This window comes from Erigeron canadensis, chromosome 7 (genome assembly GCF_010389155.1).
Source record: "Erigeron canadensis isolate Cc75 chromosome 7, C_canadensis_v1, whole genome shotgun sequence".
Taxonomy (NCBI): Eukaryota; Viridiplantae; Streptophyta; class Magnoliopsida; order Asterales; family Asteraceae; genus Erigeron; species Erigeron canadensis.
The window spans coordinates 35,044,075-35,186,584 of NC_057767.1; the positions used below are offsets into that span (position 1 = coordinate 35,044,075).

The 142,510-nt window shown below is 33.6% G+C and overlaps 17 protein-coding genes and 1 pseudogene across 20 annotated transcripts in view; 10 read left to right on the forward strand and 8 right to left on the reverse strand.

Moving 5' to 3' along the window:
- Positions 1-2,488, forward strand: part of LOC122608694 (ARM REPEAT PROTEIN INTERACTING WITH ABF2-like) — a 6,965-nt gene extending 4,477 nt beyond the window's left edge. The window contains exons 12-19 of the mRNA XM_043781785.1: positions 1-90; positions 360-505; positions 753-816; positions 914-993; positions 1,121-1,185; positions 1,630-1,747; positions 1,844-1,968; positions 2,240-2,488. The exon at positions 1-90 is cut by the window's left edge and continues 34 nt beyond it. Coding sequence (XP_043637720.1) covers positions 1-90; positions 360-505; positions 753-816; positions 914-993; positions 1,121-1,185; positions 1,630-1,747; positions 1,844-1,968; positions 2,240-2,333 — 782 coding nt within the window. The 3' untranslated portion in view covers positions 2,334-2,488. The remainder of the gene's footprint in view (positions 91-359; positions 506-752; positions 817-913; positions 994-1,120; positions 1,186-1,629; positions 1,748-1,843; positions 1,969-2,239) is intronic.
- A 19-nt stretch (positions 2,489-2,507) lies between these two features.
- On the reverse strand, positions 2,508-4,226 carry LOC122608695 (cyclin-P3-1). 2 transcript variants are annotated; one of them, XM_043781787.1, is made up of 4 exons: positions 3,963-4,226; positions 3,227-3,486; positions 3,086-3,118; positions 2,508-2,934 (listed from the first exon to the last, which is right to left on the reverse strand). In XM_043781787.1, the coding sequence occupies exons 1-4, from the start codon at positions 3,984-3,986 to the stop codon at positions 2,646-2,648; spliced, it is 606 nt and encodes a 201-aa protein (XP_043637722.1). In that variant the 5' UTR covers positions 3,987-4,226; the 3' UTR covers positions 2,508-2,645. The 2 variants fall into 2 exon arrangements, with proteins under 2 accessions (XP_043637722.1, XP_043637721.1); XM_043781786.1 differs by having other exon boundaries at positions 3,086-3,486; positions 3,963-4,225.
- Positions 4,227-5,799: 1,573 nt separating this feature from the next.
- On the forward strand, positions 5,800-8,459 carry LOC122608117 (RAN GTPase-activating protein 2-like). The gene is made up of 2 exons (XM_043781208.1): positions 5,800-5,865; positions 7,035-8,459. The coding sequence occupies exon 2, from the start codon at positions 7,055-7,057 to the stop codon at positions 8,327-8,329; it is 1,275 nt and encodes a 424-aa protein (XP_043637143.1). The 5' UTR covers positions 5,800-5,865; positions 7,035-7,054; the 3' UTR covers positions 8,330-8,459.
- Positions 8,460-10,592: 2,133 nt separating this feature from the next.
- LOC122606940 (chloroplast stem-loop binding protein of 41 kDa a, chloroplastic) lies at positions 10,593-14,257 on the reverse strand. Its single transcript, XM_043779836.1, has 6 exons — positions 13,840-14,257; positions 13,130-13,251; positions 12,525-12,627; positions 12,161-12,299; positions 11,345-11,622; positions 10,593-10,929 (listed from the first exon to the last, which is right to left on the reverse strand). Exons 1-6 carry the CDS (start codon positions 14,224-14,226, stop codon positions 10,747-10,749), a joined length of 1,212 nt encoding a protein of 403 aa, XP_043635771.1. The 5' UTR covers positions 14,227-14,257; the 3' UTR covers positions 10,593-10,746.
- A 981-nt stretch (positions 14,258-15,238) lies between these two features.
- LOC122608324 lies at positions 15,239-17,645 on the forward strand. The gene is made up of 6 exons (XM_043781419.1): positions 15,239-15,452; positions 15,538-15,657; positions 15,754-15,876; positions 16,188-16,418; positions 16,491-16,655; positions 17,280-17,645. The coding sequence occupies exons 1-6, from the start codon at positions 15,405-15,407 to the stop codon at positions 17,529-17,531; spliced, it is 939 nt and encodes a 312-aa protein (XP_043637354.1). The 5' UTR covers positions 15,239-15,404; the 3' UTR covers positions 17,532-17,645.
- A 1,550-nt stretch (positions 17,646-19,195) lies between these two features.
- On the forward strand, positions 19,196-28,363 carry LOC122606945 (probable transmembrane GTPase FZO-like, chloroplastic). The gene is made up of 11 exons (XM_043779845.1): positions 19,196-19,819; positions 20,070-20,611; positions 21,135-21,203; positions 22,325-22,522; positions 23,228-23,359; positions 23,844-23,930; positions 24,838-25,275; positions 25,367-25,534; positions 26,723-26,953; positions 27,552-27,667; positions 27,796-28,363. Exons 1-11 carry the CDS (start codon positions 19,321-19,323, stop codon positions 28,079-28,081), a joined length of 2,766 nt encoding a protein of 921 aa, XP_043635780.1. The 5' UTR covers positions 19,196-19,320; the 3' UTR covers positions 28,082-28,363.
- Positions 28,364-31,768: 3,405 nt separating this feature from the next.
- LOC122607727 (pentatricopeptide repeat-containing protein At4g02820, mitochondrial) lies at positions 31,769-34,940 on the forward strand. Its single transcript, XM_043780753.1, has 2 exons — positions 31,769-32,129; positions 33,384-34,940. Exons 1-2 carry the CDS (start codon positions 31,815-31,817, stop codon positions 34,641-34,643), a joined length of 1,575 nt encoding a protein of 524 aa, XP_043636688.1. The 5' UTR covers positions 31,769-31,814; the 3' UTR covers positions 34,644-34,940.
- Positions 34,941-38,100: 3,160 nt separating this feature from the next.
- LOC122606476 (preprotein translocase subunit SCY2, chloroplastic) lies at positions 38,101-49,232 on the forward strand. The gene is made up of 13 exons (XM_043779326.1): positions 38,101-38,366; positions 39,954-40,436; positions 41,072-41,160; positions 42,031-42,110; positions 42,232-42,327; positions 42,902-42,993; positions 43,638-43,721; positions 44,549-44,690; positions 45,237-45,353; positions 45,937-46,066; positions 46,527-46,650; positions 46,735-46,841; positions 48,552-49,232. The coding sequence occupies exons 1-13, from the start codon at positions 38,267-38,269 to the stop codon at positions 48,639-48,641; spliced, it is 1,734 nt and encodes a 577-aa protein (XP_043635261.1). The 5' UTR covers positions 38,101-38,266; the 3' UTR covers positions 48,642-49,232.
- On the reverse strand, positions 49,207-50,374 carry LOC122606477. The gene has a single exon (XM_043779327.1). The coding sequence runs from the start codon at positions 50,194-50,196 to the stop codon at positions 49,366-49,368; it is 831 nt and encodes a 276-aa protein (XP_043635262.1). The 5' UTR covers positions 50,197-50,374; the 3' UTR covers positions 49,207-49,365.
- A 4,141-nt stretch (positions 50,375-54,515) lies between these two features.
- LOC122608514 lies at positions 54,516-57,877 on the forward strand. Its single transcript, XM_043781617.1, has 7 exons — positions 54,516-54,689; positions 55,541-55,598; positions 55,675-55,980; positions 56,405-56,453; positions 56,560-56,654; positions 56,862-56,971; positions 57,504-57,877. Exons 1-7 carry the CDS (start codon positions 54,550-54,552, stop codon positions 57,559-57,561), a joined length of 816 nt encoding a protein of 271 aa, XP_043637552.1. The 5' UTR covers positions 54,516-54,549; the 3' UTR covers positions 57,562-57,877.
- A 1,304-nt stretch (positions 57,878-59,181) lies between these two features.
- On the forward strand, positions 59,182-65,360 carry LOC122608053 (general transcription and DNA repair factor IIH helicase subunit XPD). The gene is made up of 12 exons (XM_043781136.1): positions 59,182-59,841; positions 60,545-60,825; positions 61,166-61,248; positions 61,329-61,732; positions 62,073-62,266; positions 62,395-62,575; positions 62,713-62,837; positions 62,987-63,076; positions 63,247-63,325; positions 63,427-63,503; positions 64,610-64,718; positions 65,078-65,360. The coding sequence occupies exons 1-12, from the start codon at positions 59,302-59,304 to the stop codon at positions 65,198-65,200; spliced, it is 2,286 nt and encodes a 761-aa protein (XP_043637071.1). The 5' UTR covers positions 59,182-59,301; the 3' UTR covers positions 65,201-65,360.
- Positions 65,361-69,413: 4,053 nt separating this feature from the next.
- On the forward strand, positions 69,414-72,177 carry LOC122609406 (aluminum-activated malate transporter 2-like). Its single transcript, XM_043782453.1, has 6 exons — positions 69,414-69,690; positions 70,165-70,305; positions 70,924-71,196; positions 71,273-71,382; positions 71,616-71,759; positions 71,860-72,177. Exons 1-6 carry the CDS (start codon positions 69,414-69,416, stop codon positions 72,175-72,177), a joined length of 1,263 nt encoding a protein of 420 aa, XP_043638388.1.
- Positions 72,178-72,951: 774 nt separating this feature from the next.
- Positions 72,952-76,922, reverse strand: LOC122607294 (protein trichome birefringence-like 10). The gene is made up of 4 exons (XM_043780234.1): positions 76,358-76,922; positions 74,532-74,921; positions 73,966-74,124; positions 72,952-73,758 (listed from the first exon to the last, which is right to left on the reverse strand). The coding sequence occupies exons 1-4, from the start codon at positions 76,744-76,746 to the stop codon at positions 73,359-73,361; spliced, it is 1,338 nt and encodes a 445-aa protein (XP_043636169.1). The 5' UTR covers positions 76,747-76,922; the 3' UTR covers positions 72,952-73,358.
- A 9,958-nt stretch (positions 76,923-86,880) lies between these two features.
- LOC122609407 lies at positions 86,881-90,668 on the reverse strand (annotated as a pseudogene).
- A 6,757-nt stretch (positions 90,669-97,425) lies between these two features.
- Positions 97,426-103,796, reverse strand: LOC122608710 (probable F-box protein At2g36090). 2 transcript variants are annotated; one of them, XM_043781805.1, is made up of 4 exons: positions 103,624-103,796; positions 101,365-102,029; positions 99,260-99,549; positions 97,426-98,777 (listed from the first exon to the last, which is right to left on the reverse strand). In XM_043781805.1, exons 2-4 carry the CDS (start codon positions 101,897-101,899, stop codon positions 98,484-98,486), a joined length of 1,119 nt encoding a protein of 372 aa, XP_043637740.1. In that variant the 5' UTR covers positions 101,900-102,029; positions 103,624-103,796; the 3' UTR covers positions 97,426-98,483. The 2 variants fall into 2 exon arrangements, with proteins under 2 accessions (XP_043637740.1, XP_043637741.1); XM_043781806.1 differs by having other exon boundaries at positions 101,365-102,039.
- Positions 103,797-108,937: 5,141 nt separating this feature from the next.
- LOC122608203 (outer envelope membrane protein 7-like) lies at positions 108,938-109,440 on the reverse strand. Its single transcript, XM_043781290.1, has one exon. The coding sequence runs from the start codon at positions 109,310-109,312 to the stop codon at positions 109,076-109,078; it is 237 nt and encodes a 78-aa protein (XP_043637225.1). The 5' UTR covers positions 109,313-109,440; the 3' UTR covers positions 108,938-109,075.
- Positions 109,441-125,522: 16,082 nt separating this feature from the next.
- Positions 125,523-130,226, reverse strand: LOC122607508 (small nuclear ribonucleoprotein SmD1a). Its single transcript, XM_043780496.1, has 4 exons — positions 130,115-130,226; positions 129,907-129,983; positions 126,143-126,334; positions 125,523-125,686 (listed from the first exon to the last, which is right to left on the reverse strand). The coding sequence occupies exons 1-4, from the start codon at positions 130,126-130,128 to the stop codon at positions 125,625-125,627; spliced, it is 345 nt and encodes a 114-aa protein (XP_043636431.1). The 5' UTR covers positions 130,129-130,226; the 3' UTR covers positions 125,523-125,624.
- A 2,379-nt stretch (positions 130,227-132,605) lies between these two features.
- The window catches only part of LOC122608141 (mRNA-capping enzyme-like), a 10,836-nt gene continuing 931 nt past the window's right edge, over positions 132,606-142,510 (forward strand). Inside the window, exons 1-17 of one of the 2 annotated variants that reach the window (XM_043781230.1) lie at positions 132,613-132,714; positions 134,268-134,445; positions 135,288-135,420; positions 135,593-135,744; positions 136,192-136,275; positions 136,367-136,429; positions 137,101-137,232; positions 137,325-137,495; positions 137,963-138,190; positions 139,556-139,605; positions 140,317-140,479; positions 140,581-140,718; positions 140,964-141,086; positions 141,162-141,260; positions 141,768-141,857; positions 141,938-142,022; positions 142,237-142,370. In XM_043781230.1, the coding sequence (XP_043637165.1) occupies positions 134,332-134,445; positions 135,288-135,420; positions 135,593-135,744; positions 136,192-136,275; positions 136,367-136,429; positions 137,101-137,232; positions 137,325-137,495; positions 137,963-138,190; positions 139,556-139,605; positions 140,317-140,479; positions 140,581-140,718; positions 140,964-141,086; positions 141,162-141,260; positions 141,768-141,857; positions 141,938-142,022; positions 142,237-142,370 (1,959 nt within the window). In that variant the 5' untranslated portion in view covers positions 132,613-132,714; positions 134,268-134,331. Of the gene's footprint in view, positions 132,715-134,267; positions 134,446-135,287; positions 135,421-135,592; positions 135,745-136,191; positions 136,276-136,366; positions 136,430-137,100; positions 137,233-137,324; positions 137,496-137,962; positions 138,191-139,555; positions 139,606-140,316; positions 140,480-140,580; positions 140,719-140,963; positions 141,087-141,161; positions 141,261-141,767; positions 141,858-141,937; positions 142,023-142,236; positions 142,371-142,510 lie in introns of both variants that reach the window. The other variant, XM_043781231.1, reaches the window with a different exon arrangement.

Sequence of the window (142,510 nt, forward strand, 5' to 3'; positions counted from 1 at the left end):
CTGAGATCAGTGTTCAACGACGAGTTGCCTTGGCTCTTGCTCACATCTGTTCACCTGATGACCTGCAAGCAATATTTGTCGACAACAATGGTAATTTGTGTATGTGGTATTCTTATTATTAGAGACGGGGCAAACTGGGCGGGTTGTGGAACATACCAAATAGCATGTCTTTTTGTTTCGGTTAAATTGATGTTGCGTTACACAGTAGTTTCTTCCTTTTGTTTTAATTTTGTTTATTCTGAATGTCTTATATTATCTATGTGTTCTTATTAGGATTGACTGGTGTATTACATAGTTTGCTAACACTGGAATATGATATATTATGAGTTCTGCTTAATAAATTCGATAAAACTTTTCAGGACTAGATTTACTTTTGGAGCTTTTACAATCACCAACCCATTCAACAAAGCATCGGGTAGATAGTTGTGTCGCTTTACTTAAGTTAGTTGAAAAGGCTACCTCACTTTCTCCTGTGGATGCAGGACCGTCATCTCCAATATCTCAGGTTCTTGATTTATCATTTTATTTTTCAATTATATAATGTTTAGTTTTTTGGTTAGCTATATGCATTTTTTTAAATTAAAAATGAGAAATTCTTTAGTAAACTATCAGATACTTCCATAGATTTTAACTTAAAAATGCTTTTGTATCTTTATAATGGAATATAATAGCTGTTAGAAGTGTTTGCAAGATATTTTGTCTGAGTATTTTTTTTAGCGACAGTCAAGTACTTTAAGTAACTTTTCTTTCAGGTGTATCTGGGTGAGCAATATGTGAACAACCCTACACTTTCGGACGTAACTTTCCTCATTGAAGGTAGAATTACCTTTGCTTAACGAAACACATTGCTGTAGTGTCTTCTTTAATTGTTTATCGAAAGATGTGGTTGATGTTATGTATTTTTATGTTTCAGGTGAACGATTTTATGCTCACAGGATTTGTCTGCTTGCTTCTTCGGATGCATTCCGGGCCATGTTTGATGGTGGTTACAAGGTTAGTCGCATTGTACTAACCTACAATTCTACAAACATGTCAAATTAGTTATTGTCGTCATAATGGAGTCTTGATTTTCTTTCATTCATCATTTTGTGTTTGATCTTTTGAGTCAATGCATTGTTAGGAGAAAGATGCTAGAGATGTCAAGATTCCAAATATTAAATGGGAGACATTTGAGTTAATGATGAGGTATGTGATACATGTGTCTCTCATCTTTGTTTTTATTTCAAAAAGGATAATTACAAGTTATAAAGATGGCAATCTAAATCCATTTATTTATAAATGGGTTGATTTAGGTTAGGTCTTATATGTTGCAGGTCAACTGGTAAATTCTCAAACTAAAGCAAAAAGGGAAATGGGTTAACTGGTGAAACTTGCCTAAAGTTTATATTTAATCATATACTCTTTTAAGTTCCTGCACTAAAAGGAGTATGTTATTCACCTGTTGTAATCATGCTTTAGGTATTAAACATCCGCAAACTAGTTTTTTTGGGGTCAATCCAATTTGTTGTGACCTTTTTGTTGACCTGTAAGCAACATTTATTCATATTGACCCATTACCCAACCTACCCATTCTGCCAACTTTAAAGTTCATGCTTTACATATGATTTTTCATCAATATTTTGCTTACAGGTTCATATACACTGGATCAGTAGAGGTAAATTTGAGAATAGCCCATGATCTTCTTAGAGCTGCTGATCAATATCTTCTTGATGGGCTTAAGCGTCTTTGTGAATACACCATTGCACGGGTGAGTTATACTTCTTTTTAAATGACACCTTTTTACAGGTTTGTCATGTGTGTTGCTAACATGTGATTCTTTTTCTATTGCCTTCATCTGTTTCAGGATATACGGGTTGAAAATTTAGCTCTAATGTACGAGTTATCAGAGTCTTTCAATGCCGTGTCACTAAGAAATGCATGCATTTTGTTTGTTTTGGAACATTATCGCCAAATAGAATCAAAACCATGGTATGATTTCATATTATGCGAAAAGTTTGATATTTACAAGTTTAGGTGGCCCCTTTGACCCATTTCTTTATAATTGGTCAATGTGGGTAATTTTTCTTTGGGTGAAATAAAAGATAATATCCCTGACCAGTCAATTCACCTAAATATTTATAATACATTAATCCTCTCTAACTAATATCGTGGACAAAGTGTTTGATTCGACCTGGTCGACCTGCAAGATACTACTGATTTATTGCTTATATGCTGCTAAATTGAAACATCTAACTTTCAGGTATGCTAGTCTGGCCCCGCGAATTTTACCAGAGATCCGAAATTACTTTCTGACAACGCTTACCAAGCCAGTGGAAAACAACTTGCAGCAATAGATGATGACTGTAGGTTCATTTTTTATTACTTATAAGATAAGATGTATAGAATGTACTTGTTTATATTGAAGAATTTAATCTGTTAGCAGTACTACTGAATTGAACAACTGTTGGTGTAACTGCCATTTTGCAAATTAATTATCCGTGATTGCTCATTGTCTGCAGACCAAACCATTATATAACCTTGATTCCTGATATTTTATTCATAATGAATGGATTAAATAGCATAATGAAATGTTTACCACAGATTTTTTAGTAGTTCAAGAATGATCTTAATTTTACATAATATACGAAATTACGAATAAACATGATTCATTTGATGTGTACTTCAATAGTTGGCTGAAAACTGGACTTGCTCTCATTTTTCGACCAATTGTCTTTGATACTATAGGCACTATTAATGGCATACAGTGGTCGGTCTACGTCTACTTGAATCTGCTCTCTTGAAGCTTCACTTATAACCTCTATACAATACTTTCTAAATGTATTAAGGTTTACATGCAATTGAAAATTGATTGCAAAAAGGAACTTCATCTCCAATCTGTTCATTTCTGCTGTTGTTACTCCCCCTACTTTTGCATAATATGCATTATTATAGAATCTGCAATTACCAGAACCGAACTTTATGTGGGTATCAAATGGGCTAAAATGATATCAAATGTTTCTTTACTTACCTAGTTTGCCACATTGGCCTTACTTAATTATGCCATGATGAGTAGAAACTGATTATGGGTTTTGATAAGGAGACTTACGCTTCATCAATGAACTTTGTGGCTAACAATATGCTGGTGATCAAAAGACGATGAACGGTAAGTGAAGTTAACATGATATTTTCAGATTGGATCAATCTCTGAATGTATATATGTGCAACAATGAAGCAAGAAGGACTGCACCGAGAGTACTTAAATATGCGTTCCATGTATTGTTGAATCGTAAGTGAAGGTGCTTTTGAGCCATGAAAAATTGTGAGAACATCTTTACGTTGTGTTGTTTGTAACAATGTTTCGTTCTTTTCTACAGATTCCTGAAGAAGTGAGGATAACAAGGATAATATTTTGGGACTTCCCGTTCCACCTTCGAGGCCTAAAGTAACATAAAGTTTTGAAGTGCAAATGCCGTCCTCAGGTGTTAAGGCTTTGGTATCCAAGCAAGGCTGCACGGAAAAAAAGTAAGACATTGCAGGTAACTAAAAAAGGACTGGCAAATTGGCAATTACAAAGGGAGATCATACATACATATTTAAATGATTTACCCAAAAAATGAAATTAATGATCTTAATTACATGGCTGTTGGCTAATAGCAAACACACTTACAAATTGTGTATATATATATATATTTCTCTAGCAAAAACCAGCTTTTATTTTCTTATCAAATCATCTACCATACAAGGAAAATGTTTCTTGTTTTCAAGAATAATACGAGTATTTTTTTTAAAACCTGAATTCCTCATTACCATATAACCCACATGGCCACATCCAAAAAACTATAAGCACCCTCATTACCATAATACTTTGTATAAATGTATAATATAATTGTATAAATAAAGTTTGAAGAATAAATGTGTTACAAGAAACAAGCATAAGATAATAAATTTAATAAGAAAAAAAATGGAGAAATGCAAAAACATACAGAGGAGTTTCTTGTAGTATCCATGGCAGCCAAACCCACTCCTTAAATCATCATCATCACAAATTACATTATAAATTCAAATATAATATCTTGTATGTATGAATGAATGTATGTATATAATTGTAATATTTCTATGATGATGATGATGATGATGATGGATATATATGAGCAAACCTTTATCTGAAGTAAGCATAAACTGTTGGCCTTTACATCTTGTTTGCTACATAACATATATTTGGTCACTCTTATTTATTTTGATGTAACACATTAGTTGTCTTTTATGTCGCTTTGTGATATTGAATATTTATATATTTTATGATTAAATGATTTTGTTGGTTTGTAATAATGAAGGATGGAGGTTGGTAGATTTTGATGAACATGGAAGGTGGTGTGTGTTGGATCGTCGGTGGTCAAATATCATTCTTTCATAGTTTCATATCACCCCAATGTATGTGGTTCCCGACTTCCCTCTTTAAATTATGTTTTGAGGTTCTTAGGACCATGGCAATGGGGGAGCGGTATAGAGCTCGGTATGTCCATGCCTAACAGCAAACATCGTCGTTAACGTCAAAGTATGCGTTAGACATGAGAAATTCAGGTATAGATTGCCGCTTAGCCATGGAAGAGAAAGAAATATTTAATGATTTAAAAAGGGATGAAATATAAAGTAATTAAAGTATTAAAGTAATTAAAGAGGGATAAGATATTCCATCCCTCTTTAAAAGAAAATCCATTCAGTATTTCAACAATATCTTAAAAGTAATTACTTATTTGTTTATTTAACAATATTAATATTAATGCATAAGATTGTGTATTATTTTACCGATGTACCCTTCAAAAGAAAATCCATTTAGTATTTCAACAATATTAATGCATAAAAATTGTGTATTATATGACTTGAGCTAGGGTTTTTGTTGAGCTGTAAACTTTTCGCATTATGGTAAAACTAGTATTAATGCAAACAGTTCTGAAAATCCATCTTCAATGCCTTTCTAACAAAGTTGATCAAGGTTTTTACTTTTATTTTTTGAACAAAGTTTTTATTTCTCTGATTTTATTTTTTCTAACTAGGTTTTTATATATAATGAGTTGGTCAAGATGATCTAAAAAAGGCTAACGATCCACAAGCCGGTATCATGTTCTTTTATATTTATTCATCACACAAATTGTTTTTATTCCAATAATAAAAAAACAACAATATTTGGAATACTTGCCATAAAATTCTTGGCTTTTTCCCTATCTCACATACCACCGCAACGCGCTGACACAATCTCTCGTTGTTTATTAAAAAAGTGTATCATATTGTTAAAAAAAAACCATTTAAACTTAACATTTTAAAACTAAAAATATTGATTAAAAAACAATATTTTAGTTTATAGTCGAATTAAAAGATAGAATTTAAGATACAAATAAGTAGAAATTAATTTTTATTAATGAATAATCAGTTAATAAAATTAGAATAAAAGAATACTTATAACAATATCGTTTTACCAAATAATAAATTATCTCTTCTCTACTCTCTTATAAAGTAAAAGACTCCTTTTATTAATAGTAATTTCTATTTTTGAATTATCAGATTTTCCCTTTGACATTTTATGTTTTTTCTATCTAATAACGTATTTATATCTATACTAATTTTGATGCCACCACACCATTGTCATTGTTATCATCGTCGCATTTGCGCGAGTACTTGATAAAAAAGATGACATTGAAAATAGATGATTATGGATTTATGGTAACAATAGAATAGAAGATTTAAAATAAGGCCGTATGTATCGTGCTTAACTTCAAAGCTACCATACTTCCTCTATATATAAATAAACGTCACACACATCGATTTATACATAAATCATACAGTATTTACTACGTACTAGTATTTTATCAGAAAGAAAGGATCCCAAAGGTACTACATTCTTTTTCCCTTTTATTTTTTCATAATTAAATATCGTTTTTATATAGAATTATGGATGGCAAATTATTAGAGGTCGACTCGCGGAAATTATATATTTGAAAGTCTGGATACACATATATAATAATAATAATAATAATAATAATAATAATAATAATAATAATAATAATAATAATAATAATGAAAATAAAAGCTGACATCATGCATTAGACTAAGTTGGACTAGTTTATGATAATTGTAATTTGCAGTTAAATTTTTTTTTTTTTTGTTAATTTTCGAACATTGATCATCCAAGAGTAAAAATATATATAACAAGCAAGGTATATAGATATATTTTGATCGTAGAGCTGATTTATGTAAAACAGTTAGGGTATTTTATTTGTTTGAATGTTGTTATGATTTAACGCTTCGGTATTTTTGATGAATGAAAGAATTGAAGGAATGTGATCAATTTGTTTGGGGGACAGGTTCAATCAAAAGCAAATTTTTTGTATCTATATAAACAGTCACGAAAACTTCCCGGTTCGTTCGCTCATGTTTGAAAGTACATTGAGCACACAAGTCATGATATACGTTTGTGTCACAGATGTTGTATCTTTGTCGTTTTAGGTATAACTCGATGTACGTTAACTAGAAAACCAGTAGCAGTTTCTTTGCCGTTTATGTGCGCTGTGTAAATGCTGTTAAACTGCAAAAATTGGTACTCATATTTGCAATGTCAAATGCTAATATCAAGGAACTGAGACCGCGCTTCCATAACGTGTTAAAGTAGTGCAGAGGAGTCAGTAGATATGTTATATGCGTGTTTTGTTCTTTATAACGATTAAGTTAGTCTAAATGTCGAGTGATATTCTTTTAAGTGGGCTTTATTGTTGATACACTAAGAAAAAGTTGTTTCTGGACCAACCCATAAAGCAGAACCCAACCCAACCCAACCCATTTTTACCCAATACCCAACCCGCCCATTTTGCTATTTTAATGACGAGCTTGCCTTGTCTCATATATGTTAGGGCTATACTGGATTCCCTAAAAAATGCTACTTTTGATTTCGTAGATATTTGTGTTTAAGCTAATACTTGCAGGCTTGCAGCATGTTTGTTAGTAGATTCATTAAAGCGCTCATAATGTTATGTTAACTTAAAACTAAAGACACTTGTGCACAGTTTTTACAGGTTATTCAAATATGGACTCTATCGCTTCCACATCCAAACCCATTACATCAACCCCTGAAAGCTCCTTTGACATTTCTGGTGGGTGTCGGGCATTTATAGAACCAGACGGGGTTGAAGAACTTTTGAAACCGTTGATTGAGGCTGGAAGTACATCAATATGTTTTAGCAATTGTAGTTTTGGATTGGAAGCAGCCGTTATTGCTGCTCCCATATTGTTGTCTATAAGTGAACAGCTGACTGAAGTTGACTTATCAGACTTTATGGCCAGGAGGCCTGAAACAGAAGCTCTTGAGGTCATAACCATTTTTTCCGAAGCCCTTCAAGAATCTGACCTCCGGTATCTTAACATCTCAAATAATGCATTAGGTGAAAAGGGAGTTCGGGCATTTGGGCAGCTTTTAAGATCACAATGCAATCTTGAAGAGTTATATCTGATGAATGATGGTATCTCAGAGCAAGCTGCCAAAGCCGTGTGTGACTTAATCCCGTCAACAAAAAAATTAAAAGTTCTGCATTTTCATAACGATATGACAGGTGATGAAGGGGCAATTTCAATTGCTAGGCTTGTGATAAAGTCTCCGGTTCTTGAAGATTTCCGTTGTTCATCCACACGGGTTGGTCCTCAAGGGGGATTTGTGTTATCTGAAGCACTTGGGAATTCTACTAATCTGAAGAAACTTGATCTTCGTGATAACATGTTTGGAGTTATAGCAGGGATTGCTTTGAGTGAGAGTCTTCTCGTCTTTTCCAATCTCACCGAGGTGTATCTCAGTTACTTAAGCTTGGAGGACGAGGGTACCATAGCTATAGTTAACGCTTTAAAAAATTCTGCATCTGCCCTTGAAGTTCTTGAGATGGCTGGAAACGACATTACATCTGAAGCCGCCCCTGCTTTGGCAGCTTGTTTGACTGCTAAAAACGCTACCTTGACTAAATTGGTTTTGTCTGAAAATGAATTGAAGGATATAGGTGCCATAGTGATTGCCAATGCACTTTTTAAAGATGAGTTTGGAAAGTTGACTGAAGTTGACCTGAGTACTAATGAAATCAGAACTGCTGGTGCCCGTGTTTTGTCTCAGGCTGTTGTTGGTAAACCATGGTTTAAGTTGTTGAATATAAATGGTAATTATATATCTGATGAAGGTGTTGACAATTTGAAAGAAATATTCAGGAAGTTCCCTAATGTTCTTGGTCCGTTGGATGATAATGATCCAGAAGGTGAAGAATATGATGATGATACAGAAGATGAGTTGGAATCGAAACTCAAGGATTTTCAAATCAAGTAGGAGGAATAGTGTTGTGTTTCCTTATGAGCTTGAATTTATAGTTATATGATAGTAAAAGTGGCTTTTATCTTATTCAGTTTTCCGAATCTAGTTGAGAATTAAGATGGATGATATATTTTTGGCACTTCAACAGATTTTGTCTTGTCTCTCTCTCTATCTTTATGGTACTTTTCATATCTCTCTTTCAAATGCCTGGTAGTTTTGTGCTACTTTTCCATCCTAAGCTTTTGGTTCTGCATTTTGTGACATGTGTTGTATGTTGTGCAAAATAACATGCATTCATGACTGTTAAAGGTAGCAACATGAGGTTCAACGGGTTGGGTAACGGGTCAAAATGGTTATGATTAGAACAGGTCACTTTTTGACCCTAAAAGTATACAATTAACTAAATGTAATTCTCATCACTGAAACCATATTGCAAGTATAAAGCATATGAGCATATGGAATTTGAATGCGTTACATATAGACTTTGTGCGACTTTTAGGCTATTGACCAGATAGAATCATTCTTGTTTTAACTAAAGTTTTTGGTTGGATTCATAACTCATTTGGCTTGTTTGAGTTGGAACATAACCCAGATAGCCTATTCATAAGTAAATTGTATCGAAACTGTGATCTCTATGCATAAAACATTCACAGTAATCATACCACATAGTACGAAAAGGAAAGGCTTTCTTTGCAAATGAACAGATTTTCCATCATAGTCAACAATCTCCACGGGCAAACTTATTGCTTAAGCACATAATTTCTCCATTCTATCTACAGTTATGGCTTGATCACTGACGCAATTGAAAATAACCCACTTGTGGCAGTTGTGTTCTTAACTACTTTTAGCATAGAAGATAGATCCTTATCGTGTGAGATATTTGTTAGTTGCATACCAGAGCCCGGGATTGAAACCGGCCTTCATTTCACATTACCTGTTTCAAAAGTGGTAGTTCTCAAATTTAGAAATGTATTTATACCAAGAAGAAAAGTAAACGCGTCTTCTCTTAACGAAAAGTAACCCGGATGGGTTGTGTTAGGGATCAAAGTGGGTAATATTTAGACCTCTAGTATTTTGCTAGATTGGTCTCTTTTTTATTAATAATATATTTCTGCCGTTCTAAAAAAAAAGTGGGTAATATTTAGTAGGGAGAACCTAAAACAATTTTTCCATTCTCTTGAAATTCTTTTATAAAAAATATTTAGGATTCTACATATGATTACAAAAACTGTATATTTTAGAGGGCACCAGAACCAGAAAAACAGATTATTAGATCAAAGAACTCGGTTGTCCCTAGGTTTTTGGAGGTCCCATGCAAAATTATGTAATAACTCAAAACGAAAGAGCTTACCGTAATTACAAAGTAAAATATCATACTAATGTTTGTTGATTAATGATTATCGTAATTTAAAAGACGTGCGTCATATTTAATGCTCATATATAGTTTCTAGTTACACCAAATATCATAATTATAACAATTCACTAAAATAGTGTTTTCGTATGAGACTAAAAGACCCTAGTGTTCTTGGTCCATTAAATGATAATGATCCGAAAGGTGAAGAATATGATGATGATACAGAAGCTTGTGATGAAGATGAAGACGATTTGGAATCAAAGCTTTAGGATCTTAAAATCAAGCAGGCGGATTAGTGTCATATTTTTGATGACCTCAAGATTACAAGTTACTCAGAATCTAGTCCAGACTTAAGATGAATGATATTATTTTGATCTATTATGAAAGCTACAGCGTTCTGGTACTATTATTATTAATTACAACTCCATGACGTTCTTGTTGATTTTAAATTCTGGAGTATTGTCGTGGATATGGGTTGTGTCACATTCTAAAATCGCATCTTAGATGGACATGCCCATTTTCCGGGTCAAGTTTTTGTTATTTGTAGGTTCAATTCTGCCGAGCTTAGAAAGTTGCAGAGGTACCAGATGGTTTGCCAAGTGTTTGAATGGTACAAGTTTTCAACTAGTTATTACCAAATTCAGGTAGCAACCCTTTTTTTTTGTCCGCGTTCAAGATGGTACTACCATTTTTTTTTTATTCTATCTTAAACAGTGGTTTTGTGTGTACCTGCAAAATGGATGGGTTGGGTTGACTTGGAACACTGTATGTCAGTATGTGTAAAGAAATTTAACCAGTGTTACCATAGTTGGTTTAGGACATTGTATATGTATATATACATATTGGGGCAACTCCTGATTCATTTTCCTTTTAACTAAAATTTTGAGGTTACCTGTTGTTTCATTTCGGCTGTTAGAGAAAGCATAACGCTACAATGGGTCTTCTTTTATCTCAAAATAATCACATAATGCCTATTGTGTTGGTGCAATGCAACATTAGGCACATAACAATTCACTTACATATATTAACACTTCAAGAAATTGGATCATAAACTTATTGACTCTCTGTTCGTGTCTTATTAGACCGCAACCGGCGCTTTTAGGGATTCTAATATCTTATCATCGATATCGAACTTCATGGTCTTTTTGTCTCTCCCTATTTTCACATACTCTTCATATCTCTCTTTCAAGTCCTCTGGTAGATTTGTGCTACTTTGCCATCCTAGAATGTCCTTTGCAGCTCTTGGTTCCGCATAGAAATGCTGCATAACCCACAATATATATTGTTATTACTATCTCTGTCCTTTCTCATGATACATTAGCTATATGTTGGTGCAACAAAGCATGCACATATGACTATTATAGGTAACAAGATGGGGCCAAGAGGGCTGGGTAATGGGTCAAAAGGGTTTTGGTTGAAAATAGTCATTTTTTGGCCATTTAGAAACATAAGTTAATAACAGTTATTCTAATTATGAAAACGAAGTTATTGCACCTATAGTAAACCAATTTAGCATTAGAATAGAATTTGGGTCTCTTTGTAGTTTGTAGGCCATTGTTTTTTCAGGTTGGACTCATTTGACCTGTTTGGGATAAAACACAACAAATCTGACACATTCACAAGTAGCTGGATCGAAATAGTTATCACTATGCCCAAAACCTTCAGAGTAATCATACCATATTGCGAAAAGGGAAGGCTTTCTTTGCATCACTGCCAATGGATTTTGGATCATAGTGCACAATCTCAACGGGCAAACCTGCTGCTTTGGCGCATAGTTTAGCCATTCCGTCTAGAGTTACTGCTCGATCACTTACACAATTGAAAATAATCCCACTTGCAGCAGTCGGGTTCTCAACTGCTTTTGTTAGCATAGAAGATAAATCCCTAACATGTGAGATATTTGTTAGTTGCATACCAGATCCCGGGATTGGAACTGGCCTTCCCCTGACGATACCTGTTTTAAAGCTGGTTTAGTAATCATGTGCAGAAATGTATTGTACCAAGACGTGAAGTAGATAAGTTTTCTCTTGACAAAAAGTAAAATGACTGGATGGGTAGCGGGTCAAATCGGTGATATTTATTATTTAGCATAAGAAAACCTGAAACAATTTGTGTTATATATGCTGAATGCCTGAATCTGTATGTTACATACATGCTTACAAAAACTTATATAATAGGGGAGCATAACCAAAAGTACAATGATAGTAGATCCCATAACAATCTAAATCAGTTTGGTGCTGGTTTTTATAACCGTGGAGATCCTAAACTGTGGACCAACCCGATAAATGGTTCATAAAAAGTTCTACAACCAATAACCGGTCCAAACATAGGCAGGAATGGTTCAGTTTGTCCATTCTTGGCAACGCCATTCTATTTTTAACTAAATAATTTGATTTATGATTTTGACCCATTGGAGATAAAACATTACCCAATTGACCTGTTCATATTAAATGGGTTAAAGTGTCACACATAAGGAGTGCAGTGGGACTTACGATCAAAGAACCACTCTTCACAGTCTTTGTTGTTGCCAGAACCAATCATGTATTGTGGTCGGAAGCTGGCCCAGTTTCCAAACACCTCAGAGATGTATTTTTCGACAGCAACATGACCAGCATCAGCTTTTACAGTATCCTGTGATTGTTATGAAAAATGCTGTTCAATTTGGAATTTTGGACTTCCACAATACCATTCTTGATTCACACTTTGAGCATTATGCCAAAATACATAAACATGCTTACCATCTGTTGGCTAATTGCAGTGTATTATTCAGCGACTCGAGTATTTATCAGTTTGCTTAAGACAAATATATCATCTTATATCAAAAAACAATGTGATGGTTAAAGATCAAGAGTGTACCCCTTCAACATGAGGTGGCTCTTCGGTTTGCTTATAAATTCCTGCACTGCTGATGAACAAAAACTGTCCTGCACCTGCACTTTTCGCCCAATCTGCCACTGGTCTGCATGTAATCAGAAGATCAGTGACGAATTCAGGGAGGGGATGATTGGTAAGGTCGTCTCTTCTATTCTCTTAGTAAATAACGATTATTAGATGTGGCCATTTGCCTGTTTCAAGTCATTTACTGAAAAGTTGACCGTTCTGAGTTTCTTTCAGAACTTAGCTATAGATGAAAGGGGTCAGATAAGCTGAACGGGTTGATGCTCGCCTAACTGGAACTTTGATGCTTATGACTTCTTAAATCATTCTATTTAGAAAACAGTTATGTTGAATTGAAGAAGAAAACTGGTGTCAAAGTTTTGGCAGGTCAACGCTAACTATTTTAGATCTTTAAAAAATTTGGAAGTATCAACCCGAACCTATTTTGAACCCTTCATCTCACCTGCTTATTGTAGAAATTCCACCTTCCCTCTTTATACTCATTTTATGGTTCTTTTATTACAACACATGTTCATCGGATTCGGGTGAGTGTGTTTTTACGCTTGAATTTGACCAAAACTAACCTCACAGTATCCAAATCTTTGCCATTGTTATCCAAAACAACATCAAAGGTCAATCCTTCCAAAACTGTCCCAATTGCACCAACTTCACCCCATACTGTCTTGCCACCACCTTCCACAATTTCCTGCATGATAGTACCCACAATCTATTCTTAGTAATACCCAAAAATTTTATAATAACACATATTATATAAAAAAATTCCTGCAATATATCCAAAATTTTATGTCAAGAACTACCAAAAAAAATCACATATTTCTTGAAAAATCTTATAATGTCCATCACGCATCTATCCAAAAAGTTTTCGAAGTTCACAGCGCTCACAATAACCACAAAAATGTCACATTTTGTAAACTAAAACTGACTGATTCTCACTATGATTCTGAAAACCATCTTATACAAGACCACACTCTATTTCAAAAACTAGTTGCATATTCACAACATCTAACCACATTTCTTGAAAAATTCTCACAAATAAAGATCACATTTTTATACCATAACTGATTGAAATCAACAAGACCCGCAAATCAAAACACAAATGATGAGGTTTTCCCAATTCAGTTAAATTCAGAAGACGAGCCTTTAACGCAAATGTACATAATCTAACCCGGGTATCCTGTGATCGTTTCTAAATCTTTACCTTTTAACACAAATTTACACTCTCTTATCTTATACAAAAAAACATAAATTAACATTAAAAAAAACAGAGAATTACAGAAAATCTTGAAAAGGGAGGCTTCTTCATCTTATCAGAAGCTTCATCACCAACAGTAAGAATAGTAACATCATGGCCAGAACTCAAAAGCTCTTTAGCAAAGTAGAATCCAATGACAGCATGGCCACCACTGTTTGTGTTGACAATGAGCACTTTCTTCTTTTCTGAAGCAACAGCAGCAGCTTTAACTGTAAATGAAGATAGTTTTTTACTAGAAAAAGAAGATGATGATGAAAAGCTGAGAGTAGTGTTATGATGGTGATGATGAGATAAAGAAATGGATAAAGAAACATTGGAAGAGAAAGAAAGAGATGAGAGAGATGGGGGAGAGAGAGATGGTGAAGAGAGATTGGTGAAGAGAAGAGAAGATGAAGTTAGAGTGGCCATTGATAAATGATACTATGCTTCTCTTGTTGACAACCAGAAGTTTTTGATCTAATGTTGTTTATATACACTACAAGAAATATAGATATACCCCTAGATATATACTAAAAAGACTAGATATTGTTCTTTGGCCACCCTTCATCAAAGATACATATTGCCTAGGGGAAAAGTAACAAATTTTTTTTAAAAAGAAACAATTTTTTTTTTTTTTAAAACCACTACTAACGTTGTTTTCTAAAGAGTGATGACTAGTGAGATTTTTCTAAACTAGCTTTATTCGTACAACATTCCACATAATTGAGAATAGGTCGCAATAAAATTACAAGATATATACACACTTCTTACGTTACATTAAACTTACACTAATTATTCCAACTAGTCGAACAATGTTTTGTTCCATTTGTATACTATCCAAGCAATTCGATGTTTTGTATGATCTTTTCCTGACCACAATGTTAGAGTATCTAAGCTCATTTGCTTTCTACATGCATCAATAAGCCATAAATGTTTTTTTCGAAATGTCTATTTCGTAATTAAATTATTTTTACCTCATTCATATCTTTTCTTTAACTTAATTTGACCAGAAAAAGTTAAATATATAACTTTTTACAAGACTAGTAAAAATGAAACATATATCAAAATCACGATTTTCTGTAGCTGTAAAAAATCAAGTTTTTTTGAACTTTCTATTTTATTTAACCAAGAAAGGAACGATAGAACAAAAATAGTGAAAAACTAGTGAATATAAACAAATTAAAATTGGAAATTACACCATCTTAACCATTAATGTGAGACGATTTTACTCTATTTAGTATCCATTGAAAACTATCCAAGCTACCACAAAAAAGTTATAATTATCAACACCTTAAGAAAAATAATTGTTAGAAACCAAAAATTAACACATTTAATTTAAAAAAAAAAAAAAATCCAAAATCCAATTAGTCAAATAGATACATAATTTAGAGCCGTTAGATTCTTTAGAATCCAAAGTCAAAAACACACACAAACACACACTTGAAAAAACACAAACACTTCAATCAATAACGTTATTAAACACATATACATATACAACATATACATGTATCATCCTTTATTTAAAAACACTCACTTTCCCAATCTTCTTAAAAACTAGCCGTTACTCACATTCAATCTCTCTTCACTTACCCACAAAAAAGATTTCGATGGCAGCTGCTTCCATGGAATCCCCATCACAAGATCCCATTTTTAAGGTTTATATCTTTTAAAGTTTGCATCTTTTTTGTCATTAAAACTGACCCGGATAAACTAATCTTTTGTTTCTTTGTCGAATTGCAGGGATCAAGTAGCGTAATGGCTTCGTCTCCGATGATTAGCCCTGTTTCCGATAAGCATTTTTGGAGTATTCTTCGCAATCGGATCGATACCCTTCTTGAAAACCAAAAAGATCAAAACTTGGTATGTGGGTTGGATTTAAAATTGGTTTGAATTTTATTTTTGTATTTCTTATAGGGTTTTGAATTTTGGGATTTTTTTGTGTGTGTGTGTGTGAAGGATTGTGAAGGGAAGAACCGTGTGAAAAGAATGAAGGAAGACTCGATGCTTTTGTTAAGAGGGTTTGATTCAGTTGCGTCTTCGCTTTCTCAGCTTTCAAATAATCTTGATAATGCACTTCAGGTACCAACTTGAATTCTCTTAAGTAGATACTGAATGCTGTTTATTTAGTACTTTTAGTTTTGAATTTTTAAAATGTGAAAAGATTGATACTTTTTTGCTTGTTTATTGCTATTTGTTTGAATAATTGATTTTTGGTTTTTAGAAGCCAAGACAGATATATTACCTAAATTAGCTTAGTTCTTAAATTATGTTGAAATTGATGTTTATGTATTATGCTTGTAACTAATATGTTGTAATTGTAGAAATGAGTTGAAATTTCTCACTAATATTTGAAAATATGAGTTTGAATTGATATGCTTATTCCTTTTTAGGGAGCAAAAGATCTGGCTAGACCACCAACATTGTCTGATGTTCTTCATAGTTCATTACAACAAGCAAAAACCGATCAAAATCCGTCAAATGGTAATGATAAAGAAGATGATGATGATGAGGGTTTAGATTCTAACAGGAGAGGGATGAAAAGAAAGTTGGATCTCGAAGAAATATCTGAAGAAAACTGTGATAACCCGAAAGAGTTTGGGAAGCTCAACAGAGCCAAAAATGTAAGTACATTTTTCTGTTAATTTAAGTTGAACACAATCTTTGCAAGCTTTGATGGTTTTACTTGATTATAGATTGCTATATCCATGGCGAAAAGAGCAGGATTCTTAGCTAGAGAAATGAAATCGATGAAATCAGATCTTTGTTTTATGCAAGAAAGATGCAGCATTCTTGAGGAGGAAAACAGGCGGCTTAGGGACGGATTTGTGAAAGGAGTTCCCCCGGAGGAAGATGATCTGGTATACACTTTACTTTTTAGCTATAAAAAGTGTTGGTAGTTAGAGGTGGGAGATGGGGTATTGAGAATATGAGATGCTGGTGATGGGTTAAAAATCACAACACTTTTGGATTTAAGCAGACCATTTTTGAACAGTCAAGTCAGTCAGGGCTTAGGTTTGGTTGACTCAGAAAACACTATTTAGTCCATAAATCTTTTAACAAAACGACTTAGGAGGTAGTGTTCATTAAAGATAGGCTTGAGAGAACTTTGGATATTTGACCCATTTGATATGTCCCCTCCTTGGATGGGCAGGTGAGACGGGTTGGTAACGGGTCAAAACAAGTTTAGTAACCCGACCATTAAACGATAAATAGGGTGTTATTATGCATTAGAAATATTTTTTAGGGACTTTCAAGTGTTATCCTTCAAGCTAAATTTTGTTATTTTTACCCATTTGTCCGGTTTGATATTTTAGACGCAGAACTAAACGAGTTTATACTTGAACAGGTGAAGTTTTCATCACGAAATGTGTAGTTAAATCTCAATGATCTACATAGTTGGAAATCTTGGAACTGTGTCTCTTATAGTTGGAAACAATATTAATGTTAAGTATTGTTAACAAAATATGTTTGAGATTATGTAGGTGAGGCTGCAACTTGAGGCATTGTTGGCTGAAAAATCAAGATTAGCTAATGACAATGCAAATCTAACAAGGGAAAACCAATGCCTTAGGCAGCTAGTGGAGTATCATCAACTTACTTCCCGACACGATGAGGAAGACGTATTATTGGAAGAGGATTATGACAGGGTGATTAAGGGTGTGTGTTTGGACTTCTCGTCTCCACCGCCAAAGATACCCGAGGATATAGCAGGAGAGGAAGATGATGGTCTTTAAAGAGAGACTTGTTGTATGGCTTTTGTTGCTTGTAACCATGACCAAAAAGTGTAATAATTTCTGGATTTCTGGTTATAATTGAAAAAGAGCTTTCTTTTGCTCATTATAAGTTAATGAAGATGCTACTGATAAATCATAAATTTGAAAGACACCAAGTCTAAGAGTTTATGGTTTGGTTTGACCAAATTGTGTACTCAAGAATCACATAAAAGTATCTTTACTTCAAAATGCATCTTTTTTATTGTATCCTGAGCAAAGTGTATGGTTTGGTACTTTGGTTTGACCAACTTAGGTCAAAAGTTTGATGGGCTTTGACATCTACTCAACAAACCAGAATTGGTTTTGGAGGCTTGAGTCAAACTTTTGCTTCTTTACTGTCTCGATCAAAACTAGGGGGTGGAAATACTTTAAGCTGGGACATATGAAGTGTCGACTTAAAATTTTGGGTGGATCAAATTTTGAAGCCTAATTCAATTTCATAATCAATGTAAACAAAAGAAGCAAAAAAGAAAAGAAAAAAAATAAAAATTCTCAATACTAGTAAAAAAATTATATAGAGGTTGATGCAAAAGCCAATAAAAATATTATTGTAATGTAAATTGTATAATGATACATAGCACAAAGCCCAAACAAAAGTTTGAAACCTTAAATTTTTAAGGACCTATCGCGTTTGGTTAACAGAATCTGATGGAATTTAATGGAATTAGAATTGAATTCCATTTCTTAGTGCGTTTGGTTGTACAAAGAAGCGAGAATCTAATTCCATAGGAATGTAAACATTCCATCATTTGATGAAATCTTCATTCCTTAGGGATAGAGGAATTCCTTCCATCACTTGAATTTTCAAAAAATCAAAAACATTCCATTAAATTTCATTCCTTCAAATTCCAATTCCTTAAAAAGATTTCATTCATTCCCAAAACATTCTATGAACCAAACGCGCCTAGTTTTGTCCCTTATAAATATAGCACCTCTATATATATGCTCAATTGGATTATCCCCCCCCCCCCCTTCCTAAAAAAAAAAATCAGTCAAAATATAAGATTAGGGAAACCTAACCGTATAATGGTGAAGCTTTGCACATACCCTAGACAACGAGATGTTGACCATAGGTCGTTACAATGATTCGGAGAAAAAACCCCAAGACTTGTGATCCCTGAAGATCGAATTCAAGACTTTGGGTAAAATCTGTAAATATCTCTGACCAGTTGGACGAGACATCATTTGCGCTCAATTGGATTTTTACTTTAAGTCGTCATTGTGAAGTAATGTTTCTAATATATAGTTTTGGTTTGGAAATAATAATAAAACATCCTAATACATCGCCTTAAATTCATAACCTTAAATTAATAACCTTATGACACATATAATGATGGTTTTTTAAAAAAGTTATAAAAATAAAAATAAACATATGTACCAAAAGTCATTTTATTTTGGTTTATTTCATTGGTCTTGTGTTATCAAATTTATATATCCTCTTGCAATACTCTTGCTGTTAACTTTTTTTTTTATTATTATTTTTTAAATATCATCTTCAATATATCCACGTGATCATAACGTGGGGGATGAGGCGCCAATCCCAACTACTCCAAAACAAAAATTAAAAAAAGTATTAAATAAATAAATAAATAATATGAAATCTGACTTCACCACTATCCCTCTTCACATTATCATCTCCATCCACACAAATATTCTCTAAAACAAAAGATAAACACACATTCACTCAAACCTATACATACACAATTTCTGTATGTATACATTCTACAAACCCTAATAATTCCAACACAAAATGGCATCTCTTCTCCACAACTCAATCTCTCTCCACCTTCATCACCGGAACCACCACCTTCCTACTATCTCCGGGCACCGTGCCAACCGCCGTCGTCCGCCCTCGTTCCGGCGCCGTTCCTCCATAACCTGTTCCGAAAATTCCGGACAGTTCATTTCAAGACAGAATCAAGCTCCGGCGGCGGCGGAGCAACGGCGGACGCTGTTTCCCGGCGGATATAAACGGCCGGAGATAAAAGTTCCTAACTTTGTACTGGAAGTGAAAGCTGAAGAGGTGCTGAATGATGAGAAAATGGTGGTTGAGATAGTTGATAAGGTGGTTAGAGAGGTGGTTGGGATGATAGTTGTGTTGAAAGATGAGAATAATAATGGGAGAGTTTTGTATGATGCAAGCTGTTTGTTGAAAAGTGTGATTAGAGATAGAGCTTATTTGTTGATTAGTGAAAGAGTTGATATTGCTACTGCTGTTAATGCTAGTGGTGTTGTTGTTTCTGATCAAGGTTTCATCTTTTTCTTTAACATGTTGTTTTTAAAAGAATTTTTTTTATTTTTTCCCTGATATTTGCTTGAATTTAGGGAATGTAGAATATATTTGTAAAAAAAATCTAGCATAAGTTTATAAATTAGCAAAAAAATGGGGTGATATTTCATATTTTAAACACTAATTTGGTTGCTCAATCAAGAAAATTTAGTAGATTATGTTAAACTTGTTTTAGAAGTAATGAATTATGGATTTTATATGTGAAACAGGCTTACCTGCAATTGTTGCAAGGAATACAATTATGGATTCAAGATCAGACTCTGTTTTTCTTCCATTAATTGGAAGAAAGGTGCAAACTTCAAATGCTGCTATGAATGCCTCTAGCTTTGAAGGTGCTGATTTTCTAATCTATGATAACAATAAAGAAGAAAGCATAGAGGGATTGTCAGAGTCTGTGATGAATAAAGTTAAAATTCCAACATTTGTGACTATTGATTCGCTTGATGGAGATAAGTTGGTCAATGATATGACGTTTTTGTTACAATCTGGAGCAAGCGGTGTAGTTGTTTCACTGGAAGGATTGAAGTTGCTAGGATCCGAGGCTTTGAACAAGATATATAGCATGCAGGTAACAGATAAAAGAATGGAAGGTTTAACTGATGGTTTAGATTTGGATCGATCAAACGGATATTTAGGTGTAAAGGGGTTGGCTGGATTTGTCAACTTGGAGGATCGAGAAGCAGAGCTGATAGAAACCGAGCGATCTCTGCTGCTCGAAGCAATTAATGTTATCAAGAAAGCTTCGCCTCTGGTGATATTTCAATCTTGATTGTGGTAGCCAAGTTCTCTTTTGGAAAAATGTAGAGGTGCCGAAATGGGTGGGTTGGGTGAGTCGGTTAACAGGTTAAAATGGGTACAGGTAGAAAAGGGTCTGGTGGGGTCGTCACAAAACACTCTGTCCACATTTTTTTTTACTTATAAATAATTAGCTTGTCAAGGGTATGAATACGGAAACTATATTATTTCAGCAGTACTCTTGTTTTTTGAATTACATGGTTTGTGATATTTACGGATTAAAAATAACATATTGCAATAATTTAGCTTTCTTAATCATATTTAAAACTTTGATTACTTGCAACACTGTAGGAAAAAAAAAAGAAAAAAAAAGAAGTGTTTTGCATGGCACTAACCTTTTGGACCTTTTCTATAATATTACCTGTTTTGTCGCATTACCCGACCCCGTGCGTTTTGCCACCTTGGTGAGTTGGTTCAAGCTGCAGTCCAGATATTCGTCATTTATACTAATAAGTTGGTTGGATTGCTTTTTAATTCAGATGGAGGAAGTTTCGCTTCTCAGTGATGCCGTTTCATACCTCAGTGAGCCGTTCTTACTGGTTATAGTGGTAATTGTGCGCTGAACTTCAACAACTTCTGGTTCCGCGGGTATTCATTGGTATTAGCTCTAAATTTCAAATGATTTTTCATTTTATTTGTTCAAAATAACTTTCAAAAGACGTAGATACTTGCTAGATTCCTTTTTAAAAGCAAGAATTTGCACATGGTAATTAGTGCCCAAAACTTCTGTAAGTAATAATATAAATAGGATTAGCAATTTGTTACATTTATTGTTTATGTTGGTTAATCCTGGAGTTCTAGTATGGTAATTTTCTTTGAGATATAACATCAGGGGAAAATTTATCCGATATTGAACCAAAAAGGGGTGTGTCATGTGTGTAGGTTGCAGATGTGTTGCAACCAAAATTTATCAGATATTGAACCAAAATTTATCAGATATTTGATGTGTTGCATTGACCTGCGACCATCGTTTTTGATCATATCTATATTTTCATAACATTTATTAGATTATTATATGAATAATGATGCGATTTTCTTATTAGTAGACAATTTAGGAGGTTGTAAATGTGTATACATTAGACGACTTTTAATGCACATAGAAAAAGCTAGTTGACTAGTATTTTATTTTTCCCGTGATTTGTTGAGCAGCTGATCTTTGTTACTAAGTTCTTCTAGGACATACTTACTTTTTGCTTGTTTTTTCACCTAAAAAATTGATAAAAATTCTTCCCTTTTGGATTTGTGTCCGAAGGAATTTCTCGTGAGTCCAGTAGTGTATGTTTAGCAAAAACTGACTTTGATTTTCTGATGGTTTAGGGTCAAAATAGTTGAACTACAAGTTGACCTGATAAAATGTTTGCAACATGTCTTTGTGCAAGGTTTCCGTCTAATCCTAAGGAATCTCATATGCTTGTTGAAAAGCGCATATTCAGATACCTGAAAGGTGTCCCTAGTTTGGGTCTCATCACTTTGAAAACATGCATCCAAATGCCTCCTTAGTGTTATAAATGTATTATGTAACTCGTTACTAAATATGTTCTTGGTCAGGAAACACTTGGTTTAGCCTTTTTATCTTCTGATAGATGTCGATTGGGTATGATTACCGAGGATTTCCTGTTTTTGATATCCCTCTATCATCATTGGTTTTCTAATTCTTTAAAGTTTGCAGGGTGAATTTAATTCTGGGAAATCGACTTTCATAAATGCTCTTCTTGGGAGAAAGTATTTAAAAGATGGAGTTGTTCCTACAACAAATGAGATAACTTTTTTACGCTATTCTGAGCTTGATTCCAACGCAGAACAGCGTTGTGAAAGGCACCCAGATGGCCAATATATATGTTATTTACCTGCACCAATTCTCGAGCATGTGAGTAATTTTATATACAGTATTGTTATAAAATCTCATTTAGTTATTTTCAAGATTAGAGGGGGAAAGATTGATGGGTTTTGGTAAATAGCAATAGGTCGAAACATGTTATATTGAGTACGAATAGAAGTTGCTGGGCTGATCTGCAACCACTTAATTTTTATTTTTGATAAGGATTTTGCTAAACATAGCCTTTGGGGCTACGGTTTAGTATGTTCATACATTCATAGTAAATTGTACGTCAAAAATAACTGCTTCTAAAGATAACTGATAAAAGTTAAAAGTTCAGCTACAATACTTTTGTAATGTCTGAACATGGAAGTTAGCAAAATACATTCATTATGGTATTATTACAATTTATGGATACAATCTATACTGTTCTATGTACCAATAATGGATCTTGGGCAAAATTGAACTTTTTCGACCATTAGACCTGTTTACGTAATAGTGTAATACGCAACCCAAGTCGACTCATTCATAAGTAAATGAGTTGAACTTCCTGCCTCTATTTAACATGAGTAAATTTATCTGTCATTAGCCTACTATGCAAAACTTTCCCCCATATCGTCTGAGAATGAGATTTGTGCACCCCTTACTCCCTTAGGAGTTTTATATAGTGGACTGCTAACAATTTCCACCATTATTTTAAAATGATTTGAAGATTATTGCCTTATTGGGCTAAATTAATTAAATTTATTTGTACAGATGATTATTGTTGATACACCGGGAACCAATGTGATTCTTCAAAGACAACAGCGCCTGACTGAAGAGTTTGTGCCCCGAGCAGATTTGCTTCTTTTTGTTATTTCTGCAGATCGTCCATTGACCGAAAGTGAGGTATAATAATCCGAAAGATACTGACATTTGTCATTAAAACATAGCAAACTGGGCAGGTTGGGTAACTGGTAAAAAGTGCTCAGGTTAAAACTGGTGATTTTTAGCACAAAAATAAATTTGATCTGGCTAAGCCAACCCAGAAACACTTTTCCTTTATCCATTGAGTTTTATAAATATGATCTGTTAAAATTGACTAAAAGCTAAGTTAGTGTAATGATAATCGAATATATAACATAAGGCAATGTTGGCCGTTATATACTATTTTGAATACAATGTGGGTGACCTTTGACCCTCTTAAGTCTTAACCCATTCAACTCGTTCATTTAACTAATTTATTTAATTTCACCTACTGTACTCATTGGATTGAAAGTACAACTCAATGAACTCATTTATCCATGAGTGGGTTGAAATGGCGACCTCTACCTGGTCTATGGCTTGGACATGTTTAAACTTCTGATTATTCATTCCTATTGGTACTTTCCAGGTTGCTTTTTTGCGTTACACACAGCAATGGAAGAAAAAAGTAGTGTTTGTACTGAATAAATCTGATATATACCAAAGTCCCATGGAGGTTTGATGACTTTTTTTTATCTGTAAAGTTCTTTGAGGCCGTTTGGATGTGTTGCAATACTGATTGTTAGGTTTATGGCTTTTAAGTTTTAACAGAAGAGATTCCTATAGTATAGCAGACTAAAATATATAGATGCGAAGAACCAGATTAGGAGTTGCTACAAGAAAACTGATTTTAAAAGTAATAATTTAAAGTTACCTAGTACCTGAACAGTAATAAGCTGCAACAATCACTTACAGAATTCACATCCAAAAGTCTCCCTTTGATAGTTGTAGCAAGCGGTTCTATGCGTAGAAATTAGTAAACTTGAGGTGGCAATTTTGACCATTTTACTTATGATTATGCATGGGTTGTGTTTTATCTCAAACGATTAGAAATTAATAAATTTGAGGTGGCAAATTTGACCAATTTACTTATGATTATGCATGGTTTGTTTTTATCTCGAACGAGTCAGTGAAATTTTTTTGAGGGAATGGATGAAACCCCATGAAAGTCGTCTAAAGTCTAGTTTTAACGCATACAACCAGTTATGGTTATGAATAGTTTGTGTCTGGGTGTATTTCATCTCAATTGAGTCAGTGAAAGTTTTTGGATAAAAGGGGAATGGATCAGACCCACTGAAAGTCCAAAGTCTATTTTAATGCAATAATGCATACAACCTATCATTTTATTCAACTGTTGGGATTATTATTGAAACATTATTCTGTGATGCTAATGAATGCATTTACAATTTATAAAAATAACAATAAAAGCTGGAAAATACATGACCCATTTTGGCCCGTGCTAGAAAATGAGCTATTTCAACCTGAACCTGTGTTGGCCCTTTACCCAACCTGCCCATCTTGCCACACCTATAGTAAATATGGTTTATATTCAGTTCTTTAAAATGTTATCTCATTGAATGCAGCTTGAGGAAGCAGTTGAGTTTATCAAAGAAAACACACAAAAGCTCTTAAGTACTGAAGTAACATTATTTCCTGTATCTGCACGGTCCGCCCTTAAACAAAAACTGTCAACCATAACTGATACTGTTGAAACTCATGAAGCACTGCCAGGAAACGATTCTTATTGGGAGACAACTAGCTTTTATGAGCTCGAGAAGTTCTTATACAGCTTCTTAGACAGGTCAACCAGTACAGGAACGGAAAGAATGAAACTTAAACTCGAAACACCTATAGCAATCGCTGAGCAACTCCTTTCTGCATCACAAAAGCTTGTGGAACGAGATTGCCAGCAGGCTAAACAAGATCTGATTTCAATTAATGAGCTTATAAGCAGTGTTAAAGACTATGCATACAAGATGGAAACCGAAAGCATATCTTGGAAGAGACAATCTTTGTCACTGGTATGATTTATTTCACAGATAATTTTATATTCCAACGTTCTTAGACTTTATAAGTTTCTATTTTAAATTTCTTTACTGTATTGAATTGCAGATAGATAAAACCCAAGCACGCATTGTGGATCTTATTGTGTCGACTTTGCGGCTGTCGAATCTTGATATTGTCGTGTCATATGTTTTCAGAGGAGGTAATAAATCTCCGATGCCTGCCGCTCAAAGTGTTAGAAATGACATAATTGCTCCAGCACTTTCAGAATCACAAGTAATCTTTCTTCACTAAGCCACTTAGTGTTGCAATTTTTTTGATTAATATTTCAATTGTCCTAAAATTGTCTGATTTATCTAGCTAAAAAAGTTTGAATACCTCTGAATATTGTATTATGAACAAATTCTATTTATTTTAATTGTTTTTATTAATATAGTTATAATATTAAAGATGGGTAAAATGGAAATGGAAATACAAAAAATTTAATCCTATCAAGAACTTTTAATAATCGGTAAGAACAGTAATTTTTAGCCTAAAACAAGGTTGTAAATATCGGCCGACCCCCGGTAAGCGATAAATAGGATATCGGGGATATATCGGATACCCTAAAATGTAAAGGTTTTTATCAAAAATTTATATATATACTAACAATATGTCAATATATACAATTTTTGATGCAATACATCAATAATTAGAATATAAATTGTAGAAAAGAAAATAACTACAATTAAAGTTTCGAAATTTAAGTATCTATAGACTAATTCAAAAGGGAAAAACGGTAGTAAAGAAAGTAATTATAATTTACAACTAGAAATTAAAAGATCATTAAAGATTAACTCAAAAATTAAAGAACTAAATAAAAATTAGCTAGAAAAAAATTGAATTAAAAAAAGTAATAAACCCTAATATTTGATAAAAACCCAGTTTTTTTTATAAAAAAAGTGGTCAATTTTTGTTTTTGACCGATATTTGACCTATAAGTGCCGATATTGACCGATAAGTGCCGAGTTTGACCAAAACGATAAATTGCCCGATAAGTCATTTTTCTTATCGGTGAAGGGCCGATAACCGATATATCGGCCGATAAATCCGATATTTACAACACTGGCCTAAAAACTAAAACGAATTATTAGTGGCAACAATTAAAGCCCGTATAGCTTAAAAGGGTCAATTTGGTTTGTACTTTACTAGTGGCAAAAACAGAGGGTTGGGTAATTGGTCAAAATGGATTAGCTTTTGTACAAGTCAAAATGTGTCAGCCAGGTTGACCCCTTACCTGAAACACTTGTTAAAAAAGCTAAAGAGGCACAGTATTCAGAATATGCATGTCTTTATTTTTAACCTTTGCAGTATATTCATCCTGTCACCTCTACATAATGCATGCCACTTTTGTACATTTTAATTTTGGGGAGTGCATTTTGTTCCGATTTCTTTCTGTAACTAAGAAAGTTTTTCAACATACAGAAATTACAAGGTAATTATATTGCATGGCTCCAATCAAATAATGCGCGTGAAGTACAGCTTTATGAGGAAACTTTTGAGAGAAGATGGGCCTCATTTATGGACTCACGCAACCGATATTTGTCAGAGACTCGCAAATTAGTTGAGAAAAAAAATGAGTTCAGTATGGAAGTGGTAGAAGACTTTAGTGCTGCGGCTGCTTCTAAGCTATTTGAGCAAGAAATCCGTGAAGTGGTGAGCTTTATTTACTCTTACACGGTATTTCATTATTAGTAATAGATAAAACTAGACGAGGCAAAATGAGCTAGTTGGTCAAGTCGGGTTATATGTCAAAGCGGGTAACTATTTGTTGCATCAGAGGTTGGCGTGAACAGTACTGTTCATCGAGTTTACAATTAGCGTGTACTATATCATTTTACTTGTAACATAGTTTTTTGGAAATATAGTGTATGATTTAGGAGGTTGTGTTTTGGAAAAATTAAAAAATGATTTAGGAGGTTCTGTCCCTTAAAAATACACTTTGGGAGGCTTTTAACTCTTTCTTGTGAAGCAAATCTCATTATACCCATTTGACATGCTAGAGATAAATCTTAAAATCTAATTCAAATCGACCATTGATAAGGAAATGGTTTGAATTTATCGCCTCTAGATAAAGCATTTATTGTGTTATATCGGAGGTGCTTTAGTTGGTGTAAATACTTTTATTGGCAAGATGGGTGGATCAGACTGGTTGGGTATGGTAAATCAAATTTGATCATAATTTATATCATTATACTGGTATATTGTATAATTTTGCAAACATTTGGTGCTAATCAATTTGGTCTCCTTACAGTTCTTGGGGACATTTGGTGGGATAGGAACAGCTAGTTTATTAGCTTCACTTCTGACATCAGTGCTACCAACCACTTTAGAAGATCTTCTTGCTCTTGGTCTTTGCTCCGCTGGCGGGTAATTCATTTTAACATCTAGTACACACATCTAATCAAATGTTGCTATAAAAATTGTTTTGAAGTCAACCCACGTGTCCCATTTGGATATCTTTGACGGTTATCTACTTGGACCTCTCTTTATGACAGTTACATAGCAGTTGCAAATTTCCCGGCTCGTAGGCAAAAAGTGGTTGAGAAAGTAAAGAGAACCGCTGATAGCTTAGCACGTAAGCTCGAAGAAGCAATGCAGAGAGATCTGTTGGAGACAACCAAGAGTCTCGAAAACTATGTTAAACTCATGGGCAAGCCTTATCAAGATTTGGCACAAAGTAGATTAGATGAACTTGTGACTATTCAAGATGAATTGGCAAAAATGGAGGAAAGAATTAAAGCATTGCAGATTAATGTTCAAAATATTCACACGTCATCATGATATCATGAAATTATAGTACACTTTTTGAAGAATATCAATGCCTTCTTTGATCTTGCTAAGTTGAATATGCTCTTTATTATAGAATGTATTTATAAGTCAACATCTTGTATGTTGTATTATCATGTATTGTGTAATTGGAATTTTGGTATAGGTAAAGCTAAATAGTATTTGATTGATATTTATAGAATGACTTGGCTAGGTGTAAACAAGTGGACTAAATGCTAGCCAGAGACATTGGTAATGCATGGCTTAATATGAGATTGTTATTGTTGAGCTCCTTAATTGATTTTTCTGATGCTATCATTGTATTATGAAAAGAACAGCAGAATGAACAAAAGAGACGTTTTTACAAAAAGTTGAAGAAAACCTGGACTCATCTAGTGACAGATACAAAAAGATAATGGACGCTTTGATGAACGAAATATCGGTCACTTGATCAGTCCTATAAAATGGTATCAAATTGTAGTGCAGGAGGCAGTGAGGCACTGACCCCTCGATTCGACCTTAACTTATAACAATTGGGCTCATTTAGCCCAGATCATGCTTTCAGTTGGATCAGATAAGAGGAAGTGGGCCCAATAACATGTAAGATATGATTAGCAATTGATTATAGATTGGATCAACACAAACAAACATGCACATGTAATAAATAATTCACAAATAACCTTTATTATATTATACTTAAAAAGACAAATTCAAAACATAATAAATATTGACCATAACTCCGCTCCTAGATTGTTGATGAACTAAAGTAGTCAAGCCACGCAAAGCTGAAGTCGATGGCATGATTTAGCTTGACCAAGCTCTTTTTGCTGTTCAATCAAGTTTGTTAAACGTTCTCTTGATTGCCATTGCATCATCGTTACGGATTTTCCTAATTTAGCGAGACATTTTACAACTTTATTTATATCAAGCTCACCTTTAACAATTACTATACCGTCGTCTCTTACGTTAAATTGCATCACCACTGTAACCAAGATCACAAACAAAAAAAAGTCATCAAACTTTTTATAAAAATCAACATGAATAGAAACAGATTATGGAAACACATATACATACCTTCAACACTATCTAATACTTTTAGGACGGTCTTTTTGTCGTGTACCTTCATCATGCACCTTAAAAGTAAAGCTCTACAATATATATGATACATTCATTGATTAGAACATATGATTATATGCATATAGATATAGATGCATATTTAATAATTTAAGATGTTACTCAAAACGTCCTGAGAATACATAGTAGTTTTGTGGTTCAGACATGGGTGCCATGAAAGCTGGCTGCAAGATGAACAAAATGATATGTTATTCTAATAATCATAAGTATCTTTGCAATTTACTAACTTTGGTGCAAAGGAAGCTAACTGAAATTCATTTATCTTTGTTCTTTACTGTTAATTACGTCTCACATGCATATACCAACCCCTATTCTGTAAAGTACAACCCAAACATCATGCATTAAGCAGTGACGCATGGACGGAGGCAGCATGGGTGCAGTGGGGTCAGCTGTCTCCATGCCAATTTTAGTACAATGTAATTTTTTAAATTTTAAATGGTATATTTGTAAAAAAAAAAAATTCAAAAGTAAGAAAAATAAGTAGGAAATAAATACAAATGTTACCTTCGCTGTCATAACTTTTTCTTTGGAAGTCATTGGTCATTGAAACATTAATTTTGAGATAGATCTCTTTATTGAGAGAATAAAAGACTTGAGTTGTTTTGATTTTTAATAGAAAAAATGAAGAAAAGTTTAAGAAAAACATATATATACAAGAATTACAAGCTAGTTATTTCCTAAAAAGTATAGTATTTTTTAGGTTTCTTGCATTATGATTGAATACATGTTTTATTCTCGAGCTATAGGCTGGTTTTTTTTTTTACATTCTCGGACACGACTATTATAAGTATGACAAAAAATAAATAAATTTGCCTCCTCGCAAAAACAATCCTGGCTCCGTCTCTGCAGTGACGGAACTAAGATTTCCGGTCTAAGGTTACTGAATAGTTCTCATGATATTAATTAATACAAGTAAATTTGAGTGTATGAGATTTTAAGTGTATATTTTATTGGGTTGCTAAAGATCACCTTTAAACCAAAAAAATAAAGAGTTTTATATGCATGTCCTTTAATATAAAATTACAAGTTTAATTAATTCTTGGCATAAACCCGTTACATGTGACCGGACTCTCTCACTTTGCATTTTGACTTGCAAATAAAGCGATTAGGCTACTCATGAAAAACGTGGGATCATCCAAGCTCACAAGACAGAAGAAAAACTTTGTGTTTAAATATGACCCTATCCCAACGATAAACAAAAACAGAACATGCAAAAGTTTTACTTAATCCGTTGCAAATTAATATGTGAAAACTAAATACTCAATACTAACACCTGTAAATCGTTCTAATGATCTAATCATAATTCTCATGCATAACTATATCTCCATTTTTTTCCTACTAAAGGAGCCGGGATGATGATCTCACAAAAACTGACATCAGTGTTTTTCCAAAACTCCTTTCTCTCCTTCCACATATCCAATTTTCTCTTTCATTATATTCTTTCTTATCTTTTTTCACATATCAGATTCTTGGGGATCATATACCGATTTCAGAGATGAAGATGTTGAAAAGGTAACACTTTCCGATCTTTGTGTTTTTTTTTTGCTGGTTAAATTGATTTGTGTTTTGTTTTGTTGGTTTAATATCTTGGTGATGACGCGGTGGCGACGATTATTGATGATGGCGGCGGCAGTAGCAGCAGCGATGGAAATGGCGATAACGTTGTGATTAATGTAAAAGTAATTGATATAAAATGGGTTAGTATATTTATTTGTAGGGTCGAAAGATGTATGATATAAATAACTTTATTATGAATATTATAAGTATAGAAATATTTCTATAATACCTTATAAAACAAACCCAACCCATCTCCTTACTTAATTAAGAACTTGAAATACCAAAATTATTCTCGCAAACTCAACCTTTTTCTCAATTATCCATTAAATGTACTCAAAATACCCCTAACAATTTCAATACACAAATCTACTGTCAAACCCTAATCTAATTATTTACCTATACTTATATACAAGTATTAATTATAAAGCAAATATAATTTTGTTGGATTTTAAGTTTCAACATTCAACAATTCATCAAAGCAATATTACATCAATAACCTACACTACCCGCTGCCGCCACCGCCGCCCTATCATCACTAATCGCCACCGCCGCCACCACCACCACCACCACCACTACCAATCGCTGCCGCCAACACCGTTTCCGTTAGTATCGCCCGCCACCACTATCGCCACCATTACATCACCACCACCACCAATCGCCGCCGCCTTCACCGTTGTCGTTAGTATCGCCCGCCGCCACCATCGTCACTATTACATCACCACCGCCGTATCGCGTGGGTACCCTTTCTAGTAGCAGTGGATTAAGAATGTGTTGTAACTTAAAAGTATTTTGTATTTTTTTTTAAAGGGAAAAAATTTAAAATAAGGAATGGATTAAAAAAGAAAATGATAAATCATTATAAAAATATAGCATAATAATCCTTCAAATTATTAGAATTTTAATAGAAATTAAGTTGATTATTTTTGTTATGTTTTAAGATTATTAAGAAGATTATTAGGTTATACCAGTATTATTTTCCGATTTAAAAATGTATACACTATACATAAATCGGTTTGGGCCTCCCCTTCAAACACACACCACACTGTGGCCCAAAACCATGCTTCTCCGTATTTCACGGCGATCACTCGCCGCCGTCCGGTCGTTCTCGTCGGCCGCCGCAGCCACTTCAAAACCTCCACCGCAACTAAAACCTCTACCTGAACCTCCACGTGTCACCACCACAAACAGAAAAAGTAACGGAGGAAGGGATACATTAGGTAAAAGACTGTTAAGTTTAGTATATACTAAACGGAGCGCCGTTATCACAATTAAAAAATGGAAAGAAGAAAAAGGACAATTAGTTCGTAAATATGAGCTTAATCGTATCGTCCGTGAACTTCGGAAACTAAAACGTTATAAACACGCCCTTGAGGTAGTTTTTTTTTTATTTTCATTTTTACTGTCTTTTATACAGTAATTTTTATTTTATTTTTGTATGAATTTTTTTCTATAATCATTTTGCGTATTGATTTGTAAGATGAAATAACATTAAACATACTTTGGGAAGTATAGAGAGCAAAAAAAAAAGGAGGCTAAACAAATAATTGAAGATTTTTTGGGTACAAAATGTGATGACGTGGAAGGATATTTTAAGGTGGTTTAAAGTGCTTTATTTTCATTTCAAAAATATATAATTTGAAGATTATAAGGATGTGAAAAAAACACAAACAAACTTATGGTATATAGGAGGTTTGGAGACGGAAAGTATAATGAGAGTTTTGTAGCTAGTTGCAATCGGGTTAGCTTTTTTTGTTGTTGTTGCCGGTTTTGGTTTCTAGGTGGAAATTTGGAAGAATAGTCGAGTTTAGCTCAAGTCAGATGATGAGTTTTTTGACATCTCATAAACTGAAGTATATAATCAAAATCATAAGTAACTCTTCTACAGCAACTCATGATATTATGCATGAAGTTTCAAAATCTTGACCATAAATAACCAGATAATCATAATGCTGCTACTGAAATGCTAAAAACTGATTATTGGGACGTCAAGTTGACATAATTGGTTTAAGCGCGCATCCAAAGTTCCATACGCCTTATAAAACTGAACTTTACTGAAAAATCACTTAGTTAGTAAGTTAGGCATGAAAGTAGTATCCAGTGGCTAAGAAATAGCTTGACCCTTATAGGGTATGATTAAAAAAAAGTGTAGATTGGAGGGAACACCTTAATCCCTGGAACCGCCTTGGTTCTTATATGTACCGGCAGCTCAACACATATCCCGGTGAACCACCCCACACATGAACCCAACAGGTTTCTGGATTAAATCCGTCTGAGACTAAGATTCGAACCCGCGCCATTACAGCTTCCACTGTGGGCCATGTGTGCATTGGTGATGGCTGGCCACTGGGCTATGCCCAAGTGGTTTAGGGTATGATTAGAAGAATAGAAGATATTGATTTCTAGGAAATGTTATGGGTCATGAAAACTTTTTAATGATAAGGCTCATATACAAATGGATGTTTAGAAGTACTAGAAAGAAATGGCCGATAGAGCAAACACAATCATTAATCTTAACTAACTGTTTCTATATTCTCAGATCATGAAGTTTTATTACCTTAGATCTGAACACGGAACTTGTTTCTAATAGTGATGAAGACCAACTAATGTTAATCTGGTTATTCTACAGATCTGTGAATGGATGACACTACAATATGATATTAAGTTATTAGAAGGAGATTATGCGGTTCACTTAGACTTAATTGCGAAAGTTCGTGGCCTGAACAGTGCCGAGAAATTTTTTGAAGATCTCCCAGAACGAATGAGAGGGCAACCAACATGCACAGCCCTTTTACACACTTATGTCCAGCATAAAGATTCTTCTAAAGCCGAAAGTTTGATGGAAAAAATGTCCGAATGTGGTTTTCTAAAATATCCTCTTCCTTTTAACCATATGATGTCACTTTACATCTCAAATGGGCAATTCGAGAAGGTTCCAGTAATTCTTCAAGAGTTGAAGAAAAACACTTCACCAGATATAGTTACTTACAATCTATGGTTAACGGCATGTAACTCACAAGGCGACATTATTACTGCAGAGAAGATTATTCTAGAGCTTAAGAAGACAAAGGTAAATCCAGATTGGGTAACGTTTAGTCTTTTAACGAGTATGTATATTAAGAATTCACGACATGAAGATGCATTATTGAGTGTTAAGGAAATGGAAAAGCAGGTTTCTCGTAAAGTTCGTGTTGCTTATTCTTCAATTATCAGTTTGTACACAGGCCTTGGGAGAAAAGAAGATGTTCATAGAATATGGAAGAAAATGAAATCAACCTTCCGGAAGCTAAATGATGCAGAATATATCTGCATGATAACTTCGGTGCTAAAACTTAATGAGCTTAAAGAAGCCGAAAGCATATATTCCGAATGGGAATCCATCTCCGGGACTGGTGATTCTCGGGTCCCGAATTTGATTCTTGCAGCTTACATTAACAAAAAGCAGATGAACATGGCGGAAAACTTCTTTGACAAACGGATGGTTGAGAAAGGAATTGTCCCGAGTTATACCTCGTGGGAGCTTCTTACATATGGTTATTTATATGAAAAACAAATGAATAAAGTTTTGGAATGTTTCAAGAAAGCTGTTGGGTCAGTGAAGAAGTGGGATCCGAATGAAAAATTTGTTCGTGAAGTGTTCAAAATGATCGAAGAGTTTGGTAATGTTGAAGGTGCGGAAGAACTTTTAGTGACTCTTCGTGACGCAGGCCATGTAACTACTGAGATATATAATCTGGTTCTTCGAACGTATGCAAAAGCTGGTAAAATGCCATTAATTGTAAGTGAGCGTATGAAGAAGGATAAAGTGTTGTTGAATGATGAAACACGTGAGCTCATCAAGGTAACAAGCAAAATGTGTGTGAGTGAAGTTTCGACATATCTTTCATAGGAAAATGGGGTTATTCTATTTCGTTTTAGAAGATGGCACTATTTATATAATCTGCAGTCAAGAAGGACTTTAAAAATAGAAATGGAAGACCAAAGGTTAGCCTTTTTGCCTTGAGTTATAGATTTGTATGCTAACTTAACTCATCTTTGTATTGCTTTATTTATACTATATAAATGTATCGCAGCTCAAAATTTGTATGTTGAATCAAGTAAATTTGATATGAGCATTGTAAAATGGCCTGCTATGTGTATGCAGAATCCATGAAGGTGCAATGCCATGCTTGAGATAGTCTGCTTATTCACATGTTCCATAGTTTGTAATGTGGTACTCAACTACTTTAAAGATTTTTCTTTTTTTTAATGCAATCTTTATGAAGATTGCTGATTTTGTTCTGTCACGTAGGTTGACCAGTTACTAGTGGAGCCAATTTTTACCTGTTTATTCAAAAAAATTGGGTTGAGTTGGTCTGTTTTTTCTCCTAACTTGTGAATTTTGATCTTATCTAAGATGGAAACGTACCTAATGATAGGTTTATCAGGTTGAAAGTCACTCGAAGCATCTTCAAATGCTTTAACCTGGCTAAATTGCCTTGTCGAAGTATGTAGAATATTATTTCAACATTATAGATTACCAAATGCTGTTTTCTGGATTTTGAAGTTCATAATATGGACAAGTTGTGTTGCCGCGTTGACCTGCCCACCTTGGACCCATCTTTAATTCTGTTTGGATCAGTTACATAGCCGAGCTGTGATGTCATATTTATGTGTTATGGATAGTACTTATTACTCAATATTCTTTGTTTGGTTATTGTTAATAAGTGGAGATATTACTTGAAAATTGTTGCCATGATTATTGTCAGAGGCGCAGAGGGTGCGAGCTTCTGGCCAGCATTGCCAAAAAAGAATATACTCTTATGGTTCAGACCCAAATGTCATTTGGTGACTTGAGTGGCCACAAATTTTGGTGAATTTTTTGACCCAACCATGTAAATTTATGTCTTGTTGTGCTTTTCATTTTTACATATTTATCCAGATTGATCGAGTTATTCTTGTAAGTTCTTTTCCTAAGAGTCATGACCTTTTGTGAGACTTTTTGTGCATCTTTCTTCTTTTTAATAGCATATTTTGTTTGCATAAAGTGTTCCGTATCGTTTTTCTGGGAACTGAACACATTGTTCTTGTTGAATTGTAGTTCTTACCAAGTTTATAAGTGTGCCTGGAAAAATGCTTCAAGATTGTACATCTTATTTGTGCATCCAATTGATACACAAAAATATGTTACAAACTTTTACATATGATGCATGCACTGATCAATTATGCCGATATACTATAAGATTAGTTTGTACTCCGTATCATCTTATTGTACCTTTTCTACTTCAGGTAATATGACAGAAACCTCTGCACTTTTACTCCCTTAACATAAACAAAATCAGAACGGATATTTGAAAGTTGAAACTGAAGCTGTAGAAAACAAGTTAAGGATAATGCGTGTAACCAAAGCCGACTGAGGCGTTCCTAGTAGTAAATATCATTTAACTATTCTGCGAAGGTTTTTTATCTTGAGAGGAATGGCAGATTTAAAGGGCAGAAAGTTTGTACACTAAATAGTAGATTACAACAAAGTTTTTGGCTTAGCGGATTCGACTACATCTTCTTGGGCGTATGCAGCTCAGCCCCTGCGGGTTTACATGCTAGTGATGAAAATACGTCAATTGATACGGGTCGTGATTCTTTCACAGATGTTTTTGATGCATCCAAAGGAAATATAATTGAATAGACTATTATACCCCTAATTATGATTATGTTTATCTAATTTTCCCATTTACTTTTTACCTCCAAAGAGATCCGAATCTTTTTCTCTGGAATCTGGCCACCCTTTCTTTCTGTCAATCCATTTCCCAGTCATTGTATGCATAATCAAATAAATCCAAAACAAAATAAACCTCTAAGTGACGTTCTTCTAGTTCGTCGATTCAACAACCAACCGTCCGCACTCTTGTAACTACAAATTCTTGTAACTTATATAATAAACCAGCCAACTATGATTGTAACTAAGCAGCATACTGTAGTGCAGATGTTTTGGATTGTTATATATGTGAGTTAATTATATTTAAACTTTTTACTCAAAATTCCTAATAGGTAGAGGATTCGGTTTTTTATAAGTTTCTCAATAAAGGTAATGCCTTTAATTTTCATTGTTAGTTAACCGTTAAATGACATATCAGCATACCATGTCATTAAACAAAGGTTACGTGGATGTTTGACTAAATTCAATTAATATCAATCATCTCCATCACAAAAAAATACACAAAATACTTGAGCAAATATCAATTTATCATCATTAAAACACAAATCTTTCATGTAGTCACATTATTCACATATCATTTCTATGTATAATGTACTAACACTAATCATTAATGATGCTTGACGTGGCATTAAACTCGACTTTAAATGAATAGAATTTTAAACGATTAGGGTGTTTAGGTTAACCTCACTAACCTATCAATTTTAATTCTTTCAAGTTTTACTAGCATCGTATCCGTGCAATGCGGCGGCGGTGACGGCGACGGTGGTTTAGTGGTGTCGGTGACGGGTGGTGATCGATGACATCGACATTGGTGTTGAATGGTCTAACCGTGTAAGTTGATACAATGGTGATAGTAATATTTAAGAAAATAAGGATTTAAAGTGTAAATTAATTCATTAAAGGTAATTTTGGTAATATCTAATAACCCTTTCCTTAAGGGTTGTTTATTAAGGGCAATCTAGTAATTTTTCATCTAACTATTTTCTAACTCTTTCCTAAAATAAGGGGTGAATAATCATTATAAAGGAATAGTAGATTATTCAAGTTTTATTATTTGATTAGATATCTAAGCAACAAGTCAAGTGGCCAATTTAAAAATGTTTTATAATATAAACAACTAAAACCTTTTAAATTTAAAAACCAAAAATTATAACAAACGCTACACTTGTAAACAAATATTTACTAAGAATGTTTACAAACATATATAAGTGGTTTAAATTTTTATTTTTGGATACCAGTGATTAAAATTAGTGTGTACTAAATGATACATGAGATTAAAAGTTTTCATCCAATTAAACATGGAGAGTGAATGAAGAAAGAAAAAGTTAAAATAATTTCAATGGTTTCTATTAGTCAACCTATATTTTTAAACATTTATTTGTAAATGTGACATTTCTCTAAACTAAAACACAATCATTTTAAGTTTTTAATAATACCCATCTAACCTAAAAGCCAACTTGTTAACTTGGTTGCTAAACATGATACACAAGGTCACAAGTTATCTTCTAGTTAAAATTTTCAATCGATAATATTATCAAGCAAATTCAATTTGGTTAATATCAAACCGTCAAAAGACGTCAACCTAATTATATATATATATAATAAAAATAAAAATAAATAGATATATATAACTATGAGAAACCAAACCCCTTAATATACTACTCATAAACCTCAACTATCTCTTCTTCACCTTCGCCGGTGTGCCACCCATCCCGCCGGAATAACATCTAAATTATTATATACATGAGTATATTATAATATAATAAATAATTATAACCCATTTCTTATTGGGTATCAATAATATTATTTATTTTCAAATGAATTTGCAAATGCAGGGGAACAACTTTATCATTAATCCATGTTTAAGCAATAACTTTAATTCACCCTCCCTTAATTACTTTCGGTTACACTTACCAGGTACTATTTTCTCAATATTTTTTACATTTTTATTATTGAGTTATGTTTTTTTACAGTTTTCTTTTTTGTAGATAAATTTACTTGTTTTTTTTTTTTGTTAGATAAAATGAATTGGATGGTTGATAATTATTTTCTAGGAGACGGTCATTTCTATGTATGATAATTTAATTCGTGTTAACCATAGTCCTAATATATTATAAACCTGTTTAATATGTTTTTTCTAGCTTTTATGTAACCGTAAAAATTTGGATTTAGATACATATGATTTGTATAAAATTAGTTATGTTATGGGGGTGTTGATTAAATTTTTGGCTTATGAGTTTACGAAGCCATCAATGAAAGTTGTTAAGCTTATTAGCCGAGCAATGAATTTATTAACTTTTGAAGATTTAACAAACCGACAACCCCATAAATTTAGCTAATCCGAACATCCACTAAGTATGAATTTTGTATTAGTTGATGAATAGCCACGCTGACATGTTACATGCCAATACTAGGAAACGTTCAACATGACCATATTTGCACATACCTCTAGGCTAAGTGCCGAAGTGTTGACACGACTTGGGAGTCAACCGGAGATTCTCAAGTGACAAGCCACTGGCTTTCCCTTATAGTTTTATTGTTAGAAACATGTAGTGATCCCTTGGGATGGAATACTAAAATGCAGGTTTATTTTAATGTAAAAAGTATCAGTTAATTTGAAGAAAGGCAGTGGAGATATTTAGTTTGATGAGTTTACTTAGCACTTGTGATGTAGCTAAATAATGGTCGCATTTATTAAGCTTGTATGGAGATGATTCTTTATTTTGTTTACGTGTTACTGATTTGAGTAACATGAGAGAATAGGTGTAGCCGGTCTACCAAGTTACTACCTTTTGAGGTTTTATATGAAATGGGATTTCAGTTATGGGGTCTCCAACGTGTAGTCTAGTTGGTTCCTGAGATAGGGGCATGTGGGAAGTATCCTGGGTTCAATCTCCACAAGTCAATGAGGAACCCTATTTCTTAGATTTCTTACTTGGTGAGTGCAGATCAGTTGGTTAGGCCCCTATGTGAGCTTGATTTACCTTTTACGTGATGGGCCCGAGGCAGTCGGGTGTGGGCTGATTGGGGTTTCCGGAAATCAACCTATTGGATCTTCAATTATTGAGCATTTGAGTTTCATTTGGCATTGAACAACACAAAGTAAATATTGTATCTTTCGGTTTTCAGTGTAAGCTGATTAGTCCATAAGGTCATGCATTCTTTCTCATAGAATACTATTGGGAGCCTGCAGTATAGTATTCTAACCTAAGATGCAGAGTGTATCTACTAGGATGTTGCTCCAACTAATCATCTATAAAAGAAAGTATCTATCTGCATGTTCATCCCTCATATAAAAAATACCAAAAGTAACAAGTTATTTAGGGAAAAATATGACCTACAACATACAAAAGTATAAAGATCAACTTATTATGTATAACGATGGTTCCAAATAAGTGACGTAATTTGTTCCAAATGATCAACTTATTTATTAAATCTATTTTTCTCTTTAAATGTTATCTACTTGGGATATCAGTGTAATTTGCATATGTTCTTTATGAACAGGTGTGCATTCTAATAGCCTCCAGTTATGGCGTGCATCATGTAATAAAGGAAGATGCTCCCTCAGAACCAATAACTTTGTATTTTGCAAAAGGCCAATTATGAACTTAGAAAGACCTTTTTGCTTAACTGCAGCCCACAATCAGCCCAAAAGAAGCCTTATAAGAATCAGTGCAGCATCTTCTGGATCTCTAAGTCAAGAAATTTTTCTGCAAGCGTCTGAAAACGAGTTTGAAGTTAGTTCAAGCAATGCTGAGACTTTTCAGCCTAATCTCAAGTTTGAGAACAGATTTCTTACTTTTGCACGCCTAGGTTCATTTGTTAATAATGCCGCAGAATCTTTTTTCAAGAGCGAGATACGTAGAAGGTTATTTGTTACTGCTGCACTACTTATGATTAGTCGGGTAGGGTATTTTATTCCTCTTCCTGGGTTTGATAGAAGATTGGTGCCAGAGAACTACCTTAGCTTTGTTTCAGGGTCAGTTGGTATGTTTTCTGCTCCTGCCAGGCTCATATTTTAGTTTTATTTGCAGAAGGGTAAAATAATTTGTTAGCAGATGCACAATTTCATTATTAGCATTAAGGTGACAGTTTCGACCTGTTTAAGTTTAAATGATTGGATTTGGGATGTGTTTAATCTTGATTGGGATGAACGGGTTTAATAAAAAGAAAATCTATAGCTTAAACAAGTCAAAACTAGCTAATTATTAAATATTATTTTAGTAAATGACATTTGACTTGACAATTATTCATAAAAAAAACTTACATTTTTGGGGGTCTACCCAACTAACACATCCTGAACCTACCCAAGCCGCTCATGTTGCCACAAGTCCACAACCCTTTTCATGATTACATTTTTATCTTTGTTTGAGGGTGATAAACATTTTTCAATAATTAGGATTATTATCTTCAGTGAATTTTGCTTTCTGTGATTAAAAAGTGGCTATTTTTACACTGAGGTGATATAATATTGCTAGCGATGGCTTAAGAAATGTCTTAATAATGATTGTGCCAAAAGCTTATTAGACAAGTGTTTTTGAGGGTGCTCTTTGTTACAAATGATTTCTTGTTATGTATTTCTTTTTCTCTGGGCCTTACATGTTAATTGTTTTAAATGGCAGAGGAGCTTGGTGAGCTGGCACCAGAACTTAAACTTTCCCTCTTTCAGCTTGGGATCAGTCCCCAGATTGGAGCTTCGATTGTTATGCAGGTAAAGCTTCTCATCTTGTGGACTATAGGTGGCATTTACAGCCTATTTGCTTATTAATGGGTTCTGTTTTATCTTCTACGAGGCCAAATGTGTGAATTAAACTATTAAAACGGGTGAAAGGGCCCAGGCCCAAAGTGTAGGTTATTAAATGGATAAATCGAGGTTTTCTTTGTTCAGGTTACCTGGGGAGGGAGAGTCTTTTGACTCAGATTGTCGTGGCCTAACCGAGGTATCCCCATGGATTTTTCTGAACCCGTTCTTGGACCATCACTTACATGTTACCTAGTGAGAGTGAGATTCAAACCCGAGACCTCTTGTGAGGACTGAGGTCATCAGGTCCTGACCACTAGGCCGTGGTTCAAAATGTAACTTAATGTATAACTAATTTGTCGTATCCAGAATATCTTGCTATGATCAGAACACACTATTGTCTTTGTGATTTGTAATCAACCTTGACATATTAACTGTTTACAGTAAATTTAAATTTTGTGGTAAAACCTGTTTTGGCCTGTACCAAACATTTTTAGCTGTTTTGATCTGTTACCAGACCTATTGAACCCATCTATATTGCCACCGGCTACCCTGGGTATACGCACATCAGTTGAAGCATGTTTTGTGACCTATTCTTGTTGGTTTAGAATTATGCATTTAGGGTGCTGAAAGTTGTATATAGGTTGAGAAGCACAAAGGTGTTTTAACTACACCTCACACTTCGAAACTATTTTTAGGTGTTCCTCTCATTACGATATAACTCTGCATGAACTGATACACTTTAAAGTCTTTTTCAATGGTGATGTGGTAATTGTTTCATATATTCAATCTACATTGAACTTGATCAGATTTAAGCTAATTAGAGTGATATGGGATCAGGTACTTTGCTATGTTATTCCTTCGTTGGTCAAGCTGAGAAAAGAAGGATTGGATGCTAATGAGAAAATCAAGAGTTATACGTATGTATAACCAGTCTTGATAAGCAGATAGACAAGAATTTTTTAAATTGTTATATAGTTCTTTACTAATAATATGGCTATTGATGGTTAACAATCGCATGCATTTCTTACTGTTTTTCAGATGGTGGATGTCATTTGGTTTTGCAATAGTAGAGGCACTCATCATTTCTTATTTTTCACTTTCATATTCAATTTATGCTGCAAATGCCAGTCAAAGGTAATGTCTAATATCTCTTGTTGATATAGTTGAAGACCTGTCCCTTTTTTTTTTTATTTTGCCTCAATTATACTTTATGATTCTTGTTACATATGGAAAATAAAAGTACAAGGAATATACCAAGTCACACAATAAAGAAGGGTATCTAATATTAGGGCATATTCATAAAAGGCTCAAACTTTCAAAAAGTTCTCATTTGGAAGTCATCCAAGTTAACTGTTGTCGAATGACATGTCATTTCCTCAACAGAGGCACGTCAGAAAATTCGTAAAAATTCCCGAGACGTGGGTTTCCATGTCATCATCTGAGTATCTGACTATCTGGGTGAATAATTGGATCAGGTTATACTAAATTAAAAAGTTTAAAGTTTTAGCATTTTTATCCAAAGAAATCTGAAGTTTGGGCCATTTTATCAATTTTGTTAAACTATGAGCCTTTTTGTGAGCGTAAACGTAGTGTTCTACTTAAAACAGAGATCAGACCGATGTTTGTTACCTTATTATGTAATCTTCCCACCATGTTAAGTAACACATGTAGTTTCTAATATGATTTTATTCGGTAATTCTATTTGCAGGTTGAAGCACGTCATGTTGACATCGATGTTATTGGTCTCTGGTGCAATGACTACGACCTGGATCTGTGACAAAATCTCAGATTCTGGATTCGGTATTATTATCTTTATATACATTTTTAAAAAGGGGATACATTTTATAGTGCGTTAACACAACACAACGCAACGTGAATTTTCTTTTTAACATTTATCTTGCTGCAATTAAAAGAAATAAAAATGGAAATGGGACCCGCTATCATTTCATATTATCATACTTCATCGCCACATGGTAACTTGGTAAGCTTGATATTATGTTGATTGTGCCATATATTGATGTTCTTTTTAACATTTATCATGCTGCAATTAATACAAATGGGACCCACTATCTTGCCATATTACCATACTGCATCGCCACTTGGTAAGCTTGATGATATGTTGAGCGTGCCATATATTGAAGTTCTTTTTAACATTTATCAAGCTACAATGAAATGAAATAAAAATGGGACCCACTATCATGCCATATTATCATACTGCATCACCACATGGTAAGCATGTTGATACGTTGAGTGTGCCATATATTGACGCCATAAACATCATTTGAAAACTCTGATTCTGTGAACTCCTAGTAAGCATTTGGCTGTGAATACCAAATAACTCACCATGGTTTTACTTGATTTATATGTTGACGGGAACATCTTGTGGCTTTGGATCATGGGGTTACAGCACCTTTGCACTCTCTGATTGTCGATGTATGGTGTAGGTCATGGATCATCTTTGTTAATATGCGTGAATATCTTGACTGGCTACGTAGAGACGCTCTACAAAATGTTATCTCAGCTCTCAGGTCAGTGGTGTGCAACTTCACTGCCTCAACTTCACATTTGTATCGTTCTTTTGACTTCTTTATTCGTATTATTCTTGCTTTGTGATCCTGATTCAGTTGCAACTTGCAACTTTCGACTCAGCCTTAGTTTGCTGTTATTGTTATTGATGATTATTAGAGGTGGCAAAATGAGTGGATTGGTGTGGTTGGGTAATAGGCTAAAGTTGGTTTGAGTCAAAATATGTAATTTTTTGGTATGGGCTGGGTCAAGACAGAACATATCTTGTCCAAATGATTAGTTTTTAGTTAAACGCTTGTGCAAAACATGATTTCCAAGGTTATATTATCTTGATAAAATTGCAGTGTTTCGATAGAATGATTACAAAGCTTATAACTTTTTGAATTTTTTGGATCACCACAGTATCAACATTTCTCTGTTTTAACACGTTACCCTGCCCACCCATTTTACCACTCTTAATATTGTTTAATCTCCATTAGTGAATAACTTGTACACTCACCCATAACTTTCATCAACCAAAATTTGGCTTATATATCCCTTCATGTTTTGTCAAAGGACCTACCGACCTACAACTACGAATCTGAAGATGACCTTCCACAAAACATTTTTGAGTCTTCACATTGTTATTGTCGCTGAAACAATTGCAAGTGTGTAGTGTCTCTCTTCCATAAAGTAACTCCCCCAATCCTGGCTAAACTTGTTAGCGTTTTACGTTCAAGTCTCATCAGTTTTATAATCGTTTGTGAAATAGCTTGAGACATGACTTCTGGAAGTTGCAAATCTAATTCTATGCATTCAAATGTGATAATCTTGTTCTATTCTGGTGCAGGAAGTTCTGTTGGATGGTGGCCTTATGTACTTGCAGTTTCGGGCGTCTTCATATTTGTTACTATGTGGGCAGTTGTTGTAACCCAGGGTTGCAGAAAAATCAAGCTACAATACTATGGATTCAAACTTGCATCTTCCACAAGGTGAATTGCTTTTCTGCTTGGCAGATATTGAACATGTATTACTTTTCATAATGATACCAGAGATGGCAAGATGGGCGGGTTGGGTGACGAGGAAAAGCAGGCCATTTTTGTATAGGTTGAAACTGATCGATCAGGTTGGGTTAGGTTGACTCTGGAACGTTTTTATCCAATATTATACACATGGTGTTAAATATGGTTACGAAGTTTTATATAATTTCAGTATTAATCGGAGTTCTTTATAAAATGATCTGGGATTTTTTATGTATTGAAAGTTCACTTTGGGTAACTTTCCACCGGTTCTACTTATGTTTTAAAACTTTACTCATTAGAGACGAAAAACCTGAACCGGTCCATCTATAAGTAAATCAGGTGTAATTCCACCTTTGGTATAAACTTTATATTTTTTAATTATCTTGACGTTGTTAGTGCTTCTGTCTGTTCCTCTTCCAGGTCTGTTGAATGTTACCAGCATATATTTATGTGTGATTTAATATCTTTAACTTGAATATTACGGATTACTAAATTGTGATTCTTTGTTCTGGACAGAGAAGACTCTCCGGTTACAGAGGTCGAGCAATATATCCCCTTCAATATTAATCCATCTGGGATGCAGCCTGTTCTTACTACCAGTTATCTGTTGGGTTTTCCGGCTATTGTGGCAAGGTTTAATTACAACTTGCTTTGACGTTGTTGTTTATCATATTTCGTATCTCTTCGAAGGGCTAGTTAATAGAAGCCTTGACCCTGCAGGCCTTCTCTCTCGCTGCCCACTAAACATTTAAGTACCCAAGAGTATAGTGATTGTTTCAGTAATTCTAGAAATGAGTCAAATATCAAAGTTTAGCTAAAAAGGAAACGGGTCACCGTGTCACACAGCTAAAAAGCTGCCAATGAGTATTTAAGCTCCAAAGTTGTTTATTAAGTATATACATTGGGTTATTATTTTGATGATATCATTGTAATAAATTTATATTAGTAATTTATGTCTTAAAATGAAAGTAGAAAAAAAAGGCAAAAATGTGTTGGTTTGCCAAAGTAGCCCAATTGGCCAATTCAGCGCATTTTGACCTAAACCAAATTGCTACTTATACTTAAGAGCATCAAAATGTCTTAACATCTTGATTATGATTCGACCCCTTCATGCTTTGGTGACCATTTTCTTTCAAATTTGAAATAGTTAACAAGTCCGACTTGTACCTGGTAAATTGTCTTTGGCTATCTGTCTGACACGGATGATTATTGGCAGTTTTTTTACTTCGCGATTTTGGACAAACGTGAGAGAGATTCTAAATCCTGAATCATCCCTTGGAGCGGCGCCATGGGTCTACTATACAATATATGCGTTCTTCGTGTTTGTTTTCAACATATTTGATATCGTAAGTAATTTCTAACCTTTCAACTTGTTGATGCCTTCGTTGCTGTATGTGAAGTGCTCAAAAACTATTGTAAAATTTGTCTGGCTTTCTTCCCATTTTTAACATTGAAGTTGGTATGTAAATGCCATTTGATGAAGATATAAATTAGAGGTCCTAATGCCAGGCCAGGCCGGTCAGATTGGCCATAATTGGTTCAAATGGGTACTTTTGGTTCAGATCACTTTTTGCCAGAATTTAGTTATTTATGTAAATAGCATGCCAAATCTGTTACGAATATTATATGATCTCATAATAGCCTAGTCCTTGGAATAAATTAAACCACATTTTTTTAATAATTCTTTTGTGGGGTTATAAATAAAACCCATTTAATGGGTTAGAGAAATGATGTAACCCGAATAAACCCCTTTAAACTATAGATTGGTTGAAATTGCAGTATATAATGTGATGATGTTCATTTCAGGCTAACATGCCCAAGGAAATTGCTGAGTACTTAAATAAGATGGGTGCAAGGATACCAAATGTAAAGCCCGGAAAGGCCACCGTTGAATATCTGGCAAAGATTCAAGCTTCAACCCGGTTCTGGGGTATCTCTCAGTCCACTGTTTTCCTTAACTAAGGTTATGTGTTGCATTAATGCAATTGACCATCATCTTGTGAACACCTTTCAGGTGGTTTGCTGCTGAGCATATTGGCCACGTCATCAACAATACTTGATCATTATTTGCGAAAAAGGAATGATGGATTTTCAATAGGGTTCACATCTGTTCTTATCATCGTAAGTGTATCAGTGCTATATATAATTACTTCACTAACATTCTAGTAGTCTGGATTGAGCATTTAGTACAATCTGTAGATCTTATCCCTTCATTCGATGATTGATCCTTAGATATCTTTTAATGTCTTAGGTTGTGTTTGATAGCCACTGAATGGTATGGTTCAGTGTTAATGATGAATCGGTCAGTGTTCATGGTGTTTGTTTAGGATACTAAATAGAATATGAACTGAACAAATGATGACAAAGTCTTCTGAATCGTTCCGGCTCCAAAGTGACGCCAAACCATTCAGCATATCCATTTTACCAATATATCCTTTATATATGTAGAACTTTCTTTTGATCAGAATTCCTTTTTTCTTTTTTTTTTAACACGTAACAAAAATTCAGTCAAACTACAATCATTTGTTTTTCTTTAAATCTTTAATATTTCAAACTGTAGGTTGTCAAGTTAATATACTTAATTATTATAATAGATAACAAAAGTTTCCAATATATACACAATCGAGGATGCTGAAAGTACGTTATAAGAAAATTATTATCTATAATATTATATTTATTATTATACATATATATATATATATATATATTTCTTTTTGTGTAGTATATATGTAAAAAACTAGAACACCTTTAACAATATTATCTAAGTCAGCACGTATACAAAAGGTTAGAATGGTCATTTTCTATCATTCAGCATACTCGTTCAGAACAGATATCAAACATATTTTTTTATTCAGAACTAAATTCATTGAGATACCTGGAACCATTCATACCTTAGAATCATTCAACACTAAATCATTTTGTGTTATCAAGCACAGCCTTACTTTTATTTAATAAGCTTTCAGTGTTCTAGCCTGAATTGAACATGTAGTACATTTTTTAGGTCTCGTCTAATTCTTTCTATGATTGATTGCTAGTTAACTTTAATCCATGCAACTATGTGAGAATATAGATAGTGAAGTTTATTAAAACTCTCGTCATTTGATCGATTGGCAGCAGAAGAATGGATCACATTTTCTTAAAAAGCTGCCAAAAAGGAAACTTTAAGGGTGTTGTGATTTTTCCAAAGTAATCTGCGTCGAAAACGGAAGTCCTTGTTTTCCAACTTATAACTACATAATATTACAAAACTCATTTTTATAGTTTTCTAAATTTTTTCCACTTTAGAAATGGAAAACTCCTTGTGTTTTCCAAAGTTGCAACTAAATGCGTTTCAAAATTTTTAAAGGCTTTCTAGGGTTAAAAAACCTTTCTCAAACGCACCCTAAAATTTTCATGAAACATTACTAAAAGGAAATTGTTTTGATATTTTTATGATGAACGCTTTCTATCAGTCTCAGGTTATAAGTTTATAATAATCTCCCTTACGCATCTGGTCCGTGGTTAGGTGTCATTCTGTTAAATTTTTCTAGAGGTGGCAAAAGACAAGTCAGTGGTTTGATAACAGGGTATTTTTGTAGGGTTTAGTTTTTTAGTGAATCTACTTTATTTTACCGATTTGACCTACAAGAAAAAATACATAATCCCAATTGACCCATTCAAAAGTAAATAGGTTACAATAGCCACCTTCTAGTATGTCGTTTCTCCTCATCTTTCTCTTCCATCCCCATGAGCTTTCGTCTAATAGGCTCTGACAATACCCTTAGCAAGCAGTCTACCAAATGCATATATGTTAGTATTCCATAATTTTGACTTGCACAACTCTTGTTTCAGGTGGGCTCGATCATTGAACTGAGAAGATCTTATCAAGCATACAATGTAATGCCAAGTTTAAGCAAAGCTTTAAAAAGATACGGTGTATAATATGTGAAGGAAAAATTCCAGAAGCTTCAGTTGTACCAGAGGGTAACATCAGGAGCCAAACCATATCAAAATTCAAAAAGAGTTGCAACTAAGAGCTCTCTTCTAAACAAAACAAGGCAACAAACATGTAAATAGAAACTTTCTTGTCCGTTCTCTTACTAGCTCAGGCAGCAAGGAAGATTTTGTATATCGCCAGTTTCTCGAGTCCCCAGGTCGCAGCTCTTCCAACCATGTAGCTACTGTATGCAATATATTTCCGGGCACACAGGAAGTCGGTGGCTGTTAGAAATCAACTACCAATACCGTTTTGTGAACAGTATTCCTAATTTTTGAAGGAAACACTTGATGCTAAGTTGTGTAGAAATAAATTCTTAGGTGAAATTGTTGTTCGGATATTGGCACATTTAGACTCGCATAATTACATCGATGTTTTTTGGGTAGAAAATGTGAATGTAGTATCTTAAAATTTGTTGTTCAAAGTGTCAACAATGGTACCAAAGGTAAATGGTGTTGCCGAAAGTTATACAACCAAATAAATTCTTATCAGTTTATTTTAAAAGTAAGATTATTTCAATTGATTGAGAATTCAAACGATAGTATTGATGAGCATTATTTAAATTGCTCGACTTATTTGGGATTGCATATACTGATATACACGGTTACACTTACTAGGCAGATGATTATGCTAGTTTCCAACTTGTGGAAAACAAACCCAACAACAAATTCACCAGTCGGGTAAAGTTTTATGACAATCGTAATGAATTGCAAGCTGATCACATTGTTGACACTTGAAGATCATCTCATACTGCAATCTCTTACGACAGTTTGCGCATGTACCATCAGTAGCAATACCTTGAGCGAATGAAAGAGGATGCGGATGATTTTGAGTCTTATAAATTCCCCCGAACTTTATATTCAAATACTCAAAAACGAATGTCCAATTGTAGGCAAAAGGCAAATAGTAATGTGTCTCGCTCTGACGTATTGACGGAGCACAAGGTGGATGTATAGATTGGTGACACTCATGGCAATGATAGAATGGCATCTCAGGATTTAATTCCTCCTCGCAAATTTCACAGAAGTATTCACCCTTATGGTTTTCAGCAGGATAGTAACTCAACTTCATAGGGTGCGTGTCACACTTGTGTGTAATTGTTTGATTTAGTAACAAAGCACATTTGGGATGTATATGAATATCGCAAGTTTGACATCTCAATGAAAATCGACCAAAGATCATACTTGAGCACATACGACAAGTATTAAAATGTTCATGTTTGTCTGCTATCGAAAAGAGGTGATTTGGGTGAGCATTATGAGTGATTTCTTTGGGTATGAATGCACAATTGACATCAATATGGTATTGACATTGGACACAGCTGTAGGCAAATCCATTGCATGGTAAGTAGCGTACATCACACCAAAACACACCAAAAAACTTATCAGGGACATTTGAGAAATAAACAAGGGTATGTTGTGGGTGATCCGGGTGGTCTTCCACAGCGACAGGGCAGTCGGGTGCACCATTCATGGAGTACAAAGCTGTTGCACAACTCATCCTCCTCCTCGTTGGCACATGTGTAAAACGGTGAGTTTACAATCGGTCTTAAACATCCATTGCACAAAAGTTGAATTTTTTTCATTGGGTTATGATATGATAGAGATTTTATTCTTGAAGAGGATGACGGTTTTGTATCATCCACTAGAATTAGTGGGTGTTGGTGACTAATATGAAGTTTCTTAGTTTCTAATGACTTCGTCGTTGATCCGCACTTTCGTTGAAAAACACGGTTTTTAGCAAGTGATAACTCTCATCTGGAAATGGAAGATGTAGCAGGTTCGGATGCTTCTCGTCTTCATAATTTTTAAGTAGCTTGCCCTTACCTGCATATATATGAAGCATCATAATAGACGCCCGCGGTGAGATGGTGGGGTGATAGGTCAAGTCATAGCGTATGATAGTCAAATGCCTTAGCCGTACGGGCTCTGCCCTCGTATTTAAAAATTCGTCGAAAGTTTATCGAATGACATCTCTAATGAAAAAACATGAAATCTTAAGAACACCCATACAGTTTTTGTAATTTATCGATATACGGTTTTTGAGAAAAAAGATGTTGAATGAATTAGATGAATAAAATGATTTATGAATGAGAAAAAAATGAGTGGTTAAAATTTGAGTATAAGATTATTATAGGTATATTAGGTAGAGATGTTTAAATTAGTGAATAAAAAATAAGGGTATTTTGGGTAGTTCAAATCATCTTTTTTTAAGAAAAAAAAAGGTAAAATGCTTTATAAGATAATATTAGATATTAGATATAATATATACTAGATCACTAATTAATGAATAAGGATAAGTATCTGTGAAGCTAACCACCTATGCTATAGCGTGAAAAAATTAAAATTGTGTTCATTGTATCTAATAACTTTCAAATCTTGTCCATTGTATGTATCTGATCAATCAAAAACTTACAAGTGACAGCTTATATAATTGCCACGTATACCCGACTAAATACAATGAACAAGATTTGAAAGTTATTATATACAATGAACACAACTTTAGTTTTTTCACACTAATGACATTCGTCCATAGTTACTTAAATTCACAGACACTAATCCCCTAAAGAATATATATAATAAAAAAGAGTAATTTGCTGGATTAATCCATTTTGGTTTGTGCATTTTCATGGTTTACGTCCCTCTTCAAAAGATTTAGTTGAATAGGTTTAAACTCCTTAGTTTTGTTAGGAGTTACATTCTTATGGTTTTTACATTTTCATGATTTACATCCCTTTTCAGGGATCTAACTCGATCTTTACAAACCGGGTAGTTTAAACCTATATTACTCTATAAAACGAGGGTTGGTGCCCGCACGTTGTGGCGGTTAAACGGTGATGATATTACAAAACAGTAGGGGAAGAATTGATATGCGTGTGTGTAAATAGGAAGGAGAGGAAAAAGTGACTGTGTGTTAGATCTTGGTAGGGTGTTTGTCTGATTGTGTTTAGAGATATAGAATTAGAGGTAGTGTGAATTAGGGGCAATATGAGGATATTCAAAAGATTGCTGAATTTCCTAAAATAGGGAGTCCAATATGTTTTAAAAGGGATTATAGATACTTGAGGAGGGATGTAAAGCATATAACTCTAGAGAAGAAGTTCCAACATCATCAAAGCATGCAAATAATTGGAGTAATTAGTTACGTACATACCAGGATGCATAATGATGGACATGAATGTCTTGCCTCTAGCTGTTGCACAATCTATACGGGCATAGTATCTACACTTATCGCATTTATAGATCCATAGACTCTTATAATAAAATGGAATAGAGCATACCCTACTCCTGGGGTTATTTTTTTCTTCTTGTTCTTCAGTTGAAAAAGAATAAGCAAGGGTGAGTGGATGAGTATGGGTGAAAATATTATTTGTAGTTTGTTGTATACTTGTATTAGTATCTTTTTTTGACAAAAATGCACAATCAGTATGAATCAAAGGGACAAGACATGTAACACATTGATAAAAGATGCCTTTATGTTCCTTCCCACACGCATCACACTCACATATAATTGGTTTAAGAATGTGAACCAGTGGGTGTTTGTCACTAGGGTGATGGATGGAACTAGTTCTCAGTCAACTCGTAGCACATTGTAAGTTGACGTTGTCATGAGGGTATGGGCCACTAGAATTCTGATTGTATGAGATTAAGAGTATGATCATTTACGGGGTGTTTCAACATTGTTGGGAGATCTCTACAGAATTTGTGGATGGATCGAGTAGTGATCACAATGATCACACTTGTAGAAATACCTATGCAACCAGTTGATTTCTTGTTCACATACATTACAATTTTGACACTTAATGTCTTGTTCTGTAACTAAATGATCGTCCTCGTTCTCGTCCTCATCCTCATCTTCATCGCTCTCTGACGGTACATTAATGAGTGACCACAAATCTATCAGGTTTAATGGATGTTCATGGTTTAATGAATGATAGTGCGGAAACATTGTTTGTTTTACTTTGTGAAAATTATATGATAAGGTAGGAAGAAATAGACAAGAACAAATTAATAGTATTTGAAAATGAATATAGAAAATGAAACGAAGATTGGGAATAATAGAAAATGAATTACCTATGGTATTTTTCTTTACATATATAAGCATTCAGTTTTTCGGAATCATTCTTTTCTTACTCCTAAAACTTAAAACAAGACACAAGGTTGATAATCTAGGATTCTAGGTACCCAAAGTGTTAACCTGTATATAGATTATTCCAATTTCAATTACTTTTATCAGGGGTGGGTTCATCAAACCAATATAATATGGTAAGGTATCAACCAAAACTATTATGGTCATTAATTTATCTTGCAGGTGGATTTAGACTAACAAATGTGGTTTTGACAATTTTATGGTCACGTATTTGTACGCGTTATGTAATATATGATCGATTCATAAATCTTTTTGGAGGGAGCACTAATTAAATAGTAAAATTGATAATACAAATGAGTAATATGTATTATGTAATATATGATCAGTGACGGATTCATAAATCTTTTTAGAGGGAGCACTAATTAAATAGTAGAATTGATAATACAAATGGGCTAGACAACAATTAAGCATAAGTTCTAACTATTTCCGTTTTGTTTTGCATTGCATGTTAGATTTATTATTTAAATTGATAATAGATATGTATTTGATTCATATAAAACTTCTTTGAATATATAATACATTTAGTACAACAGATTCACATTCACAATTTATAATATATTATTTGTTATTGAGTTACAGGGAAAAGTGCAATCAATTAAGAAATCAAAATATCTCTTGGTCCATCTAAAAATACGACAACATATTAGAATTTTTTTTTGATCTTCACAGTCTCTCCAAATCCAAAAAGGTAACAAAATCACTTAGGTCGACGTAAGTCTCCCACAAAAATTTCTCAAACTAGTGGCTAGAGTTGCAAGAAAAAACACCCGATTTGTAACCGATAACCAAAACCGGTTAGTAACCGGAATAGTAAAAACCGATTATAGGTTACCAGAAACCGTCGGTTCCTAACCGATTACTCTTTTCGAAATCAAATCCGATTATTAATCGGTTAACCTATAAACGGTTAAATACTCCAAATAATAACCGGTTAATCACATATTATGTACATATTATATACATACACTGATATATAACCAGAAAAATCGCACCATCAGATGATTTCGTAAGTTTTCAATATATCTATACTATATCCAATGTCAATTTTTGGTTGTTTTTGAGATGATAAATTTTGTTTTGTGCTAGAAAATGATGTTTATTTGGAATATGGGTTTTTTTTGGAATATGGGTTCGTCGCTCAGACTTGTTGGAAATGATTGTTTTTCCCTATTGTTCACTACTTTCTCAATATTATAATGGGCGGTTAAAAAAAACCGAATAGGTTAACCGATATCGGTTTTAATTAGTTATTATTAATCGAAATCGGTTATATAGGTTCCAGTTTTAAAACCTGAAAACCAGTTATTAACCGATACAAATTAACCGTAACCGGTTATTACTGTTTCAAAAAATAACTGAAACCGGTTATTAAGAAATCAGTTAAGGGCTTCTTGGACCTCTACTAGTGGCTATTAACTAGTGGATACTATAATAAAATATCTAGTCTTTTATATTGCTATTTAAAAACATAAAATAATAAAATTTTTGATTATTATAGGTTTTTTACATTTTACGAGTACTTTTAACACATACATAAAAAAAAATTAAAAAAAATCTATTGTACATCAAAAATAACCATCCGTTGAAAATGCAATCAGATTGAGATATTTACCCGCCTATTCTTTGTTTCAAATTTGGGAACACAAAAAAATTTCAAAAAAAAATAAAATAATAATAATAATTGAGAAAAGGAGAAATTTGATAATGGAAAAAGGCGGAGGAAGTTCAGAAATGGAGTTGACAACAGTGGAGATCGCGGCGGAACGTATCGAGCGTTCCATGATGTATAATTTAGTGATGGATGTGTTAGGGTTTGTTCTTTTTATGTATCAGCAGATCCCTTCGTAAGCATCATCTTTTTTTCTTTACTTTTTTTTTTTTAGTTATTATATTAATTAATTATTAGTTAAATTCTACCTGTGTTTTCGTTGGTTGAAATTTGGTGAGGCTGTGTTGTGCGGTGATAACGAAGACGAGATTCGGGGTTTATTTTTGGCAGGGAATGAGTTTTGTTCGGTTTTCAGAGGCTGTGTGCCCTGTGTGTGTGTGTGTGTGTGTGTGTGTGTGAAAAAGGACGAAAGGAAAATGTGAGAGTTTTCGAAATGGAAGCTTGTAATTGCTTCTTTGTAACCTTAAAAATCGATAGTATTTTAGTTTGTCGAAAAATAAGTGAGCGCGCTCATAAGTAATCTATTAGTTTGATCATACAACGCACTTACTCACAAAACCGATTCATAAAAGTTCGTACAAATTAGCAAGGCTAAGTACGACGCAATACCTTCAACTTTGTGTTTGTTTTTTACTTTGGACATTTATTCTGGATAGTTGAGGGAGATGATTATTTAGTAAAAATGATGTCAGATGTCCACGAGTAATTGTTTCATTGTTGAAGATATCTCATTAAGGTTACTAGAAAGTGATAACTGTGTAGAGTTTTATGTTTGAGGTTTGGATCGACGAATGAAGTTCATTTAGTTTTGACTGACAGTTAGTTGTTCTCTCACGCAATTGAAGCTGTGTGAAGTAAAATTATTATAATTCTTGTCTGGGTATTATTAGAAATGATGAATATCTTTTTTTGGTTTTGTTTTATGCTAAGGATATGGATTTAAGATCACTGTTTTCTATCGGACTTTGTAATGCTGTTGGTTTGTAAGCTAGATAAGGTGAATATGTATACCACTTTTCTTGACAGGATCTTACAAGATGTCAGTCTTGAGTTTGATGCACTGAATTCTGAGCATAAAGATTTGGTATGTTATGCGTTTACAATTTCCTTTGAATATATATGATTTCATTTTGGAGACCTGTTAAGATTTTCAGTTTCAGGAGGTTGTTCTTGCAGAAACTGAAATGAGGGCTGCACAACGTAGGATTCAAATGGCAAGGAAGAGACAAGTGAAACATGGCATAAGGACACTTGAAAAGCTTATGAAGTGTGTTGCTAATACTCAAACTGCCCTCCAAATGGTCTTCAGTGAAATCCCAAGTGTTGAGGCTGTCATTTTGGTTCTTGGAGCTAGTCCAAATAGGCCCAGACATGTATACGAGCTGTGCTTTTCACATGGAAAGGATGACGTCTCCAATGGTTGTGATTTTACCAAAACAAGAGCAGCAGAAGGGATTTCAAGAAAGGTTATGTCCAGATGTTCTCTCTGCTTCATTTATTTCCACTAGAGGTGTCAGAATGGGTGGGTTGGGTAACACGTAAAAATGGGTAATCTTTGACAGCAGGTTGGATCAGGCTGAGCCAACTTGTAACAGTGTTTTTATCCAACAATTTTTGTATTTGATAAATGATTTGTGTGTAAATATTATTACAGGAAGATATATGACTGCATTAGTGATCTCACATTTTTGATAAAGTGATTGTGGAGGTTTTATGCATTTGAACTTCTCAATTAGAAGTTCTAATGACTTTCGAGTTTCGACATTTTAAAATCTGTTTGTACCATTGGAGTAAACACCATTCAAGCCAAACTATGTATAGGTAAACAAGTCAAAATTGGCACCTCTTATTCCCACCATTTTAGGGACTCATATTTCACCTTTGCAACAGGTCATCAGAACACTGGTATCCAAAGGGGCTGGATCTGATTCTTATGCAGGTATTCTTTAATCAGCTAGAAACTTGTGTCATAATAACCATAAGTTTCTCTGAAATATGAGAGACTTCAATAGTCAGAAACTATATTGAAGGTTTGCAATTTTCAGGCCCTTCCAAGTTGTTCCTGCTGGTCAAAGCTCCTTCTTCTCTCAGTCTGCCTCTGCATTTTCTCCCCAAGCGTGATTTTAGATACAACAAAAAGGTAAGCTTTCAGAGTTTCTTTTTCAACTATATATCATATTCATGATTATTGAAAAAGTTACTTTGTGGTCTCTACTACATTTTGTTTACGGTGAGTCGGTGATGCATGTTGCGTTTTTGGCAGTTATTATATTGTTCATAATTGTACATTATTTTATAATTGTCACAGTAATTATATTTTTTTTACTTAACTTTTCCTGTAATGCAGATAGTGCCTATGAGATTACGAATCAAGTGTAGAAATCAAGATCGAGAGACTCATTCTCTAAATTGTGGCCCTAACAATACTTTCGATTCTACGTCAAATGACTACATCTGGTAATTTATCTTAATTTGGTGCTTCTGATAGACCTTGTGATTTTATGCTGGTTGTTTTACTTTCATCATCTTGCTTAGCTTGATCATTTGTGGGTACAAATTCTACATAATTTGAATAATGCAAAACTATTACTAGCTTCATTTAAGTCTTGTGTTTCAGAAGGGCTCCTAATCTCGACCTGAAACTTAATAATTTGGCTTTTGGTTACTTTGTGGCTGCCATTTTTGGCATGGCAGCTAGAGGTAGCAAAATGGCAGGTCAGATAGGTTGGGTAATATGGGTCAGAGCTGGTTAGGATGAAAACTGATAGCTTACTGTTTGAGTTAAAACAGGTCCAAGCCTTTCTTTAGAACATTTGGGAGGCCTTAGAAATTTTTAATACATCTTGTGTGACTTTCAGCTCTTCTGACCCCCAATTTTGTTAGCTAGTTTATTTCTCCTTTTTTATGAACACATGTCTAATATTCATTATGCAATTAAATAAGATGGCTAAATATACTATCTAAAGCTTACTTTGATCATATAAAACAGGTTTCAGTGTCGGCATGTTATCAAGGGGTTGCCGAGCAAGACAACACCAGAAGAATGAATGGCATAACATAACAAGTTGATGTTGCTAACAAAAGCAGACTTGGTTTAAGAAACATGGTACATAAGTCGTAACAGATCAGAAGTTACAGGTATGGCTTCAAAGCAGTTGGGAACAATAATAGGTTGTTCTGAAGCTGAAGGCCAATAGGTCAAGATCTGTGTGGAAATTGTACTATGATACAATGATACCTGCTTAGAATCCAGGAAACTCTTTTCTGACTATCGAATTTAATCTTGGTGTAACACTAACAATGCACGAGTATGCACAAATTCATACTGAAGTATAATGCTACAACTTGTATTCATTTAATTCATTGTTATGAGCTTTTTCAGTGTGCTAATGATAAGCAGTTCAATTGAATCTGAAATACGATTCTAATGAAATTGATTAACACAATTGGTGGTAGCCACCACTGAGCCCTCCCTGCCACAGAAGAATTGGGGATGGTCATAAAGTAAGTTTTAACAATGTCAATGAGATTTGTAACTTTAAGTAAAGTTGTATTTATATCAAAGCTTTAAGTTTATAAACTAGTAATAGTTTAAGATTCATATAGTCAATTGTACGGGAGGAGAGAGAGAGGAGGGAGTGTCTAACCTCTCTCTCCTCTCCGCTATGGGTCTAGAATTGGGGGTTTCGGGGTGGTATCAAATACATCACTTCTTTTCCCCTTCAAATCGATTTCACGTTTTCTTTCAAAACAACTAAAAACATAAGATAAAATTTCAGAAGTCAAATTATATATGTAGTTATTTTTCAAAATTTTTTATATATATACATAGTTGAAGGTTTATACAAATATATAACAAAATTAGAAGATAAAAACCATTTTTTATATACCATACCCCGTTTAACTAGGTGACAAAAATTCCGCAAAGACATATTATGGGTAACTTGAAACACAACCATAACATGGAAGAGGAAATGATGTTAAAACAACACAACATATATATCCGCTATATCAATTAACATATTCAGGGCGGAAGGATTGGTTATTATGCACAATTATATTTCCTTCTATATCATCACAACACTTTCCTCCAAATCAACACTTTTTTTTTTTCAAAACGTCCATTATATCATCTAATAAATACCATCATGCCAAAAAATTAAGAATGTATGTAAGATTTCTTTTGTAAAAATATGACATCTATTATAAAGTATTTGTTTTTATTAAAAGAGTTATATCAAATGCTTTTGAGTGTTTAATATTGTTTAGTAACAGGAGATAAGTATAACCCCAACTCCCTCCTAGGGCATGTTTTAGAATATTAGATAAAGTTATTGGCCGGAGTGAAGGTGCTTTCGGGTCTATATCCATAACCTTCTCGTCTCGGAGATCAAACTAGAGTTCTTATTTAGACTGTTCTAAAATTTATATAAAAGTGTTTAGGTAGTTAAGAGTTTGAGCTAATAAATAAAAAACGACATGAAAAGACAAACAATTAAAAATTAAACTTAAAATGTTAAATACTCGTATATATATATTTTTTTAAATAGCCTACAAATAGTTTTTAAAATCCTAAAAAAAAAAAGAAATTAAACGGGAAAATAATACTGTATCAATTACTGTTAAAAAAAAAAAAAACAAACCCTATAAATGGCCCCTCCCGGCAACATTCTGAAGCAATACTCTTTCCCCCAATTTATCCCTCAAACCCTAAAATATTCAAATCCCTATACATATACATACACAAAATCTATATCTATACATCACTATCATCATCAAATTCAAACATGATATTCCAAATCGATGACGTAACAGTCTACTTTCCATATGACAACATCTATCCAGAACAATATTCCTACATGATCGAGCTCAAACGATCTCTAGACGCAAAAGGCCATTCGTTACTCGAAATGCCGACCGGAACCGGTAAAACGATCGCATTATTATCTCTAATTACTAGTTATTCGTTATCGAAAACCGATAGTTCACCACTTAAGTTACTATACTGCACTAGAACTGTACATGAGATGGAAAAAACATTAGCTGAATTGAAACTATTAGTTAGGTATCAGATAGAGTGTTTAGGGCCGTCTGCGAAGATTCTCGCGTTAGGATTATCATCTAGGAAGAATTTGTGTGTGAATGATGAGGTTGTGAAAGGTGGGGAGAATAGGGATTCGGTTGATGCCGGGTGTAGGAAGTTGACGGCGAGTTGGGTTAGAGCGTTGGCGGTTGAGGATCCGAATGTTAAGACGTGTGATTGGTTTGAAAGGTATGATAAGGCTGGTTCGGATGCTGTTTTGGCTCCTGGTGTTTATACTTTGCAGGTTTGTGGATTTCGTCGTATACGTGTGTGGATGTATATATAATGTGTGTGTGTGTATATAGTCAAGTTGTTTTGCAGAGTCGTGCATTTTGTGTATATGCGTATGTATATATAGTTAAGTGATCAAATAAGAATACGTTTGCAGGTTCTTGGATTTTGTGTATATGTTCTATTGCCTCTTTTAGTAGGTTATAGTTAGATGAATGAGGCATTATGTGGTTCATGTTTGTTTTTATGATTGTTACAATCATAACAAAGGTGAAATATGTGAGTATGACAAATTAGGTGTTATTTTAGATGTGATTGAGTTGATTCGCATGTGGGGAACTAATGTTGTTGAGACGTGTGTTTACATTTTAATTCACCGATTAAACTTGTGTGATGTTTGATATTTCTGATACTTGTTGAAGAGTTTGCTGAATGTGTTTTCCCAACCAGTGGCGGATCTTGACCCATTCAACAGGGGGGGGGGGGGGGGGGACCGAAAGTCACGGAATCTAGAAATAACACTAAGTAAAATAATTTTTTAGATGCATAACGGATAAAATTACACTATTGGACGAAAAAAACGGAGGTCGGGGCCCCCTCAAGACCTAACAAAGCTCCGCCTTGTTCCCGACTACAGTGACGAGTATTTTGCATGTATGTTTTTTGATAATTTGTTTGGTTTAAGATATTTCTCAGTATGTTTTGAACTCCTGCAGGATCTAAGGGTGTTTGGAAAGGAGAAAGGGTGGTGCCCATACTTTCTAGCACGTCATATGGTGCAATTTGCAAATGTGGTGGTTTATAGCTACCAGTACTTACTTGATCCTAAAGTAGCTGGGATCATATCGAAGGAAATGCAGAGAGAGTCTGTAGTGGTGTTTGATGAGGCTCACAATATTGATAATGTGTGCATTGAGGCACTGAGTGTTAGTATACGGAGGCAAACAATTGAGGGGGCTACTAGAAATATTAATAAAATGTCTAAGGATATTGAAAGGTAATTATCTTTCAGCTGTTAATGGTCAAACACCAATTCTACTTTGTTATTTCACGGGTCTTTATTCCTTCTTAATTTAAAAAAGATCACATGAATGTGAATTTTTGGACATTATGGGCAAATACTGTTATCACAAGCTAAATATCTCAGATGCATTGTATGTTTCCTTGATTTTTTGTACATATACTTCTGAAAATTTGCTTTTAGATTTAGTACTTTAGTCAGGTAATGCAATAATGCATATATCAAATAGTATTCTTCACATTTAGATGACACATACGTGTAGTTGTAATGAATGTTCAATAATCTGTATGTTAACTTTGTTCTACTTGGTAGGAAGGTTTAAGGAAAAGGATAATGGTAGGTTACGTGCCGAGTACAACCGACTTGTCGAGGGTCTAGCGCAAAGAGGGAACCTGCCAAGTATGTACATGTTTATGCACCTACTATTTTATTTATATATTTTTTTGGTTGGTAAAAATTGTTATTCCTGAATTTTACAGTTGGTGATACATGGCTTGCAAATCCTGCTTTACCTGATGACATTTTGAAGGAGGCAGTGCCAGGAAATATACGGCGAGCAGAGCATTTCTTGTCTGTTTTACGCAGATTGGTGCAGTACTTGAGTGGGCGTTTGGAAACTGATAATGTTGAAAAGGAGGGGCCTGTTACATTTGTAAACTCCGTGAATTCACATGTTGGAATTGACCAAAAAATGTTGAAGTTTTGCTATGATCGTCTGCACTCGCTAATGCTGACTCTGGAAATTACTGATACCGATGAATTTTTGCACATTCAAACAATTTGCGACTTTGCAACACTAGTGGGGACATACAGCAGAGGGTTCTCGATCATAATTGAACCCTACGATGAGAGAATGCCCCATATTCCTGATCCAGTGTTGCAGGTATTTTATATTAACTTCCACTTTTTGTATTTATCTGATTTATAGCATCAATAAATAAACTTTGTGAATTAAACACATGGTTATACGAAGCTCATATAGTTTGTGCTTGTTTGTCTGCTTCTATATCGTGAGACAAAAATCCACATTTGAAGTTAAATAACTTCTTTTCAATTTCCAGCTTTATGTGATTTTATTTTTTGATCATTTTACGTATAGTAACTTTGTGATTGTAAATATGGACTCTTTACTTCTGCATGTTGTGTTTATGCCAATGTCATGTGCTGTTTTATTTGTGCATTTTTTGTGGGTTAAGCATCTTTTTTCGTAATGCTATTTTCAGCTTAGCTGCCATGATGCTTCTCTTGCAATAAAGCCCGTTTTTGATAGATTTCAATCGGTTGTTATCACATCCGGAACACTGAGCCCAATCGATCTCTACCCTCGACTTCTTAATTTCAATCCAGTGGTTAGTCGGAGTTTTACCATGTCCTTAACTAGGGACTGTATATGCCCCATGGTTCTTACACGGGGAAGGTAAAATAATACACAGTTATGTATATTTATTACAGTGACGAAGCATCACATTATCATTATATTTATTTCTATTTCTATGTGTTGTATCCATTATCTTTCGGTTGCTAATTAGATGTTCTTAATCACAGTGATCAACTTCCAGTTAGCACAAAGTTTGATTTGAGAAGTGATCCTGGAGTGGAAAGAAATTACGGAAGGCTTTTGTTGGAGATGGTGTCGGTAGTTCCTGATGGAATTGTTTGTTTCTTTGTCAGTTACTCATATATGGATGCCATAGTGAACAGTTGGAATGAAACTGGGATCTTGAAGGTGCAATACTGTTACCTAGATGTTTAACTATTTTGTGTTTACTTCACAATTTTTTTTTACATATAATTCATCTGTAGATAATGTTAATGTTGGTTTTATGTTTCGACTGATCTTTCTGGCTCAAACTCATGCTCCAGGAAATAATGCAACGCAAACTGGTGTTCATTGAGACACAAGATGTTGTTGAAACTACATTGGCACTTGACAACTATCGTAAGGCTTGTGATTGTGGGAGAGGTGCCGTGTTTTTCTCGGTTGCCAGGTAGGTCTTGGACATATTATTTGATGTAACATTGATGTAGAATATGTAGAATATAGTTAATTAACAGCACTATATTAATGGACTACAGAGTCATTGCTTTTAAGTTATTTGAAAGAGTGCTGAAAATGTTTGGTCCTATACTTTTTCAGGGGAAAAGTTGCAGAAGGTATAGACTTTGATCGACATTATGGGAGGCTTGTAATCATGTTCGGTGTCCCTTTCCAGTACACATTAAGCAGGTGGGTAAATAAGATGAAGTTGTAGCTTTTCATGGTATTTTATTCTAGCATTATACTAGACCCTAGTTTAGAATTTATTACAGGGTGAATACCGTACCACCCTTTGAGCCTAAGTAATACTGCAATTTCCCAATTCTAAAATGATTTTAAATTGGTATTTGAGCGCGCAGGATATTACTTGCTCGGCTGGAGTACTTGCGAGAAACTTTTCAGATAAGAGAAGGCGACTTTTTGACTTTTGATGCATTGGTACTTCCCCGTATATTTAATGAATTGTTTTGTGTTTTGTAATGTCATACATTTGCTGATTTTCTGCATTAGATCTTCTCTAATGATAATAACACTGACAGAGACAAGCTGCTCAATGTGTGGGACGAGTTATTCGTTCAAAGGCAGATTATGGAATGATGATATTTGCTGACAAGAGGTTTGTTTGATTGGTTGCTCTATTTTCTTTAATATATTCTCTTTTATATCTGCAAACTGCTAGGATTAAGCTTTGGTTTTACGTTGAGGTGGCAAAAATGGTGGGTTGGGTTATGGGCACGGGTCAATATGTTTCTTTTTCTTTTTTTTTTTATTGTCACCCACACTTTTTGACCGATGTTTTAGCTCCATAGATGATTAATGTAAAAAACTACAGCTAATATAGAGTCTAAGTTTTTGAAATGAGGTTATCTGAGAATGTGTAAACAGTGAAGTTTGGGTTGACTTGGAAAGTATCTGACCCATTTTTCTATAATTGATCCACTATTTATTCAAAATAACTTAGTTAACCGATCTTCATAGAAATATGTTGAATTTACCCATTTGCCCCCTCTAGTACAAGGTTGTAGAACTCGTGAATTGGGATCGGATCAGCGAGGTGGGGAGACGGGAGATTTTGAAAAATTGAGGAGATATCGGATTGGGTGAATAGTGAATAATAATAATAATAATTTATGGAAATATCTGTAATAAAAATTTAGAAATATATTAAAAACTCATAAATTTTGAACTTTTGTATAACTTATTTAAAAAGTGACAAATATAAATATAAAGGCTAGTAGCTTGTGAAATTTTTTTTGTTGTTGATTTTGACCCAATCCAAGCCGAGATTTGACCAATATTTCGAGATTTGACCCGATCCAACGATTTCTCCAATGTTGACCAGCATTGACCCGATCCAGCCATCCCGTCTCCTTGACTGCCCGATCCCGAGATGGAATCCGATATCTTGGCCGATACAGCTGATATGTACAACACTGCTCTAGTATTAAGCTCTTTTTAAAAGGGTGACGTGTTACGTTGAAGGTGTCAACTCTGCTTTTTGTTTGATCTCTAACAGGTAAAACGAGCCCCTGAAAGAATATGAGGCACAAAACCTTTTAAAACCAATATAATTTTTGTAATCTTGGACCAAAAGTTTGCCATATTACTGAACACTCTTAACCAACCCATTTTGCCACACCTACTGTATACATGGTCTAATTAGAGACGATCTCTCATCTTGGATTTCTTAAAGACTAGTTCCTTGATATGTTATATATGTAGATATACTAGACATGACAAACGCTCTAAATTACCTGGATGGATCCTGTCCCATCTGCGTGATGCAAACCTGAACCTGAGTACAGATATGGCAGTGCATATAGCAAGAGAGGTACATCTTCCAACTTTTCACTCGTGATAATTAGCTGTTAAGGTTACTGTTAGTTGTTGGAAATGTGAACCATTCACCTATAACAGGCAGATTTCAGTAATGTTTTATTTCTAACGGGTCAATGGGTTAAAGCAAAAGGATGTATTTAAAATGAAAACGAGTCAAGTCATCCAAAGTGCATTCAATTGCATAAGAGTATTCTTAATCATTGAATCATAGCAGACATTATTCTTGTGATGTTTTAGTAAATATATTGCACATTAATAATTTTAGATATCACAAATAAGCAAACTGTTCCTCCAACCCAATTCGGACTCAGAATTTTTAAACGTTTAACTTTGGACCCAATTGTCTTGCAGTTTCTGAGAAAGATGGCACAACCATATGATAAAGCGGGTGGCGGTGGAAAGAAAACACTTCTTTCTCAGAAAGATTTGGAGGAGATGATGATGAGTGGTACTGGTGATGGAAAGATGTTTTAAGTTTTGCCTGCGCATGCAGTAAACTTCTTATCAAAGATAGTGATAAAATTTTGCTAGTAGTGTCTTTTAACTTATTACTACAGTAGTTTGGGATTTCATCTATGACCTTTAAAAATACATATATATCCTTTCAATATTACTTTTATATCCTTACAAAACATCATCAAATTGCCCATTAAATAATTTACTCATATTAATAGAATTGACTCTTTTTATGTTTTTTTTTTTTTTTTTAAAAATGATTCTAATATTCAAAAATATTATCTGATCATTTTATAACAAGTTACATGACAAATGTGCTCTATCAAACATTTGTACAAAAGATAAGAAATCATTTTATGACATAACTATAGGCAGCAATATTCATTTATTTGTTTTTTAAACATGTAACTCAAAAACGATTAATTTGAAATGAGGGACGATATGCAACACAAAGTCAGCCACCAGTTCTACTATTTTTAATTCAATAATAAGTTTTTAGTTTAATTATATATGCTGGGAACCCGGTTAATTATATCGTTTTTTGTTTATTTGTATTTTTTCATTCGATTTAGAATTTCAAATATCGTTTTTTGAACCTACATATACATTCGAATGGTAATTTTGATAAATGGTTTCTATTATTGGTAATTCGGGCAAACTTTGTTTCTTTTTTTTTTTATAGGGATCAGTACTTCAAAATGTAAACAACTTTACACGAATTGTCATATTGTGTATCGAACTTTAATCTTATGCATTGTATGTAATGTCAAATTTTGTGCATTGTATGTATCTGACCAATTTAAAACTTACAAGTGACAACTTATGTGATTGTCACACATACTCAGATACATACAATGCACATGATTTAAAAGTTGATTACATATAATGTACATGATTGAAGTTCCATATATAGTATAACAATTCATGTAAAGTTGTTTACATTTTGAAGTATTAATTCCTTTTTTATATTCATTCCTAAATTTAATGTACACCATTCAATATCTGGTTCATGTTCAATCTTATTGCTTCCCATAATCCTGTTCCTCGCCTCACCTACAATGATATGACATAGAAAAAGAACATATTCCATCTTATAGGCTAAAGTGATTGGTGGAGTAGGTCTTTTGACACATATGAGTAGTGTACCTCACTAATCACTATGATCTATGACACATTCTGCTTCCATCTTATGCCTAATTTCCCTCATCTTGTATTCTTGAAAAAGAGATGTGAAAATCTTGTTGGGCATTAATTTATGCATTTTATCCGATACTCATCCATGCTTTTTTCCGTTTCATGATATGCTGCTAATTAAAAATGTTAAGCTTAACTCACGCTAGTCCTTTGAGCTAGTGTGCTGAGTCGATCACAAGGGGGTAGTCATGATATCTCCCGAGTGACCCATATTTCGTATTCCATCTAGTATGATCAGCCAACTGTGACGAATGGATACTCAACCCTATTCTTGTGACAATTAAGTAACGTAAGCTACTTAACTTATGTGACGATCAAGTAGTGTAAATTGGTTGACTTTATGTGTAAGCATGATATGATGATGATATAATAAAGTCAATGTGTGATGATTAAGTAGCGTAAGTTGCTTAACCGTATGTGACGATCAAGTAACGTACTTGACTATGTGTGCAGATAAGATCCAATGATACAATGATATGATGTTAAAGATGATATGTGACGACTAAGTAATTATAACTGCTTAGATATATGTAATGATGAAATTGTGTAACATGTGTATCTATATGATAGATGATGTAATGAAGTTAATGTCGATAACTTAGATGCTGATAAATGAGACAATTATGACGATTGCAGGTTATAGACACAATATAGGATTTGACGTCCTTTAGACGATGTTTGGTACGATAATGATGACTTAGATTGATATGGACATGATAGGATTTGATATCCGTTATGTTGATTATTATGTAGATGTATGTGATTCCAATATGCCTTTCATATGATGAGATGAATTTGAAGCAATGATTTAAATGATGAAATTTTGTCGAACTAACCTGTTATCTTACTCAATTTTAATTAACTTACACTTTTTTTGTTGAAATGTGTTGTGTTTCCCAGGTCAGTGCTTGAAGATTGGTGAGATGCATGTGAGACTGGGTAGACGATTAAAGATGCTTATCTACTTGCTCTAGTGACCTCACCTATATAGACGACACTTATGACCTTTATTATGATTATTATAATGTCTTGGGTTTTACAAGACATGACCATATGATGACTTATTTGTTATTTATGTAGTTGATGACATTTGTGGATTTCCTTTATTGTTGCTATGATATGGATTTGTAACACAAGTTTTATTAAATAATAATTCGAGTAGGAATTGTAAATGTTTTATTAAATGTTTCCGCTTGTTTTGACGCCGTTAAGCAAAAATTTTTGAAAATCCATATTTTATAAACGACGGGTGTTACATTATTACTACAAGTTAAATCTTAATCTAAACCTAATGATAATTTCGGTTGGAGATTAAGTGCATCATTCTTCACTAGCTAGAATACCTAATGAAATTCATGGTGTATAACTGTATATGTTTGATTATATTTAGCATAATAATTTATTATGAGCCAGAGTAAACAATCATGATTCACCACAAGACATTTGTATGATTATGGGAAGCAAGCTTTAGGTATATGTCATAATCATTTGTATATTCACCAGTATGATAATATAACCTATTTAGCGTAATTGGATTAGTTAATGAACAATATAAATCATAATGAATATCTTGTAAGCTTGGTGGTGCGGGGTGCACGCTTATTCGAGTTTATTATGTTTTTAGGGGCTTTGCCCCTAAATAACGGGAGTCCGGGGGCAGCTCCCCTGGTAACGGGGTCCAAGGGGTAGAGGCACTGGCTGGGATCGAGCTGTATTAGAAAGTTCACTTCCGGATTTAATTTTCGATTCCTGAAGGACCGAATTTGGCAATTTGTTAGTTGAAAACTGCCTAAAGGCAGTTTCAAAGCCCTAGAACGATATATGCATTTCCCTGTATGTTGGTCAGTTACTCTGGTTCGAAATCCTCTCTAAAACACACACGCTTTCGTTCTTTGATTCTCTTAATTGTATCCGATCAATTCATTTGGGGTGAACCACCATATAGATTTGATCTGAAAGTGTTATACACGCCTTTCAGAATATCCAAGTATTGTTCATTTTCTGTAATTTCCCCAACATTCTGTACTACGTAAACACAACTGCATATTATTTCTCATCAAGGAAGTGATAGAGAAGCGATGGAGAGAAGAGAAGTGGGATTATATGATGAATTAGACCAAAATATTAATCTAAGATCATTAATTCAATTTAACAACATAAACACTAATTACTCAAACATATTACACCAGTTGGGAGAAACAAAAGAAAATGGGACTAAAGTTACTTCATCTATTCACTACAACTAGCGGAGTATCCGTGTAATGTTACGGTGGCTGGTGGTGGCAACGGCGGTGGCGAGTAATGTAGGTAATTGATGTAAATGAGGTAATATATGTATTTTAAGAGTTAAGTGATAAATAATGTAAATAGGTGAGAGGGGTATAGGTCAATAACCTCCATTGCACTTTAGGAGGGTGTTGTCCTAAGGTCGACTCAAGTAGTAGAACCTACATCATGATTTGTATATTGAATACTTCCCATATCATAAAAGTGTAACTTTTCAATATGGGGTTTATAATTTTTATGTAGTACGAGTATTATAGAAGTATAAATAACTCGAAACTATAATTATCAGTTATTCTTCTACAATTCCTATGAGTTTTTTTGGTATATATCATAAATTTAGATGAATTTCGAAGTTTAAATGAAACTATAAGATGCTTAAAATCTTTTGATGGAACTAAAAGAGATGTCAGACTAATGTCCACTTTCACACTCATTATCTATTCTCATGAAACCATTAAGGTGGCCTAGTGGTCACAGACATCATTGTGATGTCCTCACAAAAGGTGTCACGTTTGAGCCTTTCTATGGAAACATCTTGGGGATGGTCGTGAAAAGATTACAAACTCAATGGTGGGGACACTCTAGTTAGTTAGACCGTGTACATCTGAATCAAAGACTTGTCCTTCCCAGAGAACCGGAGCAAAAAAATGGACGTGTATATAAGTGTATGTCCCAACACCTACATTTCCTTCAAAAGAAATTTAATCCCAACCAAGAGAAGGGATTTAAGAGTGAAAATAAACCATTAATCATGAGCACCACGATAGATGTTGTTCACATTTCCACTAGAAATGGAACTTCTCCCAGCCACAAAAAGCACGAAAAATCCTCTTTACGTTTTAATGTGTTTTCTTCTATAGACCAAAAGTATGAGCATCACTTGAAAAATCTCATTCACAGTTTCAAGGTTGGACTTGCATTGGTGTTGGTTTCACTTCTTTATATCCTTGATCCACTCTTTGAGCAAGTTGGCGAAAATGCAATGTGGGCTATTATGACTATTGAGGTTATCTTCGAGTTCTTTGCAGGTTTGTCACAGCTGTTAGCTATTACTGAAGATAGCTTGCGGTAGAGTGGCAATTTCAAAGATTTCCTTATAAATGGGTTGGCTCAGGTTCTGTTTATGGCATAAACAAATTGGCTTAAAAGTAAATGGGAGAAAGTCTTTCATGATGTCTTTTTGTGCACCTCCTAAATCACTTTATTCACGATAACTAAACCGTTACTCCTACTATATTATAATTTTTTTGCAGTAATATCTAACTCCCAAATGATCATCTATAATAGGCTTCGAAATAGAGTAGAGTTCACTTCCAAACACTTATCCGTATACCAAAAATATCTGTCGTGACCAACTATACGGCTCTTCTGACCCACCCACTTTGTCCATCTTTAGCTTGTGGATTAACTGGAAGTATTCTGCAACTGTTTTATTTACTAGGTGTTTAAAGTTTAATCTTATATGTCATGTCATGTCATGTTTCAATTGATATACATCCCAGGTGCCACATTAAGCAAAGGGCTACTTCGTGGAATTGGAACTGTACTTGGAGGTGGACTCGGGTGTTTGGCAACAATATTGACAAACAATTTAGGAAAGATTGAAAATACAATAGTTGTTGGGATTTTAATATTTACTTTTGGTAAGTATAAACCATCAAAATAGGTGAGAAATTTGATCCATTTAATCGTATTGAAAGAGCCTAATTGGGTTTCATTTTATCTCAAATGGGTCCAAGCATAAACTTTAGCTGAAGTGAACCAGTCAAACGAGTTGAAAGTGGCCAAAAGTCCATAGTTAATGCATAAAAGTGTACAACCACAACGCCTTATCCGAGGTTTTTTTTTCTTGGAAGGCAACTATTCTAACAACACATAGTTGTCGTCCCTAATGGGACTTGAAACCACAACTTTTTCTTTGGTGGAACACATTGAATATCATTAGACTAAAGGCCATTGAATTCAAAGATTTGATACCCCATTTTGACCAGTCACCTGCCTACTCTCCCGAACCACCCATCTTGCCGCCTCTACCTTTAAGGTTGGATTTTGTTCCTAAAGGTAACCAGAAATTATACGAGTCCCGTCATCTATGATAATACAATGCTTTCAATACATGACTAAATTGTATTTCATAGTAATACTTTTGGTTCATTGAATTGACATGAATTATATTGCACTATATAACTGTGTTTTTCTTGCTCTTCTTTTACTGCATCCTTTGGGATGCATTTAATGAAATGTAATTGTATGCCCTATAGGTTCCATGGCAACATTCTGTCGTTTTACTCCAAGTATAAACAAGAAGTACGATTATGGAGTTGTAAACTTCATTCTTACCTTTAACCTGGTAGCAGCATCCGGTTTACATGCTCATGAAATAATGGAACTTGCCCATAAACGTCTTTCTGCGGTTGGCATGGGCTTTTCTGTCTGCATATTCATCAGCTTACTCATCTTTCCCATGTGGGCTAGCGATGAACTTCATCAGTTGACCTCCTCCAGATTTGATGAACTAGCTTCTTGCATCGAGGGTAGTAGTTACTCCCATGTCAATTCGTATGCAACATTCTTTTACTTTAATCTAATAAAAAAAACATCAATTTGTAGAATGCATGGAAGCATACTTCTGCATAGTCGGTCAAAAGGAAAGTCGGCCAATCCTTCATGTCAGCAGTTGCAAGTCAGTGTTGTACTCAAAGTCGAGTGACGAATCATTGGTAACATCTCATTCTTATCAGATACTCCAAGGTGCAGCTTTAACCAAGTGATTCTAGGTTCAAAATCCCATTTGGGACAGAGGTGCATTAGAAAGGCCTAGTGTATGATGTGTTTGAGTTTGATGATTAAAACAAGACTTTCCTAAACTAGAACTCATAAATTGCCCATAATCCAAAAAGCTCCATGGTGCATTTAAACGATCACATACTCTAAATTCAATGTAAATTTTCAGGTGAACTTTGCAAGGTGGGAACCCTGCTGGGGAAATTTTGGATTTTGCAATCCTTGGGAGAAACATCAGAAGATAGCAGACTTGTTAAGGGGGCTCGCTTCTATTATTCTGTCGATGCAACAATGTCTTGAATCTCCATTACAGGTCAGATTTACTCTTATTTGGGCAAAAAGAAAACCAAAGAACAAAGAGAAAGAAAACTTATTTGGGCAAATTGAGTTGCTGAGTTAGGTTGTGTACGCAGCCCTCAACAATACTGCGAGAAGGAATCAAAGAGCCGTGCCAAAATGTTGGGTTGTCACTTGGACTTATAATACATAAGCTAGGAGAAAGCGTAAGGACAAAGAAAAGAAACTTGGATAAGGACCTTGTAGCGCCAGAATTACAAGCCATTAAGCTAAAGTTAATGCTACTTTCGACTTCAACGCTACAAACTATCGAAAATATTGAAGATCTTGCTATAGCAAACTTCTTGTTTCTACTACTGGAGATAGTTGATAAAGTGGAAGTCATAGCTAAAGAAGTCGAAAAACTTGAAAGTGGATGCTTGATTTCAATCTGAATACGAAGCAAATTCTGTGATGATAAGTATGCATATACCCAGAATATAAAATTAGTTAAGAACCATTACAATAACCCAAAAACTATGATGATGTGTGGGATTATAGATTTATGGCTGTTAAAACTTAATCAGGTACCAAACCAGAAACTATACATTTCCTGACTAGTTTAGGTAGATCAATACTTTCATATGTGGTAAGTTTTAAATTTTCTTACTATACTTCCAACTCGATGCACAATATTCCAATGTATCTTAAGGCGTATTGACGTATTCCATTATCGCTTATACTAAGTTATACTTGTATACTGCATTACTGCTACACAACTAAATAAACGGACATGTAATGATGATGTGCTTATTTTTGTTTTCTTGTTGGCTAGCTGATCTAGCAGTAAAAAAATTTGCCAAGCATTAGGCACTAGTACTAGATTTAACTTAGTAAACCAAGTGGGTACGTTTGATCCAGTTAGCCAAGCCAAGCTAACTGGACCAGTTAAACATTGAGCCAAATAAAGAAAGGTGTTTGTAAAGAAAGAAAAGTCTCCACTAAAAGGAAAGATTATAAAGAGAAGATAAATTGCCAAGAAAATTATTACTTTATATATATCTACAACTATGTTTGTTTTTATTTTTAACCAAACAAAATAAGAGAAAAAGGCCAACTACAACTACAAGAAGTTACATTGCCATTCAATAGCTGCTTCTTTTTTGAGTAAATAATTCATGAAGTTCCAAAACTGGACAAACACACTCATGCCTAAACAAAGTATGATAAGTATGCAATTGATGCTTTGTATAATTATGTTCACTTGAATTAAAGTAGTTTAACTTACAATGAAAAGCTATGAAATTGCAAACTAGTCCCTGCATTTACAAAAAAAACTCCAAATATTGCACCAAAGTATGTATTCTCTTTTCTTTTTCATGTTAATTGATACAAAGATGAATGAATCTATACCCCACTGTTTTGTATATGCAAAATTTGCTCTACATCTATACAAATTTTTCATCAATGCAATTGGCACTGAATTCAAATAATGATTCCGCCTTTCGTCCGTCAGTTTCTGCAGCCACCAAGCAATCAGAAATAGTCCACTCCCTGCCTCCGAAACCCATCAGCAACAAAGGGCTCAAAATTGCCTTTATCAAAGAAGCAGCAGCCACACATTCGCTACTACTAATCAGACATAAGGCGGGCTGGTGGTGGTGGTAGTGTTGGTTGTAAAATTCCCGGAAACAGAGTATTCTCGTTTGAGAAAGACTGCATACAAAAGTTCGTTCCACGAGTCTGGGATTCCTGGTAGGCACCAATGGCTGCAGTCTTGCTTGCGTAAAGGGGCAGGTCCACCCTCTTTTGGGCCCAAATAGTATATCGAAGCATGGCCATCTTTTCGTTTTGATGACATATACGTCACATCCAGCGACTCTAGTTTTGGTTGTAAGGACGAATCATTCCCACGTTTGGATAACACTGAGCCAAATATGTTCGAGAAAAACATCAGACCAGATGAAACTGGTGATGAACTCAAGTCTGGCAGTGTCTCAAGGTGGCAGCTACCACCGGATTTCCAGTCACCGCCCCTAAAACAACCAAAGAATAACAGTACCAAGAACTGCATAAGGACTCGAGAAACTAGAGATGTCAATATCAAGTTATTTACAGATTACAAATGAATTGGTTAGTTTAGGTTTAGCTGAAAAAGTAAAAACAGGTTGAAAGTCCCCCCAGGTGAATTTATAATAAAATAAAATATCCAAGATCATTTTATTGAAGTAATATATGGGTACCTGAAATGTACAGGAGAAAAGCTTCGGAAAATAACTTGGGTCTTGTTTGCGTCTACTTCTTTACTTATCCAATTTAAAACCGTTTCAACTGATTTTTGGTATGCGGTCTCTATGCTCATATTCAGTTTCACATCTTCGAATTCTTGAAAGTAACATCCCCTAAAATACAGCAATAACTCTAATGATCAGACAAAATTAAAAAGAAATAACCTTGAACATGTTTCCACAATTAAGTTATAGGTGACAAAAATGGGTGGGTCGTGCGGATTGGGTAATGGGTCAACTGGACTCAATCAAAACAGGTTATTCTATGTTTTGGTCAGCTAGATTGGCCCCCCAAATTTTTAGGAAAAAAGTTCTTAAAAACAACCTTAAAAAATGAACAAAATATGATTCTAAAACTGATATTACTGAGCTCAGTATATAATTGTTTTAACACAATCCATTGTAAATTTGTAATATCTAAATCAGCCGTTTTTATAAAAATAGAAGGATATTGCCACCACTAATTAAAGTATGGGAAAATTTGATTTCATTATAATTACTCAAGATTAAACAACACTTACATGTTAGTCGTCTTTTCAGGATTCCACCAATGCCCATTATTGAATACGAGCACATCCGCGTCTTTCCATTTTCCCGAGCTCCAATCCATTTTATCAAGTTTCAAAGTGTATCTCACATATTTTGGTGAGCCAGCAGGCGGACGGCCCTGTGCAACAAGATACGGGGCCCTGTAGTACTCAATCGTGCAATTGAAATCAACAAACTTGAACACCAAATAACCAGTGTGTTTGCTGATTGGTCTCCCATTAATCTCGTATATTGATGATTTGTTTGTAACAGCAGTAGATAACATACACAAAAGGGATTCCCATTGATTTCTCCCAATTGAATCGCCTACAAATACTAGCCTACGATTTCTTAGTCTTTCTAGCATAGTTTTTGCATTGAATCTGTATCCAAAGACATGATCAAATATCATAAATAAATAACCTTTCATTCAAAAATCACCAAAGAAAAAAAAGCCAGTTTTCTTTGATGTTAACATCAGTTTTTTTTAAGTTAAAGGGGGAATTTGGATCATTGGATGTACATTTTGAAAGTGATGGTCACATAATTAGCTATCCTTAAACATGGCGCATAAGATAATGTTTGGATATGCTTTTGCCACAGTTAGAATAATCACTTTTAATGATGTCGATTGTTTGGCAATATCTTTTTTAATAGATAAAATGATGGTATACTAAAGATACATAATTAAGTTCACTATTGTTGCAACAAGTATAAAAATGAGCATTTTTTACCCTAACTAGATATACAATCATAAGCAGAAGTAGATAACCCAGACACTAGAAACAGACCTTAGATAATCACACTTAAAACAGATGTCCGAAACTTCAAAGACCCTAAGCTGACTTTTGCAACTTAATGTCACAATTCTCAATTATAAGTTTCTAGTCTTATTTTCTAATTATTAAAGTCAATAGCTTAAAATAAGGTTAAAAAAATTCATTCCTATAATTAAGGTTGATCATGGTTTAAAACCAGAAGTTTCAATATTTTATCGTTTAACCCTGCAACTCTCTTTTTGCCATATTTCCAGTCCAAACTTTGAATATGCTATCATTTTAATTATATAATTATTTGTTCTGAATATGTTATTAGGATCTATGTTTCATTAACCTAAATGGAAAACATAGTTTTTTAATTCCTTTTCTTAAGTTCGACTAGGCGGCTTAAGACATCAAAGTTATTTATGGTTTACGGATTAAACATTTAGTCAATAAAAGTGACACCAAAAATATTGGGGAAAGATGTTAATGGACAAAAACAATATAATGATTCAAAGTTCAGAGTAAAAACATGTCCAGTAAAGGTTTTTGGATTAAAATGATAAAATCTTGAAAATTTTTGAAATAAAATCACTGTTAACCCCTCAGATAAATTTAAAATTAACCTCATTTAATCACTAGTGACTAGAATAGGTTATTCAATCAACATTGAATCAAAATACACATACCATACCCAAACACCCCCTGTTGCAATTAAAGTACTAGTAACAACCTATTTTGAGATTTCATGATTGATATTGATATATCTAATCAATGTATGTATACATTAAAGTTTTACTTAACTTATACAATCAATTAATTACAATCTACTACTAAATTTTCAAACTACAACACATCCATAATTCACCTAAAAATGGCAAACAATTAATTAAAGCCTAATCTTATCCACCAATCATAACTTAAATTAAACAGAGGATATTAGCATTTTCCAAATAAAAATCCCTAAAAATAAATTTAACCACCGTGTAAAAAACTTTACTGTGGCATATGACACCATAAACACATAAAAAGTTAAAAGTAGAAGGAAATTTACAAACCTGGGCAAGTTACAATCTTTTGGTTGCCATCTCCACTTAGTATAAAATCTATCAAGCCTTCCATTTTCAGAACATCTAAAACCATCATCTAACAACAAACAATCTCTAGATTCATAAAGAGGATAACTTTCATCCCAAACCCAATTCCCATCAAATATATCACACTTTTGACCCTGACCCATTTCAAGAAACCCAACAAGTTCATGACCTGGCCCATTTGACCACCAAACTCCCAACCCACGGTGCCCATTATTAACCCTTGAACCTTTACTTACAGACTTATAGTCCAAGAAAAATAAACACAAGATGAAACAGAAACTGATTAAGAAACACCCAAGTTCAGAAAACTTCAACTTCTTGAATTTCTTTAACAACTCTAAAAGGGCCATTTTTTTTTATGAGTTTCTTTGACCCTTTACAGATTCTTTATCAAAATTTGATTTTGAAAAGTGGGTATTTGTTTCTACAGGGATTAAGCAAAAGGGTCTTCTTGAAATTTTAAAAGGGTGAATTCTTTACAAGAATTTTGTAAACACTTATTATAAACACACACACACAGTAGTGTGTGTTTAATTTGCCATGGAAAGAAGGGAGAAAGATAGGTGGGGGCTTTTTGTATTTGAAGAAGAGAGAGAGAAAGATATTGAAAGAATAATATGGGGGGATAGGACAGAATTGAGGGATGAGTTGAGTGGGGCCAAAGTCAATAATGAAAGACAAACATTCATAGTTTTCACACACTAACTGTGTGTTTTCTTGATTATTACTGTATCAACTTGATTTTGTTAATTAGGAATGTTGTAATAATCTTTGTTAATATGTAATATATATAAAATTATACGGTTATAGTTACATAAAAATATATTTTATTTTATGAATTTTTGTATCTTATAAAGTTACTATTCCTAATATCCGTACGATGTACGATAGCTATATAAATTGTATCATAAAGAAATTTGAATATGTCACATACATGATTCGTGATTAGAAAATAAATTGTGGTTAAAGTAAACTGATGATCGAAACTGAATTATAATAAACAGTAATGATAAATATAATATACGTTTAATTAGAGTTTTGAATTTATTTTAAATTTATACAATCACATCAAAATCAGAACTTGTAAGCATAGTGGATGACGGCTAGCCTTGTAATTTTGGTTCGTAAACTAAAAAATTTGAAGCTTTTATCTTAATATATTAATTGTTATAAGAATTATAAGTAATAGGATTTGAAGAATTGAGAAAGAAAAAAAAACAATTTTATTAATGAAAAAACAATCAATCAAATAAGGTTATAATGTGTTTTGTATTTATAAGCCAAGAGTTAAAGTTTAATTTTAAGTCTAATAAGAAAATTGAATATATAAACAATTAAAAAAGTTAATTTAATAAAATAAATTAATTAAAAGGACACGTGTCGATCAAGGATTGCGTCACGTGTAGTTTTAAGAACATCTCAATCATGTTTTAGTTTATTGGTAGATAGTTTTAAAGCTCATACGATATACGGATTGGTTATACTTATACAATTAGTCACTTATTATTATTTACGATGATTTTGGTTTGTGAATTTTGAATATATGATTGAAAACCTTTAATTGTATCTTGTTCAAGAGGCAAATAAATGCTTAATAATTTAACTCATACATAAAATAAAAACACATTAAAATTAAAATGGTGAATATACGTGATATTAGAGACTGTTTTTGTGTGTACATGTATTAGTAATATTGAGTTTTTATGATATAATAAGAAACATAGTTTGAATAGGATTCTTAATCTAGATAGAATTATTAATTTTAAATAATATATTATAGTGTTATATTCGTATTAGATAAGGATTATTATAACACATTAAAATTAAAAACTAACTAAATGACACTTGTCGAGTAAGGATTACGCTACGTGTCGTTTAAAGAACCCTTCAATCATGTTTTAGTATATTGGTAGATGTAGTTTCCATAAATATATTTTATGAATATTGTGTTAATACATCAAAATTATATAGTTATCGCTACATAAATATATTTTATGAATAATCTTTGTTAATATGTAATATAAAATTATATAGTTATAGTTACATGAATATGTTTTATTTTATGAATATTTGTGTTAATATATCAAAATTAACATTTTTGAAAGACTCTGTGAGTACGTACTTTAAATTGCAACTATTTGTAATTCTCATTATAAATAGTCATCGATCATTATGCAGAATATTTACTCTATAGTATTAACTCTTTAAAATTTTTATAAAATAGGAAAATATAATGATAATTAAATTAAGGGAAATGATTAATCATTCAAACCAAATAGGCTAATAATCTTTCTAACTATGAGATGATAACATATAAAAAAATCAGGGAGTAAGATTAAAAAAAAAAATTAGTGGATACTATATATCACCTTCAAGATTATTAGGTTATTTGGTCAGAAAGATTTATCAATTTTTTTAAATTAATGATGAATATGGTAACAATTATAATAATAATGAAATCATTAAAAGGGTTAAAATAAAGTGGACAGATGGGAGGACGACGTGGGTTTTAGTTGGGTTTAGTGGGGTTGAATTGAGGTGAGTATGGTTAAAATGCTGGAGGGAGTAATTTCAAGAGCCTCTCCGAAATTGGTGCTAAATTGCAAGTCATTGTCCCACCCCTAAATCAAATAAAATCTTTGATTAAATATATATTTTGTCAGCATATAATAAAGGTGAAAGATGTAATTGTCAAAAACTCATTCGCTAGCGGTATATGGCGATTTCTTCACTTTTTTATATAGAGTAGAGCAACACGCGGTTTCGCTTATATATATCGGTACCATGATGTCGATTCATTTGATTGTTGTGAGCGTGCTCTATGACCATTTTTATTTTTGTGGGAAATGTCAAATGTGTTCTCCCATGTTGCCGAAAACTAACTTGTAAAGGGTTTCGATTATCCTATATGTGATTTTCTTGGCTTTATATTGTTGGAATCACTAAGCTTGCCGATGCCCCCAACATTTTCACCTTACCTGTAGTTTTCCGGCGAGATTAAAAAACCTTATGTGGTTTTCTGACAAGGTCGTGTCTTCTATGTTTTGGGGTTTCCATGGCCTTCGCCGACCAACCATTTACGATTTTCGACAACCCATTTTGGGGTTGCTGCTTCCGAGAGCATCTCCAATGTAAAAAAGCGTTTAAAAGCTTTTTATTTTCCAACTAACCAACTACTAATTTTAAAAAAAAAATTCACTCTAATGCAAAAGCTTTTTTTGTGCGTGAATTTATAAAAAACTTTTATTCAAAGGGTTGAACATTGTCAACCTTTTGATAAAAAAAAAAACTTTTGTACTAAATAGTATTAAGCTTTTCAAAGACTTCTTTCTTAAAAAAAAAAAAAGTTTTAATCAACCTCCATCGAAGGTGCTCTTATGTCAAGTTTATATTCACATTAATTTTTTTATTATGATGAACTTGATACTATTTCAGTATTTTAGTTTATCTTATCGTTAAAGCGATACGTTTCCGAAATCCGAATAGGATACTTGTGAATCCGTTATTTTTAGGTTGTCGGTATAGCGTTTAATGAACAACTATGATAAACGATTCGAAAAGGGACATCAGATCATTTGGGTCATATCTTGATAAGGTAATCCTTCGAGCTAGTAGCCAAGTCTTGTTCGCAATTCTGATTTCCCGGCTCCCAAAGTTAAGTCCAATTTGATAAGAAAACAAAACAAAAAGTTTTTGTTGGGTTGAAAATCGACCAAGTATAATTTGTTCTAAAATAGTTGAAGTTCAGTGAAGAATACTTGTACAGAATTCTGAAGCCGTTCAGAATAAGTTCACTGAAGCTTCACTTCATATCAAGATCGGCCCAACCTAAAAGCATTCATTCTGAAGTCGAATACTGAAGAAGAAAATCATCTCAGAAGCAGAGCACTGAGGATATTCTATCTGATTGAAGACTGGAGCATCTTAGTGTAAAGTACTTACAACACTTTACAATAATTACGAGGAAACCTTTTTACTTTACCATTCTTTGCCCGGATAATAATATTATCTCTGGAAAAGCTTTTTGGTTAAGTCAAAATGTTAAAGTGTGAAATGTCACATCAAATGACTTTCACACTTAACCTTAAAATACACAATTTAAGGAATCAATTTGATTTTCTTAAATATTGACCCTTAGATAAAGTTCAACTTTTATTTAGAACTATTAGTTCAAATAATTATGCCATATACCTTATTTAAGTTTTTGTAACACCCCAATATTTTAAAGGTAATCGAAAATTAACCCTCTTTATAGTTTTGGCATTAAATTAATTTCCTAGTATTTTGTTTTAAGATAAGGAGTTAATTTAGCTGGAACTTTAGTAACTAGCGGGTAGAATAACCACTAAAATTAAATAAAAACGTGGCAAGTGTGTAAAATGTCCAGCCACTTTGTGTTGATGATTCATAACTTCACTATCTCCTCCCTCTCTAAATCCTTCCTTTCTCAAATCTTCTCAAATCTTCCATTTCCTTCAAACCAATCAAAGGATTTGTAACACCCGTCATTTAAAAATATGAATTTCCAAAAACTTTCACCTAACGGCGTCAAAGAAAGCGGAATTAAACTTTAAAAGTCCAAACCAACATAATCTGTTTGGTTTATTCATTAAATGGTGTTACTAGCTATATCATCAAAACAAGTCTAAATTGAAATACATCGGTTGCCCAACATTAAACAACCGACATTATAGTAAATACAAATCATAAATATGGGTAAACTACAGCCAGCTTCAAGATCATCTACCCATGCCTCACATCTTCTCACATCTACCTGCTCACTAATGTTGGACCTGAGGGCACAACACATTTTAAAAGAGCAAGTGTTAGCTAACGAATTAGCTAAGTAAGATAACACATAGTTTATAAAGCATTTGTCCATTTAAACATTATATAAAAGTCATATTAAATCGTTAAGACACATATCACATCAATGCATCACATCATCCATAACATATCATCGCATCAAACATCATCATAATAGGTTGAATCACCCTAGATGTGCCTAGTCATCTTTTACTTCATATATATATATCATATAAGCATCATCGTATAGTGTGACATAAGTCACTTACATTAGGTGTGACATAAGTCACTCATCACATATAAGGTGTAAGTTTGTGTGTAGGCGGTCATAAGACCTAATAGGGAACCTCACACCCGACTGGATGGATAAGCCTTTCAGCGGTCCATCAGTGTCGTTAAGGAATGGCAAGCCAATCCAGGAGTAGTCCGTATGTTCAAAGACATTGGTGGGTAATCACTCCACCCAGAGTTATTCAAACCACGTAATTACGTTGCAAGAAGCCACCCAAGCAACCATATACGCACTCGCCGGGCAAGGGCAAGTACAGGTTAAGCTTAACACTTTCATATCATATACGAGCTCAGTTTACATCACATATAGTTTAGGTGTCCACATTACCTAAACATCATCACATATCATCTTTTTACGTTTGGGCCCTTAAACGTGCGCGTGTCATGGCAACTTAATAAGTCTAGTGAACTAGATGAACAAGCCATGTAGTCATGCACATTATACACATCATCAACTTATAACACATTTCAATTCATCTCAAGACATTACATAGCATCTCATAGCATATCATTACATCGCATACATTGTTACATCAGTACATCATCATATAATTGCATATCGCATATCATTACAATATTGCATATTAATTATTTTCTCAGATCGTTCATCAATTCATATCATCTTTCGTATCATAATATATATATATATATATCATTTCGTATCATCTATCATCTCATGTCATATATCGTTGCAAATCATCTATCATATCATATCATATATCATTTCATAGCTTATCATCTATTAAGCATACATAGCATCTCATATCAATACATATCATTGGGGTAGCATTTCAGGCTTCAATATGCATCTACATAGCCCATGTCACCTCCCATATAATCCCGAATACCCATAAGCAAAAAAGATACTATTTGGGGAATTTATTATATGAAAACTATGTTTTTGTTGAACTCTCAGCGTGTCAAAGTAGTGTATCTTACCTCGTTGAAGAGCACAACAAATGATAACGTAAGTTATCGAGCTTTGCAAGTATTCCCGACTACCTATAATCATTAAACGACATAATGAGCTAATAAGTACCCACTTACTTAAGGTCATGACTCAAGTCTAAATACCTATAAACATGACTCATGACAATGCTTGATGCATCGGAGGTTCGTTTAATACTTAAGGGCTTGCATAACTCGACAGAACTCGATATTCACTCACTAAATTAACCTTTCTGGAAACTTGAAATTATCATCATCTTTTAAAAGTATTACCAATAGAAAGTAGACTCTCTCACGATTCCGTGGATAGCTTATTTGTCAAAAATAAAGTTACGGTTCAAAAGTTATGACCTTTTAAAAATTTTGTCGCTATTGCGTCGCAATGAGCAAATTGCGTCGCAACTTAAGTCACTGTTTTTGGGTTGCGCCACAACTAAGTAGTTGCACCGCAACTATCCCCGATTCTGCACAAACCTCATTGTTTAACCTCCAAAACTTAACCAAACACACCCCAAACCTTATGAACAACTTTTAACCCTCAAAATTCATCATTTTAAGACTCTAATGATGTCATGAAAACAACCCTTAACATTCAATTGATTTGCAAATCAACAACAATCGTTTTAGGTTACCGAATGGATTAAAACTCACGATTTTCACTCCAATCAACCCTCTAAAGACCTAGATCAGTTATGAAACGAATTAAGTGATTGAAAGGACATGAAATCAATGTAATAATACCTCAAATACCTGTAGATTACAAGAAGGATGCAAACTATGCGTCAAAACCTCTTCAAATCACCAAGAAACGATCGTAACGGGCAAGAATTTATCAAGGAAAGGGAGGAGACAGTTCTAGGGATAGAGAAGTGTGTGTGTGTGTGATTTGAATAATGAAAGAATTAGGGCTAATCACCCCCTAATCTGTTGGACACACTTTCCTAAGCTCACACTTAGGCCCCTCAACTTTACAACTTTACGTTTAGGGCTTAAACGACTTAACGGGAATACTTACCGACATATTAAACACATCTTAAATATCTTTGGCATCTTAAACACATTAACATATACATTATTTAAGGCGTTGAAGCCTCACACATATAGCACATTAATCATACATAATTATTAAATCTCCTAGAGACTTAACGGACACATAGTGTTGACTTAACGACTCAAGTCAACTGTTAAATAAAAAGTTCAGGATGTTACAGGATTACATGCAATTCACCCTCCTAGATCAAATTAATCAATTCAATCAAATAATAAGCAAAGTGAGGGCTAGTGGTGGCTTAGTGAAGGGCCGAAAATTATCAAGGAAGGAAGAAAATTTGGAAATTTCAATTGTGTTGTTGTTATCTTTTGAGGTAAGGTTTCTCCAAATCATTGAATTTTAATTTTAGGGTTCTTGATTTTAAAAATTAGGTTTCTTGGCTAGTAAAATTGGGAATTTTGATATTTTGGGATTTTGATAAAGAACCTTAATGGAGTTATAAGAAGAAGCATGGGGTCCATGCATTTGAGTTTTTATAATGAAACCCCATAGTAATTAACCTTATGTTTTAGGGATGTTTGGCTAGAATTATATTGTGAACTTGAAAATGGAATTTTTGGGGAATGTTTTATGAAGCCAATATAATGATAAAGTTTATGATGAATTCAAGTAGGTGATTGTGAAAGAGTTGAGTTTATGGAACTCATAAATATATAATTGTTGTATTATGTATAGGTGGTGAAGATCATCTAGTAGTGCCTTTAGCCATAGTATCTAATAGCCAAGTTTGAGATGAGTGTATATGCATATAATCATGTTCTTGTTAATAGAGGTCATAGGTGGGTAAATTCCTATGACCCATTTGTTGTTGATTGTAAGAGTTTAGGTGGGTAAATTCCTACTAGCCAAATTGTTTGTAAGAGCTAGTAGGTGGGTAAATTCCTACTAGCTAAGTTGTCCATGGCCATGTTGAAAATGAATTGTGAAAAATGCTATGCTTGTGATTGATATGAATGAAATGGCTATCTTTGATAGGCTATATGTGGTGCTTGATGCACATTGTTATGGTAGCATGATTATGATTGTATGTATATGCATTCACTAAGCGTTGCTTATGTTTTAGTTGTTTAATATTTTATAGGAGTTGGTAGTAGTAGCAAGAACAAAGAGCCGATCGTGTGAAGTTAGCGAAAGATTTGATAGTCTAGGAAGGTTGGCAACTTGGGTAAACTTTGGTAGATAATTCCCTTTTGACCCATTTGGCTCTTGATACACATTTTTTTTGTCTGACAAGTCAAGTTTGGTATAAAACTTTGACAATGTCAAGTTTTGGTTCTTTGAAATATAAATGGTAATGTAAATGTTTAGTAAGTCAGGGTTGGATAAATGACCCGTTTTGTAGTTCATGTATCCTTTTTGATCAAGACATGGTTGTAAGTAGAAGTTGTGATATTATAAGTTAATTTAAAGGTGGATTGATGTTTTGATGTATGTAAGTGAATATGCAAATGGTTTTATGTGACGAAATGTGATTTTGAAGTAAAAACCTGAGCAGATTTCTTCCATTGCGCCGCAGTGGGGGAGAGTTCAGACCCACAGCGCCGCAGTGGGGGCTTTTGGATGATCTGGGCAGAGATCTTCCACTGCGCCGCAGTGGGAGGTGTCAATCTCCACTGCGCCGCTGCGGGGATCCACTGTAAAAAAAAATATTTCGGTTTTTGATTAAATGAGTTTGGTTCTTACAATTTTTTATATTTAACTTTATTTTAATAAATTTAAATTATTATTATTTTCTTATTTAAGTTTGTAGACATTAATAATATTAGTTTTTAATGATATAATTATGGAAACTAATACTTTTATATTTTACATCATTTTTTATCTTTAAAGTTAACTTTTAATAAACAAATATATGGAGTTTATAGTATGCTATCACAATTATATATCAGAAAAATAGCTGTATGAAGATTGCAATGATATTATACATAATTTTAAGTTAGATTAACACAAACATGCGATATATAGATTGATAATTAAATTGCTTAGTATTTTTAGTGTATAACTAAATTATTCGAGCAAAACAATAAAACACATGTACAATGACAATGCAGACATATGCGGATGAATGAAAGACATCTAAAGAAACGACAACCTTACTTAGCGAGCTCTCTAATATATGATGTATCCATTTTTTAAACTGTCTGTTCACTGTTAACCGTAATTTAAACGACCACTTATGTAAATTCATGTTTTTTAGTTGTTTAATCTTATCTGGTTAAATATTTATCAACTTATGATATTATAAAAACTTAATATGTCATTAATTATATATGTTTCTCGCGTATTACGCGGGTAATAATCTAGTGTTATATATAAAAAAAATGTTTATCAGTTTTGAAAAACTAAATTATGAGTAATTGACAACTATATAAATTATATATATTCTTACATAACATCCTGAATCGTGAAATTATTATATACCTATTTATTATTGGCACGAAAGGGAAAAGAATAAACCGTGTCACACTTTATCCATTAAACAAATGTAGATTACTGTCATAAAACATATATTTTTATACTGCTATGATGATGATGATGATGATGTTTGTCTTTTGAATTTATATAATGATTGTGTGACATAAAGGAATTCTTTCCTGGCTTTATAAGAATGAAACTTGATATATCCCTTATTCCCGTTGACTAACAAAAGTCGAATCGCATATGCAAAATTCTCTTTGTTTACCAACGCATGGACCTCGCAACATAATCAAATTCAGAAAAGCAAATTTTTGGCATAAATTAAAGGGCTATATACATGTTATCAGAATAATAAAAGTACATAAATTATTATAATAATTAATTATTGAACGCTTACGCTTTTTATATGAAAAAGTTGTACGTGTTTTACATAAAAATAATTTATTCCTTGGATTTTATTAAATTAAAGTGATACTCGCGCAATGTGACGACGTTGACGGGTGGTGATGATGACGATGGTCGGCGTCGGTGTAATTATTATAAATGTAAAAGTAATTAAGCTAAAACTTAATTAATTGGTTAAATGATATTATTATTATTATTATTATTTTGTGAATGGTGAATAAAATATACTATTAAATTACACTAAATAATACTACTAAACTACCTCATTATCAAAAATTGAATTTCAGTTCAAAAAAAAAATCAAAAATTGAATTTTGGTCAATACGGCAATACCCAAGAGGTAAGGGTTAGCCCCAAATTAAATAATTAAATCCTAACCCTATATGATGAAACAAACAATCTTCTTATTATACAATTAACATCTCTAACAAATAAAACACATTCATACTAATTTTTTTTTTGCTTTAATAAAAATACTATTAATGATTTAAAACATTTATCACTTAATTCTAAAATAACCACATTATTCCTCTTATACATTAATAATAATAACCTACAATACTAGTCAGACACCACCATAACCGTTTGCTACCCCCACTACATTGTCGTCGCTACCATGGCGTGGACATCTAACTTGTACAATAAACAGAGAAACAGCCATGAAAGCTGTAAAGACAATTGTACTTGCTCGCCTGGCTTATTTAAATTCAATGACAAGACAATTATTCTGTTATGCTTCCCATGTTTTCTTGGCCACAAAATCAGTATACAATCACATATATGATTTATAATTACAATATCATGCCACAAAAAAATTGCTTAAAAAACCAAAATCAAGTTTTCTATACCCTCCTATTCATTGACCTTATATATATACAGTCTAATCTATTAGCACGGGAAAGAAAAGATTATACGTACCGTGATATAGTAGTTTAATGTAACAAAAGCCGTTATGTCAAGTAAACCGGTAAATGTATAAAAACTTACCAATATAAAGGATTTGCGAGACATAATTTTTTTTTGTTTTTTTTTTTCTCTTTTTGAGAAGGTTAACCAATATATGAATTTACAGAATATAGGAACATAACGTGACAAACGCATAGTGATGCCACCAAAAATTCGCCGTCAGTCTAACATACTTTCATACCTCATAATTTCCTCCTTAATCTCACTTTGTAGTTTGCACCTTTGAGTACAAATGACAAGACTCGAGTCCTGAGCTATAATTCTTGCTTCTATCAGAGCTTAGAGCTTCTTTAAGCACAAGTAGACCGTTGCATCCATTAACGTTTGCACCTGCCATGTCTCCCAGTTGCATACAAAGTTCAGTCAATTTAAGCACAAGTAGACCATTGCATCCATTGACATTGTAATTAAATTTAATACTTTAGATGTCAATTACAAACAATCTAGCTAGCTAGGTACATATCATCATATTTGACTCAACATGGGAGGTGATATGCACTGAAGTTTTATCCATACCCAACAAAATTTATATATCATCAAGTTTTAAAATGGGTTGACCCAGACCAGGCCCATTTGACACCTTTAAAAAGTGAACTGTCTTCATGGCAATGATGCATTCCACCATCTGACATGGAAGAATGTCTTTGGCAGGGAGGATGGACCCAAACCTCAGCAAGAAAACTTTGTCAATTGGCCAATGCTATGACCACCAATGGGGCCTTAATAAGATCTGCTCTTGCCACCCAATGGACTGCAGCTAGATAAATTGGCAATTTGTTTGGATTTTGTGTTCACGTATCACTACTATCCAACTGAGCCTGATCCCATCATAAAGTTCTTTCCGCTATTTTTCCATGAAGGATACAAAAGGCAGATCATCAGAAGCCGTAAGTGTAATGCCTCCTGCACATATTGGGATAAGATTAGTCGGAGATATATACATATGATGATGTCTAAAGTGGAACTTTCAGGAATACAATTGTCTTTGTAACTTATATGGAACCTGTGTTAGATCATGGATGCTGCTAGAGGTAGAAATTCAACCATTTTTCTTATGAGCGCTGGTTTGGATTATGATATATTTCTAATGGGTCAAATGGGTTACCAAGGTCGAAACTGCGTTAAGTGTATCTTTGAATTTTGACATATGAGACATTAAAAGCTCATAAGCGTTTTATAATAAAAATACACATTGTAATACCATAACTTTTATTTTAAAATGCAAATCAGATAAATTAAAGATTGCACAAAAAAGTGTTTGTAGATCAACAAGATGTTTCAATCCATACCATAAAAATACCCGTTTTTGACTCATTAGTCATTACCCAGCCCACTCATTTTGCCACCTCTATGTAGAAGCCTTGCCTTCTAAACAACTCATTGTTGTAATGTAATATACTTATACCAAAAGCCCAACAACCATTGCAAACTATGGTTCAAAATGATGCAGGCTACTAATAGGGAAATTTTTTTTTAAATAATAATTTATGGAAGGTGTTTTGTCAAACAAGTTTTCGAAATTTTTTTTTATGGAACCGGGTAAACCGGCTTTTGAAAAGCCGGGTTCAAAAAAGTAGATTCGAAACCGGCTTTCCAAAAGCCGGGTTCAAAAAAGTACATTCGAAACCGGCTTTTCAAAAGCCAGGTTCAGGTGGAGCTCAGGTGGAGCTGACAAGTTGCAGGAAATCTTTGACCGAACAGGAAGATGTGATGGTGATGTGACTAAAGCACTCGAACCCAGTTTTTCAAAAGCCGGGTTCGGCCTAACCCTAACACGTGTCAGAAGCTCACGAAACCCTAATACCACCTTGTAAACCTAATTCATTATTTATCTATATATAGTATATGTGATGTATCGTGAATGATTATCAGTATTTCAACAAATATTTTCAGATAACATTTCAAACACTTTCATAGTTATATTTTAGAAAAATGGTATCTTCATCATCATTCAACCCAATTGTAGTTCAGTTAATATGGGATGACTGTGTATCATTCGTAAATGGGATCCTTCAAAATGGAGATCCATCGAAAAGAAGAAGTTTTCCTCTTTTTCACGTAATGACTAATTCACAAATTTGTGATATGACTTACAGTTGTTTTGGTGTTTTAAAACAAGATATGAAACTGCAATTATATTTGTGGTATGAATTTAAGGGTGTTCCTTTTAGGAATTTAATTACGGATGATAATACTTTTGTTTATGATTGAAAAGTGAAAAATATATAAGTGTTTTGCTTGTGTGCGTGAACATCTCAGAATATATGCATGTATATATATAAACGAAGACCTCAAAAAGCGTTGCATGTTTTTTTGTCCTTTTCTGAACCCGGTTTTTCAAAAGCCGGGTTCGAGTGTCAAGTCACATCAACGTCGACATCGTCCTGCAGCTTCATTGTTCCAGTCAAAGAGCTCTGAACCCGGCTTTTGAAAAGCCGGTTTCGAATGTACTTTTTTGAACCCGGCTTTTGGAAAGCCGGTTTCGAGCCTACTTTTTTGAACCCGGCTTTTCAAAAGCCGGTTTACCCGGTTCCATAAAAAAAAAATTTCGAAAACTTGTTTGACAAAACACCCTCCATAAATTACTATTTCAAAAAAATTTTCAATAATAGGGGCGATTCCTACCTATTTATGCTATGACTATGAAGATTTGGGTTGTATTTTACTATTTTAGTTATAACAGGTTACTTGGGTAAAATTAAAATTTTATTTTAAACATGCCATACGTTTCTCACTGTTATTTTAGATGTTCGGAGATTATTCTGTAAACCTTCTAGTTTAGACTTGGGTTCACATAATTGTATTAGAGTTTACAAGTAGATTCTCTATATTCATGTGAATTTTAAGCTTCCGGCTTAGTTTTTTGCAGTATCTACAGAATATTGGCTTTGGCTAGGCACACTAGAAATTCATAGAACAAGAAGTACAAGAAGATGCAATATTTCCAAGAAACATTTGATTTCTCATCTGCATTGTATGATCACTATGATATATCATAAAGTATGTCAATCACGTAATTGGTTAAGGGCAGAGGCAACTCGTTCACTTATAAATTGGTCAATTCAAGTAACGTTTTATTTTTCTAATGGGTCATGCATTTAAACTAAGATACAGAACACACGAAAAGGAATGGATCAATACTCGCCATTAGATTTTAAAAAATGAACCTCAAAATCTTTCTATTAAAAATACTATTTCACCAATCACTATCACAATACAATATTTTACACACTGGTTGATTATAAAAACTTTAACACCTTTGGATAAATTTATGTATTGGGTCAACTAACTTTCAACCCGCCCACTTTGCCACAAATAGTTATAGAAAAAATAGCTACCCCTGTTATCATTGCCTCTACTTGAAAAGGTAAAAAGATCGTATGTCATGAGATAATCCCGTCATATCACCACGGTCAGTAAATGGCAAGGCTAATTGTTAAATAATCATTCACATAAAAATAGTTTTAGCATGGTTACTTTCTGTTTGCATGGCACATTTGAAGGACTAAAATCCAATTGTGGCTAGAAGGTAAGGCAAGTAAAGCAAGGACTTTAGGCTCCTAATTTTAAAAGCCCCAAATTTTTATGTTTACATTATTACATACATGTGTTATTCTCTTTTAGTCCATTATAAAGATGATTACAAAATTTTATATCATGTATACCTACGTTATCATTTGTCCCATATTGATAATTGTACTAAAATAAATATCTAAAATGCATCATTAACTTAAGTTATTGCGCAATTTAAGTCATTAGGTGATCTATTGAACGATTGATTGATTAACAAGTCGATTTGATGGTATAGATAATGTTGTTGAGAAATGAGGTGATCTTCAATCTTAGCTTTGTATGTACATGGAACGAAAGGTAGAGTTGCAACCCACGATAATATAGGCTAAATTGAAAGTTTGATGGGCTAATGTCTCTTATGGGTCAAAACTAATTGATGGGCCTAAGTTTCACAAAAAAGATCACAATTGTCTTTACTCTCTTATAACGGCTCTATTCCTTCTCTACTTATCATGACTTGAGGCTGCTGAAAAGAAAGTACACTGAACAATCTAGCAGTTTACTCTGCTTCTTCTCAATTTCTCATGAGCTTTTTGTATTTGTTTAGTATAGGATTCATGCCACTTTTGGGTATTGTACCATATCTTGTTTAAAACTCTTCTTTATTATCTACTTTAGTTTCACCTGATTGTTAAATTGATTGTGGTTTCTTCTATATCTCCTTCTATATCTATTATCTATATCTATTTCTCATATTTTATCAAATGTGGTACATATATGACATGTGAATATGATTAAGTTATTTATATTCTATGATATTTACATTAACTGTAAAGTTTAAAGGTTAATTAAATGATGAATTATATAACATATGCATTTTCAATTTGCTTTAGGTCTTCTAAAAGGTATTTTGTTATCTCGATTAAGTCATTTTTATGGAATTCACTGACTTTTTGATTGTGAGGAAAAAGCCTCGATTTTCAATTTGCTTTAGGTCTTCTAACGGCTTGAGCCGCCTTTGTAAAATCTAATTATATCATTAAGCTATTTTGGGTTTTGCTAATAAGGCTGTCATTAACATGTTTTGGACTTTTAATATGGAATATAAAAGTTTTATTTTTATGTAATTTAATGACAACCATTATTATTTTATTAAATTAGGGAAGTGATGTTAGTATAACTACTTTTGATAGATTTATCACAACTATGTATTACTGACTTGCACAGTCAGCTGCAAAACTTGTATGTTATGATAAATCTATCAAAAAAGTGGAACCAATATTATCTTCTATAAAGCCCTTAAGGATTCACTTAACGTGCATAAAGAAGTTGCATATTTCTATATCAAAAGTCCACCCCTGATTTTTATGGTAAATGTACAACTAATTAATGCACTTTAACGAAAGCCCTTGGTTTCATTTAGCAAAACCGTTAAATTAACCCCAGTATTCGATGGCAATGTCTCTATAAATTGATGGGAAGACTCGACAGAATTCTCATCCAACCAAGTTTAGTTAACAATGGATGAATCAATTCGTGAATTTAGGAATGAAAACATGGTTTTGAAATCGGAGCTGGCTTCCATGCAGACGGCCATGGCGGAGATGACACTTACCTTGGCTGAGTTACGTCATTCTAGTAATGGCGCCGGACAAAACCCCCCTGACAACAATGCCGGACAAAACCCTAACCCTAACTATGGCGAACAAAGCCTTAACGATCGTCAGTAGTTTAGTTAAGAGGGATTATAATAATTTATTGTATTGATTGATTAATTAATTAAGTGATTAAGGATTGACGGAAAGCTAATTTGAATCCATGAATCTTCATCAATCAATTTATTTATAATAACTGATGGATGAATTGATAATTTATTTATTATTAACTTTTTACTATAAATATTCTTGACAGATTTTGACATCGAGGATTTGTTAAAGAAGGTAATATTCCTTCTATTCTCATCTGTCTGTGTAATTTTTAATAAATATTCTATTATTATTATTATCATTATTATTACTGTTTCTTTAATATATATAGAGTGATTATTATGATTATATATATAATGTTGTTGTTACATGCAGCATTGGGGAGATCTTAAAGCTGATGCATATCAAAATCTGTTTGTTCAAGTTGTCACCAACACTTTGTCTTATCAATGTTGAAAAGGTTCTCATAGAGGAAGGTATAACACTCAAAGACTCCCAAGTCGTCATTATCGTGAAGGCTCGTATTCCTTCAACTTTCACCACCCTAGGCGTGGATACGTCTTCCGAATACAACAAATTATGGTGTAAAAAGGATCTTCACAAGAAATCACGAGTTGCTGGTATCTATCATTCCATCCAAGATGTAGTAGTGCCGCCTGCTGCTGCTGCTGATGATCAAAATAGCAGCCCCCCGCTGCGGCCACTTGATTATGGAAAACAAGATGATGTTAAAATTGAAAACTTCAAGAGGTTTGATACAGTCATTGATCATTCCGATCATCTTTTTTCCCCCTGCTGCAATGCTACAGGTAATTAAATCGTCTCTTTTTGTCATCCTACCCTATCCGTATATCATAAATTCATAAATAAATGCCTTTTTCTTAACTTTTGCAATTCATACATACGTACAGTCAGACTGGGCTAACACGATCAAGGAAGAGCGGAGAATTCTTGAGCAACACTTGCCTGGTATATATACTTTGCCTTTCCTTTAGTATATATGTGCTACGAGTAATTAACAATGATCAACACTCTGAGATTATTAGTCCAGTAACAAGTTTCTTTTTTTTTTGGTTTTTATTACAGATACTATCTTTGTGAGGGTTTATGAACCGAGGATGGATCTTATGAGAGTTGCAATTGTTGGACCAGAGGGGACTCCTTATCAAGACGGTCTCTTCTTCTTCGATCTGTTCTTCCCAAACGACTATACTAATAGCCCCCCAGTATGTCATTTTGATCCTCTTCTGTTATCTGCATGTTGTGTGTTCTGATTACTCTGGCTTATTCAATGAGTGATTTTTATTTTATTGTTTTGTTTTAGCTTGTGCGCTATCACTCTTGTGGTCTTGGTATCAATCCAAATCTGAAAATGTGTAGTGAAGTCTGCTTGAGCCTTTTCGATACAGCTTTAAAAGAAGAACGTTTGTGGGTCCCCAACACAAATATTCTTAACCTTCTGATTTGCATACAGACTCTGATTTTCAACCCAAAGCCTTTCTTCAACTGTAATGAATCTATGAGAGGCACTTCCATTTGCGAATTTCTTGCATTGCTATACAACGAGAATACTATTGTAAAATCCCGCGTGACAATGGCGCATACCATGAACAAACCGCCCAAGGTAAGACTTTTCCTAGTCTTTTTCCATTTTTTTTGTTTCCTGGCCTATTTGTGTCGGAAGGTTAACTAAGGAAAGTTAATTGGATGATGCAGAACTTTGAGGATTTGGTGGTTGGGTACTTTCGCAAGTGTTTACCTGATATCCTAAGGTCATGTAAAGCTTATATGGAAGGTCTACAGGCTGGGTGTCTTGTTAATGTTTACAAGCATACCTGCTCACTCGAGTTCAAGAATGAGGTGGCATCATGCATCAATCCCCTTGTGGAGTCATTTAACAAAATCGGAGCAAATGAAACTGAAGAATTCCTTCATCTAATTAAGGAGAAGAACATTGTGGTTGACGATTACATTGATGATGGACTGAACAAAAAGAGCAAGGTATACTAACATCTTTCCTTTCCCTTCTATGGTCTACTTTCCGAATCCTGGGGGTGCAGTATGCTAATATGCAACACACCTTGCAACTTATCAAAGTTCTTTTGTTACTATATTTGTTTCGGCAATCTTGCTTACTCAGTCAGAGTACTTGAAGAACTTGTCAATTCCCTGTTTTTCGAGTGTATCCTTTTTTACTTTGGAATGTCAGGATTGCATAACACCCGCTCTTCTCAAATCTTTTATTTATTTTAGTTTGATACAGTTATTAGCAGCCTTTCCCTGATTGCAAGCCGTTGAAATTGTTTACTTGGCTGCTTGCTGTTACCTAAATAGCTATTTACAAGCCAGTGCCACTACCTTTCTAAAAAGTGACAGACTCAGCCCAAAGGGTATTGAATTAGTGCATACAATTTGTAAAATTCTATTCTATATGGATGTTTAGTGTGGGCCCAACCTGTCCCATTACCTAACGTGTTCATTTTGCAAGCTCTATGGTCTGCCAAATGTGGCTCAGCAGCCACAATGTGTATTTCTTAGTCGAGGAAGGTGGATATTAACTTTTAACCGAGACTCTTTTTCATCACTAATTGCAGGATAGTGAGACATGTCATGATGGTTCAAACTATTATTATGCGCCTTGGGAGATCAGAACCTCCTTCCCGGGCAAGGTAGTTAAGGTGCTAGTTAAACAGGGAATGAAACTCGAACCGGGGCAGCCTTTGTATCATTGTGATACAAGATTCGGACATCTGGAGGTATGAAATCCACTCTATAAACCATCCATCCCGCACTTAATATGGTCCTCTTTTAACTATAACTCATTTGTGTCTTGTTCTATCTGGTCCTCTAGGACATTGATAGGCTCATGGCTAGTCGTCCAAGACCAGAATCAGCGACTCGTAGGATTTTGGAGCTGAACCATAGTTCGCGTATTGGTATTTTTTCTATGGAAGATGTGCCAATGGACCAGGATGGTGATAATCCAGAAAGTAGCCAGTTGGCAGTGCTTGATAAAGAAGAAGCTCTGAGAAGGTATAAAAACTTCAAGAAGTTTGCGTTTGTAACGGACCATGCAGATCATTTTTATTCAGCCCACAATAGTGCAATGAACCAGGTAAGTGTGTGTAAATCCACTTAATAATAACTTGTTGCTATTATCTTTCATTACATTCATACACATACGTCTATATGTTTCATATTCCAGAAGACTGGACTGGCAAGATGCACGAAGAGTTGAGTATTCTTGAGGAACAGTTACTTGGTATGCTCTGCTTTCGTATATCTACCAATTCACCTTTTTTTTTTTTTTAATAAAGTTTATCATATATCTAAGCATGTAATTCATTTCCATGATTGACATTGGGGTTATGATGGTTACAGAGACCATATATGTGAGGGCTTATGAATCGAGGATGGATCTTTTAAGAGCGGTAATTATCGGACCAGATGGTACTCCTTATCAGGGTGGTCTCTTCTTCTTTGATGTGCATTTTCCAAGCAACTATCCTGATAGCCCGCCTGTATGTCATTCTAGTATTCTTCTTAATTATTATATCTACTCGAGGCTTACATATATATGTCAATTATAGATTAAACCCTTTGAATGTATTGTGTTTCAGCTTGTGCATTATCACTCTGGTGGTCTGGGTATCAATCCGAATCTGTTCAAGTGTGGTGAGGTTCGTTTGAACGTTCCTACTAAAAGTGGTGGGTGTGAGTCGATGTGGGTGTCTGGTACTACGAATATGTTCCAACTTCTGGTCTCCATACAAAATCGGATTTTGACTGCTGATCCATTGTTCAACGAACCTGCATATGCAACTATGAAAGGCTCTTCTTATGGAAAATATGCTTCGTTCCTGTACAAGGAGACTGCTTATATAAAATCACTGAAAACAATGATGTATATCATAAACAAACCACCCAAGGTAAGATTATAAGTTTTTTTTTTTTTTTTTTTGCCTTTTTGGCCTTCTTTTAGCTGTTTAATTAGTTTGTTAATATATCGATTTAATGAGATGGATGTTGTTGGATGGCTGCAGAACTTTGAGGAATTTGTGGCTGGTCATTTTCGCAATCATGGTTATGATATTATGCGTTTGGCATCCAAAAACTACAGCAAGAAGCCCTATTCAAGGACGCTCATGAAAGATTTGGGTGCATGCATCAAACCACTTGTAGCTGCATTTAACAAAACCAAGCCAAAGGAGGAAGAAATGGTATTACAATATCTTGGGAAAAGGAAGATGAGTTAACGTCCCCCCATCTAACTTGAAAGCCAAAAGCCATACTTTTTTTTTTGTGAAGGTGCTGACAGAATATCACAACGGAGGGTCTAGACTATGTTGTTTTAACCGGGTCCACGCTTGCTAGCCGGCTACTTACTATTAGTAGCAGCAAGGAAAGTACTAAGGCAGTGCTCAGCAAAATACTTGCATCTCATAGATATTTATACGTTTATATATTGTGATGATATATCTAGGTAGGATCTTAAACTGTGTCAAACTTTATCCATTAAACAAATGCAAATTACTATCACAAAACATATATATTTTTGTATATTGCTATGAGGATTATGATGATGATGATGTTTGTCATTTGGATTTATATAATGATTGAGTGACATAAAAGTATTCTTTCCTGGCTTTATAGAATGCAATGAAACTTGATATCCCTTAATTCCCGTTGACTAACAAAAGTCAAATCTCATATGCTAAAATCTCTTTGTTCCGTTGACTAACAAAAGTCAAATCTCATATGCTTTTTTTTTTTTAACAGCAAAAATAATAATTTTATTGATAAAGATCATTCTAGCAAGGTACTAGAGGTCTAAGTTACAAACTAACAATACAAAAAATCTAGACTACATGCAATACTATAGACTAGAATCATCCCGAACACATAAACTACCAGAAATGCAAGGGTTAGAAAAAATTTGTGTCAATTGCAGTTGCCAGAGACAGAAGAAAAAACCCCAATAACGAAGGTCTGGCCACCGATTTTCACTTCGCATTGTTTTTAATGCATTCCCATAATCCCACACATGCTTCAGGGGATAAACCGACACGAATACACCCAATGAATAAACAAAGAGCAGTAACCAACCAAACTGATATCAAAGCAACCATTATGTAATACTGAATGGAGACACGAGCCATTCTTTCCAATCCATGTTATCCTTGTCACGATTGTGAACCCACAAGTAAGCTATGGAGACAATATCATGGGGTGTGTCTTGTACCTTGTTACGCACCTTGTTATTCCTCAAAGCCCACCACCAAATCTCATATGCTAAAATCTCTTTGTTTACCAACGCATGAACCTTGCTTACATAATTAAACATTATATGTACTGTACTTGAAAGACAAAAAGTGAGAAGAGTCGAAGAGATAGTATTTTATCTCTCTCGTGTTGTAATATTTACACAAAAAGGAGTTGGAGGCCCTAAAAAATGCAAAAGATTCACATAATTAAATAATAAATATCTTTTCTAACCCAAAACTTAATTGTGCTTTGGCCTTCAATAGAGAGAAAACTGTTCTCCTATTCTACATTGTTACCATTAATATGAGGAATACATTCTGTAGAGTTGCTGTTTTTTTGGTAAAGGGTTTTACCCTGGTAAGCTCTGTAGAGTTGTTTTGGGTATTTACCGAAGCATCCTTCTCAGGTGAACGGGTCAATACAGCTGAAGGAACATCCTCATCATCTGGGCTGAATATATCACCACTGAGAGTATCTGGCTTCACTATGTTGGATGGATTATATGCCAAGATAGCACTTGCTCATTAATAGTATTTGCTTGCTTTGTACCACCAAAAAAAATCCTGTAGCACTCGAGTGAGTTTGCTTTCTTGATAAGGGACACGGCTCCTGTTGGCATTGATGACATGGATAACATTTAAGCATTCAGCTCTCGATAAAGGGGCACGGCTTCTGTTGGCATTGATGGCATAGATAACATTTAAGCATTCAACTGAATTCACAGAATATAGGAGCATAACGTTACAAACGCTGTGATGCCACCAAAAATCCACAGCTGGTCTAACGTACTTTCATATCTCATTTTTTCCTCCTTAATCTCACTTTGCACTTTTGAGTACAAATGACAAGACTCAAGTGCTAAGCTATAATTCTTGCTTCTATCAGAGCTTAGAGCTTCTTTCAGAACAAGTAGACTGTTCCTTCCATTAATGTGTGCACCTTCCATGTCTCCCAGTTGCATACAAAGTTCGGTCAATTTGAGGGATGTTTGAAACTCACTAACCTCGGTTACCTAAATATGCATAAAACATAGTCAGTTTTAGTTGATGTTTTGGGTTACATATCTAAATGGGTTTAAATGACAGGTCAACTGGCTAATATTTCTGTACAGTTTCATTGATATTTATAGATGATTGGAAAAATAATACACAACGTTTTTCACTTTTTCTTTGTAAAAAGGCATTAAGGAAAGGTTTTTGACTTTATTCTGAATGGCAGAAGACAATGTAATTAGTTTAATAGTTAGATGTTACAAACAATCAAACTAGGTATATATCATCAAATTTAACTTAATATGGGACGTGATATGCACAAAAGTCTTATCAATACCTGATTAAATTTATATGAAATAGACTATTACCCTTGCACAAAAAGTCTACACCAAGAACTAATGTAAGTAAAACAGTTGACTCGTACAAAAATTGTTGTGTATATATCATCTCCCACTGGTTACTAAGATATTCAAATAGAGACAGAAAATGGGTTAACCTCTACCTGAAACTTCATGGCAATGATGCATTCCACCATCTGACACGGAAGAATGTCTTTAGCAGGGAGGATCGACCCAAACCGTAGCAAGAAATCTTTGTCAGTTGGCCAATGCCTTTGACCACCCAATGGACTCCAGCTCGATAAATTGGCAGTTTGCTTGGATTTTGTGTTTACGACTATCCAACTGAGCCTGATCCCGTCACAAAGTTCTTGCCAAAGCTTCCCATCTTTCCGCTCTTTTTCCATGGAAAATACAAGAGGCAGACCATCAGATGCGTTAAGTGTAACGCCACCTGCACAGATCGGCATAATCTTAGCTGGAGATATAGACATGATGTCTAAAGCAATGTAGCACCGTAACGGATACGACAAAGCGGCACGGGAGAGATACGGGAACGAGGCACAAAAACTAAAAAAATTAGGATATACGGCAATTAAAAAATAAAAAAGTAAAAATATATTGATTTTATATAGAGAGAGACTCGAGACTTGAGACATTATGTATAAGTGTATATGTATAATTTTATAATATATGCTTGATGGTCACGAATTAAATTTTTACTAATCAGCTTTGGAATAGAAAAAGCCTGATGGTGATCTCAATTGTATAATGTAGTTGGTTTGTGTTTGGGGGTATGCATAGTCGCAAGATGACCGTCGTTTTTGGAATAGAAAAAGCTCATTGAAACTCTAATATTAATTAGATACGTTATGGAAGCTTCACAAAAACGTTTAGGTATATATGGAAACTTCAAGGAAACGGTTTGTACGCGTTTCCGTTTCCATGGAGTTTCCAAAACGGATACGCCTACCTGTTTGGAGTTTCGGTGCATCATAGGTCTAAAGTGAAAAATCATGAACAATTGCATTCTTAACTTATATGGAACCTGTTTTAGATCATGGATGCTGCTAGAGGTGGACATGCAGCCAATTTTCTTATGAGCGCTGGTCTGGATTATGTTTTATCTCAAATGGGTCAAATGAGTAAACTAGGTCGAAACTTCGTAGAGTGTATCTTTGACGTATGAGACATTGAAGGCTCGTAGTCGTTTTATTTTTTTGAAAAACCCACCGTAATACCATTATCTTTATTTTCAAAGCAAAAGAATACATTAAAGATTGGACAAAAAAGTGTTTTCCTATCTTTATTTGTTTTGCTTTATTTTCAAAGCAAAACAAATACCTAGCCCACTCATTTCGCCACCTCTAGGTAGAAGCCTTGCCTAAAGCATCGTCCACAGATGACCCTATAAGCCTCTAACCAACTTAACAATGTAATGTACTATACTTATACCAAAAATCTGCCAACTGTTGCAAACTGTGGTTCTGAATGATGGGGGCTGCCAATAGGGAGCAATTCCTGCCTATTTACTCTATATGACAATGAAGATTTGGGTTGTATTATAGCTACAAAAAGTTTATTTTAAACATGGTATCCGATTTATCACTATTACTTAAGATGTTCGGAGTTATTCATTAAACCACCTAGTTTAGACTTGGGTTCACATAATTGTATTAGAGATTACATATAGATTCTCTATTTTTATGTGAATTTTAAGCTTCCTGCTTAGTTTTTTTGCAGCATTCACCGAATATTGGCTTTGGTTGTGCACTAAATATATACTCTTCTACACATTTTTTTCCCGGGCCAGTCCTTTTTTTCCGCCTCTCGCCTAGGCCCCATTTGGGGTCATTGCGCTTTGAGTTTGCTTTCGCTTTTGGCAACTATGATTTAAACATAAAGGATGTCAATCATGTAACTGGTTAAGAGCAGAGGCTGAAGTTTCAACTCGTTCACTTATAAATGGGCAATTCGAGGAACACTTTATCTCTGATAGGTGAAACAATTAAATTAAGATAAAGAACAGACTTAAAGGCATGGGTCAAAACTTGCTGTTGACTTTAAAATATTAAGCCTCGAAAATCTTTTTTATTAATACTGGATCACATTTGCGATAACATATTTTACACACTATATATTTCTAGAAACTTCAACAGCTTTGGATCAAATTATGTTTCATGTCAACCAACTTACCACAAATACCTGGCTTTCACATCTCACCCAACCCACCCACTTTGCCACAACTAATTATAGAAAGAGTAGGTACCTGTGTTATCACCGCCTCTACCTGTAAAGGTAAAAAGATCGATCCGAAATGGGCAATTTGAAAACCAACCATTAACACCATTCGCATTCGGTATTCCCCAAATGACTTCCGAGCAAATTGTTTTATCTTTATATCTGATATCCACAATCGATACAAAATCAGAAGGTGAGACGCTTTCAAATTCATCAAAATCCCCATAATATTCGGCTTCGTTAAGTTCTTCATCAGGATACTCAGAATAATCACTCCCTCTAAACTCGGGGACCTCCTTACTTACTATAAGTGGAAAACAAAATGCGTAGAACTTTTTAAATCCTCCAATAGACGATATTAAACTTTTAACATCATCCCTTTTTGTTGAAGGCCACATTGAAGAACATACGTCTTCCCATAACCTTTCTTCTTTAGAAATGGAACTAAATGCCGCGCATGCACATGATGCACTTGCTAGAGTTGCACCATCGAGACGTTTTAGTATGTCATAGAAGAGATCGCTGCTTAATGTAGCCATGTTATCGACTGGTGCCACCAACATTTTCAAAGTTCCTCAAGCATCTCAAAAGGTATAGCTTCAACCATAGTTGAGGATAAAGGAACAACTAGCAGTAGAAAAACAGGTGGGTTGGATAACAGCTCAAGACTGCTTCAGGTTGGAACAGGGTTACCTGCAATCGCCTTTTTATCAAATAAGTTTCCAAATAAGCGTCATTAACAGATAAGGAGTTAAGCATGCTACAAATATTAATAATAATCTCGATTGTTAATAACAATCTAGAAGGTTGTATGCATTAAAAATACACTTCGAAATATTTCGGCCCATTAGACCTCTTTCCCATTATAGCTAACTTTTTTGTCTTGACCCGTTTGGGATTAAAACATATCCGAAAACAAGCCACTCATACACAGCGGAGTGAATTTAACATTCAAATAGCAATGTTTAACTTTATATGAAAGTAATTTCTGATAATCAACTGATGGGATGAAAGAAGAAAAGACATGCAAATTTTCATCTCGACATGATCGTTTGTTCCATTATCATCTCAAACGGAAAAATAAGGTAAAGATGTTGTAGAGTACAGGTACATAACAAGGGTATTTAGATACATGTCCAAAGTGATGACACCAATTTCAAGTTGCAATAATAATTTACAGGTCTCAGGCAAAGAATGAATATAAATCCAATTTTCTGATTACTGTAGTTTACTATTTGCAGGAAACATAATTAAAAAAAATAAAAACACATATATTGAAATGAAGATAAAAAAAAATAAGAGTACAAATAACGAAAACATTTCGGTATGGTGTCCCTTTGTGCCAAAAGAAAGACAGATTCATTTTAAACATCCATGAAAAGGTTCCACTTTAAACTTCTACAAATAATACACAACGGTAGGGCTAAAATGGCAAAGTCCACGAGACCAATTTGTAGGTCAGTAATTCCTCCTATATCAACAAGACAACAACTAATACAGTAGGACTTTTCAAAAATCCAGTTATATCACCTCTGTCCGTAAATGGCCAGTCATACACCCCACGAGGCTGAAAACTGGGTACCCTGGTCAGCCCACCCCAGACTGCTTATGGCCCATCACATGTGAGATTAATCATGTCCACCCGACTAACCCGTTAACATGGTGACGTAACTAACTAATACAGCTCGGGATACTTCTTGTTGCCGAGTGAGGGATCAAACTCGGGATACTTGTTGCAATTATGACATACACTATGCAGAGACTCAAAACCATACTCTAACTTGCGAACAATTATCCAAAGTTGATAAAAATGGGTCCTAACATAGTAACATAATCAACTTTCTAGCATCTTGTATGAACTTGGTGTCGATGATTGCGTGGCAATCTTGATTTTCCCAAAAGTGATTTCAAAAAATATCAAAAATTAGAAAAATATCAAAAGTGTCTTCAAAAATATCAAAACTTTTGTAAATATGCATTAGAAAAATATCAAAAGTGTTTTCAAAAATATCAAAACTTTTTTAACTCCTAGATTGTACCTAGCAAGATTCAAACCACAAGAGTTCCATTTATTTATGTGGTTTTTAAGTATGCAATAGCTATAGCCTAAAATAAATAGATTTTTATATTACAAACAACCCAACCAAAAATAAAATAACTGGGAAGGGAAAAAAAATATCTTGTAGTAATTTCAGATTAGACAGAAATTTCAAATTCAGACACCTAAACACACAACCTAATCTTATCATAAAATAGCAAAAACAATAATAATAATAATTAAACGCACCTTCAGAATTGGAACCTTGGTGATCAAGTTCGGACAGAAATTTCAAATCGGAAGTAAAATGAAGATTATGAATAGGGTGATGACGATTAATTAAGATCGATACAGCAATATGTATTTGTAGATACTAGATAGTTATAGTTATAGAAGATATATATATATATATCGGGGAAGGCAATATGAGCTGTTAGGGCACCCAAGTCGGATGAAAAACCCCACACATACCTTTTTTTAAATGATTTGAAAAACCCCACACATACCTTTTTTTAAATGATAAAAATCATGGGTCATGTATATATTTAAAATATTAAAATATTAGTATGTGAGGGATTTTTCATCCAAATTGGATGCATAACAGTCTCATACTCACTTTTCTATATATATATATATATATAGTTTGGTAGATATTTATATAACGAGGGTCCAGAAAATGCGTCTCCGGGCTTCAATGGATAGTGATCACTACTGACTAACTACCTCGGCTAGGTGTCTATATTATCGGCATTTCCATTTTCATTTTCATTTTTTCCAGAATATCTATACGCACGTTGAAAATTACACGAGAAATGTCTAAACTACTCTCGACAAAAAAAACTTTCCCTTTTATATTTGTATTTATTCACACTCGCAACTTTCTTTCAACATCTCTCTTTTTTCATTTGCATCATGTTAATGGTATCCGATCCGCAGTTACAGCGAATACCATGCTATGTTATTTAAGGATTTTTGTTAGAATGAGATCACTTGTTATAAAATTCAAAGAATAAGTTTTTTAATAAAAAAACACATTTTTTTCTATCCATGTCAAAGTGAATTCTTACGGACTTCAATTAACATTTTATTATGTATTTTTAAAAAGGTTTTTTGCACATTATAGTTATAGTATGAATAGTTGTCTTGGAGCATGACTAAAATTTAAATATGGATGATATTTCATTAACGAACTTTTTGTATTCCATTTCAATTCACCTTTTCTTAGTTTCATACAATGATATGTTATATGTAAACAACAAATCCATAATACCCATTTTACGCGATAATTAGGCTTGTGCTTATAAGGACTAGAGTCCTTCAACCTTTTCACTGTCACGTCAGCAGGACTCCTTTCAGGGTTCCCCATGCCTATAAGGCAAGCTTTCTCAGGACTTTTTCGCCACATCATCAATTCTTTTATATTTTTTTATTAACAAAACACCATTAAAATAAATACTTTTATTATTAATAAAACATTACAACACTTATTAAAAAAAAGTTACGATCCTAATAAAAGAAAATAAATAGTATGAAACTAGACATAATACAAAAATTAACGTTGACGGTAATTTTCCGGAAGGTGTCAAACATGATCCACTAGGACATTAGCACCATACGCTAATTGACGTATGGCGGAAGTACAGTTTTGGAAAATATTAAAACCAGGTCTACCGTTTCAATCGGCTTCGCTTTTTTGGAAAAACAGAAAATGTTTGGGTAGGGGTTCGATGGCACTAAAGTTATGTATATCTTCGCATATATGAAGAAACATATGCTTGCGCATTCGAAATCTTCTTCGAAAATAATCGGCTGGGAAAGTTGGTGCATCAGAAAAGTAATCATTCTATAAACGTACTGCGGCTCCGGCATGATCTCGTGATAAAAACCTTCTGGTTCGAGGTACACGTGAACTTGACTCAACATCGTTTGCTTCGTCTTCGTTACAAACATCAAAAATGGCGCCTGCGATCTCCAGATAAAATAGGGTGTTCATTTGCGTAACGGTGGAGTTTAGAAATTTGAAATCGTCACTTGATGATGATTTAGACATAATTTTGGTGGTGTTTGATGAATGAAATGGTATGTGATAAAATGTTAGTGTGTTAAAATGATAAAAGGTTGGAGTGTTTAAATAGAAAAAATAAAAAAAATAAAAAGAAAAAAAGTTAGCCGTTAGAAAAAAAATGTTTTTCAAAGTAACCGTTGCCTTTGGTCCCACATGGAGCGTCTCAAGTCTTCTTCACGAGGACTTCTCCTCAAAGACACGAGCGTCCGAAGCTCGCTGCCTATAGTGTCTAAAGTCTTGGCGACGCAATTGTAAGCACCGGCCTTATGTATCCTAGTACACTTATTAGCTGCCTCCAACTTTATAGTAGTGGTTTCATGTACTTAAAGTCATTAAGGATGAAGAGGTAAATAAATCAAGCAAGTACATATTACCACGATTAAATTATTGGGGTGGTATGGTTATGCTCTTTATGATCAAGACCCCATCATCAATCAATGTTTTCTCATTGTGTCTACAGTCTATCTAGAAAGGGTTTTTTGGCAGGCTATATTTGAATATCTATGATCTAATAATATATACGAGTATAATATGCATCCCCACCATGTGCTACAAGTCGTCTTTTGATACGCAATTATTGTCTAAAAATGTGTAAATATATATGAGTATGACCGAAACATGAATGTGTCGTTTACGTATGTTTATTGTATGAGGTTATGGCAAACAAAAAATAAACATAAAAAAAGCTAGGATTTTAATCAACAAATATAAAGTTCAAGTGCAACATAGAAATGATGCATGATAATCGAAGATAAACAAACGTACATATGTATAACAAAGGACTATTTTTAAGTTTAAATTGATATCAGGTAGAATGAAATATCATAGACAGAAATTGTAATTAATTTGTTACAAACTTCAAATAAAAGTAAGCTATGAGTAATAATTCAAATAAATTCATAGACTGAAATGATATTACGTAGCTAAAAAGGAAATATCATAGACTGAAAATTCTAATTCTAATTTATTTGTAACAAACTTCAAATAAAAGTAAGAGTAATAATTCAAATAAATTCAATGTTCATAAACATTTCTTTCAATGAAGTCTAGGTATGTTTATAATTTATTAGGAAAAGTCTGAATTTGTGACAAACTTATTAGATGGTCATAAATTGGATGATGTAGTTACCATAAATAAATGAGAGGAATGTGCCAATGTGGCATGAGGGTATCACTGTATCACAAATAGGGGATATGATCCCGGGTCAAGTTAACCACATCTCAATTTTTGAATTAAATTTAAAAATTAAAATTTAAATATCATATTTACATCTTGACCTACAAAAGTTGAGATAATGTTAGGAAACTTGATGAAATCTCCGGCATATCAATGCATATATAATGTCACAACTCACAACTAACTTAAATTTAAAATATCCTAACACTGTAACAACGATGGAGATGGCGACAATAAATGATGATAGTGATGACGACATCAAATTATATAAATAATTAAAGTAAAAATATTTAATTTAAAGTGATAATTTTTAGAACAAAAGAAAATCTTATATTCAAAGAGAGTTACTGGTAATGGAGTAAACTTTCTCTATGTAAAGTAAGTAAGTAAGTAACTGTTCAGTGCCGCCTTCCACGGGTTTTGAGCCCCCAATACCTCGACGGTGTATGGGGGAGGTTAAGATGTAGGCAGACCTTACCTCTACCTAAGTAGAGAGGCTGCTCCAGTTTCTACCTAAATGGTAGAAAAGGTCCTTCAACCTTTGCATGGGATGAGGATCGAACTCATGACCTCTGTCTCCAGAGGCAAAGATGTTTACCACTGATCCAACCTTTCCAGTAAACTTTCTCTATGTGAAGCATAAAATTATGGTGGGTTGCTCATTCCAGGCATAATTGTGATTAGTGATTACTGTGTCAAAGCTCAAAAGAGATAAGGCTATCTTCGATGGGATGTTTTTGGCGTCCTTAGGTACCTTTGGATATCTTTTGTCGTTGAATTTTATCCAAAACTAAGGATTTTTTGAAAGATGCTCTTACCTAAGGGCATACCTTTATCTGTCCTTAATATTTTTTTTGTTTTTAGTTGGAGGTAAAAGGATATATAATATATATATATATATAAAGATATATAAGAAGTTGTAAGGATATGATATTGTAACTCAAGGACGCCTATTGAAGATAGCCTAACAGTTGTTTTAAGTTTATGTATAATTTTGGTCGAATACTTTGGCTTATGTTTAAATTTATTACAGTACTCTATTAAATTATTGTATAATTTGCAAATCTTATTTATCCACAATACAAATAAGCCCATAAGGGAATTGATAATCGTACCAAAACTTTTGATTGATCTACCAGTTCTGTTATCATACTTGTACTGTCTGCTTTTTTGGTAGTAATAAATGGTACAATAATAAAAATCAATGGTACTAATAGGGGTTCTTAAATAAAAAGGCAAACACCCCCAATATGGAAAAACAAAATTCCACCTACCCAATTTCAGATTATCTGATTATATGTATATACTAAAAAGTAACTTTCCTTTGTGAGAGGAAAGTTACTTAAGCTAAGAGTACAAGTGGTCCAACACAAGGTACAACCACCCCAAAGCATACATAAAACAAAAATAATTAATAGCTTTAACGATCGTTAAGTATACTCATAAAAGATACAACAAATCAGGTCCTTTTTTTAACGTCTGTCAACTTTCATATTTAAATTACAACTCCTTAAACATTAGGTACAACCCATCTAAAGCAAATATATTGCAAAAAAAGTGTTTTTCTTTGTTATTTTTACCACGTAACTTTTACTTTTTAAACTTTCGTCACGGAAACGTTGTTTCTTACTTTTCTCCGTTTTACTTTTTGCCACATAATTTTGAGTTTTTAAATTTTGTCACGAAAGCTTTGTTTTAAAGTTTTTGTTCTTTTCTTTTGTTTTTTTCACATAACTTTTGATTTTTAAACTTTTTCCTCAAAAGTTTCATCTTCGTTACTTCTTTTCACATAACTTCGAGTTTTTTAACTTTATCAACCAAAGTTTCATTTTCTTTGGTTTTTAACGTATAACCGGTTTTCTTAACTTTTGCTACAAAACTTTTACTTTTTTTTGTATTTTTTTACTGTAACTTTCATTTTTTAAAGTCTCGCTCCGAAAGTTTTCTTTTTGTTTTTCTTTTTACCGCACAGATTTTGGTTTTAAACTTTTGTTACCAAAGTTTCATTTTCTTTACTTTTTATTACAACTTTTATTTTTTTAACTTTTGGCACAAATATTTAGTTTTCAGCTTAATGATTTTTAACTTTTATCACGAGATTTTGTTTTTCGGCTTAATGTTTTTGTAACTTTTATCACCAGAGTTATATTTTTCTCCCGGGGCAACACCCGGCTAGAAGTACTAGTTTATTCAAAACATCAACATTTAAATCACATCACAATATAAATAATACAAAGTCCGAGATAAATTGAACAGTAGCATATTTAGATTTAATATTTCATAATTAGCAACACTAATTCCTAAATTAAGCCCTAAAGAGATTTGTTTTTAAAAAAAAAATAAATTAACTTCTTCTTTCATTTTCAATTAATAAAACAGCGTTAATAACCATAACATCCAACACATACATACATACATAATATATATAAGCAGATCCACATAAATAACCACCGGAACAATCAAGTCGTGGCGGCAGCGGCGGCGGCTGAGTCAGCATCGGCGGGGGTAGCGTCCTGGACATCTTCGGCCGACTTGATGACGTCATCAGGATCACGAGCAGGGTCAGATTTGTCCATGGAAGCACGAGCCTTATCGAGCCATGGTTTGAAAGCTAACTCGATTGCAGCCCAACCAAAAGCTAGGGCTCCAATCACTATGGCTGTTGATTTTAGAGGTGCTGCTGAACCTTTAGCCATATAGAATTAAAAAAAAAAAAAAAAAATTTTTTGGTTTGGAGGAAAATAGAGTGGAAATATGGATGATGGGATGAATTTTGATGGGATTATGTAAAGGGCTAAATTTTGGTATCTTATGATTGTATAAGTGGCTAATGAAAGTTGTGGCTTAATTGGAAAGATAACTTTTGAAACAATACTATTGGTTGGGAAAAATAATACTATTTGTATAATTTACAACTAGATTTTAGATTTGTGTCCAAAATTAAATACGGGGTTTACAATATTATCAATATTAAATATTCATACATTTAAAAGTTATAAAAAAATTATAATTTTGAGCATATAAAATTCCAAATATTATACTTTGCAATATTATATATTTTTAAGTTGATAAACAATGACTATATTGAATCTACACATGTAATATAATGTTATCCTGGAGAAAATTCTGAGGAATATTGAGTGAATTAGTACTTTATGTGTATACGTAACAAACCTAACTATATATATATATACTAGGTCTTTTACCCGCATGATGTGCGGCTAATTAAAACATCATTAATGGATAGATAAAATATAAGAAAAATAATCTAGATGCGGACATTGATAATTATTAAAAATGTATTGTGTTAATCTATACAATCATATCATTTGTTGACCCTTGTATTTTTATATTATGGTTAACAACAAAACCGGTCAACAAAAATATTAAATAACATACGTTGAATTCGGACTCGGCTACATAGGTTATAAAAAAAAAGATTATAACATATTATTGAATAAAATACATAGCACAAAGAAACTGAATGTCAAAATGATAAGGGCCACTCAACAATTTTCATAAATGATTGTAAATCAAAAAAAAAAAAAAAACAATCACATACACAAAAAACTAAAACAACCCAATACTTATTTTAATAAAATAAAAAATAAAGTAAATAAAATTTTCAATTTATTCTAATATACACCGTAATATAAGTAGGGTCATGTTTTAATAATCAAGTAGCTATTCATAAAAGTTGCAATTAATTACACGTGATCTTCAATTTTAATTAGACTAAAAATAAACTTTTAGCTAAAATAAATAGATTTTAATACTTATATAGTATTTAGAAAATAAGTAAGTCATATTTTTTTTTAATATTTAAAATAAATTTAATTTAAGGATACAAAAAAATTATCAAAAAAATATGGAGATGGCACATGAGATTTATCCTATGTGGTAATGTTATACGGAGTAAGATAGTTTTTAGTTGAGGGTGTTTTAAAATCGTTCGGAGAACTACTGTTTTAATATATATATATGAACTTTAGAAGACAATTCAAATTAAAATTAAGGATATAGTATTCATATCCATAAATTAAATAAAATGCAAGTCTTATCACACATATTCATTTTTTGTATTAATTGATTCTTCACTCAAAGAATACTCATTATCTTACAAAGAAGACTAATCTAAATTTATAATACGCAAACTATTCTACTCTTTATACCTCATATTTGAAAAATCCGCCTTTAAAATTCAAAAGCAAATGAACTATCTAAATTCTTACACGTGATATAGATCACTTATTTGACAAAAAAAAACATATCTTTTGTTGTTAATACAAAGTAATTTAAATTTATAAAAGTTTATAATCAAAAGTTGGATTAACGATTTTTCCATGAATACTGTAAAACAAAAGATGACATAATTTAATAAAGAACATAAGAAAAACAAAGAATAAAGGTAATAAATATGGAATTGGTGAGAGTTTAATAGAGTTTTTTTTTTAAATTTTAATATGTATCTTCGTATATGATTACAAATTGTTATATAGATGGATATTATGAGTAAATAAAAGCAAATCTTTATTGGAAATCTAAACATTAAAATGATATAAATTATTGAGAATAATAATTAGAAACTTACGGAACCTATATATTAGAATAGTGTTTTATATAACTTAATTTAAGAAATAAATATACTTTAAAGATAATATGATCGAGAATTGTTTTAGTATGATCAAGATTTGTTTTCTAACTTTTTTTTATCTTTTATTTCAAAATTTTTATATCTAAATAAATTAAATATTGTAAAAAAAATATGGAGTTGCCACCTAGATTTTATCCTACGTGGCATTGTTTGAAGATAGTTTTGAGTTAAAGAAGGCTTAGAATCGTCCGGTTAACTACGGTTTTAATAATTATATATATATATATATATATATACGAGCATAGTGTTCGCGCATTGCGACAGCTAGAAGGTGATGATAATATAAAAGGGAGGCGGTGGTGGAGATCGAGGGAGACGGTAGAGAAGGATGGAAGCGGCAGAGGTGATCGAAAGTCGATGAGAGTGTGTAATGATTAGAGAGGATGGAGAAAGAAGTGTATATAATGGTTTTATGTTTAAGTAGGGGTATTTTGGGAAGAAAAAAAGTGCTGAGTTTTAAGAAATCTAATACTCTTTATAAGGGGGTATAGATTAGTGCTCAGACCCATCCATTGGACGGGTAGTTTCAAGATATATAAATCTTATAATAATTGTGAAACAAAAAGTGTATGACCAATATCACAACTTAATGAATACCAAAGTTAAAAAAGAAACATATGAAAATTAACTTCATATAAATATTGATTCCAGTTTACCATTTTTTTCCCAACTTTAGTTAAATAAAAAGAGAAACAAAAAGTGTATGATAAATATCACAACTTAATCAATATGAAAGCTAAAGAAGAAACATATGAAAATTAACTTCATATAAACATTGATTCCAGTTTATCCCTTTTTTTCAACTTTAGTTAAATAAAAAAAGAAACAAAAAGTGTATGACCAATATCACAACTAAATCAATAAGCTAGAGAAAATACATATGAAAATTAACTCCATATAAATATTGATTCCAGTATACCAATAAAGGATTAATAAGGAGAGAATATTAGGCTAAAGGAGGGGGATTAAGGGTGCCAAGTGTACCCTCAACCCTCTCTTTTAGTTATAATATATATATATATATATACATAGAAAAGTTAAATTAGGGACTCCTTATTTTAGGGACCATTAAGGACACTTCTTAATCATTCATTTTTCACCATCTCCGACCACCACCACCATCATCACCACCAACACCACCATCATCTCCAACCACCACCATGATCCTCCTCCTCCGACGACCACCGTCACCACGACTTACACATGTGTAAGTACACTTGTGTAAGTTATACAACCACCATCACCACCACCATCTCCAACCACCACCATGATCCTCCGGCGACGGCAACCACCGCTACCATGACTTACACATGTGTAAGTTACAACTTACAACTAACATGTCCCTAATGGTCCTAATGTGTAAGTTACAACTTACACATGTGTAAGTTACATGTCCCTAATAATCCCTAATTTAACCCATTCCTATATATATATATATATATATATATTTGTTACATGTTCACGCGATGTGACGCAAATTGTGGTGGCGACGGCGGTAGTGACGGACAATTGGTGGAGTGTCGGAGTCAGCGGCAACGGGTAGTGGTGGTGGTAGTGGCGTTAACGGTGTGGTTGATAATGTAAAAATAATTGATATAAAAGAGATAATGTGATTATTTTAAGTATTATTCATAAAATCTTATATATATTACTCTCTTCATCCCACTAAATGTGTCCTATTTTGAATATTCAAAGTCTTCCTTTATAAACTTTGACCTTAAATATTTTGATTTGTGTTATATAATATTTGATGAAAGTTATATGAATTGATTGAGATCTAAATGTATTTTTTTTAATTTTATTTTCATCAAATATTGTATAACACAAATCAAAGTATTTAAAGTCAAAGTTTATAAAGGATGTCATTAAATATTCAAAATAGGACACATTTAGTGGGACGGGAGAGTGATTAATATTAACTTCTTCTTTTTTTTGTAAAGTTAGTTTCGATTCAGACGTGGTAGAGACAATTTTAACCAGCGATTTGCTGGACCTCCAACCTCCTCCTCATGGAAAATCCCTTGAGATGAGAAACCTAAAACTCGAACCCGGGACTTTTAGAAAAACTCCCCTCCAGGGCCCACCTAGTGGATTTAGAAGATACACTTGGCCAACCCATCTAAGTGGAGTTAGTTAATAATTAATATTAACAAATAAATAATGTTTATCTATTATACTCTTTAATATATATATATATATATAGAGAGAGAGAGAGACAGATTCCTTATTTTGAGAACCATTTTTTTATAAGAACCATGAGAACTCTTAAATTATATATGTGTTCACATGTTTTTGTTGTTCATTCACATGTGAAATGATATAAAAATATATGTTGTAGAAGAAACCTTTTTAGGAAACCTCAAAATAGTCTTTTATAAACTTGTGAAGGAATTTGTTTACATTTTTTGTTCACATATGACAAACGGCTATATATAAGGTTTTGAAAAAAATTCCTTCTGCAACATATATTTTTATAACGTTTCACATGTGAATAAACAAAAAAACATGTGATCCAATATGAATTTTAAGAGTTCTCACGGTTCTTACAAAAAAATGGGTTCTTAAAATAAGGGTCTCATATATATATATATATACATATATAACACTCCGGTGAGAACACTCTTAAAATAAGAACGGTGAGAACACCTTAAAAACATCATTTTGATGCATTAAAAGTTCATAAAACTAACATAGTGCATAACTAATTATAATTATTTAAGTGATTAACAACACATTCATCCGTCAAAATCGAAATAATCATGTTTTTTGTTTTGTGCATCCATCTTGGATGCATATTCATCAAAATGATGCATCATAAAAAAGCGTGATTTTTTCTTATTTGATTGTCCACCTATATATATATATATAGGTGGACAATCAAATAAGAACAATTTTAAAATAAGAACGGTGAGAACACCTTAAAATCATCATTTTGATGCTTTAAAAGTCCATAAAACTGATATAGTGCATAAGTAATTATCATTATTTAAGTGTTTAACAACACATTGATTCATCAAAATCGAAAAAATCACGTTTTTTGTTGGATGCATCATTTTGATGAATATGCATCCAAGATGGATGCACAAAACAAAAAACATGATTATTTCGATTTTGACGGATAAATTTGTTGTTAAACACTTAAATAAAGATAATTAGTTATGCACTATGTTAGTTTTATGGACTTTTAATGCATCAAAATGATATTTTTAAGGTGTTCTCACCGTTCTTATTTTAAGAGTGTTCTCACCGAAGTGTTACCCATATATAGGGACAATCAAATAAGGTTATGAGATTCGAAGCCGACGATATAAAGGGTTTAGGGTTGACTGATCAATTAACATGTATACAACATATTACTATAATGTTCAGTCAATGGGTCGATTACTTGGTCGTATATGAAAATGGTAGGTAGATTTCATATTATAGTAATATGTTGTATACATGTTATAAATATATATATAGATTATTTAGTTACATTACTAGGTTTTAGGTAAAATAAAACAACTATTAAAGTAAAACAAATAATACAATATGTTTTCATTCACTAAAATCACCGTGCATCATGAAAATCATAGTGTATCAATTGTTTCGTGAATCTTTATGCATCAATTTAACATGATCTAATGGTCAAAATTTTGTCCTATTTGTTTTACTTTAAATACTTGTTTTACAATACTCAACCCCTCCATTATTATTTTATTATCTTAGGCAAAATGTGATTTCCAACGCAACCACTTTAACAAGTATAATTTTAGTCAAAGTTTGGGTGAAGTACGAGGCCGGGATATGGGTCTGGGGCTAATTACTACTTACCGTCTAGAAGTCATGATTATGAACGTGTTCAAGAAGTTAAATGGTCTTATTATTGGACTAGTCCAGGTAAAATTTCATCACATAATATTTTTAAAATTGTATACTATATATACAAGGTATTAAACATAACATTTTTTTATTCTGAAGTTGTAGGTGCTAAAAAAAAATTAGACTTTTATGCCGATGTGGAATGAGAGAAAAAGACCCTTGGAAGGAAATGGGTCATTGAAATAGCTCAACTTGATGATATTGAAGGTAATATTACATAACGAAAAGAGAAAGAAACCTTTGTTAATAATACAAATGTACAAAAAGAAGCATACTCAGGTTGTCAACTTTAAAAAGGGTTAAAAATGTTTCTTTCTCTTTTTATTAACTAATATTACCTTCAATGTCATCAAGCTAAGTTATTTCAATGACTCTTTTTCTTCAAATGGCTTTTTTCTCCCATTTTACGCCGGCATAAAAATCTAAAGATTTTTTTTGAGCATTTATAAATTTAAAATAAAAGCAATGTTACGTTTAACACCTTAGATATATAGTATACAATTTTAAAAATATTTTTGTGATGAAATCTTAGCTATACTGGTCTAATAGTAGGACTATTTAAATTCTTCAACACATTTATAACCATGACTTCTAGACAGTAAGTAGTAATTAGCCCCAGACCGAGTATCCTGGCCTCGTACTTCACCCAAGATTCGACTAAAATTATGCCATCCTTCAACAAGTGGTTGCGTAGGAAATCACGATTTGCCTGAGATAATAAAATAATAATGTGAGTGAATAATCTATATATATTTATAATATATACACTACTATATTACTATAATATTAAATCTAATATACCATTTACACATACAACTAAGTAGCCAGCCCATTCAATTGATCAACTGTTATGTCCACCTTTAGGGGCAAAAGTGTAGTCGGCTAAAACCATCGGCAAATTTGGCAAATCGGCTACACTATAGCACGTGAATCGGCAAGCACAATCAACAAGTTTTGGCAAGGAAGATCGGCTAGTTTTGGCCGATGCATATTAACGTTGGGAGCGTATAAAGTGACCGTTTTTTTTTTGTTTTATCTGGAAGTGAACGTTGGGAGCGTCTGTGATGTTTTTTTTTTGTTTTTTTCCCTTTTCCAACTTTTATATATACATACACATATTTATCACATATTACCATCTCAAACAACAAACATTTATACTATCATCAAACATCAAACTATCAAATTTCATAAGGCAAAATGTCTTTTGGCGTCTGTTGCTCTTACAGCCTTAGAAGAAGACACTGCATCTTCTTCTGCACACCCACAAAGATATATTTGGAGAGATTGGCACTCGGCTCATAAAAGATTGATGAACATGGACTTTATAGATGAGCCGATGTTTGAGGACGATGTCTTTTGTACGAGATATCGTATGTCGAGGAGGTTGTTTTTGAAAATCGTGGAAGATATCGCTGCAACATTTCCATGGTTTCAGTCTTCGGCGAATGCGGCGGGTATTAGAGGGTTCTCGGCGATTTAAAAGTGCACGTGCGCGCTATGGCAACTAGCGTACGGCAACCTTGCCGACAACTATGATGAGGGGTTGTCATTCTCTATTAGAACGGCTCGTGAGTGTCTAGACAACTTTTGAATTGCCATAAAGTATCTTTATGGTGAAGAGTATTTGCGTTCTCCGACTAGCCACGATGTTGCGCGTTTATATGAGGCGCATGAAGTCCGACATCATTTTCCTGGCATAATCGGTAGCATCGACTGTACCCACTGGAGTTGGAGAAATTGTCCACATAGTTTGTGTGGGCAATACCACCAGGGTGATCATGACCGCCCGACTATCATACTTGAGGTCGTTGCTTCATATGATTTATGGTTTTGGCATGCATATTTCGGTGTTGTGGGCTCAAAAAATGACATCAATGTTTTGAAGCAATCGCCATTGTTTATTCCCGAGGTGAATGGGAAGTCTCCTGAGTACGGCTTTACCGTAAATGGGCACCGTTACGATAGAGGATACTATCTAGGGGATGGTATTTACCCACCATGGTCTTGTTTTCTGAAGGCGTATGCATACTCAATCGCGATAAAGGAGAAAGTATTGAAGAAACTCCAAGAGTCCGCGAGAAAAGACGTTGAGCGAGCATTCGGGCTTCTGAAGAACAAGTGGGCGATCATCGAACGACCTGCACGGATGAGGGACAAAGAAAAGATCACTAACGCGATGTATGTGTGTGTTATTTTACATAACATGATACTCAAGGACGACGACAACGCGATATCACCGGTGTACATCAGGGATCCTCCTAACGATATTCGTGCTACCGACCCTAATTTTCCCCATCACTTACGTAACGAAGAGACGCATTACATGTTACATCATGATATTACGGAGCACGTGGGAGATCTAGATATCGATGTTTAGTGATCTTGTTTTATTTTTTTAAGTATTTGTGTGTTATGTTTTAAATAAATGTAATGTTTTAATTAGTTGTATTGTGTTTTTTAAGTTTAATAAAAGTTTAAGGTTTGTTTTGTTAATTTTTTTCAATTGGCAAGAATTGGCACTATAGCATGTAGATTGACAAGTTTTGATTAGTTTTTGGCAAAGTTTTGATTGGACACGTGGCAATGGCATGTTATCATTGGCTAGAAAATTTGCCAATTTGCCAATCTCTTGGCACTACACCCTTGCCCCTTGTCTGTTTCGAATCTCACAAATTTAACCAATAGAACATAATATATATATATATATATATATATATATGGGTACTCTTATTTTGAGATCCCATTTTTTTGTAAGAACCGTGAGAACTCTTAAATTTCATATTGGAACACATGTTTTTTTTGTTCATTCACATGTGAAACGTTATAAAAACATATGTTGTAGAAGAAATTTTTTTCGGAAATGTTATATATAGCCGTTTGTCACATGTGAACAAAAAACGTGAACAAATTCATTCACAAGTTCATAAAAGGCTAATTTGAAGGTTTCTTGAAAATGTTTCTTCTACAACATATATTTTTGGGTTAAGTGCATGGAAATGTAATCAACTAAGGCCGAAAAATTATTGTGTACATTAACTTACAAAAGGTTTATTGTATACATGAACCCTGCTAATTTTCTATTGTATACTGAGACCGGCTACTGTTTGATGTGGGCCCGATTATCTTACTTTGACTATAAAAACAAATAAATAAGGTCAAATCTCTCAAAACAAACACAACAAAGCAAGAATGGCTACGACATTTTCATGGCGAGTTACTAACAAACAAACAAATACGCTCCAAACGTAAAACACAACAAAATCCGATAAAAAAAAAGGTTAAAACTCTCAAAACAAATGGTCAACGATTGTTGCAAAAATGGTTGTGGTTGCTACTACTACTGTGGCAACTCCATGTCTCCACCCTATCTTCCACCACTATCACCGTATTGCCGCCACTCTCTGCCCTTTCTCCTCCATCCACCACCACTGCCTTCTGCTTATCTTCACTGATAACAAACACCGTTCCTTGCTATATGTAGTGGTGGCAAAACTAATTTTTAGAGGCCAGATGTTAGTGGTGGCACAACAGGCGGCTCCGGTGATGGGTCAAAACAGGTACTTCTCCCGCGGTGTAACTTTTCGTTTTTCCGGCGATGGTGTATCACTCGTAGTTTGGACGGAATTTTCCTCCGTCTGTTACCACCACCACGCGAATAACCATCATGTAACACCCCAAATATTTTAAGGTAAAAGAAATTAACCCTTTTTCATAGTTTTGACATTAAACTAATTTCCTAGTATTTTATTTTTGGATATGAGGTTAATTTAGTTGGAACTTTAACGGATGGCGGGTAAAAATACCCACAAAAAGAGAAGAGGGCGTGGCAAGCCCCTGATGTGCCAGCCATCTCACTTGTGATGAATCACTCTTCCACCCATTAGTTTCTTCTTCTTTTTCATTCTCTACATGCACTTCATTTCATTTTCTCAAATCAAGCTAAATTCCTTCAAATTCAAGGATAAGAAACATCCATAATAATCATCACCATCAAATAATCTTCATTCAAGAAATTGAAAAGCTAGGGTTTGTGGGTTTTGAGTGGTGGTGGCCGAAAATTTCAAAGAAGAAGGGAAAAGGGGATTTTCAATTTAAGTCTTGGATTAGCTCATTTAACCTTGAGGTATTGAATTCCCTTAATTTAGTTTTATCATTCTCTTGAAATTAGGGTTCCTGGATGAACCAATTTTGGGAGTTTTTTGCTAGAAATTGGATTATGGTTAGTTTTTTCTAATTCCTTAGTTAACCTAGTTGTCATTGAGTTATATGATGCTTTTGACTATGAAATTCATAAGGTTATCTGATAATTTGAGTTTTTAGAAAATATGAGTTCTTGCTGGTTAATAAAATATGGATGAAAATGGTAGATTGAACTACCTAATGTTAATCTTAAGGTTGGAAGTAATTCAATGACAAATGGGTTGGGTTTTGGGTTTAGAAAAGGCTAGTGATTGAGAATGGCTAGGTTGAACTAGTCAAGTTGTGAATGTAAGCTTATGCATTTTTACGATATGATTATAGGTTGAAGCTTGCTTGTGCTTGTCTATTTAGCGTTATTGTCTTTGTTGCGGATGAGGTGAGTATATTTGCATACCCTTATGTATACGTTGGGTCAATTACCACGAGATGTGAATGTTCCAAGCATGGTAATTGATTTGGCGGTGAGCCCATGTGGGGCATTGTTTATGAGGCCTAAGAACCTCCGGGGACTAAGAATCCCGAATGTTGATATGATATGAGGCCTAAGAACCTCCGGGGACTAAGAATCCCGATAGATGTGATTGTTTAGCTTATATGGATCCATATATGTATTGTTTGTGTGCAAGGTGAATATGTAAATGTGACATGACGATGCCATAGGTTACATGTGAAAATCCTTGTACTATGCCCTCCTTCGTATTCGTAAATGTATGCAAGTATATTCACCAAGCCTTTGCTTATATTTTTAGTTGTTTACACTTTTATAGGTAGTTCCGGAAGAAGGAACTAAGTGTGTGTTGATAAGCTTGAAGTTGTAGATATCTCTTGAAGAACTTGAAGGTAATTAGGTCATTCTCAAACGAATGACGATATTTTGGTATAGAAGCTTAGACGTCCCACACCTCATGGCTCATGGTACATTTGGGTTTGAGGTCATGTTTCAGTAATATTTTTGTTAATGTTCAAGTTGTAAAGTCTTTGAAAAATGGTATTGTCGTTTTTGGGCGAAAATGTTGCCAAAACGGGTAAATGAGCCGTTAGGGTTGTTCTTTGATTTGTGAAACATGTTATGTTGTAATTGTGTTTGAAATGTGTCTACTTTGTTGTTGGAAACCTCTGAAATGTGTTTTGAGAAGTTCGTTTTGAAATTTGAAGGTTGCAAGTTATTCATGGTCGAAATGAGTATTTAGGGTTGCTGTCAGGTGGCCCACTACGGCGCAGTGGGGGTGACTTTGCCCACTACGGCGCAGTGGTTTCCCACGGAAATAATGTTGGTTCCTCCCACTGCGGCGTAGTGGGAGATTTGTTGAACCCACTGCGGCGCAGTGGGGCATGTTCTTGCTCTGGCCGAGGATTCCCACTGCGGCGCAGTGGGGTTTTTTTTAAAAATATATATATATATTTCTGTATTTTCGGTTTATCGAGTCTTGTCCTTTCACATCAACAACCTCAAAATCTAAAAATAATGGGGGGAATATCGGTGGTGGTGGTGGAGTGCATCGGTGGTAGTGTGACAATGTCATCGGCGACATTTTCAAGGCGGTGGTTGCTAGATCCGACCACCGTGATCTCATCAGTTTATGGCTTTTCTTCCTCCCCGGCTTCCGGTGGCGGCACATCTCATCAATTTATAGTTTTGTTGATGTTGATTTTCATAGTATAGATATATGTTGATGGTGTGAATATATATATATATATGATACAGAATAATATATATACACTTGAATATATATGTTGGGTACCAATGAAAATGTTCTTTTTTTAATCAAAAAAAATCCACATTGGTCCACGTAAGCAAAAAAAGTTTGAAAAATCAAAAGGATTACCGGCTAACGTAATAGCAGGTCAATCGTGTGTTCTATAATCTTTCTGGCAGGGTTCATGTATACAATAAACTTTTTGTAAGTTTATGTACACAATAACTTTTCGGTTTTAGTTGATTACATTTTCGTGCACTTAACCCTATATTTTTATATCATTTCACATGTGAATGAACAAAAAAACATGTGAACAAATACATAATTTAAAAGTTGTCATGGTTGTTACAAAAAAATTGGTTCTCAAAGTACGGAAACACTCTCTCTCTCTCTCTCTTAAAAATAACCATTATTTATTATTTAATATTAATTAGTATATATAAGATTTGATTACCAAATCCCCAAGGATTTGAGGTGTTGTAATACTCATGTTATGATAACCCTTGTATCATTAAATATTTTTTAACTCCTAAACAGGTACAATTGTCTTGGCCATTTTACCATTATTTATTATTTAATATTAATTAGTATATATAAGATTTGATTACCAAATCCCAAGGATTTGAGGTGTTGTAATACTCATGTTATGATAACCTTTGTATCATTAAATATTTTTTTAACTCCTAAACAGATACAATTGTCTTGGCCATTTTTTTTTTACAATCGTTAAGAAGTATAAGATCTGTATTTGTCTCAAGGAGGTAAGTCCCTAGTGGAACTGAACTGATGATACAGATTTGAATAAGCGTGGGTGAAGTACGGGACCGTCATACTGGGTCCGGGGCTAATTACTATTACTGTCTAGAAATCATGATAATAAATGTGTTAGAATAAGTTAAATGGTCTCACTATTGGACTAGTCTAGGAATAGAGCTGGCATATCGTGTCCGACATGACACGAATACGATAGGGTTAAACACGAACACGACACGATAGCTAGACGTGTTAGTTTTTCCAAACACGAACACGACACGATTTTTAACAGATTACACGATAAGGGACCTGTTGAGAGACCTGTTAAGAGACTTGTTAAAAGTTACACGATAAGGGACCTGTTAAGGGACCTGATAACGTATCTTATCGTGTCTTAACGCGTATTATCGTGTCTTATCGTGTCCTTAACGTGTCTTTAATGTTTTTTTAACAGGTCTTTAACGTGTCTTTAACATGTCCATATATATACTACTTATCATATAATGTCTTATCGTGTCATATCGTGTCTTAACAGGTCCGGACCTGTTAAGACACGAAACACGTTAAAGCCAAACACAAAACACGAAAAAACCAGGTCGTGTCATGTCGTGCTAACAGGTCCGTGTCGGAAATTGCCAACCCTATCTAGGAATAATTTCACTATAGAAATATTTTTAAAATTGTATACTATATATCTAAGGTGTTAAACATAACTTTGCTTAATTGCTTTTATTTTAAAATTGTAGGTGCTCAAAAACATTTTAGACTTTTATGTTGGCATCGAATGGGAGAAAAAAGTGCCTAAAAGGAAAGAGACCATTGAAATAACCCAGCTTGATGACATTAAAGGTAATATTACTTAATGAAGAGAGAAAGAAATCTTTTTTAACATTTTTTAATAATAAGAAATGAATAGATAAATGCATACTCCGGCGGTCAACTTTAAAAAAGTGGTGAATGTAGGGTAATTGGATGAGAATCCCCTGATCTCATGTACCATTTGGTATCCACTAATCCTCCAGCTAGGCAAGTGTCCAGGTCAATCTCAACCACTTAATAATCCTCTGATTATCTCAAATTTGCCTTTGGCAAGACTCGAACCCAGGATCTCTCCTGGAAAGGGGAGCTGGTGGCCACTAGGCTATTACCTAGTGGTATAAAAAGTGGTGAATGTATATATGTGTACTTAGTGATTTTGCCTTAATTCATATAAAATCTATATTTCTTGTAATATTTTCTTAAACTCCATATTGTTAACATGTATTTAACATCCAAAGATATATAAAGTGATCATTTAAAGATCCATCTCATGTCTCGTATCAAATCTAGCTCAAAATAATTCAAACTAATGCAAAATCTATGCATGTCATGATCTAACCTTTTTGGACATAACCAAGCTATAAACTTCAATATACTTTTTTGAAAACATCATTTTGATGGAAAATCCCAAAAGTAGATATTTTCTTTGATAGAAAATCATTTTAGTGAAACCCATTTAACAATTTTATAGCAAATCATTCAACTACTAACTTTTGGGTCTTGTTCTTGTTGAATCATTGAATCCTTTCTCTAGATTTTTACATGCATGAACATGTGAGATAATGATCTATTAACTTTTGCCCTCATTCAGTTTAAACCAAGAAGAAAGTGTAAGAAAACATGGAGAAAAGTTTGATAGAAAACAATTTTTGAATGCATGAACATGTGAGATAAAGATCTATTAACTTTTGTCCTCATTTTAAACCAAGAAGAAAGTGTAAGAAAATTTGGAGAAAAGTTTGATAGAAATCGATTTTTGAAAGAACAAGATTAAAGCTTGTTTTTTTTAGCAAGAGATGTGTTTTAACAACCTTTTGTGTTGAAATGGGGGCTGTTTCGGTGCTGATTTTGTGCAGAAAATTTGTGACCAAGAAGCCTCCACATGAACTCCAAGATAGCTCGAAACAATCCTTGATGACTTAACATAGAAACCCTTTATTATTAATGTTGTTTCAGTTAAGATTCATCCTCCTTTTTGGTTGCATGGTCGAAATTAAAAAGAAAGAGAAGAAGAAGTTCAAGAATAGAGAGAGAGAGAGAGAGATAGAGAGAGAAAGAGAGAAAAGTTGGGAGGATGTGTGTCATGTGTTGTGAAAAAGGAGAGTGAGGATGAGATGTGTGTGTAGCCATTCAAAAGAAAGGGGGAGTAAGCTAGGATAGTAAAAGGTTAATCATGGTTTGATGTTGGTGTGTAGTGTTTAAAGTGGTTCATGGGGAGTACAAACATGCATGTTACTAGTTGAAATGTGATTGGTGGATTTTGTAACTTGTAAGTGTATATATATAATTCGTGTATGTATATGTATATATGTGTGTTTGATTTGTAACGTTTTATTGATTTTCATTATAATCATTTGAGATGCTGAATTATTCGGATACATAGATACTTGCTTGTTTAATTTATATGCTTATAAAGTTGTTTTTATTTTACATATACTTTGAAATTGACTTGATTAAATTTAGTTATTATAAATGGCATTTATATAACACTAGCTATCTATGGGCATTATATTGAACAAAAGGGCAATATCACTATTCCTTGATTTCTAGAAAGATATTTTCTCGTAACAGCCCTCAAAGGGTAAATGCCTAAATGACTCAAATAAATCATCTTAGTCGAATTTTGAGGGTGGTTACAACAATTATTTTAAAATCTTAATATATTTACATTGAATTTTATTTATCTTTTAATTAACTAATTTTTTGTATTTATAAGATAAAACGTACCATTAAGATATATATTAGCTATTATTTTAATGGATATATATTAATTATTATTATTTTTATTTGTTATTTGTAATTATTAGTTAAAGGTTAACTAAAGTCAAAATTATAAGCAACCTCAATTTAAAAAATCGAGAGTTGTGATTGATGAATATACAATGCAAGACTCTACATGTCAATTACTTCATTTTCAATGCATTTATGGAAAGGAAGTTATAAGTGTACCAATGAGTACCACCACTATTAATAATAAATGTACCATATTCATGACATATACATTGTGGTACATTTATACAAAATAATAGTTCATTATGGCCGTGAAAGACTAAAACCAAACCACATAACCAACACCGAATTTGTTAAAACAAAAGCTAGTTCGGTTATATTCTCAGATTACATTGCAAGTTTTGTGATGTTTAGAATAGAGATGAATGATAATAGAGGTATACGTTATACGAGAACAAGTTATGATAGAAAAAATATATATTGTTGACATCCTAACATCCCGCCTCCCCAATCCTATCACGAGTCATATTTGGCACTTTTAACGCTCTTACAAAATCAACTAGCGACATAAGCAAACACATTTCAGACATAACATGCGAATAAGTGTGACATAACCATAACTGCTTCTTGAATGTACATGGCTCATCTGCTTAGCGGATCTGCTGATATAGTTGGTATAAGCACTCTCGATGTGATCTTAGAATCATAAACCCACATTTTTCTCAAAAAGAAAATCAGTAAATATTTGTGGAGATGATATCCTCCAGCATCCGCTAATCAAGAAAGAATATAAACCAAAATCTCATCCCTACAGTAGAAAAACATCAAACCAGATGTGTTTTTTCTAATCTACTTTATAATAAAACGACTAAGAGATTCGATACAGTAACACCTCATAAGACCGGCATTTACAACCTCGATAGAGATTGTAACAATGGATATATAACCCATGGTGAAAGTAGCAGGTCAAGATAACTAGCAAAACGATCATATCCATATTCAGAACATCATCACAATAATTCTCCAACGATACAGCTTGTTTACATAATCAGACATAACAACAATCTCAGATAACTAACGGCCTCGGCCACGACCACGCCCGCGTCCACGGCCTCTTCCACGTCCAATCGCTTTCCCTGAATGAATATAATAGATATAAATATATTTGTCATTACATGTTGACAGATGCATACCCTAGGACCTTTTATGAGGGGCATGCCCAAAAAGTTTTTGTAGTAAATTGGATTTGACGTCTTTTTTATGTAATTGGGTCGAAGGTTGAATTCATCTCAAAAAAATCTAAAAAGACCCCACAGAGAACGAATCAAATGGGTTCAACATAGGTTAAATTTATTTAACAATAAAATTGTCTTGTAACAGAGGTAATTACTAAGAAATATAAATATAGTAAATTATTAAATAGCCAACCCATCCCAGCACAGCCTGTTCGGACCCATACTAAAAATATGTGTCAACCTGCCCCGCTTTAACCAGTTCCCAACCTGCCACCCACCTAAATTTCTAGTTGTTTGGGAAAACTAAACATATAAATGTGAAAATAAAATATGTTCGTAAATGAGAATAGTAAATACCTGCAGTTGGTTTCTTTGGTTTGACCCTGGGTGTTTCCTCAACCAGAAGAGTCTCGAGATTTAAACTGTCAGGCAGAATGTAGTAGCGAATGTTGTTGCCCCTGACACTTAGGTGATCTAAGGTCACTGGATTTTTCCCCTTGAGAGTCATTTTAACCGTTTTCAAATGTGTATTCATACTGATATCCACACCTGTAACATAACCATACAAGATTAAAAAACAAATAATAAACTGGTAAGAATGCTAGCTTGATGACAGGATTTGGGGTCTTCTTTAACTAACATGTGATTTGAGTTATGGGTACATTGACTTACAAGGTTTGACATTGGTCCCATTACCGAACATACAAATTATGAAAGACATAAGATAAGAACAGAATTTAAAGTTTTGAGTCAGGGCCGGCCCAATAGCCTAATTGGGTCAGGCAATCGTTTAAGGCCCCCAAAAACATAGGCCCAAATTTTTAAGTTTAGGGCTTTTCTTAACTGGGCTTATTTTTTAACATAGCACTTTTTGTTTTGTGTATGTGTGACCCTGAGGTAGTGTGGTGTACTAAAAACAACATCTCCCGCCATTTACACACTCTCTCACACAGTCACACGCATACAATACATACATATTTTACATTTATCTCTGAATCTCTCTTTTTTAACACATGCTGAAAGGAATGGTTATATTTCCCATACACATATACATGTTACTATATGATTTCTTTTACATATAAATTACGAAGCATTTTAGTTATTTATTTATCCAACCATAGGTTATATCTCATAATGTATAATTTTTTGACCTTTTATATATATATTTTATATAATATTTTGATGAGTTTATTGATTTTCTCATTAGGCTGGTAAATAAATATTTTGAAGGTGATTATTCAAATATATATTTGAAAACTTTTGTATAACTCAGGGAACATAATGTATTAGTATAGTATGCTTAGATAAGTTATACAGACATGTTAGTCTCTATCTGATTAATATGTTGGTCATTAGTTTGAAATATAAAGATTTCATAATACATAATCATCCAAAATATAAGATAGTGATCACTCTCCTACATAAAATAAACCCAATTATAATCAAAGTTTCAAGTAACATCTAAAGTTTAAAAACCATGGGTATGGAGGGAACTTGTGCGGTATAGTAGACTCAACTAGCCTCTAAAATAGGCTAAATAATGAATACATTGGCTATCACACTTTGTGTCACGTGTCCGAAATCTGACTAACTTTATTGAGCACACATAAAAGTGCAGGGTAAGATAGGGAAATGTACCAAAACAGCTTGGATGCTCAAAACCGAATACAATCATGACTGTGTAATGTGAAGACAAATACTTCCCTATAACCGTGACAATGTGATACGCATCTACAAACATGGCCTACTCATTTGACGGTTAATCTTAAAATGCTTTCTAGTTATATGATAATATCTAGTTGACTTGATACATGAAATGGCCCTAAATGCCACCCTCGCAGATATATCCTTTTGCTGATATAAGTGTAAAAATGACTATTGACTGTTTATTGCCACCTAAAAGTAATGTAAAGAGATCGACTACAGCACTAGCCTATTATAACCACACCATTGCCCACGAGTCGGCCTGTTTTATAAAGGGCCACATGGAAACTTCCCAGGGGGATCATGACTTTGATTGTGGAGACCACACAAGTACTTCCAAGGGGTCATAGCTTTATTTATGTAAAATAACACGAGTACTTCCCAGGCGGTCACTGATACACTATATGTTCAACTCCAAAGTTCTCATGGGATCTAGTGTGCTTGTGTCCCCAAAATGCATCTTGTCATGCAGATAGATTCTTACTGATGAACCAAGTCCCAAGGACCACTCAAGTCTATGGCCAATTAGGAATTTGCCTAAGGGAGTTACATACACCTTTAGTATTGTATATCTTTTATCCCTTAACTATTATAAAGATAGTCAATTGTATAAATTCTGCCTATCATTTGATTTCCTATGATATTTGATATACATACATTATATATATTCTATATGGTCCTTCACATCACCTCAGCAAATACTTCTTAAATCTTTAATTCCCCTAGTATTTTCTTAAACATGTCATTATGTTCTTGTATATTCCAACCTAGCATTCAATATGATTCATCCAATTTTCATACTAGTGTTCAATATGATTCATCCAGTTTCCAAATACTTCAGTGACAAAGCATGTGGAACTTACACATACCAAAAAGAAACCAACTTTAACCTGCTAAAAAGGCTTCACGCCAAAATTTTCAAATCACTAGTATAACAAGAGACATTGAAAACTCCAATATCTTACATCCTTAAAAGATTATAACTATGAAGTACAAAATAGTAATAATATAATATTAATAATTGTGATTATACATTACAATCATAAACTAAACCTTTGGTGATAACACATTATGTGTCTTTTATTTTGTACCTACTAAAAAACCATTTCATATCAAATACACAAATAACATTTATTGGTACATAATAGAATGTAATAACTTCCTATATCTTACCAAGATTATGACTCTAGAGACACAAAGCAGGACTAAAAGACTCCTAAAACTAATTAGTATTAATAGCATATATGATCTCTAACCTACGATAATACAACACATGATCAAACTACATTATTAAAAAAATACAACGCAAGTTTACATATATATGTAGTATAAAGTTATTGTAAATTTTTTTTTACCAACACGCATGACTCGCTAAGACGTCTTAACCCACCACTTTATACATTTTAAAATATCACTGCTTCAGTGCTTCTACAACAAAGTGTTTCAAGACATGTGTCACCACAAGTATCCTCCATATACTTTCTGACTATACTCTTTGGTCCTAACACCTAACACATAACCTAATTCACCATTTTTGTGCTAACTCGTTTCCTGTTTCACCATTTGATACACTATTCAAATTGATGCACAGCTTCTTCTCCTTGGGTTTCAAGCCTTCAAAGTGTGAAAAGTGGTGCATTATGACATATGTAATCACCAAAATTCTCCGTTCACTTTCTACACTAAGCTATTATTTTATACAAGAACCCTACTCTAGTCACAAACTCTCACACACACATAACTATATCACAACACATGTCAGCGCCAAGGCTGGCCCTACATTTTCCAGTACATTAAGCTCGGTAACTGTTTTGCAATAACCCTACTCTAAACACACACAGATATACGGGAAGTTATATTCACAACAAAAATTTGCCATTTACAACAATTACACGTATTTACTGCACAGTGTACAACTATCTGAAGCAAACAATTGTTGTAGATGGCAAATTTAGGGTGTCAATATATCACTCCCCCAGGTATATACATTATATACACGAATTGATAAGCAAGTCGGTAAACTTAAAATGCACAAATTTCAGCAAATAAACCATAATCATACCACACTTTCTACAGTAAAATTCATAACCCTACTCTACACACCTGGACAGATATAACTCTACATATATATACAGTGAAACCTCTAAAAATCGATAGTGTTAACCGAGAAATTTTATTAATTTAGCGAGTTATTAATTTATCAAGTGTTAATTTATAAACTTCTCTTAAGTTGCGCCTTGACAGATTATTAATTTTATTGAGGTATTAATTTATCAGTATTAATTTATAGAGGTTCTACTGTGTGTGTGTGTATATATATATATCAGATCTGTATATGTATATGTAAATCACTAAAAAACCCTAAAAACCGGATAAAGTTTCAAAAAAAAATATAAAATTAAAAAAAAAATACAGACCTGTAATAGTGCCATGAACAACAGTTCCATTTTTGAGTTCTATCGAAACCGTTTCATTATTCAGCTTCATCAAAAACCTGCACATTCAAAGTTATTTATATATAAAATAAAATTAATTTAATAAATTAAAAAATAATAAATCAGTTAAATATAATCATATAAACTATAAAATTAACAAATCGTTGACGGATATACTATTAAGGCTTACCGGACGAGCTTCATTGTAGAGGAGGCTGAAAACGATTTAACGATTTGCCTTACGGGAAGAAAGAAAAAATTTAAAAGGGTTTTTGAGGTGCTAGGGCTTTGAAAACGAGAAGGATTTCTTGGGTTGTATACTGGTATATATGGGCCGAGTTACTAGATGGGATTATGGGCCGGTATAGGCTGGTTGAAAAAACCCGAACCCCGAATAATTATCCGATCTAAAAAGTAATGAGACTTTTATTTAAAGTGTGTTTGGTTCACAAAATATTTTTTAAAAAATGGAATCTGTCAATTAAATTGAAATTTGATGAATGAAATTTATGTAATCTTTTTTATTTTTTTGGATATTCAAGGGACGGACGGTCCCTTACCTTAAAAAATAAAAATTCTATCAAATGAGATAAATTTTACTATCTAACGAAATGAAAATCCTCTAATTTTGAACAATCAAACACACTAAATAATAGAATTCAATTTTAATGTTATCACAATCTGTGAACCAAACACAACAATCGTTTTTGTGTAGCTCGAATAGGCAATTCGAACCTATGTACCATTAAATGGGTCGATATTTAAACATGACAATTTAATTCTAGTTAACTTGAATAACCATAATATTGTGTTTTTTATAATAATATGTTTTTTTTAATAATATTTGTTCAAAAGTTAAAAATAATATTTGTTTAAAAGTTAAAAACCATAATTGAATACCTTATATACATCACGAACAAAAGTTTTATGAGTACATGTATAAAAAGTATTTATGGGTGAGTAATAGATATGATAATAAAAAATTATGTCTGGTTACAAAAGTAAAAGTTAATTAATACTAAAAATGGGTAATGGATCATTATAGAGTGAATTGAGGGTAATAACTATCATTATCCTTTAGTGGCTTCTCCCCCACTAACTACATATTTTGTAATTCTCGTTTTTGACATAATAATACATGATTTAGTTATCAGCGTGCTCTAATATATTATACATACCTACATATATTAACATGAAAATCTACACCACATATTATATTACATTTTAACGGTTTATTTGTAATCCTTATTTTAATTATATATATTTATCCAAACGTGTATATTCATGAACAATAGCAATATTAATTTACACATTATTTTTAAGTATATATAATAATACATTATTGATTGGTACATCGATATATAGATATAATTAGAAAAATATTTGAAGACATAATTATTTATTATATTTTATTTTAATAAGCTTTTATACAGTGTATGAATACATGTTTCTAACAAAGTAATTTCAAAAGTAATAGAATACCCATTGTATTCCCTTAGTATTCCCTTTGACTTTCCTATATGCATTCATTTAATTGAACCAAGCATCCCCTAGGTCTTCATTATTTATGATCACCTTTATTTATTAGTATTCAAAGATTTTTTTAAATTTTGTCCCAGCCTTCCATCATTTATTCCCAAATCATTTCATTTTAAATTTACTAGACGAATACCCGCGTAATGCGGTGACGTGTCGGTGGTGGCGGTGACGACTTGTAGTGGCAACGACGGCGAATAAGATAGATAATTGATGTAAAATAATTCATGTGATTTAAGAAGTTGGTGAAGGTAATTTAGTAGATAAAAGATGTATGTCATAGATGTTTTAATAGATTAAAAGATTCCAAAAATAAAAAACCTAGTTTGTATTATATAGGAGTATAAATAAATACGATTTTACCAACAATAAAATTAAGGTAATGATGTTTACACACATTTTTTTTTACCATACCGTACAATTTTACGATACATTAAATTCTTTCATAAAAATTGACCTAGTAATTAGTGTCTTCAAAATCATAATTAAATCAATTAAATTTTATGTCTATCATAATTGTCAACCATGGTATATGTACAACAACTTCGAAATGTTCCAAAATCGCTATACGTATTTGTTTTTTAAATTATAAAGAAGAATCAAATTGTTGTGTTATTTTTTTTTATAAAAAATGTAAATTAATCGCGAATATTGGAAGATTAAATTACATTGTCTTAATCGGATCCGCGTTAAAGATTTTCAATTTAATTTCTTCGTTGAGAAATTCCTATTACCTCGAGATCTGAAGGGGATAACTCATAGAAATCCACCATAAGTGTTAATTAAATATCTGTGATCACCTTTAAATATGCCTTGGGTAATACTCAAACCCTTGATCTATTATGAAGAAAGAGGTTTATATATGATTAGAACATTTGGAGATGGTTTGTTGCGTTAAATAATAATTATATTAACTTCAACTAGTATAAAAAGATTATACGTTCTCCTATCAAAAGTTCACCTCTGATTTTTATGGTAAATATATAAATATTTAATACACCATTGCAAAACAAAAAAAAATTTCATTTCATTATGTTTTCAACTTGGAATGATTCAAGTGCCACGGGTTAAGTCAAAGTGTCAAACCGTTTACTTAAACTAGAAGACGCTTACCACGACCTTTAGTACCAATCGTTGTACGTGGGTAAAGTATATATAGGCGGTTTAATTTTACACAAAGTTACCTCCTGGCGGGCAAAAACCCTAAAAAAAACAACCTCCCTCCGAATCCAAATCCATTTTTCCAATTTCACGGTGCGCTTTTTCTTTTACCTTTTCAATCTCTTTAATCTGATTGAATTTAATTTATTCCAATTCCATAAAAACCTAACAATTCTTGATATCATATTCACACATATTTTGTGTATATATACATGTATAAATAAATGTATATATAACTCTGTTTTAAAATTGAGATACTGAATTTACTGTTATGAAGCTTCTCTATGATTTTTATTTGAATTATTTATAAATGTAAGTAAAAAGTGTGAGTGTATGCATACATATCTATATAAAAATATGTATATGTATCTATTGGTGCATCAAAGTGTTAAAAAGTAGTTGTGTCATTTTACTACATTTCATATGTTCAGATTTAAGAACCTATCCTACCTGAACCGATACTCGCGACATATAAGTAGTGTAACGAGAAGTTCGTTTCAGTTGTTGAAGACAAGTTGAAATCGTTACATATGTGTGTGTATGTATATATATAGTGGCGGAATTAGGATTTGAGATGGCCTGTAGCATAACTTATTTTTTACGAGTATGTATTAAAATAAATTAATTGAAAAAAAGTATTCTAATTTTTAGGTCACATACATAAATTGGAGCTATTTTGATAATAGAAATTATACTTGGTGGACAAAGCGGCCTTATAGCCCGGATTACCTTTCGCTACAGGGTAGTTCTGCCTTACGCATGTATACACATAGTGCATTGGTGTATTAAGTAAAAAGTACATGCATTTTCTATTATACATCCTGCGTTAGTTAGTTCAGGATATTTACAAGTGCAAATTTGTAATATTTAAAGTGTAATTTCGTTGGCACTTTGGATCAGGTCTACTTATTTCTATTGAGAGAATATTGGCAGTAGAACTAGTAATTCTTTTTGTCTGTTATGATATGAATGTGTTTAGTGTAGTGTATCAATGAGTAGGATCCACTTGAAAGAGATGTGTTTAATGTGGAAGTCAATTGTCGTTGGTCCATCATAGCGGTTTAAGTTACAAAGCCGAGATAGGATGGATTTTAATCATTTCGCTTTGATCTAAATTGAACTATACCGCTTGGCTTGGAGCTCTTTTCTTGAATTAATGAAGCCTTTATACTATGGTTAATGGATATATTTTATTGTGTTATTTAAGAAACCTATTGTTACATAAACTACAAACAGTGTATGCTTTGAAAATTTGTGATTGTGGCAAAATTATACCATTCTTCTCCTCTGGTTATTTATATATTGAAACAGACATGATTCTATCTAGTGGTCTTTTTTGGAAGCGCTTAACGAAGTTGAGTTTGAGAAGTGTACACATAAAATTTATATAATCAAGTAACTTAAAAGTGAGATGCTGTAAACCAACTTGAAATGCAAGCAAGGGATTGTTCATCCAAGATCAAAACAATGTTTTCATATAGGTTTAACGGAATCAAAATGTATTATGATATTCATAAACTATTCGGTCTTGCTACCAAGTTTTTTGCCTGTAACCCACACAGTTTTACATGAACGCAACCAGTGGTTATCACTTATAATTTTTCGTAAGTTATGTTGGTTAAGCTTTTGCTGTTCTTGTATTTCAGCTCTTTGTCAGTAGCTGGATCTTTTTATCACGAATTTTTTCTGGTTAATGGGAGGAATCAACAGATGGACTTGAATGCATCCCCGTCACCAGAGGAAGATGACTCGATACATGTGAACACTTTGAATTATCAGCTTGCTGGACGAGAGAGAGTGACAGGATTTGAGAACATGAACCAAGTATTAGTCTTTGCATTTTCATTTTATTATAAAACAAAGTGCATATTGATATAGAACATGTTCTTAGCTATTATCTTTACCATGTTTTGTTTTACTTGTTTTTTGGAAGATGTTTATATTATATTGATCTAGTCAGGTTAATATTTAGGTCATGAGCTGGGAAATTTACTATAATTAGGATCCAACCTTGTGTGTTGCCTTTCTTTTAACTTACTTGGAAATGCTAAATGGTATGGTGCCTCCTTTAAATGTGTGTATTTTGGAATCTTGGGACAGTTGCTTTTATGAACTGTGACCAATGTGGTTTAGCCGATTATTTAATATATACTAGTCAGCTTGATGTTAATTAACAAGGGAAACTTATAGAAAGACTCTGAGATCTTTTGTTTGCCCGAGTTTTTGCTGTCATTATTATAAAATATGCCTATTTATTCGGTCTATTCGGATAATGGCCTGCTACACTACTGCTTTAATTGCAGAATAAATTTCCTGATGTTTTACTTCTCATAATCGCAGCAAGTCATCATAACATTAGATTATGTTCTCAGGGAGGCTGTCTAATATTTATAATTGGAAGGAGTTTTATGGTGAGAAAGTGATAAAAGAACAAATTATTTTCAGTTCTTTTCGTCAAAAGTTATATACAAGGATTCTTTTGGAATACTCTTTATTTGCCTGTGCTTGATTTGTAGACATAAAACACCCAGGGAATGTGTACACATTGATATCTTTAATTATAGAAAGCTTAGTGTTTGCACATATTTAAAATGAGTTATTGCACTTCATGCTGAAACAAAGTCTTTTTAGTTTTAATGGTTGATCTCAAGTGTTTTTAACATCAGGAGAGAGCAAATGGGGGATCTAAAAGAAGATACATGGAAGTTGACTCAATGCATATGTCCCGGCCGTCTAAGCGTAGTCATGGATTCCAGAGTGGAAACAATGGATCATATGACCGGAATAGTCTTCCTCCAGGTAAGCCTTAAGTTATACTCCCTACTTGTCTCTAGATATCTTCGATTCTATTCTTAATGGGTTTTTTTATTCGGAAAAGATATTCATTCTAGATCAAGTTGGATGATTCGATTGTGATACTTGAAATGTTTAATTGGGTATTCAAATGTACTAATATGGTTTTTACCTGTAGGTTGGTTGGACTGCCCTCCATATGGGGATGCAATAAGCTTCATTATCCCTTCAAAAGTTCCTCTTGGAGAGTCTTTTAATGACAAAATTGTCATTGATAAACTATATTCGCCTCAACTTGCAATTCGTGAGCAAAGGCGTTTAGGGAGAGAAGTAAGTACCGAACTAGTCAAGGTGCTTTGGATTTTTTTTTCCTGGAGGTGGAAATGGGTGGGTTGAGCAATCAATCAAAAGGGGTTATATTAGTACTGGTCAAGTTGGGTTAGGTCAAATTATGGTTACTAGATTTAAATAGATTCATTGAGTAGTATTTCAATTCTGAATAAAATGTTTCAGGAGGTTTTTTGCATTGAACACACTCCGGGCGACCTTCCTTTTATTTGATTCATTTCTTCATGAGCGATTTTTTTTTCGACTGTTATAGATATACAAACGATCCACATATAATTAGTTCGGTAGAAATTGCCACTTCTAGCTTGTCTTTTGCGTGGCAAGACATTTTTTTTTCCGTTTGTAATCAGCGTATTTATTTGCCTTTAATTGTGCCAATGGTATCTCTTCTCTACTGGTTCACTTAGCAACTTTAATTTTTTCTTCCAGCTAGGGTTGGTAATAGATCTGACAAACACCAATCGATACTATCCTGAGTCAGATTGGACGAGAGAATGTATTAAATATGTTAAGGTATGTTCATCAGCACTCATCACACTCTTGTCCTAATTATCAATAACACAAGCAGTTCTTTTAGTTTCTCCAATTAATTTACCAAATGCAGATCAGGTGTGCAGGAAGGGATGCAGTACCTGATAGCGAATCTGTAGAAAAATTCATTCAGGAGGTAGTTTTCTGTTGTATCAGTATCCTTCTCTACATGCAGTTAAATGTTTGTTTGCTGAGTGTACACATTCAAGTTTTGTCGATGTTTTTATAGTATTGAAGTGATGTTACATCTTTGCAATATCAGTCTCATAAAGGGCTGTGAAGTGAGTTGAGATTGAGCATGATTATCTTAGGCTAAGCCCAAACTTGATTAGATAGGTTAATGAGCCTTCATAGCTTGGCTTGAATATTCAATGTTAAATGGAGCATTAATTTGAAATTACTTGAGTCAGATTCAGTTTCAGCTCATTTTGAGAGGCCAGTGATGTTTGATGTAGCCGAGCTTGAATAAATCGATTAATATTTAAGTAGATACTAGGATTACATATTACATGGGCATAGGATACTTGATAATAATTTGAGTCAAGTCTTGATAAGCTTTAAATCAACTCTTGTATGTTTTGAGCATGTTTCTATGCTCGAGCTTTGTAAAGTTTGACTAGTATGAGTTTGATTAACTTGATAAAAGCTTGGTTAGTTTGCAATCAGAGTCCTGTATTCTTAAATTCCTCGAGAAACTTGTTTGACTATTCAAGTGGTTTTATATTTATTTGTATACGAGGTTTTATTTCTTCCTTTTTTGATATTCTTGAAATGAGCTGTTAGTGACATTTTAACAATGTTTATCAGGTGACCCGTTTCAGCTCCCAACATACTCGATCAAATAAGTATGTCCTTGTCCATTGTACACATGGCCATAACAGGACAGGTTATATGATTGTTCATTATCTTATACAGTCAGAATCACTTTCCGTCACAGAGGTAGGTGATTTGACTAGTCTGAGCGAATTTTCATGTGGTTCAACCCTTTGATCATTTCAAGTTAAAAACCACGTTTATTTGGATTCATGTAGGCGATAAGCAGATTTTATGAAGCGCGTCCTCCGGGAATTTACAAACAAGATTATATTGACGATCTATACAATTTTTTTGGTGAACAAAAGCCCGAGACCTTTGTTTGCCCTCCAACCCCAGAATGGAAGAGGTCACCTGATCAGGATGATGATGCAACTGCTGGTTTGCAGGTATGTATTCCAGGTACTCTTGCGATGGAATATATTTTCTCATCACATCTTTTTCTGCATGAGAATATCAGTTGTTATAGAAAGCCTTTAGAACCTCTTTTGGGTGATTGGTATCTTTACAATGAAAAGGTTCACCTAGAGGTAGCAATTGTGACCAATTGATTAGAAGTTAAGTAAAAAGGTTAAACGGGTTAAACCGGACAATAGTTGCCCCACTTTAATTGTTGCATGAAATCAAGTTAATCGTCGTATTCAAAGAATTGTATTATAGGAAGCAATATGACCGCTGTAATCTGATTTGACTTGGTAGATGTTTGTAATAGTCTAAAACGTTGAGGACAAGATGTCAGTTTATCTCAGCCTGAGTTAACCAGTTCCAAAAGCTACCCTTTTTGTCAGTTACCTTCCTGTTTTTCCCTTTCTAGAGTAACCCTTATAGTTAATCTTCTAACTATGAGAGTTTGCAGGACTATGATGTGCAAGCAAGTGAGATGAGAAATGTTTTTGGATCAGGTGAGATGGCAAATGTTGCGGGAGGAGGGGAGATGTCAAATGCTTTGGGAGGAAGCGAGATGACACATGCTATGGGATATAGTAAGATGACAAATGATGACATATTGGGAGGTAACGTGCCATATAATCAGATAGAGTCAATGAGACATTTTTGCAATCAAGCTCTCAAGTTGAGTGTACGGGTAGGATCTCTGGAAACCTCTCTTTTTGACATGTTTTCACTATATAGTTTCATTCGTCATAAGGTAGTCTTGTGTGTCTGTCTTTAACTTCAGAGTTAGCGATGTGATCTGTCATCTGGAAGACTGGAACTCATTGTTCTCTTCACTTTCTAATCTGTCATCTATAGAATCTGAGCAATATTTGACTTATAACTTGCCACGTTTATCGTTGCTTAGTAATGGTGGCTAGTTTGAGCTAAAAAAAGACTGCCCAGATGGATTGAATAAGTGAAAGTCTCTCTTAGAACATTTGTAACACATGCGGCCTCTATAATTTAATTAAAGGACTTGGATTCTTGTATAATGATATTTTTTTGTGTGAATACCACATATTTTTATATTAAAAAATGCACTAGATTTGTTTGTGGCTCAACACTTACCGACCGGTGCTGTTTTGACATACTTAAAATGACACCCTGTTTTACATGTTACCTAACTGTGTGAGCCTGCCAGTTTGTCACTCTCTGCCAGTTAATACTAAAGTATGTAAACTATAAAGTTCGACACTAGAACATCTGCTCAATGACTCTTCCAAAGGATCCGCTCGCATGAATAGCATAGTTATAAATAATGAAAGAGAAAATTACCTCAATACCCAATTTTTTAAAAAAATATATCAATATACCCTAGTTTTTTAGGATTTTCACAAAATACCCAACAAAATCGCAACAAATTTCAAAAATCGCAATGAAGATTCATAAAATCACAATAAGATTCTGAAAATCCCAATGACATTTCTAAAATAGCATAAAGATTCAACAAAATCGCATAAAGATTTAACATAATCGCATAAAGATTTTATAAATCTCGTAAAGATTTTATAAATCTCATAAATATTTTGTAACATATAAAGTTGTTTATGAGATTCTAAGTTCTTTATGCGATTATCAAGTTCTTTATGCGATTCTGAAAATCTTTATGCGGTTTTTCAATGTTCTTTATGAGATTTTTAAAGTTCTTTATGCGATTTTTAATTTTCTTTATGCGATTTTCATCATCTTATTGCGATTTTCATAATCTTATTGCGATTTTAATAGTCTCATTGTGATTTTCCAAAATTATTGCGATTTTTGTGGGTATTTTGTTAAAATCTAAAAAACTTGGGTAAATTGATAAATTTTTTTAAAAAATTGGGTATTAAGGTTATTTTCGCATAATGAAATAGGCTCTTTAAGAATTTAAATTTCAAGAGTTTTGAATTTCAATCAAAAGAGAATGCAATATACATTGTAGTAATGAAGATTTAAGATGTAGGTACTAGCTTTTTTAAAGTTAGTCATGTACGTATGGGAGATGACTTTCTTACATCTTTTTCTTTTACCACAGGGCCGAGGAAAACCGCAATTTCCAGGGTCACACCCTGTTTCTCTTAGCAGGTGAAGGCAGATTTTCATTTTTGCTTTCTTTTTCAAATTGTCCAGGATTGAGCTTGATGCCTTTATTGCATGTTTGTATTTTCTGTTTTAGTTTAGGTTGCCTTCATGGACATTTTAATAGGAACTATAATCTTAGGGCTTGCCGTTCTCATTGAATTATGCTTTTTGAAGTGTTAAGGATCATTTAGTTACAACCTGAACTGTGACATGCTGACATGTTCCTTAAAGCGTCATTGTTTCTTCCACGGGAATTTAGGCGAAATGGGTGGGTTGGGTAAGGTGTCGAACCAGGATTTCGTGTGGTTGGAATGGGTTAGGTTGACTGGAAACATTCTATATTATCTCTTTAGTATCTTAAATTTTTTATTATTACATTTTGGAAGGCTAGAAAGCATACCTAGGGTGGTTTTTAAGCTTTTGATTTGTACCTTTTAACTAGTTTCTTTGGTTTTTTTTTACAATGTGACCGCTTTTAAGAAGTACCCCCCCTTCTCCCTCTTTCCCGGATGAAAAAATCAATTGGGCATCTTTGATTTTGATGGTTAAACACTATCCCTCTTGCCTAGATCTGAAGTCTTATTTGTTGTGTCATGATCTGCGGCTGTCACATTTTATAAGATGTTTGGTATTCCAGAGACATGCTTCTTATTCAGGATATGTAGACTAATGATCCGTCTTAAGGTTTTTAAACTGTTGATTGTTTTAATCCAGGGATAATTTACAACTCCTGAGGCAGCGGTACTACTATGCCACATGGAAAGCTGACGGAACACGATATTTGATGTTAATAACTTGGAATGGATGTTATCTGATTGATAGAAATTTCAATTTCCGTAGTGTTGAATTGCGGTTTCCATGTGGAAACGTGAATGAGGTAATATGCACCATCTGTCCCGTATTAGATGTAAGTAGGAGCTTGTTGACTATTGTGGTTTATAGTTGATGTTCTTGTGCATGACATTCTCTTTTTGTTAGGGTGCAGCTGGAAATACTCATAACTACACCTTACTTGATGGAGAAATGATAATTGATACTGACCCGAGCACACACAAGCAGGAAAGAAGATATCTGATTTATGATCTGATAGCAATCAACAAAACATCACTTGTAGATGTAAGACTCATTATCATCTTCACTTTGTTTTGGCACCCTTTTTGTGTGTTAATGGTCAGCACGTTCTGTCTATTCAAACTGTTTTGACCCTCTTACTTTCAAACCGACATTTGGCCAATTTGACCTGTTAGAAATAAAGCATAACCCAAATGGCCAAATTGACCCATTGGTAATCCTTCAGGTTGTTAATATCTATATCTTTTTTGTGATTGTTTTGCTAAGACAAAAATTTATTTACCTTTCAGCATCCTTTCAGTAGCAGGTGGATGATACTTGAGAATGAAGTTATCAAACCACGGAACAGGGAACGAGACCGCTTGTTCCAGAGTAGAAATCCGTACTACAGATATGACTTGGAACCATTTAGGGTAAGTATCATGGTGTTGATATTAATGCGTTTTGTTACTTTTTGTGACTCATTTAGAACAATTAATACATTTTAGGTGAGACGGAAAGACTTTTATCTACTTTCTGCTGTCCCTAAGCTTTTAAAGGAGTTCATTCCACACCTTTCGCATGAATCGGATGGTCTCATTTTTCAGGTGATAATGTGTATTTTCATCGAGGTGTCAAAATGGGCGGGTCAGGCGAGTTTGTGAGCCGGTCAAGGTCATATAGGTCGTAACTTGTTGAAACATGATGGGTCCGCCCAACCCAAAAGCTCATTTGTTTTTCTGTCAAATATAATAAATATGTGCTGCATGTCATTTATAAAGCTTTAGTTTTACAGTAAAAATTCTATTTAATTTTACTAGGACAGTTTATTAAGTTTTTTACATATTGAATACACTGGGTAACTTTCGACACATTTGACATGTTCTCATTTAAAGCTATGTTTTTAAGTTTATCCATATGATTTGTTACCAAATCAACTTATTTACACTAATTGGTTTTAGTGATAGCACTTGAATGGTATTTTGGGAGTTACATTGTTTGTTGAAAAAGTTCTTATATTTGTTGTTTTACACGAATTATGTAAAAAGGATGTTTATATCAGGTGGCGTGGTCTCTATTGCGAAGTTGATTAGTTTTTTTTTTCTCGCTGCTAGGGCTGGGACGATCCATATGTGCCTCGCACACATGAAGGTCTTTTGAAGTGGAAGTATCCAGAATTGAACTCGGTTGATTTTCTCTTTGAGGTTGTAAGGGAACATTGTTGTTGTTGGTTAAAATTTATCTTTCTTCTTGTATTTATCTATGAAAGCGTATATCTTGACAGCTAGGAAACAATAATCGCCATATGATTTGTTTAAATGAGCGTGGGAGAAGGAAGCCAATGGATGGAAGTCGGGTGGTTTTTAGAGGTGAGTACACCATTTCTATTTGCAAAGTTCATGTATTTTTTTCCACTTCCATGATCATGAAACACGAGTTTGACAATGACTCTAGCATAGAATCTGTATAGGCAGATCTCACAGATGTAATAAGTCTAAATAAGGGGACAAAAGAAACTACCTCTTATTCTTCTCTTTTCTATCTTCATTGGCATTTTGTTGATCCCACAATTTTGAGTTGCAGATCCATCAGTAGATGTATTCTCATTATCTGGGAAGATAATAGAATGTTCATGGGATTCTGAGGAAGATGTTTGGGTCTTTATGAGGATGCGGCCCGACAAATCGACACCAAATGAATTTATAACCTTCAAAAAGGTCTACTTGTTATGGCTAACAAATTGTTAGGTGGCAAACATGGCGGCCCAGCAGGTTGGGCGGACTGGGTAGCTGGTAAAAAACGTGTTTTGAAACTAGTTGAACATTTTATGTCCATAATTTTGGAATTCTCCGTAAAT

Coding starts and splice junctions, on each gene's coding strand:
- LOC122606940 (XM_043779836.1), bottom strand. CDS start 14,226: ATGGCCACTCTAACTTCATCTTCTCTTCTCTTCACCAATCTCTCTTCA. Junction 12,628..13,129: donor AAAGATTTGGATACTGTGAG/GTTAGTTTTGGT, acceptor GATTACATGCAG/ACCAGTGGCAGATTGGGCGA. Junction 12,300..12,524: donor AGCCACCTCATGTTGAAGGG/GTACACTCTTGA, acceptor TAACAATCACAG/GATACTGTAAAAGCTGATGC.
- LOC122608514 (XM_043781617.1), top strand. CDS start 54,550: ATGGAAAAAGGCGGAGGAAGTTCAGAAATGGAGTTGACAACAGTGGAG. Junction 55,981..56,404: donor CAGAAGGGATTTCAAGAAAG/GTTATGTCCAGA, acceptor CCTTTGCAACAG/GTCATCAGAACACTGGTATC. Junction 56,655..56,861: donor ATTTTAGATACAACAAAAAG/GTAAGCTTTCAG, acceptor CCTGTAATGCAG/ATAGTGCCTATGAGATTACG.
- LOC122608053 (XM_043781136.1), top strand. CDS start 59,302: ATGATATTCCAAATCGATGACGTAACAGTCTACTTTCCATATGACAAC. Junction 63,326..63,426: donor TTTTGACTTTTGATGCATTG/GTACTTCCCCGT, acceptor TAACACTGACAG/AGACAAGCTGCTCAATGTGT. Junction 64,719..65,077: donor CAGTGCATATAGCAAGAGAG/GTACATCTTCCA, acceptor ATTGTCTTGCAG/TTTCTGAGAAAGATGGCACA.
- LOC122606945 (XM_043779845.1), top strand. CDS start 19,321: ATGGCATCTCTTCTCCACAACTCAATCTCTCTCCACCTTCATCACCGG. Junction 23,360..23,843: donor GTCCATTGACCGAAAGTGAG/GTATAATAATCC, acceptor GGTACTTTCCAG/GTTGCTTTTTTGCGTTACAC. Junction 25,535..26,722: donor CAGCACTTTCAGAATCACAA/GTAATCTTTCTT, acceptor TTCAACATACAG/AAATTACAAGGTAATTATAT.
- LOC122609406 (XM_043782453.1), top strand. CDS start 69,414: ATGAGCACCACGATAGATGTTGTTCACATTTCCACTAGAAATGGAACT. Junction 71,197..71,272: donor ACTAGCTTCTTGCATCGAGG/GTAGTAGTTACT, acceptor ATCAATTTGTAG/AATGCATGGAAGCATACTTC. Junction 71,760..71,859: donor GTCTTGAATCTCCATTACAG/GTCAGATTTACT, acceptor TTGTGTACGCAG/CCCTCAACAATACTGCGAGA.
- LOC122607727 (XM_043780753.1), top strand. CDS start 31,815: ATGCTTCTCCGTATTTCACGGCGATCACTCGCCGCCGTCCGGTCGTTC. Junction 32,130..33,383: donor GTTATAAACACGCCCTTGAG/GTAGTTTTTTTT, acceptor GTTATTCTACAG/ATCTGTGAATGGATGACACT.
- LOC122608710 (XM_043781805.1), bottom strand. CDS start 101,899: ATGTTGGTGGCACCAGTCGATAACATGGCTACATTAAGCAGCGATCTC. Junction 99,550..101,364: donor TAGAGGCGGTGATAACACAG/GTACCTACTCTT, acceptor CGATCTGTGCAG/GTGGCGTTACACTTAACGCA. Junction 98,778..99,259: donor TCATTGCCATGAAGTTTCAG/GTAGAGGTTAAC, acceptor ATGCATATTTAG/GTAACCGAGGTTAGTGAGTT.
- LOC122606477 (XM_043779327.1), bottom strand. CDS start 50,196: ATGAGTTGTGCAACAGCTTTGTACTCCATGAATGGTGCACCCGACTGC.
- LOC122607508 (XM_043780496.1), bottom strand. Junction 126,335..129,906: donor TGTTCATGGCACTATTACAG/GTCTGTATTTTT, acceptor GTTATGTTACAG/GTGTGGATATCAGTATGAAT. Junction 125,687..126,142: donor ACCAAAGAAACCAACTGCAG/GTATTTACTATT, acceptor ATATTCATTCAG/GGAAAGCGATTGGACGTGGA.
- LOC122608203 (XM_043781290.1), bottom strand. CDS start 109,312: ATGGCTAAAGGTTCAGCAGCACCTCTAAAATCAACAGCCATAGTGATT.
- LOC122608695 (XM_043781786.1), bottom strand. CDS start 3,986: ATGGATACTACAAGAAACTCCTCT. Junction 3,487..3,962: donor ATACTACAAGAAACTCCTCT/GTATGTTTTTGC, acceptor TTTTCCGTGCAG/CCTTGCTTGGATACCAAAGC. Junction 2,935..3,085: donor ACAAAGTTCATTGATGAAGC/GTAAGTCTCCTT, acceptor TGGTAATTGCAG/ATTCTATAATAATGCATATT.
- LOC122606476 (XM_043779326.1), top strand. CDS start 38,267: ATGAATTTGCAAATGCAGGGGAACAACTTTATCATTAATCCATGTTTA. Junction 42,111..42,231: donor GAGAAAATCAAGAGTTATAC/GTATGTATAACC, acceptor ACTGTTTTTCAG/ATGGTGGATGTCATTTGGTT. Junction 43,722..44,548: donor AATGTTATCTCAGCTCTCAG/GTCAGTGGTGTG, acceptor ATTCTGGTGCAG/GAAGTTCTGTTGGATGGTGG.
- LOC122607294 (XM_043780234.1), bottom strand. CDS start 76,746: ATGGCCCTTTTAGAGTTGTTAAAGAAATTCAAGAAGTTGAAGTTTTCT. Junction 74,922..76,357: donor AAAGATTGTAACTTGCCCAG/GTTTGTAAATTT, acceptor CTTTGGATACAG/ATTCAATGCAAAAACTATGC. Junction 74,125..74,531: donor CCTGAAAAGACGACTAACAT/GTAAGTGTTGTT, acceptor GCTGTATTTTAG/GGGATGTTACTTTCAAGAAT.
- LOC122608324 (XM_043781419.1), top strand. CDS start 15,405: ATGGCAGCTGCTTCCATGGAATCCCCATCACAAGATCCCATTTTTAAG. Junction 15,877..16,187: donor ATCTTGATAATGCACTTCAG/GTACCAACTTGA, acceptor ATTCCTTTTTAG/GGAGCAAAAGATCTGGCTAG. Junction 16,656..17,279: donor CCCCGGAGGAAGATGATCTG/GTATACACTTTA, acceptor GAGATTATGTAG/GTGAGGCTGCAACTTGAGGC.
- LOC122608117 (XM_043781208.1), top strand. CDS start 7,055: ATGGACTCTATCGCTTCCACATCCAAACCCATTACATCAACCCCTGAA.